This window comes from Rhinichthys klamathensis, unplaced genomic scaffold (assembly GCF_029890125.1).
Source record: "Rhinichthys klamathensis goyatoka isolate OS25496 unplaced genomic scaffold, OSU_Roscu_1.1 h1tg000452l_1, whole genome shotgun sequence".
Lineage (NCBI taxonomy): Eukaryota > Metazoa > Chordata > Actinopteri > Cypriniformes > Leuciscidae > Rhinichthys > Rhinichthys klamathensis.
Window position 1 is genome coordinate 292,499 of NW_026606944.1, and position 144,179 is coordinate 436,677.

The 144,179-nt window shown below is 39.2% G+C and overlaps 2 protein-coding genes across 3 annotated transcripts; both read left to right on the top strand.

The window, feature by feature from the left end:
• Positions 1-19,874: 19,874 nt before the first annotated feature.
• On the top strand, positions 19,875-105,774 carry LOC130071676 (zinc finger protein 721-like). Of its 2 annotated transcripts, XM_056236534.1 has the most exons (4): positions 19,875-19,933; positions 20,636-20,843; positions 88,825-88,911; positions 103,029-105,774. In XM_056236534.1, the coding sequence occupies exons 2-4, from the start codon at positions 20,672-20,674 to the stop codon at positions 105,536-105,538; spliced, it is 2,769 nt and encodes a 922-aa protein (XP_056092509.1). In that variant the 5' UTR covers positions 19,875-19,933; positions 20,636-20,671; the 3' UTR covers positions 105,539-105,774. The 2 variants fall into 2 exon arrangements, with proteins under 2 accessions (XP_056092509.1, XP_056092510.1); XM_056236535.1 differs by lacking the exon at positions 88,825-88,911.
• Positions 44,364-47,104, top strand: LOC130071702 (tripartite motif-containing protein 16-like). Its single transcript, XM_056236562.1, has 3 exons — positions 44,364-44,521; positions 45,169-45,216; positions 46,504-47,104. Exons 2-3 carry the CDS (start codon positions 45,183-45,185, stop codon positions 47,019-47,021), a joined length of 552 nt encoding a protein of 183 aa, XP_056092537.1. The 5' UTR covers positions 44,364-44,521; positions 45,169-45,182; the 3' UTR covers positions 47,022-47,104.
• Positions 105,775-144,179: the final 38,405 nt, after the last annotated feature.

The following is a 144,179-nucleotide window of genomic DNA, read 5'->3' on the forward strand; positions in this document are numbered from 1 at the left end:
CTTTCCAACACTGAACTCACGGTACGTTTAATCTGTGTATAACTAATCGGTAGCACTTTACAATATGGTTCCATTTATTACATAAAAAGTACAGTTTGCTTACTCAAGTGTAAGCTGGTGGAAAAGTGGAAACCCCAAATAAAGTGAGATGTATGTATTGTGATGGGCAGCTAGCCTACTGCAACAATCATAGACAGTAAAAGAAATGGACAGAGCGATCTCATTGGAACTCAGTTGAGACAGTTGAAGCCCACTTTTAGCGCTTTTTGAGAACTTCCGTTCCTGACGCGCAGACTCAAACCGACTCAAACTAAGCTTGATGACGTGAGCAACCTGTCTGACAGACGTGAATCTTCTAGTAGCTGTGCGTGAAAATTGCCAACGTTAATCTTGCAGAGACGGGGAACTTGAGCAAAGAGTCCTTTATCGTGAGTGAGCAGGAGTAAGTATTCCGTTGCTTTTATGGACTCATTATCTATGGGCTTCTCTCTTGACGGGATGTCCCCCCGATTGCCTGCGAGCTTCTCCTCCTGTCTGTACGGTCATTTCTGTACAGCGCGACAGAGAGTCGAGTGGTTATGACGCAATCGTTAGCCTATTTTTACTAAAACTGTTTCTACGGGGCCATAATGTAACATAGAAGGTAATGGAGCCATTTATACATTGTCGTGTTTCTTTAGAAATAAATAATGGACAAATGGAGTCTTTAAACGCCTCAGATGTAAAGTTATTCGCTGTCAAAGTGACGCCAAAATGAATGGTAGTCAATGGAAATGCTAACGCAAGTGAAGTTCTGCTACAAGATGGCGGTACCCGGCCGGCTTCAACTTCCGGTCGATGGATTACCCCCTTGGCAACAATACATCATCCATGATGCGCCATTTGAGGAGCACTCATTCTTCCTACACTTCTATAAACAAACTTTGTTGTATTATTTTCATGTTATCACTGTGAAGCTGCTTTGATACAGTCTGTATTGTAAAAAGCGCTATATAAATAAATATAAAATATAAATATAAAAGACTTGACGGCGCTGAGAACGACTGAGCTCGCATACTTTTTTAGATAGAACTGTTATATAAAAAGTTGCGTTGAATTTTCTCCTCAGCGTAAAGGTTAAGAGGCCCATCTATCACTGTTTTCCATGTTCGTAGAGTAAATACATAGGCTATAATCTGTGTGTTTATACAGCCTTTTTTTTTTTTAAATGGCGGGTGCTGGTGTTTCCAGTGCGTTTGGCCAATCAGCGAACACTAATGTCACTGGTAGTTCCTATACACCTTATGTAGCCGCGCCCCTTTTGAGCGCTGAGCTCATTGTCTTTTGACTTCCGGTCTGTATTTTCACAGCGATCTTGCATAGTTATGAATGAACAGCTCATTAAAAAAATTCCCAAGGTCCATTTGTTAAGATATATGCTTTACAATGCTTATAGTAAACATTACAATGCTCATGATAACTTTCGTTAACTCTACAATAAGTAAATCAACTTCACCAGCTAATTACTCCTGGACAGCGATGCCATAGAAATATACAGAGCGACCGCAAAAACGGAAGTTCAAAGACAATATTCTAAAGATGGCGGCGCCCTCGTTTCTCTGGTGCATAAGGTCTATAGTGCTGGTTTAGACCAGCCTTTCTCAAAGTGGGTGCCGCGGCACACTGGGGTGCCCCCTGACTGTGTCAGGGGTGCCGCCAAAAAAATACGTAGGCTAAAAAAAAAAAATCTAAAAATAATCTGACATTTCATATATAAATATATTTCCATAAATACATTCTTCTTCTTTTTAAACATATGAACGTATTAATAAAATTGTAAATTCATTTTAGATAAATATATACGAAAATATATACGGTAAAAAAAACGATGTTGCCTACACCGTGTTATCCTCTTTTTAAAATTTGCACCCTGTTGACTTAAACGGGACAAGTTTTAAACCTGCTTTTAGCCTCTTAACAACCTTAATGTGTCATTACAAGTGCACAGCCATGTGAGTGAACACGGTGAATCTGACTCCAGTAAATGTGAAAGATATGAATAAAAATGATGTTTATTCAGCCAGCTCACATACCCGTATTTTCTTCCTGTTTCGGTCGAAGTCCACAGTAGGCGATTGTCGAGTGCGCGCGCGCGATCATTGGTAACTAAGCAACAGTGGAGACTCAGACTTTCAGCCGATGACGGTGCTGTGTGGTGTTCTCTATGTGAGAATATCAGGTCAAATGGATAGTTCATCCGAATCAGATGTTGAACACACGGAGGAGGTTTGATCGCGCGCGCGCACTCGACAATCAACTACTGTGGACTTCGACCGAAAACAGGATAAAGAGATTATTCCTGCCTTCGTGAAAGCTCGGATCACAGATGAGACTGATATATCAGCCCAGGCATCCACGATCCATTGGCAGATAGTGGCGTAAGTCGCCCGGCGCTGTCTCCCCGTCTTGGTGAACGTGTGTTCACCATCCATGTATAAGGCGCACTGTCGTTTTTTGAGAAAATTAAAGGCTTTTAAGTGCGCCTTATAGTGCAGAAAATATAAAAATATAAATATAAATAAATATAAAAAATATATAAAATTAACCATAAAAATCCGTCTCACAAGAGTCAAGACCGAAGCAAGACACACACACAACTTGACGCAAGTGACGCAGCGGCAACCCATAGCAACGCGTTATAGCAACAACACCTCAGACTGACAGAAACGTAAAAATAAACGTAAATTTAGGCCACTTTAGTTTTGTACACATTGTCATGTTAATTATAAGCAAATATTTTTTTTTATTGACCACAATATACCAAAAGGTGCTACAAAATTGTTATTATTATTGTTATTGTTATTTACAGTTCGTATTATGCTCGCTTCATTACTGTTCTGTCTAAATAAACAGGACATTTGCATTTACATTTGGGTTATGCAGTGTTTTTAAATTATATTTTACACCGGGGTGCCTTGAGATTTTATGCACTTTTGAAAGGTGCCCTGACTGAAAATCTTTCCTAGTTCCTGCGGTGCGAACACGCCAAAAACCAGGAACTTCTGCCAATTGTTCTAGGAACTATGAAAAGGTTCCTTCAATGTGAAAGCCCCTAATAAAAGCAACAGCAGCGTAGCAGATCTAATCCGCCAAGACCAAACATTCAACATTGACATACCCATTACCATGCCAATTACTCCGAGAGTTGTCATGACAGAAATGTATTTATCGCCCAGCCCTAATAATCTTATTTGGATTTAAGTTGGTATTAAAGGTTATACTTTCTTTGATTTCTTTGAACATGTCGGTAGAAATCTGAAGTCGTTTCAGACACATCAGTAAGAGTTGATTTGCAAAATTTGCAATTCGCTGAGTGCTTCTTTTTATCAGATGTCTTGCAAATAAATTCTTTATGATTTTCATAAGCAAAACAAATTATTGCTGACTTTGTAGACATCGTCCTATAAACGCGAAAGATGATGTCGGTGTGGTAAAACGACTGGCGGGGAGACATTAACCCTTTGACGCGTACGATCACACCGGTGTGATTAGAACGTTCAGTGAGTCACGTGATCAACTGCTAAATTCAAAATTTGGATTTTTTGAACAACTGAGAACCCCCGGGTCAGTCGGAAATTACGCGTCTCGACAGGAATAGAAATAGGCTATTTATAGCCGATCGGAAATGACGTGTCAACGATTAAAGAAAATTTGTAGGCGGCGAGCAACTTATTAATAGACAACATGGGAGGAAAGCATCCGGTCACAAATGCACCAGAAAGTCTACCAAGTGGTACAAGAAGATCTTTTTTCATGTACTTGACACTGTTTTACTCAACAGCCACATCATCTACCGGCAAATTACTGGTGAGAAATGGATACAAATCATCTAATAATAAATATAAACAAGATAAAAAGTGATAACATTTTTAATTAATGTAATCTAAAGTGTTAACAAATTCACAATAATAAACAGACCACACTGTCACATACTATTCTATTCTCCTCACTCTCTCCCTATTGATGTGCTCTACTATGAGTAGGAAAGGAAATCACCTCCCTGCAATTCAGGACGAACCTGATGAGAGGGCTGCTGGAGGAGTACAGCACATCGCGCGGTCCAACCAAAGGAGGGCGTCCTGCCTTAGACACTCCTCTGCGCCTTACAGCCAGGCATTTCCCATCTGAAGTCCCTCAGACCACTTCCCAGGGCAGCAAGACCAGGCGGCACTGCAAGGTCTGCCTCTCCAGCACACGCAAGGGCAAGCAGAGGCGCCTCACCAAGCACATGTGTGTGCCATGCAACACTCCCTTGTGTGCTGTCCCATGTTTTGAGGAGTACCACACACTGAAGCATTATTAAGCCTGTAAAAAGTCAGAGTATATTAATTAATTTATGATGATACTATTTTAATTATTATTTATTGTAATTATATTATTAAGTATAAAGGTATGTATAATAGTTTGTTTTAAACAAAAACATTTATCAAAAGTCAGAGTATATTTATAGAATTTTTGTTTGTTTGTTTATGATGATACTATTTTGATATTCATTGTAAATATATTTGTTATCTGTTTTGTAATTATATTAGTAAGTATAAACGTATTGTGTTAAAAAAACAGCAGAAGAAAGAAATTCATACAGGTTTGAAACAAATTGAGGGTGAGTAAATGATGACAGAATTTTCATACAAAAGAAGATATTTTGAAGAATGACAGAATTTTCATTTTAAAGTGAACTATCCCTTTAAATTATATTTATTATGTAAAGGATTTAACGGCAAATATGTGCTTTGGTATATTCATGTTATGTATAACGTATCAATTCAACTGAACCCCGACTTTACCTCCTGAATGCACGGATTACTGAACATATTTATTTGCAATTTGCAATGTGCAAAACAACGCGTTGACAGACAAACAAACCGTAATGACCACATTATTGAGCACTATCCGTTTTACGTTCTTTATGTAAGGGATAATCCACGGCTAGCCATGCATTAAAGGATTTTAATGCACGACGTAGAGGCGAAGAACCACCCGACGCGAAGCGGAGGTTATTTGCCAAGTTTATAAGAAGTTAAAGCTGTAACTGATGTTTACAATGTAATTTTTTAACAGACGTGTAAAAATGACGGTTATTTTCTTAAGTTACGGCTCGTTAGTTCTAGCACTCCGTCCGCTTTAAATAAAGTAGAGCCATCGGATTGCTTTTATTTGAATGAATTATCACATTTATTTAAATTCATTATTAAAAGAGAGAGACAGAGAACTGAAAGAGAAGAGAGAGAGAGAGAGAGAGAGAGAGAGAGAGAGAGAGAGAGAGAGAGAGAGAGAGAGAGAGATGCGTGCGCGAGTTACCTATGAGCGTCTCTTCTTTAAAGTCTACAGTCCCCTCGTTGCTTAAGCATAGGCCTATAGCTAACTTAATGATTCATGGATTTATTAAAATTATTTATGAATGATAGGCAACACTGACAGTGACAAGGAAAGCTTTATTTGAACTAATCATGTCATTTATTTAAATGAATTAGCTGTATGTCAAACCAAACTTTTCTTACGCGGATGATGAACGCTGGTGTCTTTTCCATTTTTCCTGTAGCGCTTTAAAGGTTGTATCAGTGATTTCTGGCCCAAAAATAAATGTCTAATCTTTCCTAACGATCCGCTAGCTGCTCGCCCCATAAGCATGCCGTCCAAAAACCGCGTCTCTGTAGGCAGCCTAGGCTCTGAGATCTGCACACAAAAACAAATGTGTACAACCACCACTCAAAACCAAAATAAAGTGTTCCAACCAATCACTGACAGGGGCGGGTGTTGCTCCGATTTCGCGTCCAGCCGTGCACGAGCGCAAAACCTCACAACACCCGCCCCTGTCAGTGATTGGTTGGAACACTTTATTTTGGTTTTGAGTGGTGGTTGTACACATTTGTTTTTGTGTGCAGATCTCAGAGCCTAGGCTGCCTACAGAGACGCGGTTTTTGGACGGCATGCTTATGGGGCGGGCAGCTAGCGGATCGTTAGGAAAGATTAGACATTTATTTTTGGGCCAGAAATCACTGATACAACCTTTAATAAAACAGCTTTTAGACTCTGTGGAGATGCCACTCAATATTTATCTTTTTTGTTTGTTTGTTCTCGTGATTCAGAAGATTTTGCGGATTAGCAAAAGAAACAGGATTTCTAGACACCGAAAACGATGTGCTGTTCTTGCTACGCTAGCGAGACGTCGTCAAATTGTAAGTTAAAGATGAAGATGATGCTGATAGGTCTTTTACGATCAGCGCAATGCATGATGGTATGTAGGGCTTGGGTTAGTGACCATCGGTTGTACCATAGACTGTAAAAAAATATGGACGTAGTGTCCGTGACGTCACCCGTAGGTTTCTGAAGAGCGTTTTTGAAGCCTAAAGTGGGCGTAGCCGACCGCCGCTATCTTGCCAGCGCGTCACTCCCGGAAAAACGAAAATGGGCAAAGAGGCGGGACGTGGGTGGAGCCGAGGAGCCTGCTGCTGAAACCGCGCCCTCCTAGCTCGACGCAATCAAGTTATCTTTGAATGGAAGATATTGGCGGTTTATTTTGAACCGATTCATACCAAGCTTACTATTGAACTATTGAGGTAAATTAACCTGAACCTACACAACAAAACTTGAAATAACTATTTATATGTTATTGATATTAAACTACACAAAGTTTAAAACGCTGCAGCACTTTTAATAGATGTGGTAACGTTTATTTGCAACACTAGATGACTTGCAGAAAACGTTAATAGTTGTCATGAATAAGAATTAACGTTATAACTTTACTTAAATACTTGCATCTCAAAGAAACAATTTGAAGCAAATCAATTAACCTGCATTTATGAGTGTGTATTTGGATGTCAACTGAATATAACGTTAAGATAGGGTTAGATTCGTATTAGCTAACATTAAAAATGTTCTTACCCATTTACATGAGTTAGCTTTACAAGCTGTGTATTCTTTTTTTAGTGATCGATTTTGAGGTGATGGGCACCCGTGACGAATGCACCACGTCTGCACATAGCTTAAACTGTAAGTACTAGTCTTGGCTATTTGACAGCTGATATTATAATGTCTGTCTTAAAAGGACATCAACAAATTTTTGAGGTGTTGTTCCCTTCATCTATGTTCTCCCACATGTGACAGTATTGTCAACATAAAAAACTGAGCAACATTTCATAGTTAAATTCTTAATTTTCATTACCTCAAGCATTTATTAAACTCATTTATTTTCCTTCCATAGACACAGTGTGGATCATTGGGGACAGCTATGTCAGACGTGGTGCCCAGAGACCATGGGAAGCAACCTCAGTCTGCCAGGCGTCCGTGTCTGTTGGTTTGGCTGTGCTGGACTGCGGTGGAAAGGACTTCTCTCCTTCTTTTCCCACTTCCTGCGAGGAAGAGCAGCACCGGATGTCCTCCTCATCCACTGTGGCGGCAATGACATGGAGGAGGTCAGCAGCGTCCAGCTGGTGAATGCCATGAAGGACCTGCACCAGCTTAAACTCTGGCACCCGGGCATGAAGATCATGTTGTCAGCTGTGACCCAGAGGTGCCGGTGGAAGGCTGGTGCCAATCCGGTGAAACTTGACAAGGCTAGGAAGTTTGTTAACAGTGTTATGGCTACATTTGTTTGTAGCTTTAATAGTGCCATGATTGAGCACCCTCACATTAGACATGACAGTCCAGGTCTATTTTTGAAAGATGGAGTTTATTTCACACCTAGGGGAAAGGATATGTTTTTAAATACATTCGCTAACTGCCTTAAAGACCACATCCAAATGCAGTTAACTGCTTACAGTTGGCAGTGTTACTGCTTTTGAATTTTGTCTTTAGGGCCAATTTTGTTAGGCCTAAATATAGCCCCGACCATCATGGCTAATGTTGAGTTTTTTATGTTAATTTAGAAACACCTGTAGCCATAACACTGTTACCACCTCTGCACTTCCTCATCCCTAAACCCATCCCCATCCCCCCAACCCATAACCCACCCCCACCCCCACCCCATCCCATCCCACCCCACCACCACCATCCCATGGTCTCTGCAGCAATATCATCTGGAAAGAAGCATTTAATAAAATAGATTCAGTCTTTCACCGTTGTTTTAGCAGTTTTTAAGGCATTGATTTTTCATTTCAATGTTTTATGAAGTAAATTTAGAATAATGTTTTGATTATTGTTTTAATGTTTATCAAAAGTGAGTTGCCACGAACACTAAGTTATTTAAAGAAAAACAGCTGAAATGCAACTTTAGATAGGGTATTTTCAACATTTTAATAATGTGGATGTGTGTGGATAACATAGGATAAGGGGGGAGTACAAGTTAAACAAAAATCTAAGCAAAGCAAAAGTGTGCAGGCAATGACAGAGAAGATATAGAGCCATGATGGAAGCTGGGATCAGAACGCTCCTCATCTGGAGGATAGATACTGCAATCAGCTCTTCTGGCACATCAACAGACAACATGAGTACGGTTACTGACAAAGCACAGACAAAAGCAGGGGACGTCACACACCCTACATGAGAGAAAGACGACAAAGGTTAAAAAATACTAGTAGAATACATCATTCAGTATGGCCTGTCTTGGTTAAAAGCCCACCCACTACGACAAGGTGCAGGCCAGGAGTGAGAACATATAACGGGACAAACAAACACAAGACACTACAAAACCACAGGTACAAGACATGAACATACGACCGATACAATGCTGGAAAAGCAATATACAATGGTGAAAACTGAGGGATAGGAACAACCTTAAATATGAACATTTTGCCCAGCCCTAATGAAAACAGCAATCAGACCAAAAAAAAAATCACACGAAAATCAATATAAATAAAAATGAGATTTAAAGCTATTTTTTATAACATAACTTAAAATACTATATTAATGTATTACCGTAACACTTCAATAACTCAATATATATAATATAAAAATCAAACTAACCATGGATGTTAACTTTTTGAAGCTAGCAACTTAACATGAGAATAGTTTTTTTTATATATATATAAATTTTGTTAGATTTTTTTTGTAAATATGTCATGAACTGATCCTTGAATTTGACACAGAATTCCAGAAACTATACACATAATCATTGACCAGGGAGGTTGCATATGTATTTCACATAATAGATGGCAAACAGATCAATATCATCTTGCGAACTCTAAGAGATATTGAACAGTCCTTAATGTGACATGGGAAAGCCAATACAAACTATAAGTTTAATAAGCGATATCTGTGTGGGTTAAGGAAGGCACTATGTATAAAGGCTCTATGTACAACTCACAACTATGTCAATATTGCATGTTACTGTAGCATCGCAGCATGTGATTTGTAAGAGTTGGGCCCCGTTCATGCCAACTGAAAATCATCCTGGGAAGCAGTGGGGTTCTCTTTATAGAAGCATTTCATCAGTATAAGATAGGATAAGATAAGATGTTCCTTTATTCAAGTACAGGCACAGCAGCTTAGAGGAATGTTAAATGAAGAACAGACCACAATAAAATAATCATTTACATGGATGTATAAATATATACACACACTATATACAATCAATATACAATTTACATTATGTAGATGTATACTGCCCTACAAAGGCTAAGAGCAGTATCTTCAATTTTTCACAAAAAATTTTTTTGCACAAATAAAAAGTGCAGGATCTGCTCTACAATCTGTTAAAATTTCATATGGCTACCTAATAAATTTCTTATATAAATTTACATTTTTAGTTGCAGTATTGTATAGAAAAGTAGAGTGAAACCAAGGCAGAATGCAGTATCTGCCCGTACTGCAGTCTGCCTTGCAGTCTGCCTTGGTTTCACTATGATACTGCAGTTTGCCTTTGTGTGGCATATGAGTCAGGTTTTATAGCATACTGTATAATGTATATAGCTCATATTTCATTTATTGATATATTGTTTCCCTGAATGATTAAACTTAAACTGTTAGTAAATTACATGTGAAGACCTATCCCAAACTGAAATAAAAGCAATACGTTAATGATTGCCATAAAAAAAACAGCACTTTTGTGATACAATTAAAATATATTAATCTAATAACGCATGTTTTTTGTTTGTTTGTTTTTTGAAAAATATGATTATAATGCCAAAGGGGATGGAAAGTCACAGCTTAGCAGAAAGAATGAAGATGGAGAAAACGGTCAATAAAAAAAAATAAAAAAAAACGGGGGTTTACATAATATGCCACATAATTTTAATAGTTTGGTTATAATTAACATATACTGTACTTTTGACGACTATAAGCAGCTGCTGCAGCTGTGTGCAAAGATTTTGGTGATTTATGATTTATGATTTATGATATAAGCAAGTGATTATGATCACTTGCTACACTTACTGCTATATGTTATTGTATGGCCATGTAAGTATACGCAGTAATGCAAAGGCAAAGCGCAGTATAGCCTATAAAACTACCAAATTTTGCCTGACTGTCAAAAAACGAAATGTTTAATATTCACATCCCTTTGATCTATCTAATTGTACCCTTTGTTGTTAAATTTAATTGGATGCTTATATTTGGTGTAAGAAAAACACAAAAAGCTGTTTTTCTCAGTTTGGCGTTTTTGCTGATACTGCTCTTAGCCTTTGTAGGGCAGTATACATATATACACACTGTACACACACTATATACAATAAACAACAACATTAACACAATAACAACAACAATTATGTACAATATATAAACTTTGGCCCGTGTATGCAGGCTCTAAGGGGGCTTTCACACTGGCAGTTTAGTTCGGAACGGGACACGGTTCGCATGAAAAATCGCTAATGTGAACGCTGTCATGGGACCCGGGTGCGCACTGGGGTACCGAACCCGAGACTGCCTGGAGGAGGTGGTCTGAGTTCGGTTGCTCCCGAACCGTGCTGCGGTTCGCGTGAATGTGAAAGCAACACGGACTCGGGTGCGCACTTGTTCAGGAAGTAAAGTAACCTGCGCATGCGTTTTTAGCTTATTGTGATGTATTTAGTTAAATAAAACGCTTGTAAGGGATGATAGTGTTTATTTACCTTGGATACGAGCGAGAGTGAGCCTGCGTGCAGTGTATTCGTGCATCGCGCGTGGAATCAGGGCAACAAAGTTGGAAATCCACTGTCTCCTAAAAAGAGTCCGTTTGCAAGCAGCAGAAGTCCACCTTGTGTGACACACGCACAGTAAACCTGTAGTGTTCACTCAACTGCGCATAAAAGCAGCGAATTAATTTTAAAAAGCACAATATTGACCCGCGTTCTGTTTTCTATCATGCGCCGTGCACGTTTGCGATGACGTCATATGCACGCAAACGCACCAGGGTTCGATAGAATCAAGTTGAGTGTGAAACCAGACCAACGCTGCGGGGGACGCCGGGGACAAACGCGCTCGGGCTCGGACCGCAGCAAACGAGCCCAGTGTAAAAGCCCCCTAAGTTAATGTTCAACAACTGATTTGTCAGCAAGGTACATCTGACATTGAGGTTAATTTGAGACAACACATGTATGTGCGTACTTCTTTTACAGCAGACATTGAAAGTTACTTAGGCCAACTTTCATGCAGGCTCCAAGTAACATTTACAATGTTGTCCAAAGAGAGATAGGCTCAGTACCATTTTCCATGTTCTACGTCTGATAACTACAAAGAAAGTTTTAGTTGGCTACATTCTGACATACACATAGAAAAACATACTGTACATCAACCACACACACACACACACACACACACACACACGCACGCACGCACACACACACACACACACACACACACACACACACACACACACACACACACACACACACACACACACACACCTGACCAACCACCTTTCCCTTAATCTCCATAAAAATGGATTAATTTTGTGAGTTTTTTGCGGACCACCTTGCCTTCTTTAATTTTATCTGTCGTCCGCCTTGCTATATGATTTAATCTAACTTTGCAGTACCACGCAGAAGCCATCTTCACCAGAACATGGACATGGTTAGCTTCAACACACATGTCAAACATGTGATTGTGCAGCTGTGGGAAGAGATTCTTCTCAGAACAATCAGAAAGAACCTGGGTGACAATGGCTGCTGTTGTTCCTCTTCCCTGTGAAGCCCTTCCCTCATTGGTTTTTAGCAGCCGCTGAAAGCATCTTTCTGTAGCTTGGCAAACTGCAGTGATGCCTGGAGATGGTTTCTGTAGGCCACCTCTGTCCTTCAAACTAATGAATCGATGCACCAAGTCATCTGAGGTGAGTGCTTGTGAGCAAGGCATGCAAGTAACCTTCTCTTTCATCTTTTTCACAATGAAGCCTGTGATGTAAGAGATTGCTGCTTCCTTGTACTCAGAAAGATTGTCAACATCTGGAAGGTCAGAGAGGGAGTCATCCTCAGGCACAAGCACTTCCACAGGCTCCACATCCACCCGGCGAGCAATGTTTACAGTCGCAATTGTTGAGTCAAGGATGGTTGTGTTGTCTCGAAGGAGACAGTTGCCTGTGCCCCTTTTCACCTGATGCCTTACAAGGAGGCGCTTGTATGCCCCTCGGAACTGCCTTACATTGGGGTTGTTGTTGTAACCTCCACGCGCTCTGACTGCAGAGAATAACAACTCCAAGTGGTCCTGACTGAGTTTATAGGTCAGAAGGTATCGGCATGGGGCAGCTGGCTGCTCTACCAGGTCTTCGTAGATGCCCATCACACTTCTGCCACAAGCAATGAAGCCATAGATGGGTGTCTTTTTTCTGTGTGGAATGCACATGTACAAGTGTGTTGTCTCTTCCTTTCATTTTGAGCCCAAGGAGAAGTGACTCGGTTTCTTCTAAAATACCCTTAGCACGGTGTTTAGTAGTTGGCTTGATGGGTGCTTTGTGTCCTTTACCAAGTGGGTTGCGGCTATTTAGGACATCCAGTAACATGCGGTGAAGTCTTGTCATGGGTAGGCTGTGACCTATCAATGTGGCATATTCACAGGGGCGTAATTTGCCGCTGCGATCGGTGGCGCGGTTACAGTGTATAGCCTATCTCGTGGCCAACGCAGTCTTTACATGCACGCGCGGAGACTTTTTGTTCGTTTCGGTGAAATCACAAAACAAAAATGTACACAAACGTGTCCCTGCTTAATATAATACAACCACTGATGAACATATTCGGTTTTGATGAAAAAAAAAAAAAAAACTATACGAGTGCGGATTAGAACCCCGAACCTCCAGCCCGATCTCATGAAAGTGCGTATCTATACCACAAATTAAATTTTTTCGTGTCATTTATACGCCAAAAGTAGTTTTTGCGTGTTTATGATACGCAGTTTTTCGCGTGCATATGATACGCATTATTTAGCGTGTAATACGCACGCACTCCCCATCCCTAATCCTACCCAAGAGGTTACAGTGCGTAGCATATGCACGCAAAAACCATTTTTGGCGTATAAATAGCACGATAAATTAAATTCGTGGTATAGATACGCATGTTCATGAGATCGTGTTGGAACCTCTGACATGCTCGGCAAAAGTTCTACCACTGGACCATTAAAGGACTCACGTCAAATATATTTATTCACGGGATTCATTCATTTATACACACATACGCGCACACACATACACCTGTCCCACCCACTTTTTAAAACAAAGTTAAGCCACTGTATATTCATTCAGGTAATTTAGCAACCCAAGTTAATATCAGGCATCATCACATCGCTGCCTGCATACAGAGCAAAGTCAGAATCGCGGATTGAGTGAGAGCGAGTGGATCACGTGATATGAAGCAGTCTCGGTCTCTGCCTCAATGTTGATAATTCAAAACAGCATGAGAACTGACTGCGCATGCGCAAACCTCCGTAAACTACGTTCTATGGACCAAAGAGGCACTGCGAACCTCTGCCTCAATGACCATGGCCTTGAATTTCCTGCATGAAACAATGGTTTTTAGGAGCAAACTATGGCAAAAGGAGTATTATATAAATATTCCTGATTATTTTTGTTACAAAAATTAATATTTGGAATAAAATAAATGCAATTAATAATGTGGTGAATTAATAAAGCTCTTGGGATTAATAAATGTAATGTCAGCATTTCCTTTGGTGAGGCACTGCCTACCCTGCCTACCCTGACCGCACGTCCCTGAGGACATCAAAGGCTGCATCTATTGTGCGCAGGAATTGAACTGTGGCTGCACATCCACTGAACTGGGGATACTTTAGCTCCTGATCACAATACTCTAGGGCATCAGCCACACTGCTGCTGAAGAGCTGGGCTGCAAGATTGACCTTCATTTTCTGATTTCGCCACTGAATGTGCGCCATTTTTAGTTTGTTACCAAGACGCAAGCCTTCCTTCTCCTGAAGCTTGTGGAGCTCCTCAATGTACCGCCACCTTATCTGCTGGCCATCTTCTCTTACCAGAACCTCAACTGTTGAGAACACATTCCGAAGAAGCTTGAGCATATGACATGGATCCAAGAGCACATGGACTTTTTGTGTGTGATCCTCAGGATGGAGAAAGTAAGGTCTCATGTCCATGATGCACAAGTTAGCACCAAGCTCCCTGATCATTGCTATGTTTTGGGAGGGTCCATCACACGTCAAGGAGACAACCCTAACTCCGATTTCATGAAGCCTAACAAGGCTCTCTCGGATGATGCTAGCTCTCTCTGTTCCTGTCATGCTGTTGATAAGAAAGTAAGCAATGGGAATCTTCCAAGACTCATTGATTGCAACAACCATGAGGACCAGTGCTTGTGTTGCCACAACATTTTCTATCTCACCACCTCCAATGTCAACATAGCCATGAATTTGGTCCCCGCCAAACTCAGTTTGCTTATGAATGTACATTTCATCCATCATCAATGAGCAAACTGTGTCCTTACCTACTTTCTTCTGCTCAGCAACGTGACTTTTTAAAGCTGTGAATGAAGCAACAGTATATCCAGGATCTGCAGGGATGCTACTGTACAATTTCCGTATGGTCTGAGGATGAGGCAAAGCCAAGAGAAACTTCTTTCTCACATATTCATAGGCCTTTGGAGAGTAGAAGTGCAGTGTAGTTGCGAATTGCTTCATGTTTTCGGAAAACACAGACTTTTTCTTCTTTTGGATTCTCTGAAATATCTCCCGGGGAACATCATCCAGGCTTTCAAGAAGAGAGGCACATTCACTTGAAATTATAAGTTTCTTCTGAAGCACTTTGATTACACCTTTCAAGGAAGAAACTCTTGCCTTAAGTCTCCTTGTCTGTTGCCTTTTCAACCTCAGCTGTTTGCGAGCTACACATAGCTTGTCCTTTACCTCATAAGCTTTCCTTTTAAGTGTTTTCGGAGACTCTGAAATATAGTAGCAGTGATCACTCAAAGAACCAAAGTGTGATTGTTTTCCACTCCGATTTGTGTGTTGAACGCTGCTACCCAAACCAAAATCCTCACACACATTCGCTGTCAGAGTAATGTCATCATGCAGGACATCTTGAGCAACAAAGGCCTGTTCAAATGTGTCTTCCATCATCATGACATTGCTCTGATTGACAGCATGGCTGTTGGCATTACTCCTATTGTCTACATATGCAACCTCCTCATTACTATTTACAGCTGATATAGGGATGCCACTTACCACCTCATCAGTACTTACCAAGCGTCTTCTTTTTGGCTGTTGTTCTTTGCCCTTGGAGAAAGAGAAAATGGTTGGCACAGCGGTGTCCTTCAGGCATGTCCTTCCCTAATAAAAATTACAAAAGGCATAAAAAATAAGACATTATTGGTCATATTGGCTGTAAATGACTGTTATTCATAACAGAGATGTATGCATTTATTTTTCGTTAATTGGTCTAACACTAGCATGAATGTACAGATTACATTTTCAAATTATTATTGCTATTAAAAGAATATGTAACTGTTTGCAATAACTGTCACTACAGAATCATTCTGTGTTCTGCTGTCTCGCTTGGAGAACATTTTTTCAAACATGAATTGCACATTTTTTTATTTAATTTTTTTTTTTTATGGTATTTGCATAAAAGGTAGGGCTGCACAATATATCAAAATTATCAAAATATCGCAAATGTATATATCACGATATGCATACCACAGCAACTTGCAATAACTGGGGTCATGAACAAAAGACAAACAGAAAATAACTCACTGCTCTTGGCTAAATAATTTTTGTAGCTTTAATAAGAATCAGTCAGTGTATATCTAATTCATACAGTGAAAACTAAGCAGTGTTTTATTTTTATATTTGATTATTCAGTTTCTGTTGTTAAATAAACATAATGTAGGATATCACCTAAAACTCTAAACCCCGTGGTTTACACTGATGTTAAAATAACACTTCTTATGCTGCAGTAAAACACTGCTGTTCACTGTCAGAAGTTGTAGGAATGTTTTCTTGTCAAAAAAATAATGTGAACACATGTAGGTTATATAATTTTAAATATATTTTAAAGATAATTTAAGTTTATTTTACACACTTTAAGCATTATCATCGAATATCGCATTATTTAATGAGTTATCGCATATCACATTTTTCTTCAGTATGAATGTATGATGGTCAATACTTCACCAATTTCAACCAATATGTTGCTTGACTCTTTGTAAGGTATGAAACGAGGTGTCTGTACCCTGGAGTCAGTGGTGAAGTGATGACTCTCAAAATGTTCACTGCACAGACGAGAATCCTTGTTAGGAGTCCAATTCTGTCGTTTCATGTTGAGCATCCACTGGTCCAGCCTGAGATGTTCTGGATCACCTAGAGGAAAACTTTACACAAACAAATAGATAGTTACCTCCTTCACAGACTAATGTTACTTTACATGCAAACAATATAACTTAAATTGCAGTCCAAGGTTGTAATAAATGTCTTTAGCTTAAAAATTTGTGGCGGACATCAAAGTCCTCATTCTGTTTCGATGTCATGTCTATTGAGTAATTACAGGCTTATTTCCTACACATATCTTTGAGGACATGTCAAATACTTCCAATATAGTCAGTGCATGTTAGTAAATGTTACGCTATTTATGAAATGCAGGCGTAACTTATATGACAACGTTTCAGAGGTTTTATACAGTCTATGGATTCAGCCTACAGCTAATCACAGTCTGTTGGATTCTGGAGTGTAATAAAGTTTTAAATACAATTATAAATAATAAATAAATTATTAGAAAAAAATTAATAAGACGAAATTATATTAGAATTTCACTCACCGGAAAAAATGGAGTCCAAGCTTCTTGGCCGGTCTGTTAATACAATTAACCCCACTGCAAGACATTATAATTGTGAAATAATCCCGAAAAATCGCAAACACTGGCAGAGATGCCAAGTTTAGTGGCTAAAATGTATTTATTTTTACAGTCAGACAAGTAACGTTAGCTGAGGTAACGTGACAGACAGCAGACAAGTGGCTAATGATGACTAAATTAACGAGTCCAAGCTTCTTGGACGAATACAATTAACCCCACTGCAAGACTTTATAATTGTGAAATAATCCCGAAAAATCGCAAACACGGCAGAGATGCCAAGTTTAGTGGCTAAAATTTATTTATTTTTACAGTCAGAAAAATTAGCTGAGGTAACGTGACAGACAGCAGACAAGCGACTAATGATGACAAACAACCACAGCAGCGGGAATCCACCTGTCACTCAAAAGTGGACACGCCCTTAATTATTCGGAAAATGAAGGCTTAATGTTATTTAAACGGATGAGTTATAAAAAAATTCACCCCCCTCACAGTTGTCATGAAGGGAAAAATTTGTTGTATAGACCAAAGCCACCTTTTGCTCCAGGCTGTAAACATGTTTTTTTCTGCTGTAAAGTTGGGCATTTTAACATGGGGAAGATGCAGATTTGACTCTCTTCTGCAGCCTGCCTCAAGCGGCCAGTAGATGAATTGCAGTTTAATTCACTTCCGTGTTGGTTTCAAGAGAGAGACGGGGAGGTTGCCGCTTGGGTTGTACACTACTTTTCAAAATGCATTCTGGGATACATTGAGTGGACTATATAGGGTATAATAATCATCACTATACATTCGGACAGCACTACAAAATGGCGAGCTCTCTATATAGTCCACTATATAGTGAGTAGTGGTAGATTTCGGACACAGCCAATGTCTAATTGAAGAGAATTGGCTTTATGCCACAGCTTCACTACTTCCTGAACTTCAGTCAGCCCTTTGTTTCCTGTCTGTCATTATTGGACAAACTGATTAATCCAGGTGTGCCTGGCCTCAGTAACAATAATCAGGCACACCTAGATTAATCAGTTTGTCCAATAATGACAGACAGGAAACAAAGGGCTGGCTGAAGTTCAGGAAGTAGTGAAGCTGTGCATAAAGCCTATTGGCACTGTCTGGTTACTTCCGGTTTCTGGACTGGCTGCAGTAACACGTCTTTGTCCATGCGGGGGCGCTCGCAGGCGAGTGCAGAATGAAAAGTAGTCTATGGGGTTTCACCCCCAGAAATCCACTTTACTCAGGATGTAATTTTTTGTCAAGTAATCTGAAAGTTGCATTCAAAAGGGAGGGCTAAGATAAAACACTCAGCTGAAAATTGCATTTTTAAGTTCACTTATCTGTTCTAAAAACCCGTTCAAAAATGTGATGACGTCACATTATAGCAGAATGCTAGCGTGTTCCGGCCAACAACGGCCCAACCTGTAAGAAATCGAAAGGACATAAGTACTCGTTCATTCGACTTTTGGCCTATAATCTATATTGAACATGCGTAATCAACAATAAAATCTATGTTGATTCAACGACAAGCAGGAGAAAGAGATACATTTAGCCGTTTAGCTCCATAGACTCCCATTCATTCTGCACTCGCCCGTGATCACCTGATGATACACAATGGGGCTAATAGGAAGTGCCAAGGCTCTCCGTTAGACGGGCTCTGACATAACTCGGCTGTACTCCGAGTCCAAAAAGTCCAAGTCCGAGTACAAATTCTCCCGAGTGCATGACAAGTCCGAGTTCATTCAAAATTGGACCCAAACCAAGTTCAAGTACTCCTCTACAATTTAGACAGATTTGACAACTTGTTCAATCAAGTCTTTGAACAGAATCGACTTGAAAGAGTGATTAATTTGTGAATGGAGCATCGCTCATGCCCCAGAAAAAAAAAGGAATCTTTTCATGGAATAAACTATGGAATTCGTAACTTTTATTGCTTTAAAATAATTAGCGAGAGGAATGTCGCCTAGCGTAACAAAGTAATATATTACGTCTCCTATGGGTAAGACATAATCTATAAAGGAAAATTACTAAAGGCAAACCAAAAGGAGCAGGGAAAACACAATAACTTAAAAGATACATTTTACAGTACATTTTAGAAGATACATTTCATTGTTACAGAGGAACAATAAAATAGTAGAATTCATCAAAGAGGCCCACGACCCAAACAAAAGAAAATAATAATAAAGTGGTATGATTAGCTGAAAAAAAATAATAATAATAATAATTCAAGTGATATTTTCCATTAGAGAGACCCAAGGCCCAAAATACATAACAAAACCAATCTAATGAAATTAAACAGAAATGTAACTAACCTATCATAAAGAAAAAAATAATAAACTTTACCTAACTACTCTTACAAACAGACAGGTCTATCCTACATTACTACCACATTCTAAACAAGTCAAACGATTGAAAGAAACAATCAAAGTACTTATAAAACAGGTTAATATAGATCAGGTTAATATTTAGCTAAATGATTTGCATGGTTTTATATGTTGGTAAATCATACAATACAAATAAATAAATAATACATTTATTATTTATATGTATCACTATTTTAATACTGATATCTGGTATGAATGGTTTCTGCAGCCAAAAAAGATCTCACTTTATTAGTTAATATTTTCAGCACATCATCAGATAAATTGTGTTTAAATGTACTTCACATGAACTCGACTTTTATTTTGGTCTGGAGATGTGACGTCATAAGGCTGCGCCGCAAACCTGCATATGTTGTGATTCGACTGAAGAAAGGTTAGTGGTTTTAAGCATTTAAGTTGTTTAAATCAATTCTAAATGTTTAGTGAAGTTTATAGTTTTATACGCGATGCACAACGATTATTTATTATTTAATGTAACATTCTAATGCTTGATTTAACGTTATTGAGATATTTTTTTGTGAGTAAAGCGCATTCACACATGATTCATGTTGCAGAAAATGTGCGTCTCATTTCTCTCCTTATGTAGTGAATGAATACATCTTAAACACGAATTCAGTCACTGGCAAAGTAGTGATGAAGAAACTGAGCTTTATGAAACTCCGACTCAATTGAACCAAATGATTCACTGATTCGAATCGCACGAATGACCGCGCGCTGTCGAGTTTGCTGGTCGAAACCAAGTAGTGTAAATGTAAGGAGAAAACAAACAGTGTGTAATGACAACTTTAACAAACCGACTGCAAATGTTTTCCTTTAAGTGTAATCTACAATTAAATACTAAATGTAAATATCATACTATATATTTTGTTCCTTTATTAATTTGCAGCGCTAACGTTTGTGTGTGTTTTTTGTTGTTTGACTAATCAGGCCATTAACCATCACTCTGACTGCTAAACTAGGGAGCTGATTGAGACGCACCCAGATATTTAGTTTGGATTAATGTTTCTTTCTATCAATTGTTCTCATGTTATCAATTGTTCTCATGTTAAACATGACAATATGTCCGAACACACAGAAAAACTCCTGGTGAAGCGACTGAAATCCACTTCAGATGGCGTTTATTAAAGAGGAGAGTGGAGAAATGAAGATCGAAGAAACATTCAGTGTGAAACAAGAAGAAACTGAGGAACAAACAAAGATGACGTTTATTAAAGAGGAGAGTGAAGACATGAAGATTGAAGAAACATTCAGTGTGAAACAAGAAGAAACTGAGGAACAAACAGGTTGGTTTCATTCTCAAAGCTGAACTCAGTTATTTTATCTATATTAAAATGTCCAGCTCTACAGAAATAAATTATATTTTTGAAGAATGTCATTCGAGTGTCCTAATTAAAGCGGTTTTATTTTGCATGGAGCGGTTTGCTTCAAGTGGTCAGACATGTTGAGATCACATGACCAGGCAAATACTTATGCTGCCCATTTTTTTACGTTAAAAATATAACAATTTGTGTAACATTAAACCCAATATCACCTTCTGAATTGGAAACCATGAAGAACAATCATTTCTATCACTTAGCCTAACTATACAAAAGTATCTAAAAACATTTATTTTCCATAAAGCAAATCAGTGATCAGCTTTACATCTGTTGTCAACAAGGGATTTATTTTCTCTTCTCATTGTCAAAATTGCTCATTGTATCAAACCAGTGTCTTGTAAAAATGACTTTACTCCTTTTAAAGGCACACTATGTAAGTTTCGCCACCAGAGGTCACTTAATTAGAACAATAACAAAGGCGTAGTTTGATGATGCCATCAAAGAGTATAGAAGTACCAAGAGGCGAAACTCAATAGAACGTTCCATTGCAACAAACGCACCCATGCGCAGAGCTGCAGCTCCGCCATCTTGGACTGAACGCAACACCGCTGTCATAAGCCGCTGTCCGACCGGAGGGACTTTTGCAGTTCCTAGAACCTAACGTTCCTAGAACCCTTTTTTTCGCGTGTTCCGACCGGACTAAGTTGGGGATTTTTTAGTTCCTCAGACCGTAGTTCCTATAACTCTTTCAGTACCTAGTAGGGATGGGCATTTTTCAAAAAATATTGCATTCGAATATTCGGGCTCCTAAAAATCGAATATTCGAATATTAGTTTATTTAAATGACGTTTAACGAAAAAGACGTTATTTTTTAAGTTTAATTTTTTTTTCACGTTTTTGTCACCACTTCTGAACAAGCTTACAATTAGGCAATATACACAACAAGCTTACAATATATGTTAAAGTTTTCTTTTAGTTGAAAACATTAAATAGTAGGCCTATGTGTAATAAAAAATATAAAAAACAAAAGCATTAATAAAAGCATGCTTAAGCAGCGCGAACGGGGAAAAAACGCCTAATAAAGCAGATTGCGCCAGATATCGTATAGAACGTACACACACACACGAGTCAGCATATGATTATCGTGTTTATATTGTTTCACGTTTTTATTTGAGAAAAACAATATCCACATGCAGGGGCGCCGCCAGCAATTTATGCTCGAGTGAGAAAAGGCGCTTTGCTGACAGACGCTTCAGAGACACAAAGATAACGGTGTTCTAAGTTTCTAACAGCACTTTGCGTTTTCTGTTCTTAAACCTGTCTCCCTCAACGAAACTTAAAGGAAGTATATGTCTCAAAATCATTTTGCTATAAGATAAGTTATCATTTCGGATCACGCGGGGTCCAGCTGCGCTTACCCAAAGTCCTTTTAGGCAGTCTGCAGTCGTGAATGCAGTGATGGACAGCAGTCTTTCCTCATTCGACTGTTTGGATTTCATGTGATTTCTCATTGTGGTGATGATATTATAACTCAGATTAATTAATTAATTCGATCAAAAGTAATTCCATTTAGTAAGATCATTTTCAAGTAATTCCAAACTTCGCGAGGCAGACGACAACATTATGTGATCAAATACACACACCTTGTTAACACACTCCACAGCGCCACCCAGTGCATTTAATTATAACTGTGAGTTAGTGCTTGGGATTTTTCATGGATTCACTGCATTTACGGCCAGCAAAGCAACGTAGTAAAATTTGAATAGTATTTTATTTTTCGAATAATAATTACAGATCGGTACCTAGTCTAGAGCGAGGACTTTTTTTAGTTCCCTTTCCCTAGGTCTACGTTGATTGGTTCAACTTATAAGTCACGCCCACTGTCAACACATTTTCTTCACTGTCTGTTGCAATTCGCCTATGTAGGCTATGCTAACTCATAACTTAAGACAAACATAACGCATTCAACCAGCTAATTGCTAATGCTTGCTAATCTTACCCGTCGTTTTGTTTGCCTCCTGCGCTCTGCTCTTCTATCTTCTTCCATCATATTACTTAAGATCATATTTCGCTGGAGCCTTCGTCTTCTGTGTTTCTCTGTACAGAACTCAAGATCTTTAAACGCCGCCGTTCGTACTCCGTTATTAAGGTCCCGGCAAGGCAGAACAGGAACATACCGAGAGCCTCCTCCACGCTGGTTTGTTGTTGTATGTGGCGCCGGCGCCGGTCGTGCTTGCGTCACTCCCTTACCCCTCCTACCAGTTCCTATGGCCACTTGGCCAGTGCGAACGCAAACAGCAAAACCGAGTTTGGGGGAGAGTAGTTCTTAGAACTGTTTAGAAGTGGACAGTTCCTATAACTAAGTTCCTGTAACTACTTGGTCGGAAAGCGGCTATAGAATTGAACGATACCGGTTCCAATTCAAAAGCGGTTAAGGGAAATAAATGGTAGTTTCTAGTTTTTAATATCTTTGTAGCCTAAACTAAAACGGCGTGTTGAATAATGTACAACAAATGTTCGTCATAGAGCATGAAGCTGTCAAATAGGCTATTTATTTACCCCCAATAACTTTTGGGGATAACTCCTGTTTTCATACGCGGCACAATTTTACAACACCAGTAACAACAGCCCATGTTGTATATTAGCTGTTCTATGTTTTAGTCTTTAGTTTTATTATAATTTAATTCATCTTGACTGAAAAAAAACTTTGTACAACACATGTTACATTTGATACAGAAAGAGAGAGTTAATGTACAGATTTACAGATGACTTTAAAACATTTCTGTTGCGCTTCTGTTTGGGCTGTGAGAGTTGTTGATTTTGGGTCCATAATATATGATGGATTCTGACTCTACTGAATAGTTTCACCATGTATACAAGAGTGTTTTTGCACTTTTCCTTGTCACACACAACTTCCCTGCACTCACTGTTGTACACCTCCATGCCGCTAATTTAATATTTTTATCTTTGTTTCCAGACATAATGTTAATGCTGTATAGTTGTGCTAACGGTAAAGCCAATGGTTCAGTCCAAAATGGCAACAGGGGCGATTGTTGTCAAAACTGCAACGAAGTTTCGCCTCTTGGTACTTCTATACTCTTTGATGCCATGAATGAGCATGGACTCATGGGAGTTGTTGTATTCACCTCCACAGTCGATGTGAAACAATCCGATGGGACTCAGGCAGAAATAATGTAAAGTTTTATTAACATAACTGTGGTATGAAGCAGAGCCGCTGGCACTCCTTTCGTTTGTTGTGTATGCATATTTTACAATTAAAGTGACGTTTAATGTCCACCTCCTTCCCTGAACTTGGTTACAGTTGCGTTTGATCACTTAAATTCACTCTATTAAAACGGCCACAAGTGCTGAATTACCACTCATACAGGTCACTTTATTCAACAAATTAAAATTGTGGGGTAACAGTGCTGTTTTACTTAGTCAAAACAATCATACTAAAATACATTTGAGTGTGTTGAAAGTTATGTTTACGTTACTCTGTGCGATCGCTCAGTGGCTGCTATGAGACACTTGTTTGCACATTGCAGGAATCTAGATCGATCTATATATATATATGATAGAATATCATAAAAAAGCTGGATGACTTGTGTTGCTAAATGGCATGCAGTTCATTTTAAAATATTTTTTTTTTACGGAAGTAAAACGAAAAAAAAAATCAAGGGTAACGCGGATTGACAGGCGACGCAATGACACGGGCCATTACACTGATTAAAATAGCTGATTTAAACATTGTTGAAAACATTTAGGATAATGTAAGTACACAAATCAATAAAATATCGTCGCTGTCGGGCGAAAACCTTGTATTTCCATATTTCATAATCTTTATTTTTTTCATAAATCATTGCTATTTGTCCCCCCTTTACGTTTGGTTGTGGGTTTTACAAATATGTAACCAACAAAAAGTATTAAAAAGAGCTTGTGACTAAACCGCGTAACACCATTGGATCCTCAAGTTGTCGGCAAAACGTTGTAACTCTACCCCACCCCCATTTTGAATTGAAGTGCCACGAACAGCAGCGCTGAAGGTAAGCAGTGATCTTTCTTCTAAGGTAGATATGTTTTAGAATTAGCCCTAGGTGGTTGCAAACTCAGTTAAAATTATGTAATGTGTTTGTTCAAGAAATTTTGCTCTGATGTTAACATTGTGATTAGCATACACGACTCTCCTCAGCAAACTAGTCCATTTATAGTGTTGTGACAAAATTATTAGAATAAAGTTGTAGCCTGTGGTTCGTTTTATCGCTATTTAAACGCCTACTGAAGAGCCTTCGAAAGCGCAGCTTTGTTTGATGCGTTGAAGTAATTTCCACTGAAAAAGGAAGCAAAGGCGGGACATATTGAACGGCTCCTCTCCCTTTACAAATAGCCAGTAGCGTTTCATTTTTCCCTCTCAGACGGCATGTCATACTTGACAGCACCATGGAAGTGAATCTGAGTGCTCATTATTCATTGGATTCAATAGTAGAGGTGTGAATTAATTCTAGCCATTTCAGTTTTAACTAACGTACAGTTGGAAAACGGAATAAATCTGGAGCATTTCAGCAACCGAACACACATCTCCAACACATTTTTCTCCGTGACGTGTGAATGTCGCTTTGGCCAGGTTGTATTTAGCATAGGGCTACAGACACTTTAGATTCTAGAGAGCATTTGATTGAACAGAAGATGTGATGAGAAACTGAAGTCATTTTAGCGGAAGTGAAATACTAAGTTTTGAAAGCTTACCGTATATCTCCTAAATGTAAATTTTGTCATTGTTTTGGAACACACCAGCTTATTCATAACCTTAAGGCTAACATATAAAAAAAAATTGATTTTGATTTCAGGGCGCCTTTAAGATTGTCATCAGCAGAAGTAAGATTTTGTAATATCAGTGTTGTATAGCACAGATTACAGGACTGGGATCTGTTTAGCTAGATAACTGAAATCTTGCTTAACCCTTTGCGTTCTCAGTGGTGTGATTAGAGCGTTCAGTGCATCACGTGATCGACTGCTAAATTCAAATGTGCTTTGGCTGGCACTGAGCCAAAGACGGACACGCTTAATTTTGACGCTTGTCATATATCAGAACTATTCAGTGTTCACTGGCCACCTACTTTCATGTATTTTGGGAGAAGTGATGAATTTACGTGTTGTAAAACCGTCAAGATCTGATTCTCTTAATTATGGAGCAAACTAACATGGCGTTTTGTTATAGACCAACTAACATGATCATTGTAATGCAGTTCGTTGTTATGGGAAGGAGGCGGCGGGAACTGGCGAACGTTTAACACACTTTAATAACGTAAAATCAATAAACAACATAACGAAAGTAAATGCAGCAGCCCCTCACGGATGACTGCCGCCACACATAATAAAACACAACATAAAGTCCAGGCCTGGTCCACTCTCGTCCTTCACTGGCGTCACTCCTCCTTTTTTGCTTCCGCTCCTCCGTGAGAGATACGAGACCGGTGCGTCGTGCAGGTGTCGCTCATCATCAATCACGGCACCGGCCTCTCACGGCCCTCGTCCTGCTCGCCACAAGCATTATGAATGACGAAACTCATTCACTTAAACGTATTTGAGAATCAGAATATCAGGTAGTTGATGACATGGCTAACAAGTTTGTGAATATTTTGAATAAACAATTTAATGAAGGAAAAAAACAAACATATTTTAGACAATGCTATTGTGGCGAGCAGGATGCGTTGCAAAGGAGAGAGTAAGAACAAAAAAGAGTGTGAGGTTATCCCAGCTCAGAGAAAGAGAATTAGGAAATGACACTGGAGAGTGTAGAGAGAGAGAGAGGAATTTAAAATGGAAGCACATACAGTGAACAATGTCTTAATGGTTCATGAGTTGAATAGGAATTGATATTTCACTGAATAATGAGTGGTAATTAGTGTTTCATGGATAGATGGGCATATTTCACAGCAGAATACACACTAAATGCACACTAATGTTTTTGGTTTTTTTTTAGATTCCTGTGATGACACTGAGGATGATACCATTGGAGGAAGAAAGAGGAAGTATAAAAGTCAATGGAAGTGTGCGCAGAAAAGGAGAAGAATGATGGGGCAACCCTATGTTGGGATGAGCAGGAAAGAAGTGGTGAACATTGAGTCCCGGGTGATGGGACCCAGATGCCAGTCGCCTGCATGTGTAAAATCCTCCAAGCTTCACTGCAGTACAATTGGAGAAGCAGACAGGGAGAACATTTTTAAAGGTTTTTGGGAGAACATGAACTGGGAAGAGAAAAAAATGTATGTACGTGGTTTGGTAGACGTCGTCCCTGTAAAGAGGAGAAGGGGGTCTGACAATTCAAGAAGGTCATCTACTCTTATTTTCTTTTTAAAAGTTGATGGACAGAGAAGGAGGGTGTGCAAGAGTTTGTTTTTGGCAACACTTGGAATAGGGGCATGGTCTGCCCTTAACTGGGTGCAAGACACGGGAAATACACAGCAGAATGCAGCATCATACCACAGACATGAGGCTCATGAGTTCATGAAGAGTTTTCTACAGGATCTCCCTAAGGTGCCTTCCCACTTCTGTAGGTCGTCAACATCAAAACAGTATCTGGAGCCGGTCTTTCAGTCCATGTTGAACCTGTATAAAGTCTACCATCGTGCTGCTGAGGAAAAGATGCTGAGACCCTTCTCAAGGCAGATGCTCTCAGAAGAATTTAAGCAGCAGAACCTGAGTCTTTACCATCCAAAGAAGGACCAGTGTAACACTTGCTGCTCCTTCAAGGCTGGTAACTTGCCAGACAATGAGTGGCAGATGCACTTTCTTAAAAAGGAAGAGGCCTGTGCAGCAAAATTGCAGGACAAAAATGATGCGAGTGACAAGACCATGGTTGTCTGCATGGATCTGCAAGCCCTCCTCCTCTGCCCCAGATTGAATGTGTCGGCTCTTTACTATAAGGCAAAGCTCGCCGTCCACAACTTTACGATTTATGACATGTCTACAGACAACACTACTTGCTATGTCTGGCATGAAGGTGAGGGAGCTCTGTCTGCCAGTGAGTTTGCATCCTGTGTCACTGATTTCCTCTCGGAGCATAAGGAGCATGAGAAGTACATTTTGTGGTCTGATGGGTGTGAGGACCAAACCCGCAATTCTGTGCTCGCCAATGCTCTTCTGAAGTTTTCCACAGAGAAGAAGAAGGTAGTCGTTCAGAAGTTCCTGGAGAAGGGCCACACAGAGATGGAATGTGACTCAGTGCATAGTGTCATCGAGAGACGTCTGAGAAACCAGGAAATTTATGTCCCAGCTCAATATGTTGCTCTGATGAAGAAAGCGCGGTCCAAGCCCAACATGTATAATGTCAAATATGTGGACCATAACTTCTTCCAAGACTTCACCAAACTGAGCCTCTGCAAGTCTATCCACCCAGGGATCAAACTCGGTGACGACCCATCTGTCCATGATATCAGTGCAATCAGGTACTGTAACTATCAAACTAAAATCATGTCTTTCTCACAAGCTCATATCAAAAGTCATGATGTTGCATTTAATTGCTGTAAAATCTGTAATGTAAAATTGAGTTTTTGAAAAACAGGTCACATACAAAACAAACTATAATGTGTAAATGGTGGTATTTAAACTCTGTCAATTCTTTCTTTCTTTCTTTTTTACATTATTAGGTACAACATTAATGGCACGATGGACTTCAAGATCCAGCACTCGGCTGATTGGACTCCATTTTCAAAGCAGCAACTACAACACACCCCCTCAGCCTCACCTGCAGTCACTGCACTCTATACAGAGAGCCTAAAGATAAGGGAGATGAAATACAGACACCTCCAAGACCTCAAGGAGGTCATACCAAAAGACTTCCACAGCTTTTATGACAATCTAAGACACTAGGAAACACACACACAATACACAAAATGGTGTAGATACATTCTTCATGTTTACTGTTTGGTAGTTATTGTTATTACAGCATCACTTAAAAACAATATTATTATACTGACATATTAACATTCCTGAACACAAATGACACTAAATATTAATTGAACAAAGCAATATTAAAGGGGTCATATGATGGTTTCTAAAAAGAACATTATTTTTTGTATTTGGTTTAATGCAATGTTTACGCAGTTTTAGGTAAAAAAAAAAGTCATTATTTTACACATACTGTACATTGTTGTTGCTCCTCTGTGCCCCGCCTTACTGAAACGTGACATTTTTACAAAGCTCATCTTTCTGAAAAGCGCGGTGTGCTCTGATTGGCCAGCGATCCAGTGCATTGTGATTGGCTCAAAAACCTTAAGTGTGTGATGGAAATGTCACACCTCTTACCATATTTGGAACATCAGCTCCCAAAGCAATGATGACAGGTCATTACTGACTTATCAATTCGAGCCCGAATCCGACCCAGAAAATGCAGATGACCAAGTTGATCGATCAAATTTGCCAGCGCGACTGGACCAGAACGTATCAGATTGGTAAGGTTTTATTTAATTGAGGACATAATTACTCATTATTACTGATAATTACTTGCTCAAAACTCGGCTTGAATAGTCAGTAGCAAATTCTTAAAATATGAAAACACACTTACAGGCTGTGTCTGTGAGTCAGAAGCCCCAGACTGTACTTGCAAAGCCCAAATTGTGCACAGCCGGCCTTGTAGCAACTCTCACAGGTTCTGGAAAGTCCTCCGAAAAATGCGCAGCACACAGTCGAATGTTTCGATTGTACTTTTCTGGAATAGTGTTGTAAATTTAGCTTAACCATTGTTTTTTAATTGTGTCTTCTTTTGGAAGGCCAAACAAAGTAGTTTGGCTTTCACAATGAAAAACACAGCGTCTTCACGACATGCCGGCGGAAACAATAATACACTGAGAATAAAAGTTACCCCTTCTTTCTTTGCTGTACAGTTGAAACTCTGCCCCAGCATACTGACATAGATTTGTGGAAGAGTGTTTGAACGAAGCGTATTAGGAAGGCGTGGCTCTTAACTTTTACAAAGAATATCTCTTTCGGTTTGACACTGAGCTTTGTAACTCTGCAGATCTTATACATGCACAAACAGCTGCATAACACACTAAAGTAAAAGGAAAACAAGAAATCGCATCATATGACCCCTTTGAAATCATGTCAACACCTGCTCACTAATGAAATAAAAATAAATTCCCGCTAATACATCTTAACTACTTACTGCTGCTGTCTACATTTGTTCTTCTTTTTAAAGGGCTTTGGTGAGCAAATAAAACAGCCAGTAACTGGAATATGTTTTAAATCAAAAAATCGTCTTTTCAATTTAAAGACACAAATTGTTCACTAAAGGAAAGATCTGTTGTGACTTTTACATCTGTCAAGCTCCGTTGTAAAGTAGCATCTGAAGTTGATCTAGTGTTTCGTGTCCGGAACTCCATGCAGAAGCAACACGTGTGGATATTCTTCACATTAAGACACAACGTCAGTGTGAGGAACATAACTCTTGATGGATCTTTAATACCGGATGGACTTTTACACTGTTGCCAGGTATTTGTACCTTGTCTGCCCTTATGCAGCTATTTTTATTTAAAGATTAGACACCAAGTGAGTGACCAATGACAAGTCTTGTCTTCTAGGATTGTCATGCCATAAACATGTCATGATAATATACCAGCTAAAGTGATGATTCCGTGAAGTGAAGTCATGATTCCGCACAATATTGTATTAACTCGTATTTCAAATCTACAAAATAAACCAAGTTTTCGGAAATGCGTAGATCAAATTTTCCTTTGAATCTTTATTAATGAAATTAATAACTGGCTATTTGAAAAATTCAAGAGCAGTCATACAATTGCCATGAAGCAACTAATTCAATGGCTACGTGTACATATAACCAAATAATCCATTAGAAATCAGATTGAAGGCTCAATCGAACTGAAAAGCCTTCATGCAAACAGCTTATCCGATTGAGCTCGATCCAAATGTAATTTCGATTGGATTGAAAGTGGGAGTTTATTCCTTTTGTAATCCAATCGAGAGAACATGTAAACACATGATCAGATTGAAAATCGAAAACTGAAAGGATTGCGCATGTGTAATGACGAATGACGCTTTGAACGAGCTGTTCTTCCTGTTGAATAAAGTGTTGTATAAATTAGTGTCCCGTCATTATTAAATTCTCCTTTCACTGCGTCTGTGAAGTGGAGCAGGACAAGGTCCCACCAGTCCTTGTTTCGGATTCTCATCCACAGACGACACAACGGTTCATATGCTCATTGTCTCCAAATTATGACCAGAAATGGATAAATATTAAGTCTGCTGATTAAAACAAATAAAGAACCCATGTAGGAGGAGAATAGTTATTATGCGCAAACAGCACGAAACTGTATTTTCGTGCAGTGTGCGCATGTCAAAAAATCTTTTTGAATCTTGTGACATATAAACGCGCTCATCAACCCGATCACGTTTAACGTTCATGTTCACTACATTCAGAAACTTGTATGTAAACGTAGCCAATGTGCCATGTACTTCATCTGTACAGCAATGAGATCGTGGAAACTTAAACTCTCCTCGGGTTTCTAAATATAAACACTCTGTTAGGAATAGCAAAGTCATAAAATTGGGATTTCAAAGAAGATTGTTTCAGATAAAATAGGATTACCGTAAAACTTCAAATAATAGGGCTTTATTTTCCCAAATCGTGGAACTGCACCGGCTTGTATTTGAGACAGGCGTCTATATGAGACAGGTCTTTATAATTTAGTGTTGAGATGTTGTTCATGGAGTGTAGGCCTAGAGTCACTAATCTCTAAAAATCTCCAAATGCTCCACGTGAAACTGCGGTCTTCCGACCTTTTACTATTGATTTTGATTAATATGCGCGAGGGATAGAGAGCAAGACAGCGCTCGTGTTGTTTGAAGACGTGAGAGTGCCCGCGCCCGGGGTGCGCTCGTTATGCGCCCTATCAAGCGCAGCAGTCATTCTACATCACTCACCGATCAAAAAAGGCTTTGGGGGGACACAAATTTGATCTGACGGGTTTTAGAAGATTAAATACTACCCGAAACTTAAAAACAGACCCGGCCTCTATTTGAGACCGGCCTTTATTTACCCCAAACCTGCAGCTACACATGGCGTGTAAAAGAGACAGGCGTCTATTTGGGACTCGGCTATTATTTGAAGTTTTACGGTAATTCATATCTGAAAGGCCACTAGATGTAATTTATTCAAAGAAAAGGCGTAGCTTGATGACGCCTTGACTTCGCGGAGTCATGGGAGTTTTTGTCTTCACCTCTAAGGCCGGTGGACAATATGTTGGCACTCGGGCAGAAATCATATTCATGGATGACCGGTAATGTATTAAAGATTTCTTAACATTGCGAAAGCCGTTGGAGTTGAACGAGGCTGCTGAGAGATGAGCGCGACACGCGGCCCGAGAGCAGTGGAGCTTTTATTATACCGCAGACGCCAATTCCACTTCTTCCAGTCGTGTGTGTGTGTGGGGTAACGCTGCGCTGTTTTATCATATTAGATATATTTGAGTGTGTTGAAAGTTGTTATAATGTTACTCTGTGCATTCGCTTGGCGGCCACTATATGAGACACTTGTGAGCTTGATCGATATTAGGCATGGTAAAACATGGTAAATCAAGAAAACGAGATTTAAACAAAAAGACTTTGTTAAGCTTTATAACAATGATTAGTTTTCTGTTGATAAATGTATCCAAACAGTTGCTCACCTGTCAAATAAAACACATCATATATTTAAGCGTTTTTGGTGTATCCATGGTTAAACGATTTCTGGTTTCGGAAATCGAGGGTAACACTGGTATGATGTCATTGATAGGCGACGTTGATGTCAATGTCCATGTCCTGGTTAAAACTGCTTATTTCTCTGGATTTAAACATTCTTAGAAACATTTGGGATAATGTAATACAAATCAACAAAATATATTGTTCTAGTGGTTTTTGGATATTTTGATCCAGAAATCTTACATGGTGTGCTTTTAACATTCTACTCTTGAGTAAATTAATGCTAGTGCTTTTCTAGTGTAGGCGTCCAATTTCTTGACCTTGTGCAGATTTTTGGCAAGAAACACCTGGATAACCACATTATACGAGGTAAGCATTGCACGTAGGGGTGAATGGATGTTGATACACTAAAAATGCGCTCTAATGCACAACTTGTGGCAGATATACATGGGCGTCTTCTTGCGAACATTGACAGTACCAGAAAGCTGCCTTCATTTAATCTCCATTTGATTGGGTCATCTCTTGCATCTGTCTCTGGAATTTAATTTAGCTGTGAATACAAATACATAAACAGTCAAATAAGTCATATCTATTCACATAATTAGCTAGTGTTGTGTGACGTTGCTCCTCTTTTCTCACTCATAATACCTAGCAAATGTCCACTTATGCCTGACTTTGAACACCTGGAATTAGGCTGCTGATTTGGGATCTTCACTGATGGGACTTTATGTATCGAATCACATGTTCCTCAACATGCTGCTGAAACTGTGCTTCCACCTCTTGCACATTATATACAACGGTGTTTTTAAATCTGGGATCTAAAAATGTAGAACAATTCAAAGTTGTCTGTAACTCTTTCAGATTGTATCTGTTTTACAAATCAGATCTTATGCAATCCTTGATGCGAGAATTTAGTTCGCTGTCACTGGCAGACACTGTCAAAATTGATTGTTTTCCAAAGCCAAGGCAGGACTAAGGATATTGTGGGATGCTCCTCTCCACTGAGTGCATCAGTAAATTCCCTTTAAGGTCCAAGAATATTTTTCAGTGCTTCTATTGTAGAACATATTCTATATAAAATCTATCTATAACCTAATATATAATCTTTTTCTGATGGATGGATATTTTTTTGCTTTTGTGTTTTTATACTTATTTAATTCTTTTCATAACTTTTATTTAAAAAAAATGATACATTTTGTGACTTTTATAAAATGATATAACAGACAAAAATGTTTCTGAACACCATAACTACTTTGCAAGACGAATCAAATGCAATATGTTTTACATGTAAAATAGTACATTATTACAACCTAGCTCTCTTGTTCATTGTAAAAACAGTTGCATATGAATTATGCAAATTGGGACAAAGGGCACGTCTTGTTAGCCATGACAATCGATCAGTGGGACACCTGCGCTTGGTTCTTTGTATAAAAAAAGCGCAATTCGCGGTTTAATGTTGGACAGCGCAACCCTGATGTCATCCTTCACATGGAGCCAATTTCAGTACTTGGTTTTCAAGGCAGTCAATTTTGAAAACCCGGCCTTGCACAGATAAGTTAAGGTAAAGTCATTTCAGTGCGGCATACAACATCTGAGGATATTCAGTGATCACACTCAACTAAAACCTAGGCAGAGAGCAAGAGCTATATAGGTGTCACGATCTGGTATCGCTCTTAATTCGACTAACTGCTCCTCCATGTCAACTGTAAGGTCTTTTCCTGGGCAACTGAGGGGATCTCTGACCCGAGCAAATGAACTGAAATCCTCACTGAAATAACGGTTGAATGGTTCAGTCCTTCAACATGTTGAGCGACTGTGTTCATCAAAGGAGAGCTATATGTATCCCTGTCTCTTGCACACAGTCAGCTAAGTGTATTGTCCCATATTAATCTTTAACGGCAAACTAAAAAATACTGGTATAGTAAAATGTACTAATTCAGATCATTAAATTTTAAGCACTTAATGTGAGCAGCACAATACACATATATGTAGGGCAGTGGCGCGTTATTTAAAGGGTAAGTTCACGCGTCAATGAGTAACAAAGGAATAAGTAACTGGATTCAGCCTCGTCCCTGACCGCACTGGAATCATTATTATTTATTCAGATTACTTTCGTGTGACTGATCAAGCTTTTTATAAGTAATTTGGGGTAACAACAGGTTTTTATAGATTTGACTGTTATAATAATGTAAAAACTGACACTTAAAATCAACGTAAAAAAGATCAAAATTTTGACAAAAAGTAGTTATTGATAATATCTACATATGTTTACAAATGCTAAACGTAATAAAATTGTCTGAGAACTATTTTTTTAGCAGCTAGGAATTGTACAAACCTTTCATATTATATAGGGCTATACAGGCATCTACACGATGGTATTATAGATGATAAATGGTACATAATTTACACCTTAACGGTCAACTAATGCATTCAGATTTGAAAATTGTGTAACTCACAATGCACTGAACTATGTACTGTATATTACTATGTCAACCAATGTGGATGTGCCAAGGATCTGCAGTTTTAATAATAGGGATTTCGCCTAGGACATCCCTTACGAATTGGGTCCTTACAAATCAGAATAAACAAAATATTGGAGATGATTCTAGTGACTGACAGGGAAATACTGGAGATGCTAATTGTTGTCGAAAGATATATTTCAAGAAGTCTGTGGTGCAAGCTTGGTCTTCTGTGTGGTTGCAAACACGCAATTGAAAAACTTAACTTTATTCTTTGAAGAAACCTTGAATCATAATTCCTGAATTTGGTTGTTGCATTAAGAGTGTTTCTTACCATGCCTGTCACAGTGGCCTCTGCAGAAAGGTCATTCAGTAAACTGAAACTTGCGATCTACAATGGAGCAAGACTGATAAGTGCATCTGGCACTCATAACAATAGAGCACGCAACTGCACAATCCACACTTTGATGAAATGTTAGAAAAATGGACAAGCCTGAAAAGAAGACATGTACAAATTTAATTGTGTTACCTTTATGTCTGAACAGTTTAGGACAAGAAGCTCTTAACCTTTGCTGGCTACTAGTTATTTTTGTATTTAATGTATAATAAGACTGCAGATTTAAAACTACTATTCCACTTGTGTTTAACCCTTAAAGTTCCCCTATTATGCTATTTTAAAGTTTCCTAATGTGGTTTTGGAGTCTCCTACAACATGTTTACATGCATCAAATGTATTAAAACATTAAGATAAAAAAGATTTTCTCAAAATATACATTTGCACATCACCACATTTTCAATGATTCTCAAATGACTCTTCAGATGAATCAATCTCTCTAAATCCCTCCTTTCCGCGAGCTACTCTGCTCTGATTGGCCAGACAACTCTGTTGTGATTGATTTACCTTTTGAAGCTTGGAAGGGTTCAGTTTGAGCAGATGTTTTATACCATCATCACTGTCCTCATGATCACTGATATGTCCTTCACCAGATCCATCATCAAGTGGCAGTGACACTAATATTTGATTGCGTTCAGAACTTGCTCTGCAGTAAATCACTGAGCCATTTGGCTGATGATACTTATTATTGAAATAGATAGATTAATTGATGCTCAAGAATGTACTGCACTACATTAAGAGCCAATGCTAAATTTTGAACAGGATGATTTGTGTAAATTGTTTCAAACCCAATTAAATGTTCATTCATAGCCCAAGCTAAGGTACTATTGGCTCATGGTATAGTCAGACTTCACAAGTAGAAAAAGGCACCAAAGAAGTCATACTCCTTAAAATAGAGCTTCTTATGGAGGGACTTAAGTATTGAGAAACATGAGTCTGTTTATAAAAAAATAATGAAAGCGACTCATTCACTTAAAAGATTCATTGAAAAACACTGATTATTTTCCAAAATTCCTGCTATTGAATTTCATTGCCTGACTCAGTTGTTGTAAAAATTCCTATTGATACCCAGACCTAATAACATTTATATATCGCTCTATTAATTGGCTTTGACATGGTTTGCTACTACATAACATGGTCCCGCTACTTGCCTTCCCAACTCTACCATGTTGTATTGCTCATTAATCAAGAATGTGAAAATGCAATTCATGTTGTCTCATTTTTAGGGTTTTACAACTTAAGTAGTTTAGGTAATTGAAATAACAGTGCCAACTAAAATGTCAGCCGCCATAATCAATTCCTCTCTAAATAGAAGCTTACTCATCTGTTGCCAGCATGAGCACCATTCATGTAATTCATAAGTAGTCTGTAAGCCATATTCTTTCAGACTAACATGCTTGTTTGTGATACAAACTTTATTCATATGGTTTGCTTTCTCCTTTTCTCTATATTTAAATAACATCACTACCACAGTAGTGATTTCTCCCCCAGCTCCCACAGAAACTCTCTCATCTTCTCTTCCTTTACTTTCTTCCCTCCTGCTGCAGTGAGCTCTTCCTATGGTCACACAGAAGCCCTCTTTCTCTTTTCACTATTTCCAAATTTGTTTGCCATCATTTATCAAGGCAGGATGGGCCGGTGAACTCGTGACACTGGTGTTAACTCATATTTGTCTTTTCATCTTAGACTTCATGCTGCTGAAAGCGGAGAGTCAAGAACTCAATGAAGTGGAAGAGAAAAATCAATATGAGAAACATCATGATTTCGTAACTGGAGAAAAATCCACACTGGCTGAAAAGATGACCTCACGAAAAAGAGCTCAGAAGATCAAATCTAATCCAACACAAAAACAAAACCTTGAAGTCCTCAGAGAACACACCGGAGAGAAGCCTTTCACCTGCAAACTGTGTGGGAAGAGCTTCACACGAAAAGAAACTCTTAGGAATCACATGAGAATTCACACTGGAGAGAAGCCGTTTGTATGTGGTCAGTGTGGGAAGAGCTTCAGATGTAAAGAAAAGCTTAATTACCACATGAGGATTCACTCAAAAGAGAACTGTTTTATATGTCATCAATGTGGAAAGTGTTTCACAGACAGGAAACACCTCAAGAATCATGTAAAGACTCACACCGGAGACAAGCCTTTCATGTGCCACCAGTGTGGAAACAGTTTTAGATTCAGTAAAAACCTTAAGACTCACATGAGAATTCACACTGGAGAGAGGCCTTTCACATGCCATCACTGCGGAAAGAGTTTCTGTCATAAAGATAGCCTCAAAAATCACATGAACATTCACACTGGAGAGAAGCCGTTCACATGTGACCAGTGTGGAAAACTCTTTTTACCCACATGATAATTCACACTGGGGAGAGTCCTTATACCTGCAAACTGTGCGAGAAGAGCTTCTCACGAAAAGGAAATCTGAAGACTCGCATGAGAATTCACACTGGAGAGAAGCCTTACACATGTGATCAATAGTGTGGAAAGAGTTTCACAGACAGCAATCACCTTAAGATTGATGTAATAACTCACACTGGAGAGAAGCCTTTTATGTGTCATCACTGTGAGAAGAGTTCCACATTTCATTAGACCTGAAACATCATTTAAAAATGTTTAAAAAAAACTGCAGTGTTCAGTGTGGCAAGAGGTTTACAACATAGAGAAAAATCCAAAATCCCCTGAACATTCACACTGGAGGAAGACGATTTAATATAAAAATATAATATAAAAAAATATTTTACCTTCACACTTACAAATACACCGGAACAGTCACACATGTGAGACCCTATTTGTGTAGAAAGGCTTTTAAATGGCATGGTAATTTAAAATGGCACCAAAAAATAATAAAATATTATATAATTAAACTGAGCTGTCACAATGCAAATGAGAAATTATGAAAAAAAAAAATTGCATTACATTATTTGATTCATCTTAAGTGAGAGAATGCACATGTCCTTAACAAAACACTAAAGATAAAAAAAAAAAATACTCTTACTAGTACAGAAACTGATTATGAAAATCTTAAATGGAAAAAAGTGACTGATTCCCAAAAAGAGGATCATCCAGAACGGATTTCATGGACAGACTCTGCAAGCTTATATATCACTAGACATTTCAGAGTGGGAAGTTTTTTTTTTTTTTTTTTAATTTTGTTACACCATTTAATCATGATATTTGTCAGAAAACTATGATAATACAAACAGTAATCGATCAGAAAACCAACATTATTTTTCCCAAAAGGCGATGAACAGTCTTACAAAAGCAAGAGCTTACAAAAGCTACAGTAAACACTATATCAACACTAATGTTGGCAAGGAGACGAGTGGAGCCAAACAGCTTTGCCCTTTGTTTATGTCACAGATCAGGGAGCCATAGTGGTGTTGGCAGCTCAGGGAGCCATGGCGGTGCAGGAGGGTTGGGGGACCATGGCGGTGCAGGTAGATCAGGGAGCCATAGTGGTGTTGGCAGCTCAGGGAGCCATGGCGGTGCAGGAGGGTCGGGTGACCATTGCGGTGCAGGAAGGTCAGAGACCCCTGGGACGGCCACAGTGGCTGTGTCCGTGGAGCCCCCTAGCCGCGGCCATCTCGGGACGAGACTCTGGAACGGCGGCCATGACTAGACGATACTCTGGAATGGCGGCCATGACGGGATGAGACTCTGCAATGGACTTGAAGATGGGCTTGGTTCCAGACCAGGACGCGACGCTCACCAGACACCGAATTAGGGTTTTCCTCCAGTCCGGGTCTGTGGTGTCTGGGAGGTCAATAGGATGGTTGAAAGTTGCCCCGATCTGGAACTGGGTCCTCAGGGTGATTATGGCTCCAAAAGGTTGTGGCTCTCCTGAGCCACGGAGGTGAACATTGCCTGTTCATCCATATGGGCAGTCTGGTCTTCTGTTACACAACACCTGTCTGGAGTTATATAAAACTGGTTTTATTATAAGCAGTGGGTAGAGACAACAGCGGATACCAGGCGATGTTGACAGAAGATTGTTGATGGGGACTTAGCTGGCTGTAGACTGATGTTGGGTTTCTGTGCAGATGGTGACGAGCTAAGATGACTGGCGAACTGGAACTGGATGACAGATGGAAGACAGGATACTGGTGTGACGATCTAGGTGAGTATTCACATGTAGGGATTCTGGTAGGTAGTATGTACATCATAATATCATAGACGAGACCAGACCCTGAGGTGAGGGGGATGCAGGTAGTTATAGTGTGGGTTGATGAGGGAGTGCAGGTGCAGCGAGTTATGGAGCTGGTGACTGTGACAACCGCGATACGACTGAAAAGAGGACTATCACTTTCACGATTAAAGGGGCAGGGGCTCAATCCAAATACCACGCAATACAAACGCTTTCTCTTTTATTTACAGACAAAATAATGTCGAATTACTCGACAACTGCTATTTTTCAATTTACTCAGCAGTATGCGTGAACACAAAACACTTTTTTGTTGTGCAGAGTGCACTGTAAATATAATCAACAACAAAAGTAAAGATTTGTAAAGACATTACAAACAAAATTATCTGTAGCAGCTCTATTACAGGAAAATTCACTGTCTTAAAAGGATGCCTTTTATGCAAATAAAATAATCTGCATCACAAAAGGTAGTATATAGTGTTGTTTGTGTGGAAAAATGTAATTCTTCAAAAAATTAAGCCTTTTTACTTGATGCTTGGAATTTCTATGTTCTTAGGCAAAAACACAAGGTGATCCACATGTTCAGGTTTCAGGCTGCTTCTCTTTGCTCTAACTACATCCCTTACTGTAGAGAAAACTCTCTGCAGAGATCCTGATTCCTAGCATAATCAAATAGTTCCATGTTAGCTTGGCTAGAAAGGGGAAATGGCTTCATGAGCACACCACCAGAGAGAGGGTCCTCCGTGAGAGACAAGGGTGGTGCACTACTGCCAGTTGTTTCTTTTGTTTCTTGTTGTTTTGTCTGTCTTGTTGTTTCTTTACTGTCTGATTTCTTAGTTGCAAATTTTTCTTTGCAATCGCTTATAATCATTTGCAAGGTGGGAGGGAGAGGATCCCTTTGTGAGGTAGCCAGTGGTGGTCCACTCTTTGGAAATGAGAGCACTGGAGGTAAAGGATCAGGAGCAGGCTCTCTCTCTCTCTCTAATGCCAAAGTTGGTTCCTGTGGTACCTCATCCAATGAGATGTCAGGTGTCACATTTAAAGACTTTGGGGTCAGGTTTAGTATATTGTTTATGGTCCTCAACTTCTCTTGTAATCATTTGCAAGGTGGGAGGGAGTGGATCCCTCTGTGGAGTAGCCAGTGGTGGTCCACTCTTTGGAAATGAGAACGCTGGAGGTAAAGGATCAGGAGCAGGCTCTCTCTCTCTCTCTAATGCCAAAGGTGGTTCCTGTGGTAACTTATCCACTGGGATGTCAGGTGTCACATTTAAAGACTCCGAGGTCAGGTTCAGTATATTGTTTATGGTCCTCAACCTCTCTCTGGCTCTGTTTTGCCCTCATCCATATACGCCTTCTTTTTTCTTGATCCTTTTGGCCAAGCTAATCAATTGGCAGGTGTTTTCTTCTCTGGTATCTAAAAACAAAAAGACTATACTAATACTACTACTACTAATAATAATTAATAACTAGAATGTACATTTCCTGAAGAAAATGTGAGTGGTGCTTGCAGTGGCAAAACTTGACACTTGGATGCTAGGGTGTTTCTTTGTGGTTACTAGGGTGTTCTGGGTGGTTGCTATGGTGTTGCTAGGTTGGTTGGTAGTTGTCACAGATGCTTACTATAGAGTTTTTTATAGAGTTCTTAGCATGTTCTTAACATGATTTTGCACCGGACTAATCACTATTTGCATGTAGCTATTCACTGCTAGCATGTTTCGCATTATGGAAGTCATGTTTGCTAGCATGACAAAAGAGCCAAACCCCGTGTCTATACAACAGGGGTGTCAAATTCAAACTCAGTAAGGGCCATGCTGAGGGTTGTAAATAAAATCAGGGGCCGGATATATATTTAGAGGATTTTTCATTTATTGAAATATAAGTGTATTAGTAGGCTAACTGTATAAAAAAAAACATCTCTATTCTTTAAACTACATTATCATAACAAGGTTTTATTTTTTAATTTTGAGTAATAACACATTTTTACATATTTCACAAAACATGTGTCAGGAGCAAAGTCTCTGACCAGCATAACTGCATAACAGTAATTTAAAACAGTAGCATAAAACAGTACTTTAAAACAAACAGTACTTTAAAAAAAAAATTCTGAAAACTGTTTGATAAAGCAAAATATTCAACAAATGGTAGATAATTATATATAAATGTATTGATAACAAATGACATCTGAAAATGTTATTATTTGGCTTATTTTGAGTGGGGGTTCAATCTTCAGCTGGCTGGCAGGAGCCGCCACTGGCAGGTCACATGACCTAGTTGTAGTTGTAAATTGCACATTTCCTATAAATAAAATGTTGTATTTATTTATTCCAGATATGTACAAAAAGGACCAACATACATTGCTGTCATTTGGTACAACCAGTAGGTCATTCGGTATAACCAAAATTTCGGTAATAATACCAAATAATGATATTTTCAAACAATGCTAACAGGCTGATATCTAGCTTGCTAGCAAAAGGACAATTAAACATTTCAACCAATAGTATTTGGACACCCCGGGATGCCAGTTGGCAGGAAACACAGCGTATTGCAGCCAGCAAACAAACTGGGTCAGAGATGGCAGATTCTACCCAACCTAGAAAGCCTCAGTATCCATCTAAAAATCTCTATGAACGAGAGCATATTAAATCCTTTGACAACAACGCATCCATGCTTGAATTTGAAGTGAACGAAACTTTCTGCAGTCAACACAGTATTTTGTTTGAATCCTGGCAACGAGTGCACCTTCAGAGAAAACATTCAACCTTTGTGGTAGGATTTTAGAGTAGAGAAACCGCCGTCAGTCAGTTACATTCTGTTCTTGCATGGATATTCAAAAATATTTCATTTTTGCAGTATAGCTAATAAGCCAACAGTTTTCATTTAGTAGTATTTTTGGCTTGGCCTATTTTGAGTGATAGATGCTTGGAGTGTCTTTCTGAGACTTACATTCAGTCAATGTTTTATCATTTGTGACTTTGCACACACACCCATTTTGCTCATGCCACTTAAACACTGAACAAGGAAACAGAAATCTACTGAGTTCAGGGAAAGAGAAACTTAAGTGTAGTTGTGTAGGAAACACAAATCTCCTGTGTTCAGGGAAAGAGAAACTTAAGTGTATTTGAGCTTTTGTGACTCTCTCTGGATGATGGATAAAGATGTAACCACGATACTGTATCAGCTGCAATACAGAGGACAGAGAAACAGGTATGAACTTAAATCTAGGCACTGAGAAATACTGCTAACATGCTCATTTCTTATTATGTTAATGTTGCCACTCATATTAACAGGTGGCGTCCATTTTTTCAACATTAATTGTACATGAATGTACAAGGGAAAGTGTATATTTACAGTTCACCATTAATTTTGTTTATCACAATTTTTAATCACCATTCAGATTAATCAAAATAGTGCTGTTACATTAATTATTTAAAGTACAAATTAGCCATGTCGTGGTTAATATGAGGTCATAAAAACTGAATGTATAATCATTTTGTTAGTGAATTAGAAAAAGTATGCTTAAAATGGTTTTAGCTTGAAATTTTGAAAACTGATTGCTTAATTCAAAGACAAACACCTACATAACTGTATTAATGTTTATTGGTTTGTCTGCATGTTTGTTTTACTTTTTACCAAAAATTAAAAGATGGGACAGAAAAATCAGTGACATCAGGTATAGCAGTATAAATGTAATTTTAATTTAATCATTTAAATAGGGCCTACACATAGAAAAACCTAGAAGTAATGATGATATACCGAACAGATCATTGTTTGAATTTGTTGCTCAGATTATTCTTGAAAAAACAAACACATTTGGAAAGCAGAAACTTTTAGTCATTTGTTAATCGTAGTTTATTTTTAGTCATTTGTTATATATAGTGATTGGTGATATTAAGACCATATCTTTGTTTAGTCACCATCATTGTGTAAATAATCAGGTCCATGCACATATACATTTGACGTTATCTAATGCTGTCTGTTTCCATTATGTGGCTGAAAAATACCATGGTTCTAATATGATTAAGAAATATGAACCAAAACGGTCTTTGAGGTCAGCTGACCAGCTGGTTTTAACGACTCCAAGAACAAAACAGAGATTTGGAGATCGAGGAATGACTCTGGAATGACCTACCTCTTTCTATTAGATTGGAAAACCTAATTTAACTGTTTTTAAACAAAAGCTTAAGAAATACCTTTTAGATTTAGCATTTAACGGGGTATAGTGGCTGTTCTTGGAGGCTTTTTTTAGCTGAGGTAAGTAACTTTGCAAGTACATCAATTTATTCTACTAACCCTAACCTAACAGGCAACTAATATTCTAGTTTACATGTAGTTGTAAATTAATGAGTTAGTTGACATGTAGTTTCTTTGTTGTAGCAGTTACTTTTAGTTAGTAGAATGTCTAAAGTGGACTATTGAAATAAAGTGTAAATTAATTTTCTTTTCTTAGAGCTTCCACACCGACCGTGTTTCTGTTACACAACAGAAACACGGTCGGTGTGGAAGCTCTAACATCTGTGCTAGTTGAAACAAGTCTTATGCTTATGATTATGTTTATTAATGTACAGCGGTGGTAACTGATCATTCATCCCTGATTGAGTTTGAACCTACAGCCATTTGTTGACAGTCCGAATAAGTTACCTTTAAACTACCTCACCCTACTTTTCCTGGATCCAGCAGACCACATGATGGTTTAGTGGCTCATGGGCGGTGTGTGTGAAATGCCACTAAGAGCTGATTGTGATGTGTGTCCTAACAGCGCTCTGCACAGACAGCAGTGGAGGACAGAGGGACAGAGTTCATTCGACACAGCGGATCAGAGATCAGGAAAAGACTGCAGTGAGTCGAGCTGAAGGACGACTGGAGCGACTGGAGCAGGAGATCAATGATCTGAGGAGGAGAGACGCTGAGCTGGAGCAGCTTTCACACACACAGGATCACATCCAGTTTCTGCAGGTAACAGATCTAGAAAAACAGGATTGTGGGTTTCGGGCAAGATCCTGCTTGACTGGAGACTCAGTGAGAAACACAGCTAAAAAAGATCTCTGACAGATTCATCTGCTCTCAGAAATGAGTACTATATCTATTATCATATAGAACATCATATTAGAAATGTCTTCCCAGATAGCAAATGACATCTGGCCCAGTTGTGGCCCACATTTCCCACATTCGATGACTCAACCTGAGAGTGGCTGGCAAAAGCATACATATATGGGCCTCATCTGGGCCTCATCATGAATCCAGGGATCATTTTCGGTGACTTTCTACTGACTATAAGAAATGATGTAACTATGTCAACTACCAGTCATCAGAGTATTAGTAGATTGTCTGCCTAACATCTGCTAACAATTTATCTTGAAGAGACATTCTACTGAGTAACTTTGCAAGTACATCAACTTATTCTACTAACCCTAACCTAGCAGTCTACTAATATTCTAGTTTACATGTAGTTGTAAATTAATGAGTTAGTTGACATGTAGTTTCTTTGTTGTAGCAGTTACTTTTAGTTAGTAGAAAGTCTAAAGTGGACTATTGAAACAAAATGTAAATTAATTTTCTTTTGACATAACAGTTACAATGTTCATATCTGTTGATTTCCACAGTCATATTCAGCAACATGGATCCCAGGACCAGAAACGACTTCCTACAATGTAAGCAACTAAGAAAACAAAAACGTCACCTGTTACTCATGTAACTTTGGTTCCCTGAGATAAGGGAACAAGTTACCAATGCAACACACTGGCCAATGGCGTTTGAGCAAGTCAAATGATGATGGGTTGTCGTGCTTATAAAAAGGGCACAGCATTGACCTCATAATCTTTCAGCTGAAAGTGGGTCAGCATAGCATGTTTCAAGCCACTGTAACTTAAGACAAGTTATGCAACTTATTTTATAACTAGCAAATCACAAGAGCACAGCTGTTGACAGAAGATAAGCCACCTACACAGGTGATCTAAGGGTGTGTTCACACTTGTAGTCCGGTTCGTTTGGTTCGTTTAGTCCATACCAAAAAAAAAACATTCAGTCCTGGTCCGCTTAGCGTTCACATTGACATTTTAACACCGAACCTAAAGGCATCACAAGCCGATTGGTCGGCTTTTATTACATTTATTTTTGCGACGGAACTTACTGAACATCCAAAACAATGCTGTGTGCTGGACTCAAATGCCCTAGTTTTATGTGCGTAGCTGCATATGATGGTATTTTGACCAAATTAGAACTTGTGAAGAGCTTATAAAATGTGTAAAGGAGTCAAAACAGCGGCAGGAAACCCTTCATCACATTCAACGAAGATCTGCTGTGAGGAGATGTGGCTCTGATGCCTGTACCGAACTGTGATGGGCAACGTCGCGACTATGACGAGAAAAAAACAGGTATGCTTGAGCATTCTACCCTTTTTAGGATCGCATCTTGAGACATCATGTCTTATTTTTAGGTCGTTTAGATGTCTTTGGTCTGTGTTGCATTCATATTTCAGTCGAACTGCACCAGGGACTGGTTACACCATTAGACATCTAAACGACCCCAAAACGGGACATGATGTCACAAGATACACCAAACAAGCGGACCGAGACCGCTGAAAAGATGGGTCTCGGTCCGCTTGTTTGGTGCGCACTAGGGTTTGGATGGCAGCGTTCACACGTTCAAATGAACACAGCACTAACAGAGCAACCGCACCAGGGATCATTTTAATCGAACCAAACATGCCAAGTGTAAACACACACTAATAATATGTACCAGTATGACAGTGACAGCTGTTAGTGCTAGACAAGCAGAACACCGCGTTATTTGACTGCATTAAAAACAGTGTGCTACACATTCTTGTCAAAGCTGACGACCCAGCCAGTTCATAGCCTAAACAGAAACCTATAATCAGCTATAATAAAAGATCAGACAGATTCATAATTCCTGATTCTGATGTGTTTTCTCTCCATCAGATTCCCATCAGTTCACTCTGGATCTGAACACAGTGAATAAACTCCTCCGTCTGTCTGAGAGGAACAGAGTGATTACTGGTACTCTCACAGAGCAGCCGTATCCTGATCATCCAGACAGATTTGATGCGTATAATCAGCAGGTGTTGTGTAGAGAGAGTGTGTGTGGACGCTGTTACTGGGAGATTGAGTGGAGTGGGATGTTTGGTGTGGATATATCAGTGTCATATAAGAGCATCAGCAGAAAGGGTTATGAGTGTTGGTTTGGATGTAATGATCAGTCCTGGAGTTTGTTCTGCTCTCCCTCCAAGAACTTATTCATTCACAATAACATACGTACTGAACTCCCTGTAGTGTCCAGCCGTAGAATAGGAGTGTATGTGGATCACAGCGCAGGAACTCTGTCCTTCTACTGCGTCTCTGACACAATGAGCCTCATACACACAGTCCAGACCACATTCACTCACACACTCTATCCTGGGTTTTATGCTTTTATTGGATCATCAGTGAAACTGTGTTGATGAATCAGAACATATTGTTGAGAGATTCTACCCATAATGCTTTGAGCTGCATGAGAAATAAGTAACAATGATTTGTTATAGTCTCTTACTTTTAGTTTTGTGTAATGAAGATGAGGTTCATTTTTTGTCAACACATGACCCATAAATACCAACACTTACTATTCTATAAATCTGTTATTTAACAAAAAAATGTTGCTATGTGTACTCTGCTAAACTAACTAATTGGGACTAGTCACAGCACTTACATATTGTTTGTAACATGAAATTAGGTAACATGACGCCCAATAGGGGAGGAGCCCACTAAAATAATTTAGATTACCGTTTCTATGGTAACGCCACATCCTATTTCAAAACGGGTTTCACAGGATGAATTTTGAGTTCGTAAGCTTTCGAATGAAACCTAATTTATGATAATTACTAAAATATGTGATGTAAAAAGTAAGGAGATAAAAAAGATATAATTTTTTAATTATTTTTTATATTTAGAGGATAATATATAATATACTTTTGAGAGGATAATATTATTTAATAGTTTTTATGGACAAATATTAGAAAATGTTTTATTATGAACCTTTAGCATGAAAACCAAAGTTTCAATTAAAAGTGTGTCCATCGACTTTTTGTGACAAAGGTCTCCTGTTATGATGTAGATTTTTTAAGGGTTCACTCTTGTCATAAATGAATCTATTACTGTACCTACATAACTTGTAACAAAAAACAGTGGTCAAATATCTATTCCTTTCCAACGATATATAGTTTGTCATGATTAGTTTAGGATTTAATTGTAATATAGTGAAGTAAACTTGGTGACAAGAAATGTTAATATACTATTTAAGACAATAGGTGAATTATGTTTTTGTTAGAATTCATTGATTGGATATGGAAGTGTTGGGTTGATTACGACGGTTTAGGGTCGAGGAGATAACATTATAACTTGAGTGCAGCCTTTGATACCATCTGTCACACCACCCTCCTCAACAGGTTATCTTCCATCGGCATCACCCATACTACGTTAGACTGGTTCACATCTTACCTCTCTGGCCGCGCTCAGTTTATCCAATTTAAGTGTTTCAAATCCAGTCCCTCCATCGTTACTTCAGGTGTGCCCCAGGGCTCTGTCCTGGGGCCCCTATTTTTCATCATTTATCTCCTTACCCTGGGCAATATATTCCGCAAATTTAACATTCAATTCCACTGTTATGCTGATGACACCCAGCTCTACCTCTCGACTAAACCCTCGTCCTCTCTCCCGCCCACCTCCCTTATTGACTGTATCTCGGAAATAAAAACCTGGTTTACCCAAAATTTCCTCAAATTAAACAGTGATAAAACTGAGGTTCTCCTCATTGGCACTAAATCCACTTTATCCAAAACCGACAGTTTTTCTCTCACTGTTGATAACTCCTCCGTTTCACCCTCCCCCCAGGTTAGGAGTCTGGGTGTCATCCTTGACAGCACATTATCTTTTCAGTCCCACATCAATAACATTAGCCGGTTTGCCTACTTCCATCTACGAAACATTAATCGCCTCCATCCCTCCCGTACACCACACACTGCCGCCGTTCTTGTCCACAGTCTTGTCACTTCCCGTTTGGACTACTGCAACTCTCTCCTTTTCGGCCTCCCTCACAAATCCCTTCATAAACTTCAACTGGTCCAGAATTCAGCTGCCCGCATCATAACTCGAACCCCCTCCATCCACCACATCACTCCTGTTCTCCAGCAGCTTCACTGGCTCCCGGTCCAGTTCCGTATCCAATTCAAAATCCTTCTGTTAACATTCAAGGCCATCCACAACCCCCCCCCCCCCCCCCCCCCCCCATCCCCCCATATTTGTCTGATCTCCTCCAGGGTCCAACTTCCACCCGCTCCCTTAGATCCTCTTCCTCCATACACCTGTCTTACCACTTACCACTCCTGCCTCTTTCTGCTGTTGTTTATTTATTTCTGGTGCTTTTAAATGTCTTATGTATCCCTGTACGGCATCCTTGAGTGCAGAGAAAGGCTCCTTTAAATAAAATGTATTATTATTATAATAAAGAGATCTGAATCCTTTACCACCATTTCTGTTTTTATTATTATTATTCAAAATCATAACACAACTAAGAAGGAAAAGTGACTTCAGGGCTGAGTCAGACCAAAACAATAAAGCAGGGGTGTCCAAACTCGGTCCTGAAGTGCCACTGTCCTTCAGAGTATAGCTTCAAATTGCCTCAACACACCTGCCTGGAAGTTATTAGTATGACTAGTAAGACCATCGGTGTGTTCGAAATGGCCTATTATCACACTACTCATACTATTTCTGTAGTACCTAGTATGAATACTGTGCATAGTATGCAAATATCCTCGGAAGCCCTACTACTTTTGCCAGAATCTGCTTAATACAACCGAAGTACATTGAGATGAGTAGTGAAGTTGTGTTCAGAATGGCATCGTACTATACAACTCCTACTATATTTGTGGTATGCAATATGTATACTGTAAATAGTATGTACATTTTCTGTATGCATAGAGTTCTCGGATTACCAACTACATTTGCTGAAATCTGATGTCTGCATCTGAGGACACTGCGTGGGATAATGTTTCCCACAACGCAACGCGCTATATGTGACGTTTCATCTTCAAAAGTATGGCTGTGAGTGAAGAGTGTGAACTGGAGACAGGGAATAATTATAAATGTATCACAAAATATTTAGGCTCTCAATCTAAATTGATCTCAATTTAGGCTACTCTGTGATACAGCAAGTGTATATGGACTAGTTCATTGCAGCTCGATGTACCTGATGGTCCTTGTGTCAAGATTGAGAGAAGGAAGCAAAGTGCAAGTAAAACTCTTTATTGTAATATTGACAAAGTAATTGGTAGTAGTCCAGAGAAGACAGCTCAGTGGCGCAGGGAACCCAGATGAACCCAGTGCAGAGAGTGCAGAGATGAGACGAATCCAAAGTAAATCAACAGGAACAAGGAATGCACAAGACTCGAGACGCTGACTGGAACACACACCGGGAAACCACAAACAACGATCTGACAAAGGAGATGAGAAAGTGATGAGTATATATATATATGATGAGATGAGCTGCAGCTGGTGACGGGAGTGATGAGTTGATTGCTGATGAGCGCTGATGAGCCGGCATGCCCACATAATCAGCACACACACACACACACAACAACAGAAACACGAGACAAGAAGGAGACATAGGATTTATGAACCGTGACACCTTGTGTGTGGATCTCTTTAAATTATGAGCACAGTTTTTTTATTATTATTCCGTGGCTCAGTTTCGTAAAGATGAGTGATCTTGGCTGCCTTTTCCAAAAGCATCATTGGCCTATAGATCGTATACTACTGGCACCAATGGTCTACAATCTACTTAGGCTTATGATGCTTTTGGGAAACGCAGCCCTGGTTGGGGAAAACATGCGCTCCATCATAAAATAAAATATTTTTACCTTCAATGTAATTATAGTGTTGGTAGCGCAATCTAATAGGCAGCATTTTTCATCATTAGAACAACACCGGGGGTGTTGAATGATGACATTTTTGGGTAAACCTTTAAGCTAAAACTTAAAATTTTATAGCATTACCCATTCTTTAAAGATTTGTAAATTACACAATTAATTATATTTAACTGTTGCAGAGAGGGCATCAACACTAGTACCCAGTTTACACGATGGAAAGACGCAGATATTTCCCTGCGGTTTGCCCTCTCATTTATATGAAAACCCCGTTTTTATCACAGAAAAAGATTATTTCTAAAAACTCCAGCCAAAGTGGAGATTTCGATAACGCCGGTTTTGTCTTGTCGAACTTGTCGTGTCAACTGGGAGAAACGGGGTTTTAGGTTCTCAAACGTCACATTATGCGCCAGAAAATGCTTAACGTCATGTTTGGCATAGTTATGATGGCGCTCGACGGCGTATTTATGCGGGTTGATGTAAATGTCAACTTTTTTGTAAACGATGTTTGGTGCACGATGTTATTATTGAAAACGGAGGGGAGGAAATATTCGTTTCTCTAAATACCCAGCTATGTGTAAATGTGGCCTAGAGTGCAGAGAGTTCCTCAGGGGCTGGCGGGATTGTTCGAGGTGTCAGTCTCGTCATGCCCACGCAAGGCCAGCTCAAAAGCCCCACAAAACTTCACACAGTTGATTATTTTGGATAAGATGTGCCGGATTTTATCCACCTCCTCGTTGTGTTTCCTCACCGCAACCCTGTGGCCTTCGTCAAGCTGCGTAGCGATGTTAACTCTTCCCAGTATAGCTAGCTTAACGGAATTATCCATGTGTACCTTGGTATTCTCGTGTTTTGTTACTTTCTCAGACAGGTGCTTCATATCCCTCACTCCGGTAAATCTCCATGCTGGATCTGTCCCCGTAGTTTTAAAAAGTAAGCACGGAAAGAAAAATAAGGCATTAGCATTACCACATCCAGCCAGCCAGGCCTTTCTAGTATACCAGCTACATGAGAAGCCTCAAACACTGGCTACAGTTTATGTCAAACATTTATATCTTAAATCAGTGATTGGCTAAGCTGCTCCACCTACCCTCCTTCCTGGGGCGATTTCTCCAGCGCCCCAGAGCTAATGAGAAGGCACACAGGAAGGGGATGTGTAGAAAAACAAAAAAATTAAAAAACGCCCTAGCGCCCTCTATTGGCCAGCCACCCCTGTTAAACTGTCATTTTACCGCTTCCCCTGTGACGAGAAAGAGAAGAGGAAATAACTGCATTTGATATGGTAATTTACAAATGTTTTTGTGCAACGTTAGCACACACTGGCGCCAAAGCGAAACCAGCCCTTTGAAAAAAGGCTGATGTAGTCTATGGGTTTTATATGTTGTTTGTTGCTATAAACTCAAATCTTACGTTTGTCAGGCCTTGTTCTGTGCCGCCTAGTTAAGGCGAAACTGGCTAGCTAAGGCTAACTAGCTAACGTTAGCTTTGACAACTGTCTATGGACAAGCCGAAGCACGAAGATGTGTGTAAGTTACATAGCAAGAAAGAACATTAGACCAGTTAAGGTATGATAATCTGATAACATTTCTCATTACTATAGTAATTGAACATTGTTGGAGGGAGCCTGAGAAATAAGATAATCATGTTTAGATTCAAGATGAATGGCGTGCTCAATTCCTTTTGAGTTTGATTTGGGTGCTCTTGGCTCCATGCCGCTACGCGTGGGCGTTTTAAAGTTGTCCGTTCAGGACATGTCATTTTTGTAATAAAGACATTTTAATTAAGGAGTGCCTCGGTTATCAGAGAATTCTTTCTCTATGCTGTCTCATATAAGATAATCATGTTTAATAGCCAGGTATGTTTACATATTTGACTCTGTTCTTACATCTCTCAGTGTACGTACACAGAACAAGCATAAACAAACGGGACAACAAGCTAATTAAAAACAGACACAAACTACAATGTACAGTACACACAGACACCAGAAACAAAACATTTGTAGACAGCAATTATTGACAATGACTGCTTTACTGTTATTGTAGTACGTTCACATGACACATATTTTAAGTAATGATATTCAATTAATTAATACATTTTTTTACAGATGTGAAAACTTCACCTCAAACTGCAACTCTAGGGTTTGCAGTTGGCATTTCCCCAATGGAAAATCTGCTGGGCCATCGCGATTTGTTTGGAACGAGGGGAAGACTTTCCAATTCCCCAAGCACCCCAGACATCTCCCAAAACGGAAGAAACAAATTGTCCCTAGCAGTGGTGAGGACGAGGGAACGGATGCTGACATGGTTACTGCAGAGACCCTCAGTACTTCAAAAAGTCTTGTGGCAGAGAATGACAAATTTAAAAAACAATTGGAGAAACAGAAGCAAAATTCCTTAAGTTAACCTTCAGTTAAATTTATACCAGACCTGACAGAGTTCAATATTTCACTGGATTGCCTGATGCTGCCACTGTCCTGTTTTTGTAAGCGCTTCTTTCTAAATTCGAGCTACAATATTATTCTGATTGGACTGTCCAAATGATGCCCCTAGTTGATCAATTGCTCCTGACCTTAATGAAGCTTAGACTTAATTGCGGCCACGTAGACCCTGCAACAAGGTTTAATTGTAGCACAGCCACTGTAACCAACATCTTCATCACCATCATTAGTACCCTGTATGACGTTTTGTAAGTCGGTTTGCTTGCGAATAACATTCCCTCCACAGCCAAGAATCAAACATTGCTTCCAGCCCTTCCCTAACTGTGGGATTGTGCTCGACTGCACAGAGGTTCCCGTCTCTAACACAGAGAGGCTTGACACACAGTGTCATTTGTACAGCCAGTAAAAAGGACAAACCACACTTAAGGCTTTAATCTGTGTTGAACCTAACGGAGTTACTTTTGCCAGTGAAATGTACGGTGGGACAAGGCAAGAACAGATGACTGTGGACTTCTCCAAAATTTACTACCAGGTGATATGGTTATGGCAGACAAGGGCTTCACAATTCGGGACATTTTGCCAGAGGGAGTTTCCCTGAACATCCTATCTTTCCTTGTCAATGGACAGTTCACACAGGAGGAAGTGAAGTGTGTGTGTGTCTTACAAATTTACAAAAACTTATTCTCTGTGAAATTGAATGAGTTAACTGTGTTGTACATACATGAATTGCTGCATATTTGCTTGTAGAAATCTGATTAAAAAATCACAAAAAAGGTTAAAGGGTGTAATACGCATCTCTGTATATAAATAACTATATATTGTTTTATTTGTATGTTACCATATTGTAATATAAATTTAATTATCTGTTATAAGTTATGTGTGTGTAGCATGAAGGGCCTATACACGTGTATAATAAATAAATTATTTGATTGTGTGAAATGCCGAATTTTCACCCAACTTATTTAAAGGACATCAGTAGCAGGGTACTAACTGCAGATATTTACTGTAAAACTCCAATAGGCCGGTGTTACGTCCCTGTGGTCTCGCGCATGTGTGTTTCTTTTGTTTCTCTTTCTCTACTGTCTATCACATTCTTAGGCTTGCGTCACCACTCGCCCGCTGTTGGCTGAGAGAGATGTCAATCACCATCTACGTCGTGACGTCATCTTTCCTCCAGCAGCCTATCGGGTTTACCACGCGAGTTTAAAAGGAAGCTGAGAGGAGCGCATGTCGGCTTGTTTCTTTCTGTTGCTCTGCTTGTCGCTTTTGTGTTTGTTATTTTCTGTTACAGATATTGTCCTGTTGTTTTTTCTTTCGGCCATAACGGCGTGTTTTGAGATTACCAAGTGTAATGTGTTCTGCCATGACGGCGTGTTCTGAGATTGCCAAGAGTAATGTGTTCTGCCATGATGGCGTGTTTTGAGGTTACCAAGAGAAATTCGGACAGGTAATATGTCACGTGACGTACACAACGCAACACTTAGCAAACTCGATGTATACAAACACCAGGTAAGGAAGTGAACGCCACCCTTGGATGTTTTATTATTAGTTAGAGCAGTTAGAGAGGGCGCTTTGCGCTGAAGAATTTTGTCTTTTCTTTTCTTTTTGTTATTAGTTAGTTAAGAGGTTGGGATTAAGTTAACGGGAGTTTGTTCTGTTCTTTTCTTTCATTTGGCTTCACAATTTGTCCTTATTCTCTTTGGTTTTACTTTGAACTCTCAAACTGTATATTTTGTTTATTTTTCTTTGTGTCCACAACAAGTATTATCATTATTAGTATTATTATTGTTCATCTTTTGCACTTAAATTTCACAAGTACAATAAATCGTACTTTACTTTTCACAACACCTTGTTACGTGTCGTCTTTTGCCATTTTAATTACACCACCTTCTGATCACGACCTCAATGTTGCCCCTTTAAAGACTTTGTGTCTAAGGGTGCGTAACATTTAATGGGGGCTCGTCCGGGATATTTAATCTCAAGTTAATTTAGTTGTGATCAGTTGTGTGTGTGTATGCTAGTGGTAAGTGACCTTACGTTAGTTTGGCGGCATATTCATGCAGAGTAGTATTTTTGTACTTGTTTGCTGGTTGTGCATCATGGAAATGTTTAGCTTGCAAAAGTTCATTGCCAACCCGTCTTTTGAACAGATTAGTTCATGTAAGAAGCAAGACTTAGTGCTGATAGCTGATCACTATCAGGTTGTGGTGAGTAGACAAGCTCTTAAGAGTGAGATAAAAAGTAAGTTGATACAACGTTTAAAAGAGATCAATGTTCTTCCTATGTCAAATGCCGTGGGTGATGAGGAGGCTAGCGGAGGTGTTGGTGTGAGTGACGTTGCAGTGGCACATCGCAGTTTTGTGGATGATGAGGATAAGCGGAGCGGTAGAGCTGATGCTGAGGCGGAGGTGAGAGCCGAGGCTAAGGCCGGCTTGCCACCGTTTGATCCATTCTCTCCCAGTTCTGTTGATTCGAGAGACGGCGCGCGACTGAAAGTCCGCTTAGCCCGTTTACAATATGAGGCGCAGGAGAAAGCCGAGGCACGTCAAGCTGAGATAAATCTGCGTTTGGAAGTACGCAGGCTTGAAATTGAGGCTGAGACTCAGGTAAAGCTGCGACAGCTCGATCTGGACGCGATGCAGATCACTGCCAGTTCGGCTGCGCAGTCGAATCCAGGTCCGGTCTCTGATGTTCCTCTGCGGTCTGATTCATCCCAGGTGAGATTTGACATAACTAAGCACATTGTCTTAGTTCCCCAGTTCAGAGAATCAGAAGTAGATTCTTATTTTAATGCTTTTGAACGAATAGCTACTTCTCTTCGATGGCCTAAAGACGTCTGGTCTTTATTGTTACAGTGTAAATTGATTGGAAAAGCTCAAGAGGTTTGTTCTACTTTATCTTTAGAAGAAAGTTTAAAGTATGAGTCTATGAAGTCTGCTATACTTCGTGCTTATGAATTAGTTCCAGAGGCATATCGGCAGAAGTTTCGGGGACATAAAAAAAATTCGGCTCAGACATTTGTGGAATTTGCTAGAGACAAAGGAATTTTGTTCGACAAGTGGTGCACAGCTAGCAAAGTGAGTGACTTTAATGAGTTAAGAGAACTTGTACTGCTCGAAGAGTTTAAAGGGTGTTTGCCTGATCGTGTTGTGGTCTATCTAAATGAACAGAAAGTAACTTCGTTGTCTCACGCAGCCGTGTTAGCGGATGAGTTTGTTTTAACCCACAAAAATGTTTTTTCACTTGCATGTTCAGAGAGGTCACAGCCTGTTCCTGTGCAAAACCAAACGTTTCGTTCTAAAAACAGTCCACCTCGTGCTAGAGAGGATCGAGAATGTTTTTATTGTCATAAACAAGGACATGTGATCGCAGATTGTTTGACGTTAAAACGCAAACAACAGCCTAAAAGCGTAGGGTTTGTGAAAGCTGTTAAGCCGTCTGTTCATATACCAAATGTGGAGAAAATCGATGACAGTTACCAACCTTTTATTTTGAAAGGGTTAATTTCTTTAAAGGGAAATTGCGATGATCAGAAAGAAATAAGAATGCTCAGAGACACCGGTGCAATGCAATCTTTTATTGTGGCAGATAGATTACCATTGACTGAGGACACTTTCTGTGGCTCAAGTGTGATAGTTCAGGGTATTGACATGAGTTGTATAACTGTGCCATTACATCGTATACATTTGCAGAGTGAGTTATGTACCGGATTTGTAAGAGTGGCGGTACGTCCTTCTCTTCCTGTTCAGGGCGTTGATTTTATCCTTGGAAATGATCTAGCCGGAGGAAAAATCTTGCCTGTGTTAGAAGTTGTTGAAAAACCAGATGTGTGTAGTCAATCAGATGATGTGTCACATACTTACCCTGAAGTTTTTCCCGCATGCGCTGTCACTCGCGCTCAGTCGCGTAAAGTGGGTGATATGGTGGATTTGTCTGACTCTGTTTTTATCCCTCTTCTTGCTGGTGACGAATCATTGTGTACTGTTACGTCATCCAAACTAGATAAATCACAATCAGAGAACATGAGAGAAAATGTGTCTGACGCACCAGAATTAAAAATGTCCGTGTCACGAGAGAAAATTATTTCTGCACAGAAAGAAGATAAGTCTCTCATTGCTGCTTTTAAGTCTGCTGTCTCTATTGATTTAGCTAAAGATCCGAAGGTTGCTTATTTTTTTGAGAATGAGTTATTGATGAGAAAGTGGTGTTCTAACACACACGATTCAGATTGGAATGTTGTGTATCAGGTGGTCGTTCCTTCTCCTTATCGTCAACATGTGTTATGTTTAGCGCATGATCATCAGCTTGCCGGTCACTTAGGAATTACGAAGACGTATGATAGGATTTTACGGCACTTCTTTTGGCCAGGCTTAAAGAAGGATGTTGCTCAGTACTGCCGTACTTGTCACACATGTCAAACTGTTGGGAAGCCGAACCAGGTGATTCGTCCTGCTCCACTGTTTCCTATACCAGCTATTGGGGAGCCGTTCGAGCATGTGATAATAGACTGTGTTGGACCATTGCCTAAAACAAAATCTGGTAACCAGTTTTTATTAACCATAATGTGCATGTCTACTAGGTTTCCGGAAGCAATTCCACTGAGGAAAATCACCGCGCCCGTTATCATCAAAGCGTTAGTAAAGTTTTTTTCCACTTTCGGTCTTCCGAAAATAGTACAAAGCGATCAGGGCACGAATTTTTTATCAAGACTTTTTAAACAAGTCTTGGAGTCTTTGTCAATTTCTCACCGAGTTTCAAGTGCGTACCATCCACAAAGTCAGGGCGCACTTGAACGCTTTCACCAGACACTTAAGTCGATGCTTAAGAAGTACTGCATGGACACTGCTAGAGACTGGGATGAGGGGGTTCCCTTAGTATTATTCGCGGTAAGAGAGACTGTACAAGAATCTCTTGGTTTTAGTCCAGCTGAACTCGTATTCGGACATCAGATGAGAGGTCCTTTGAAAGTTTTTAAAGAACACATTTTGACCACTGTTTCGAGTCCTAACACTAATGTACTGGATTACGTAAGTAAGTTTCGAGATCGCTTGCATACTGCTTGGTCACTAGCTAAAGAATCTCTAGGAAATGCTCAGAAAAGCATGAAGCGCAAGTATGATCAGAGAGCAGTTTCGCGTTCGTTTTCAGCCGGTGATAAAGTGTTGGTGCTTTTACCTGTTCCAGGATCATCTTTGTCTGCCCGTTTCTTTGGTCCTTATGTGGTGAAACAGAAAATGAGTGAAACTGATTATGTGCTTTACACACCTGACAGAAAACGTCAAACCCGAGTTTGTCACATAAACATGATAAAAGCTTACCATGACAGGGAGATGCCTGAGGTGAAAACTTCAGAGGAGACTGCAGGGCCCGCTGTCTCGTCTGTCGCATTAGCCGTGGATCTGTTAAAACCTGTTGATATTTCGGGGGCTGACGAGGATGGTGTCGTGCTCCGCAATGCTCCTCAGCAGTGCGCAAGGTTAGCCAACTCAGAGATTTTAAAAGATCTTCACTCTTGTCTTAATCATTTGACTGAGAACCAAGAAACTGACATTATTAACGTAATATCTGATTTTAACTGTCTGTTTAGTGATGTTCCTAAACAAACGAATGTTTTGCAGCATGATATTATTGTGAATGATGCTCGTCCTATTAAGCAACATGCTTACCGTGTAAATGCAGTTAAGAAGTCTATTATGCGTCAAGAAGTGAATTATCTGCTTGAGAATGATTTAGCCAGACCTAGTAGTAGTCCCTGGAGTTCTCCGTGTCTTCTCGTTCCTAAACCGGATGGCACGTTTAGATTCTGCACTGATTTTCGAAAAGTGAACGCTGTAACGGTGCCAGACAGTTATCCGTTACCGCGAATGGAAGACTGTGTTGATAATATTGGGTCTGCTCGTTTTGTCACTAAGCTGGATATGTTGAAAGGATACTGGCAAGTTCCACTTACTCCGCAAGCATCCGAGATTTCAGCGTTTGTAACTCCAGACAAGTTCTTACAATATACAGCGATGGCTTTCGGTCTCAGAAATGCTCCCGCTACGTTCCAGCGTCTTGTAAATATTGTCTTGACTGATGTACCTAATTGCAATGCTTATCTCGATGATTTGGTTTTATACTCTGTGGATTGGAAGGAACATGTGTGCTTGTTGAGAATGGTGTTCGAACGTCTACGTGCAGCTAACTTAACTCTCAACTTGGCAAAGTGTGAGTTTGGTCGAGCGACTGTCACTTATCTGGGTAAAGAGGTTGGACAAGGCCAGGTACGACCAGTGGAGGCTAAGGTTACCGCTATTGCAGAATTTCCAGTCCCTACCACTCGACGAGAGTTGCGAAGATTCCTAGGTATGGCTGGTTATTACCGCAGTTTCTGTAAAAATTTCTCAACCGTTGTTACTCCTCTCACTTCGTTGCTTAGTCCGTCTAAATTTTTTAAATGGTCTTTGGAGTGTCAGAATGCGTTTGATTGTGTCAAATTGCTTTTATGTAATGCACCTGTTCTCGTTGCGCCTGATTGCACGCATACTTTCAAGCTTGAGGTCGATGCAAGCGCTGTTGGAGCCGGAGCTGTTCTTCTTCAGGAGGATACTAATGGTATAGATCATCCTGTGAGTTATTATTCCCGTAAGTTTAATAAACATCAGCTTAACTATTCTACCATTGAAAAAGAAGCCCTTGCTCTCTTGCTTGCTCTCCAGCACTTTGAAGTTTACCTTGGTTCCAGTAGTCTTCCTATCACAGTATTCACCGATCATAACCCTCTAGTGTTTTTATCCAGGATGTACAATCAAAACCAGCGTTTGATGCGCTGGGCTCTAGTACTCCAGAACTATAATTTGGAGATCAAGCACAAAAAGGGTGTTGATAATGTTTTGGCTGACGCTCTTTCGAGAGTGTAAAATATTGTCTGTTTTAACTTGTTTTTCACAAACAGGTTTGTTCTTAAGGGTGGGAGTGTTACGTCCCTGTGGTCTCGCGCATGTGTGTTTCTTTTGTTTCTCTTTCTCTACTGTCTATCACATTCTTAGGCTTGCGTCACCACTCGCCCGCTGTTGGCTGAGAGAGATGTCAATCACCATCTACGTCGTGACGTCATCTTTCCTCCAGCAGCCTATCGGGTTTACCACGCGAGTTTAAAAGGAAGCTGAGAGGAGCGCATGTCGGCTTGTTTCTTTCTGTTGCTCTGCTTGTCGCTTTTGTGTTTGTTATTTTCTGTTACAGATATTGTCCTGTTGTTTTTTCTTTCGGCCATAACGGCGTGTTTTGAGATTACCAAGTGTAATGTGTTCTGCCATGACGGCGTGTTCTGAGATTGCCAAGAGTAATGTGTTCTGCCATGATGGCGTGTTTTGAGGTTACCAAGAGAAATTCGGACAGGTAATATGTCACGTGACGTACACAACGCAACACTTAGCAAACTCGATGTATACAAACACCAGGTAAGGAAGTGAACGCCACCCTTGGATGTTTTATTATTAGTTAGAGCAGTTAGAGAGGGCGCTTTGCGCTGAAGAATTTTGTCTTTTCTTTTCTTTTTGTTATTAGTTAGTTAAGAGGTTGGGATTAAGTTAACGGGAGTTTGTTCTGTTCTTTTCTTTCATTTGGCTTCACAATTTGTCCTTATTCTCTTTGGTTTTACTTTGAACTCTCAAACTGTATATTTTGTTTATTTTTCTTTGTGTCCACAACAAGTATTATCATTATTAGTATTATTATTGTTCATCTTTTGCACTTAAATTTCACAAGTACAATAAATCGTACTTTACTTTTCACAACACCTTGTTACGTGTCGTCTCTTGCCATTTTAATTACACCACCTTCTGATCACGACCTCAATGTTGCCCCTTTAAAGACTTTGTGTCTTTATTTGCTCCAATCGCTGAACTCACCCTGGCCTTTAATTCCTTTTGCACAAAACTCCTGCTCAGCAAAGATGGAAAATAGGCTGCTATCAAATTGTTTATTCCAACCACTGCAAACATTACTTGTATAAAACTTAGGTTATTGGATAAATCACCAATCATTTGGAATCATTAATTTGATCTAGGCCAACCTCATGCACAGAGAAAGAGAGACTACAGTATAAAAGATGAAAGCCAAAGGTTATTGTAGTTGATTTTTTATGTGACAAAATGTTTTAATTTTTTTGATCCCTGAACCCTGTGATGGAAATTTCCCTTATCTAATGCTAACCTATAATCTGACTATCCGCTTTCCTAAAATGCTCAAGCTCTCTACGTCCCTTACGACGTCTTTAGCTTACTCAAGCTCTCTACGTCCCTTACGACGTCTCTAGCTTCGAGTTTTCTGAACTACTCTTACTCAAGCTCTCTACGTCCCTTACGACTTCTCTAGCTTCGAGTTTTTCCTTTTCCTAACTACTCTTTTGCTGCGCAGCTTAAATGACAGACAGACTTCAATAGATGTCCTTTAGATGCTTTTAATTACGGCCAGGAGTCTCGAGCAATACTCAGAGAATCTCCCAAGTAAAACCAAGGCCGGTGGATCTCAGACAAATTCCATTGAGAATCCCACCGAAAACACGGAAACAACAGTTTTTATACAATAGGGAGGTATGGCATAATGACATTCATTTGATTGGTTATTCCTTCTGTTACTGGGTAAGAATTTCTTAACGATTACTTCATTGATCACAAGTTCTAACTTAGTCATCTGTCTAGTCTCATTTCCCATATTTGTTATTTATACACACAGTCAGGAGTTCGACACACACACATTCATGTAAAATACAGAACGTCCTAGAACATGGTTTTTAGAGATTTAGCAGGTTAAACAAGGTCAAATATTAAAACATGGTTTTCTTAATATTCAGTTTAAATTTTCCACCACAACCCTTACAGACTAAAGAAATATAATTAATCAAGGTAAACAAGAATTCAACAGGGAGACTTCAAGTTGTAGCTGCAACAGAGAAAATTAACATTGACTGACATATCAGCTTGTCAGTACATTCATATTGTAGGATTACAAATTTATTAATTGTTTTAATCTAGGTTCAACAGTATTTTAACTGAGAAAGTTCACACAAGTGTTTACCATTTTGAGGCATAGGACATTAACCTTTTGTTACTTCTCAAGAACAGCTGGACTTTTTGTCTCTATGATAATGTTAAGGTTTGAGTGATATAATCAGGCTGATTGGATTAGCATCTGATGTCACAAACCTGCCTGTTCCTGTCTGTCCAGAGCTCTCTATTGTAAGTTAAATGAGTCAGATTACTGAAACTCTCACCCTTTGTTCTAATGGCTCTCGGAGCCACTGTCCCAGTCGTTGAATAGTCCTGCTGATTGGATTCGAATATTTACATTTGAATCACCCTGTTATGCTGATGAAGATCAGGGGTGGGGAATTTCCGGTAATGTTCTGATTCCTATACTTACATGTACATGCTTTGTTCACCTCTATGTAACTCCTCCCCCTTTAAAGATATTACACTGTGCTGAGCTATTGAGTTCAGACTTGGCTAAGATTTTTGAACGAAGCAGACTACAGCGATGCAACAGCAATAAAGTGAATCCTGCTTAGAAAAGATACACCGAGTCTCCTGGTCTTCGCTTCTGAGTTTCCTACACTTTAGAAGAAATAAGTTCACTACAATATCAACAGACACCGTTTTGAATTTTGAAAGCTGGAATGGAAGCTGCAATAACAATCCCTTCAATTATAATTTGACAAAGTGTTTTATTCATATCATATACACATTGGGTCTCATTCATGAAACATTCGTAAATATACGAGTAAATATGAGAGTGATTTGCGCGTAAAGAGACCTTCGCGAAAACTCTTCTCCTGATTCACAAATACTTCGTAAACGTCAGATGTGATCGTGAAATGTGTGTGTGTGTTAATGAATTCCAATCAGTCGTAAATGGGACGCGCGTGCACGCTCATTCCCAATTACCATAAATCCCACCCATTAAATCCGACGGACAACTATATATGGGCATCATATTGTGGCAGCTTGCGATCAGGAGTTTACTACAAGGCCAGTTATGGCACTAAACCGACTACGCCACCCCGGAAATTGGCCGGGGACCCACAGATAATTTGCAAAGACACACAGATTCGTAGTGGCTGAGTCAGGTATCAGACAAGGATAATCGCTTCACAGATTTTATTCTTCAATACATACAATAAAATGCAACTGGTATCTTTTAATATGCAAACAGCAAAAGGAACGCATCAATCATAAAACACGTTACACAGACAGACAGACACACACACACACACTACCACTTCAGAACTGGGGGATTCATCTTGCCTGTCCAATAAACACAGCAACTACTCGTGCTCTCACCACACAACACCAAATCACCCGCTGTGAACACTGCAGACCGATAGCCGAACCACCACCACACACAGAGGACTCTGGCTAATACTGGAATCCCAATTCTGAGTAGAAGAGAAAGCAGTATGAGATACAACCAAACAAATACACATTCCACGTAATGGTCTGTAATTTACAAGCAACATCCACAGTGACATAATCTTCACAATGAAACACAGTAGTAGCGACAAAACTAGTAGCTGCATGACTACCGGATGCAGGTAATCCTCACAGGACCATCAAATGGGTCGCATAAAGCCTAACAGCGCCCACAAAGCCTGCTGCAACACCTCCTGGCCCCCGTGTCACTGTAAAAATATAATACACATTTCAATTTAAGAAATCACCGTCTCGTGAACCTAACGTTAAAATAAGCTTAACATACCTGCGTATGGTAACTCGCCCCGCCCAGTGCACTTGTGGTCTAATGGTCTGTCAATTAAACACTCATCACATGTTGCCAGAAGGAATCAGGTTGTCACAATATTCACTGGCTGACACTGGTGAACTCTTGTCAGCACAACACAATACTCAAAACACATTTACAAGCAACATCCACAGTGACATAATCTTCACAATGAAACACAGTAGTAGCGACAAAACTAGTAGCTTCTCGCCACTGTACTCAGGTCTGAATGTCAATTATATTAAAGACTAAATTTAGAAGCGTCACCAAAGGCTGTGAACACACTATCGATCCGGTCGTCAAGGAGACCCTCGTTCGCTAAAAATGAGACAATCAAACAATTAGAATAAATATACAGTACAGATTGGCAACAAATGCGTCGTCACGGTCGTCAAGGAGACCCTCGTGCGCTGGAATGAGATCGTCAAACAGTTAGAATAAATATACATACGGATCGGCAACAAATGCGTCGTTATGGTTGTCAAAGAGACCCTATTTCGCTGGAATGAGATCGTCCAACAGTTAGAATAAATATACAGTACAGAACGGCAACAAGTGCGTCGTTATGGTTGTCAAAGAGACCCTCGTTCGCTGGAATGAGATCGTCCAACAGTTAGAATAAATATACAGTACAGATCGGCAACAAATGCGTCGTTACGGTCGTCAAGGAGACCCTCGTTCGCTGAAATGAGATCGTCCGGTAGTTAGAGTGAAAGGTACAGATCGACGGTCGATGCCTCGTTCCAATAAAAGGCAGAGGAATGGTCGAAGACAGCTTGCAGAGGAGAATACAACTCAGTTAAAGAATCTAATGTCTCTTCAATTCGAGGCAGCGGGAAGGAGTCCCTTCGAGTCTTTGCATTGAGCTGACGGTAGTCTACGCACATGCGTAGGCTACCGTCCTTCTTCTTGACTAAGACTAGTGGGGAAGCATATGGGCTGCAACTTTCTCGAATCACCTGCGTCTCTAAAAGCTGGCTAATATGAGTCTTAACTAACTCATACTCGGACGGAGGGATTCGTCTATAACGTTGTCGGACTGGAGTCTCATCCATTAAGGGAATTTCGTGAGACAAGAGGTCCGTGCAACCCAGGTCTCCCTCACCAGTGGAAAACACACTCTGGAATTCCTGAAGAAGAGCTCTTACCTGTACCTGCTCCTCGTCAGACAACCCTAGTAGTTCTACACTTTCAACGCGCTCTGCCCCTGATGCAACAACGCTATCGCAGGTTGCTATACAGTCGTTCACACCTGAAACCTCAGACAGCCCAACAGGTAGATCTACAAAATACACTTCCCGCAGCTTCTCAAGGATAGTTGTGGGATATAAAACAGCGTCGAGAACACCAACGTTAACGATGGGCACCAAAACCGTACCACCACGCACATACACTAGAGACGGGGAGGCCAACAAACCAACAGGCAACCCGGTCTCAAGGGGCTCAAATAACACGGTCTTACCACCAAAAACGGATGAACACGTTGCAGTAACAAATTTCAACGTGCCGCCTGGAACACGACACACTCGGCGACCACGGACTTTTACGTTACCTCCGCCTATGAGAACGCCATCTACCTTTTGACAGGTTTGAAAGGCTTGAGACAATTCCACCTCCTGCGTCACAAGTGGTAACTCAAATAAGGTGGGTCCGTACTGCCCGAATAGCTCACGGTAGCAGCGATTAAGAACATTCATTCCCAGAATGCCAGGAGTGCTAGAGCTGCTGCCGGGAGGATCACGAACCACCAGTATTCCACACTCTGATACCATGCGACCACACAGTTCAATGTCTAATTCTATGTACCCAATATAAGGGATTTCCAGTCCATTGGCTGCTCTGAGCTGTAACCAGTGGCATGACTGCAAACGATCCTGGCCCCATGGTTCGAACCGTGACCTAAAACAGCTCTCTGTAATTGTCGACACCATGGAACCAGTATCGATCAAACAGGGTACTGAGACACCCCCAATCGTAACAACGAGGTGTGGGCATGAGGAGACTAAACGAGACACTGATACGCCCTTATGGAAAACACGGGAGCCATACATACCCCCAACCGGACTGTGGCTCTGTAGCCCGGTGGGAACTAGTTTCCCGGCTGATTAGGGAAACTGGGCCTAACTGGCCTTGTGTTGCTAGATGAAAAATCAGCACGAGGATGGACTGGAGGACCAGGAGAACGAGGTTGCCAATTACACTCCCGTGCGAAATGACCGGGCTGCTGACACCGTCGGCAAATCACAGAAGTAGAACGGGGCGAACGACCACCAAACTGGGGACTTTGGCTACTGGCAAACATTTGAGTAAGCTGGTCAAGTTGCTTTTGCTGCTGATTCAGCATTTCCCGCAATTCACCCAATTCCGACAAACGCTCCCCACGCCTAGGACTCAACCCAGTATTGCCTTGAACCCCACATTGAATCCCATGCACGAGAGGAACAGATTGACTTCGCCCCCTTGCACTGCCTGGCATTCCCTCTCGTTCCCAGCGGATAGCTTCCCCTCGCACCTCCAACAGTGTTGCAGCAGGCTGACGCCGAACTAATTGCTTTAGCTCCCTACGTAACGCATTGTCTAATACGCATTCAATAAATTGGTCCCTTACAATTACATCTGCATTTGAAATGACATGCGGTGACTGTTGTTTAAGTCTATCAAAGAGACCCAACAGTGCCAGGGAGAACTCTTGTAATGTTTCCCCCTCCAATTGTCGCCGCGAGTAAAAAACCTCTTGAAGTGCAACGTAGGATTCTGCACACCCATATAGCTCACGCAGTGCTGAGAAAATTTTTTCAGGGTCATCTTTATCCATACTAGGTCTATATTTAATTTCGTCTCGAGCCTCTCCTTCAAGATGATCGAACAAAAAGAACGCCCTTTCAGCAATTGTCATGTTCCGCATACGCATACACGCCTCAGCTTCTTCGACCCATCCCTCAATGCCTATACCGGACCTACCATTGAATTTTGGACAACGCCGTTCTCGGGGAATAAACACGAAACGTTCAACGGTACCAACATTGGATTCAGCAAAACTAGGCGTTGCTGGCCGTGACGCACTACTAGAGCCTGCACCAGGATCAGGCAGCTCAACCGGCACCCGTTCCTGTCGCAGTCGCTCATTATCAGCCTTCAACTGGGCCACAAGATCTCTCATTTCCTGTAATTCAGCCTCCATAGCCAAATACTATAAGGGGTACTTACCGGGCGAAGCTCTACTGTATTGTCACAACTAAACAAGAAAAATACACAAAGAGAAAAGAAACAATATCACAATGTCTGAATCTGTACAACAGCCACAACACCCTGCCGACTATACGCCAAGTGTGGCAGCTTGCGATCAGGAGTTTACTACAAGGCCAGTTATGGCACTAAACCGACTACGCCACCCCGGAAATTGGCCGGGGACCCACAGATAATTTGCAAAGACACACAGATTCGTAGTGGCTGAGTCAGGTATCAGACAAGGATAATCGCTTCACAGATTTTATTCTTCAATACATACAATAAAATGCAACTGGTATCTTTTAATATGCAAACAGCAAAAGGAACGCATCAATCATAAAACACGTTACACAGACAGACAGACACACACACACACACTACCACTTCAGAACTGGGGGATTCATCTTGCCTGTCCAATAAACACAGCAACTACTCGTGCTCTCACCACACAACACCAAATCACCCGCTGTGAACACTGCAGACCGATAGCCGAACCACCACCACACACAGAGGACTCTGGCTAATACTGGAATCCCAATTCTGAGTAGAAGAGAAAGCAGTATGAGATACAACCAAACAAATACACATTCCACGTAATGGTCTGTCAATTAAACACTCATCACATGTTGCCAGAAGGAATCAGTTTGTCACAATATTCACTGGCTGACACTGGTGAACTCTTGTCAGCACAACACAATACTCAAAACACATTTACAAGCAACATCCACAGTGACATAATCTTCACAATGAAACACAGTAGTAGCGACAAAACTAGTAGCTTCTCGCCACTGTACTCAGGTCTGAATGTCAATTATATTAAAGACTAAATTTAGAAGCGTCACCAAAGGCTGTGAACACACTATCGATCCGGTCGTCAAGGAGACCCTCGTTCGCTAAAAATGAGACAATCAAACAATTAGAATAAATATACAGTACAGATTGGCAACAAATGCGTCGTCACGGTCGTCAAGGAGACCCTCATGCGCTGGAATGAGATCGTCAAACAGTTAGAATAAATATACAGTACGGATCGGCAACAAATGCGTCGTTATGGTTGTCAAAGAGACCCTATTTCGCTGGAATGAGATCGTCCAACAGTTAGAATAAATATACAGTACAGAACGGCAACAAGTGCGTCGTTATGGTTGTCAAAGAGACCCTCGTTCGCTGGAATGAGATCGTCCAACAGTTAGAATAAATATACAGTACAGATCGGCAACAAATGCGTCGTTACGGTCGTCAAGGAGACCCTCGTTCGCTGAAATGAGATCGTCCGGTAGTTAGAGTGAAAGGTACAGATCGACGGTCGATGCCTCGTTCCAATAAAAGGCAGAGGAATGGTCGAAGACAGCTTGCAGAGGAGAATACAACTCAGTTCGGAAGCGCTCCAGTTCGAATGACTACCGGATGCAGGTAATCCTCACAGGACCATCAAATGGGTCGCATAAAGCCTAACAGCGCCCACAAAGCCTGCTGCAACACCTCCTGGCCCCCGTGTCACTGTAAAAATATAATACACATTTCAATTTAAGAAATCACCGTCTCGTGAACCTAACGTTAAAATAAGCTTAACATACCTGCGTATGGTAACTCGCCCCGCCCAGTGCACTTGATGGCGTGCCAATTATGGCCTCACATTAATAAATACTAGTTCGACGGGTCTAAAGTACTCCTCAGCCACACACTGTAAATCACATGAGTGTCAAATTACCCTTCCACACCAAACATTCATAATGAGACTTGCCACCAGTAGCTCTTACCTCCTGGACATAAACACGGCGCACAAGAAATGACGTCACTCCCAGGACCCAGAAAGACGCGCTTAATGATGTCAACCTCATCTCCTTTTATGTCCCTTGAACGTGCCGTATCCGCCCCTAATCACTATAAGGATTGATCGCATCACCACAATATTATGACACCAAACGAAGGATTTCAACATGTCTTCTCAAAAGCGAATGAAAAATAAAAATTTCTCAGATGCAGAAATTGAAGTTTTATTATCAGAAGTTCATTCAAAACACCACATTTTATTTTCAAGCGTACATAGTGGCGTATCAGGTTTGAGCTTGGCTTGGAGGGAGAGGAGGGCAAAGCTCTGTCATTTATTTTTGTTTTGATGATAAATGGAGCTAGCCTCCAAAAGTGATTAACCTGTCCTGTGATTTTTTTTTCTCTCACACAACACTGTCCAGACACGAACTATGTTCTTATGCACTAAGTATGTTGGTTGTCTTTAAATTAGAATAATTATGTTTCATATAATCTAGATTAGATACGGAATAAATAGCATTCAATACAAAATGAATATGTCTCATATATTGAAATCAAGTTTTTATGTGATAAAATATTTGCTTTGTTGTGCATTATAGAACCACACCAGGCATTGTCATATTACAAAATAAGTTTTTGAGGCCAAACATATAAAATAATCTATTGAGGCCAAACATATAAAATAACATTATAAACTGAAAAGCAGGCCTGTCCCCGTTTAGCGGTGCAAACTGACGCCAAAGTTCAGATTTTTCAACTTGGGCGTCAGACGTGAATTCGCGTCAAACGCGTGAATGCACCAAATAAAATCATTTGCACGTATCGCGCCAGATGCTCAATTCACGTCATTCGCGCAAACTGGACACACGAATGAGGCGAATTCGCGTCTACCGCGCCGCGCTAAACGCCTCATTCGTGCCGCAGGACCTCTAGACGTGCATAAACGCGTCTTTACATTGACTTAACATTGTAATCACTCGCGCCAGACAGCTGCGTTGCCTCAAGAAGATTAGTGTCGCCTGCCACATGTGCTTTCACAATGTGTACCACATTGTCTGGATTGCAGTCAATTGGTCGGCCAAAAATCCTCCACCGGGATGCCATGATGCCGAAGTTGTTCTCAATGATCCTTCGGGCCCGTGAATGTCGATAGTTGTGCACTTGCTCTTCTGTCGTGTGTTGGAGCCTGTGGGATAAAGCGAGAGGGCAATAACATTTCATCAGCAAATTGATGATAATGTGTTCCAGATTCTCCAAAAATCACGCGCCATCTCCTTCCACTGTGTCTGGGACGGGAAGGGGACAAATTCTGGCTAATCGTTGATACAGTGCAGCTGCCCAGTCTGTAACTTGCAGCTACACCGACCTGAGAACATCCAGATGCTAAATAGCGTAAAGTCACCGCTAACCTTTCCGCCACAATGATCGCAGCACTGTGTGTTCTATTGTGTTGGATGTGCTCACCGATGCTGCGGGCCAGTAAATCAAATTTTGCGGCGGACATTTGGAAGTACTGATGGTGCTTCTCCTCGTCCATTTAGTGGCCGCACACACTACTTTGCTCTCCGCCTTTTCTTCTTTTTCTGTACTAAGTATAACAGACAAAGCAGCTCTTCCTCTTGCATTGACGTCACCATGTTTACTACTGTCCAAGCCGATCTACTGCGCATGTGTGGAACGCGTTCACCGAGCGAACCTCAGCAGACAGTATAAATAATAGAAGTCCGCGTCTGTGCTGTCCATGCACGCGTCCAAACTGGAGTATAACCGAGCCTTCAGACAGTGTCCATCAATGAAATAAAACCTTACCAATCTGATACGTTCTGGTCCAGTCGCGCTGGCATAGTTGATCGATGAGCTTGGTCATCTATATTTTCTGGATCAGATTCGGGCTCGAATTGATAAGGTAGTAACGACATTATCACCTGTCATCATTGCTTTGGGAGCTGATGTTCCAAATATGGTAAGGGGTGTGACATTTCCGTCACACGCTTAAGGTTTTCGAGCCAATCACAATGCACTGGATCGCTGGCCAATCAGAGCACACCGCGCTTTTCAGAATGATGAGCTTTGTAAAAATCTACGCTTTTCAGAAAGGTGGGGCACAGAGGAGCAACACAAATGTACAATATGTGTAAAATAATGATTTTTTTTTTACCTAAAACCCATTGGATTAAACACATTGGATTAAACCAAATTCACAAAATAATGTTCTTTTTAGAACCATCATATGACCCCTTTAATTATTCATGGCAACTTCAACACGGTGCTGGAGACATTCCTCAGAGATGTTGGTCCACATTGACATGATGGCGTTACACAGTTGCTGCAGATTTGACGGCTACACATTAATGAACTAAAATCATATTAGAATGATTTCTGAAGGATCATGTGACACTGAAGACTGGAGTGATGATGCTGAAAATTCAGCTTTACCAGGGTCATTATCCGAAAACGTGCCATTTCCCACTTTTAATGTTTGATTTTCAAAGTACTGTTTTGAAAATCTTTAAGCCCCTTTTTGGATGAAGTAGATCCTTACCTCTCAGGAAAATATGCCGTGCCATCTCAGGCTATCTTATTTTTTTTTACTTTTTTCATATAACCAACGTAAATGTGTGTGTTTGGTCAACCCTGTTACCGACATAATAATTACTTTTTGAAAAGGTTTTAAATACATAAATAGAACAAAGCTGATATACCGTGAAAGATAAACCCCCCCTTGTTACATTAAGAGTTTTTGTGAATTGAGAATATTGAAAGTTTTATTTTTTTTAGTGGATGAATACGTTCGTTTGAAAATGACACTCTCCCAGCATCTTCTGTTTTAAGAAAAATGTATGGAAACAAAAATAAAACACCTCAATTCAACTTTGAGTGGATTATTAGCCTCTCTTACTAAACATATACAATTAGTTGATTACATTTTTATTTTCATTTTTTAAATGATATTAGAATATTATACAAGTAACAGGGTTGACACATCACTAACAGGGTTGACAAGAGTTACCGTATTGGTTCTACTGCTTGTTTGAGTTACAGTTATGGGTGTAATGGAGTCTTAATTGGACATTCATAAACCTTTAATTCAACATGACTAATCAGCATATTTTGGAGACAGATCTATTGAGATATTTTAGCATAAAAACCAATTGTTTTATTAAAACATTAAAATTACATTGCAATTAAATGATCAATTGAACATGTTTGGCCTTAACAGAATAAGCAAAAACCACTAACGATCACTTACTAAAGGCCACTATAAAAAAGTATAAAAAAACAAAATGCAGATCATATAATGATTATGTAGGCATTTGGTGAGTGTGTTGTAAAATAGAGGAAGTAAACTGGTTAAAAATCTTATGTCTAGAGAAATTGGGTTTAAAGATTAGACACATTTCATAGTGGCCATTTCCTGCTTCTATCCTGAGGGTGAGTGGTGATGCAGCGATTTATTTTGTTAAAAGGATAGTTCACCCCAGAATGTAAATTCTGTCAGTAATTACTCACCCTCATGTTGTTCCAGACCCGTAAGACTTTTGTTCATCTTCGGAACACAAATTAATATATTTTGATTAAATCTGAGAGCTGGATCACTCCTCCATAGGATCGAAACTTGCCGGCCCAGAAAAGTTATGAAAGACATCGTTAAAATAGTCCAAGTGACTGCAGTGGCTACAAACATAAGTTTATCAAGCGATGAGAATACTTTTTGTGCGTAAAAAAACAAACAAAAAATATAGCTGCGAGCAGCGATTACGGGCCCAAGCCGGTGGCACCGCAACCCCGGTGCCTTTAGTTACCTAAAGGCACCGGGGTGGCGGTACCACCGGCTTTGGCCCTTCATCGCTGCTCGCAGCTATATTTATATATATATATATATATATATATAGCCGGTGGCACCGCCACCCTGGTGCCTTTAGGGTTATTGTGCACGACGTGCAAAAACGTAACCCTGCTTTGACTGTCGAAAAGAAGTGTGCTGTAGAGCTTGTATCAGTGTGGGCTCTGCAAAAGTGTGCATTGAGGGCACATGTCAACCACAAAGTATGCGAGAGCAACCTTCTGAAAGGTCAGGTCTACATCCAGGTCTACATCTGCCGTGTGTTTACATCATAGTAGTGAAGTTTGAAGCAATCAGCTGATTTCAAAGCTTTTTGAAAGTGACAGACTTCCTGCTGCCAGTTGGTGGCGCTATAACCGGGGTGGCGGTGCCGCCGGCTTTGGCCCTTTCATCGCTGCTCGCAGCTATATTTATATATATACACACACACACACACACACACACATATATATATATATATATATATATATACATATATATATATTGTTTTTTTAAGAGACAAGACAGAATATTACTTGCCTGATCTGATTAGAAAAATAGTGTTTGTGTGTGTGTGTGTGTGTGTGTGTGTGTGTGTGTGTGTGTGTGTGTGTGTGGCGTAATTGAACAATGTAGACATAAAGACATACTCCGTCCTTTTGTTCATACAGGACATTATTCAAACTGCAAAGTGTTTACTTATATTTGTGTACACTCGCAATAAAACACAACATTGTGCTTTTGTCAAGCTATAAACTCTTGTCAAACTGTAAACTACAACTGTCACCCAACCAAAATCTCTTACACACACACACACAGTTTAAAAGCAAAAAATATCAAACAATCCTATTTAAAAACAGTCTGTGGGAGCCATCTTTTGGACATTCATCATATCGCATTGGTTTTCATTTCTTGTCATCAAAAAGAGCCCTAATCTGTTTATTTTTTCAGTTACACATTCTACATTGATTAAAAAAGAAAAATCAAATGTGTTTTTATTTTATACAGAAATAAATAATCTATCATCCAGATGAGAATAAAGTTAGTGTTAGTTCAAATTTTAAGGAAAACAAATATATGATCTGAAATATTGCACATTCATTTAAAATTCATTCAGGTTCAATTACCAAACATACAATCTTAATGTAATTTAAAGCAAACAATACATTTAAAATATATGGGTTGTATGACTATTTTTTAATATAAAAAGATATATATCCAAAAAGACAAGGCCTAAAGTTTAACAAGGGTTAAACTCTTATCACTGTAACAGACACAATCACACACACAATCACACACACACACACACACACACACAAGTCAAATCACTTACATTTTACATGCAATATTGACTTTTTTTCTGTTTCAGCAGCGAAAATAGTTAAACAAAGATCACAGCAGAACCATCGCGCATCTCACAGCAACGCGTTCTCATTACTGAATGATTCAGCATTTTGAACGAATCGGTTGACTCAAAGATTCAATGACCAATCAATCCATAAACATCTATCTCATTCATGAATGACTCAGTCGTTCAAACGAATGAATCAATGACTCGCTCATTAAGACGGTCGCCTGGCGACACCTAATGACGGTTTAGTGTTATGTTTAAAAGTATCATTCTTTCCAACGATTGTTAATTAACTCATATTTGAAACATAAGCTATATTTATATATATACATACATATACACACACATACACAAAAATAAAATAAAAACACATTTGAAACGTGTTTTCTTACTAAATTGTGAGCTGAACGAAAGTTGCAGCAAATATCAGCAACAGGAGTCAAATTTCATTAATCACGAGAGTGAAGAGCTGACTGAAAAGATGATGACGGAATAGGCTATTTTATGTAAAAACGCCTATTTAAGCGAATCTGTCATTGTACTCTTTTATTGTTGTGTTTTCCGTGAAAAATAATAGACTATTGAACTCAGAATTCAAGCAATCGGCCCCCGAAATTGCACTAATTTTAGTGACACTAAAAAGTATGCGGCTGCACTGGCATTCATAATGGTGCGCGTCCATGGCGACGAGCGAGCAGAACAGAGCGAACGTTTAGTTAATTTCTACTTCCATAGGAATTCATTCGAGCGCCACCATTTCAATGTCCGTGCGGACGTCCATATTATACTTTCGCTTTCAAGTTAGTGTTTTTAAACCCCCCAGCGGGAGGTTTACACAATTTGTTTACACAATCACACGTTGATTAACCGGTGGGAAAATATTCCCATAGTAACATCCCTAATATATAAATATATATAAATTCAATAGGCCTACCTGATTTTGAACACAAGAGGGCAGTATAGCACTATATATGATTTGGATTATTATTATTTTTGACTAAACAACCATTCTGGCTGTTTTTAAACTTAAAAATAATTCTTAAATTGAAAAAAAAGGAATAAAATGGGTTTAGTTCTAATATTTGTATAATTTTATATAAAAATAAATGGTGTATAATTACATTTTAGAAAGATATGAGACATGCCCTGATTCTTTTTTTGACATTATTGTCCTCGATCAGAGCCCTAATCTGTTTATTTTTTCAGTTACACATTCTACATTGATTAAAAAAGAAAAATCAAATGTGTTTTTATTTTATACAGAAATAAATAATCTATCATTCAGATGAGAATAAAGTTAGTGTTAGTTCAAATTTTAAGGAAAACAAATATATGATCTGAAATATAGCACATTCATTTATAATTCATTCAGGTTCAATTACCAAACATACAAATCTCAATGTAATTTAAAGCAAACAATACATTTAAAATACATGGGTTGTATGCTATTTTTTTTAATATAAAAAGATATATATCCAAAAAGACAAGGCCTAAACTTTAACAAGGGTTAAACAATCACTGTAACAGACACAATCACACACACACACACACACACACACACACACACACACACACACGTCAAATCACTTACATTTTAGATGCAATATTGACTTTTTTTTCTGTTTCAGCAGCGAAAATAGTTAAACAAAGATCACAGCAGAACCATCGAGCATCTCACAGCAACGCGTTCTCATTACTGAATGATTCAGCATTTTGAACGAATCGGTTGACTCAAAGATTCAACGACCAATCCATAATCTGTCTCATTCATGAATGACTCAGCCGTTCGAACGAATCGTTTGAACGAATGAATCAATGACTCGCTCATTAAGACGGTCGCCTGGCGACACCTAATGACGGTTTAGTGATATTAAAAGTATCATTCTTTCCAACGATTGTTAATTAACTCATATTTGAAACATAAGCTATATATATATATATATATATATACACACATATATATACACACACATATATATACACAAAAATAAAATAAAAACACATTTGAAGCGTGTTTGCTTACTAAATTGTGAGCGGAACGAAAGTTGCAGCAAATATCAGCAACAGGAGTCAAATTTCATTAATCACGAGAGTGAAGAGCTGACTGAAAAGATGATGACGGAATAGGCTATTTTATGTAAAAGCCCCTATTTAAGCGAATCTATCATTGTACTCTTTTGTTGTTGTGTTTTCCGTGAAAAATAATAGACTATTGAACTCACAATTCAAGCAATCGGCCCCGTTATTGCACTAATTTTAAAGTGACACTAAAAAGTATGCGGCTGCACTGGCATTCATAATGGTGCGCGTCCATGGCGACGAGCGAGCAGAACAGAGCGAACGTTTTTTAGTTCATTCCTACTTCCATAGGAATTCCCTCGAGCGCTCTGCACGTGGCCATTATCAATGTCCCGTATTTAAAAGCTCTCGGTCCTCAGTCACATACCAAATATATGTATAATGTATATATAAATATAATTTTGGACACAAGAGGGCAGTATGGCCCTATGTATAATTTTGTGTTTAAACTAAAAGAGCCCCTCCCCCCCTCCCCACACAGACACAGACACAGACACACACGAATGGCAGGGTGCATTCTCTCTGTCAGAGGGAGAGGGAGAGAAAATTCTCAGAAACATCCACATTCAAACCAAAATATCTAACTTCCTCTTGGTCTGAGCTAATGACAGTTAGTTAGAAAGTTGTCCGGCTTGATCTGAACCATATGCATACCTGTGTCTGTCGAGTTTCATGCAATTTCAAGCATGCTAAGAGTCTCAAAAGCATCAAACAAGAATATTAAAGTTTGATGTGTTGCCACGGCAACAGTATCTAAGATATCAATAATCCTTTCACAGGTCTACATCTGCCGTGTGTTTACATTATACACATAAAGTTTGAAGCAAATCGGGTAAAAATAAGAGGGTGATTTCAAAGCATTTAGGAAGTGACACACTTCCTGCTGCCAGTTGGTGGCGCTATAACTTTGACTCACAATAGTCACATCCATGTGATCGGGCTCTTACAACGAACACACTGTTGAAGTTTCATCAAGATCAGTTAATGTATGCAGTAGTTATGACACACTTCCTGTTTCACGTTTCTCGCCATAATTTTGTTTCCTCGCCACGGCCAAACCGTTCGAGATATCAAAAATCCCCTCGCAAACTTTCATCCTCAATGTCTTGACTTCATGCTGACCGAGTTTCGTGCCGTTTGTTTGAATTCTCTAGGAGGAGTATTTCACATTCCATTGCGTGTGTTTTACCAACAACCCTAAATAGCCGACTTCCTGTTGGGCTGGGGTAAAAAGTAAGAGTGTGAAGTATATATGAAACGAGGAGATCTACATGTGTACCAAGTTTCAAATTATTACATGCAAGCGTGTTTGATTTATGGACCATGTTTTCGGACCCCGTTCCAGGGGGCGCTGTCGAGCCCCCCTGCCACGCCCGGGTACCATCTTCAGCCCGGCCCTGATGGCCGCGGGTTCTGACATGTGTGCAAAGTTTCAGGAGTTTTTGAGCATGTTAAGGCCTCCAAAAGTGTCCAAAAGGTAGCAGAAAAATAATAAGAATAATAATAATAATAATAATAATAATAAATAATCCTAAGGAAAACAATAGGGCCTTCGCCCTTTGGGCTTGGGCCCTAATAACGAATTTATTTAACTATTCATTTCCTTCTCTGTGGGCCTCGAGTGAGTTCACGTAGTGTAACAGCGCAGCGCTTCTGTGCTGCTGTACGTCACACGCAGGCTCACTATTGGCCGACGCTGGTCATGTGTGTGATGCGTGTGACGTTCAACCAGAAGCGCTGCGCAGTTCCACTACGTGAACTGACTCAAGGCCCACAGAGTCTTACGGGGTTGGAACAACATGAGGGTGAGTAATTACTGACAGAATTTTCATTTTGGGGTGAACTATCCCTTTAACCATTCCCGCCCAGCAGACAGTCGTTAGTCCTCAACTACGTCCACAACAACGTTTTAAGTACTGGCGCTTAGGACGGGGAGAAAAAGGACTCGATAAAGGAAAAGCTAACTGTTGAAGATGTTTGGCCTTAACAGAATAAACAAAAGCCACTAATAATCATTCTTAAAATTTCGTCACCAGATGCAGTCCTCACGGGCTGGCCAGAAATATCTATTCGGGCCGCTTTTTCCCTGTGTCTCTGTCCTTTCTCCATTTTGCCCTCTCTTTTCCTAAATATGCTTCTTGTCTCTCAGGATCAGCATCTCTACGTTGTCTGTATCTGCGCTGTTTCTCCAACCCGATCTCACGGCAATTCGTACGAATTTTACGAGGTGGCTAATTCGTAACAATGCGTACGACCTCACTCGTACGAATTAGTAAGATTTTTGCTAAATCGTACATATTTTACGAGTTGCCAAATTCGTACGAATGACCTACCCCTGACCCCGCCCCTGAACCTACCCATCACGTGAGGTCGTATGAATTCTTACGAATTAGCCACCTTTTAATGACTCGTACAAATTCGTACGAATTGGGCGTCAGATAGCGTTGGTTTCTCAGCTGCAGAAAGAGGCATCCTAACAAAATCAAATCAAATACATAAAACACTTTAACAGCAACCTTGTTCATTTATTGACTTCTCATAATAAAAATAATAATGACTTTTGCTTTATAAAGCACATTTATAAAACCCAATGCACTTGTGTGTATCAGTATAGATCAGTAACCTCAACACATTTTAGCCTACCTATCAGTAGAATAAATAAAAAACATGATTTTTAGGGATGAAACCTGTAAAAACATGTATATTATGTAAATACTATTAGTAAGAAAAGTACGTCTGTGAAAATTCTCAGTCATCCAGGTCATAGTTATCCAAGAAGGGTTGGCTCAGGGGTGACAACCCCACAGAGGTTCAAAAACCTGGCACTCCCCATCAGTCATTTAGAACTGAAGAAACCCCTTGGATGAGAGGCAAAATATCTTAAAATATGGAAGTACCAAGTCCAGTTGCCCTCGATTTAACCCGTCTTGGGTATACAACATGGGTAAGACACACAAAGCATACTTTCGTCAACCCTGTTACCCTGGAATGGTAACAGGGTTGACGGTAACTAATTACTAGCCATGAGGTATAGGTAATAACACTACATTATGTGCCTTAATGAGAGGCTTAAATGTTGTTATATATGTACATTTTTAAATATGTACAAATAACGTTTTAACGTATGCTTTTCTGGTAACAGGGCTGACACAATGAGCGTGTCCCCATCTTTCAGACATTACATAAACAAAAAAAAAATCATTAAAAGAAGAGAACACTTACTTGTCTTCTACAATCAACTTCATGAAAGGCAGATGATGTCATTTCCTGGAACTGATGCAACTTTTGGAATAGTCCATTATCTTTAAAGAGGTGTTTTCATAAAAAGTAACAGGGTTGACGCGAACCTAGGTACCCGACTAAATTGTGTTTTTTTTCTAAATTTGACACATGTTAAGAATAAAATCCATTCATAACTAATGAACTGACACTTAAGGCTTTATATAAGTATGTGTTTTTTTATAATAGTTTGACTTTTTTGGCCTTGATAGCAAGTAGAAGTAGAAAAATCATACTGAGGGACAGGCCATTTTCAACATTTCTGCAAGATGCTTTGGACAAAAATGTGATTAAAATCCTATAAAAACAAAAGAAGCAGAAATTAATTTATTCTTATATTATGAGACATATTATGGAAACTAAATTATAAAATATTTTACTTGTTTTATGGTTTATTAAGATTTACAGAGCTTTTTTTTCTGAGGGACACAAAATGGCACGTTTTCGTATAATGACCCACCAACAGAGGAATAAACTGCATTTTATAATATTAGAATAGAACACAGTTCTTTTAAATTGTAAAAAATATTTCTCAAGATTACTGTTCTGGTGCATTTTGGATAAAATAAACGCAGCCTTTGGTGAGCAGAAGATTAATATATACATGTATATTTATTTATATATTATATATGCGTTTTGCACATTTTGTTTGTACATCGATTCATCTGTGATGGACTTTTATTTTGGTCTGTCGATGTGACGTCATTAGGAGGCGCCGAGACCGTGCATCTGTTGTGAGGTTTGTATTTTTAAGCATTTAAGGTGTTTACGTCCATACAAATAGTACAATCAATCGTATAGTTTCTACAAGGAATGTTCCCTATATCGTGAATCAGTTTTTAGTAAAAGCAATTTCGGCCACTGACAAGCAAAGAAGCAGAAACGGAGCTTTTCAAAACTGAACGTGACCTAAAGGTGAGTTCCCTGTGCAGTGTTCACTACGTTACTCCATAGGGCCTATCCGTTAAAAATGAACTGCACTGATAATAATCGCTCATTTGGCACACATTGCGACGCGGTCGCGCAGATATAACATGAATATGCATGCATGTACAAATCACATTATATGCACATTATGTAGCTAGAATACAATCAAAACGTAACGTTATTATGTTTAAACCAGTGGTGGTGTTTTAAAATGAGGAAGCAAAGTCTTCACATTTTTATACTGTAGCCTATATCAAATGTACATTTACATCCACTACACTTCATTTTCCTGGTTAAATAATCATCACATAAAAAAAAGAAACCAAAAACATTTATTTTCTTTTTTTAACTATGTAATGTTCTACTATTTATTAACATCAAGTATACATTTCAACAAGTTAGTATTTTTGCACATTTAAACATTTATTCCGAACTAAGTACTAAAGGCAGCAACAATTTAAACAATATATATATTATTTGTGAACTAATGTTCAGCTTTTCTTTTTCAAGGGTTAGTTCACCCAAAAAAATGAAAATTATGTCATTATGACTCACCCTCATGTCGTTCCAAGCCCGTCAGACCTCCGTTCATCTTCGGAACACAGTTTAAGATATTTTAGATTTAGTCCGAGAGCTTTCTGTCCCTCCATTGTAAATGTATGTACGGTATACTGTCCTTGTCCAGAAAGGAAATAAAGACATCATCAAAGTAGTCCATGTGACATCAGTGGGTTAGTTAGAATGTTTTGAAGCATCGTAAATACATTTTGGTCCAAAAATAACAAAAACTACGACTTTATTCAGCATTGTATTGTCTTCCGGTTCTGTTGTCAAGCCACGTTCAGTGATGCTGATGACGTGTGTCTGGTGCAGGGACGTGCACAGGGGGGTTGCTCAGGTTGCCCGGGCAACTGCCCATATGCCCTTCTCACTCAAGTTGCCCTTCTCACTCAAGTTGCCCTTCCAAGAAAAAAATTAAATCGTACAATGGATGCAGAATTTCACGTAGGCCTAGATTAAAAAAAAAATCGCAAAGCCTCATTCACTTCCATTCGGGCACCGAAAGTGAAAGTCAGTATGAAGGGCAAACGCTGCACGCGACCATAGACTGCACGCGACCGGCGTAGGGCCACGCAAATTACTTAAGCGCCTCCATCTCGTGTCATAGTCATAGCGCGCCATCAAAAAAAAAACCATGAGAGTGAATTGCGGGAACAACAATCAGGTAAACTTGTGTTTTCTCCTCTCTAAGTTTGATGTCAGCAAAGTTTGATGTTTTTCGGTCTTGCTAACCTAGCTGGGCAGGCAGTGCATCTCTTGCATCACTTTGTGGCTGACAAAAGTGAGAGTAAAATACAATTATTTATTACGTTTGATTTTGATAAACGACAAAGTGCAACGGTGTTTGTTTACTGCAGCTCGGAAAACATAACCGCGTCGATTGTGTTATCGTGCGTTCAAATGCGCGTTGCCGAAATGAAACTCGCATTTTTCAAGCAGAAATATGTGGAGACCAGACATACTGTACAATACATGCACGTGAATGATGGCACTCCCAATCAAAGTACACATTATACTTTCAAAACAAGACACTGATTATCTTGTCTCAGTGTAGTTAAAAACTCTAAACAACTGCACTAATTATGCAAGATAGAAAGCAATGTATTGACAATTTGACATTGATTGACTATTGATTTATAGGCTATATTGAATTAAAAATGTTGATTAGCTGGACATACTGGTCAAAATGGATGCACATCCCTCTTGATTAACCATAAATCAAGAATTGCTTCAACATGCATAATAAAAAATTAAAAAATCATACTGATGCCGAAAATGCCCAGGCTGTAGAAAGAACCAAAGTTAATCCCAAAAGCCAAAGCTCAGGGTTATAATTTATTATTTTATTCTTATTTATGTTTACGTTAATATTCACTTACTTAATAATATTCACTTATTATCTTAACATTCTATAGAAAATACTCTATTCAATAAATATTGTGTGTTTGAACCTCATTCTGTTCTATATTGTTGTACTTATTCTTTGACTGTTTTCAATCAACTTGGATCGGCACTGGGTGTAGCAGTCGATTCTGTTCCTTACCGGAATTCCTGTTCCCTTCACGCAATCAAACTACAAATCATGCGTAGTTGCCCAGATGAGCAAAAAGCACAATTGAATGTACGGGAAGCCAAAAGGTTAAAAAAGGATTGTATTTTTTCCGAAATCTTAGCGTTTTTTTTATTTTTATTAGAAGCGAGTTTTTCCCCATCTGTCAATTCAATCCAGATTATTTATTTAAAAAAAATAAAAATAAAAATAATTAAAAAACAATAAACAATAATATGAGGAACTCTTTTTCTCATGTGTATTTTGGTGACATTTAACATATTGTTAATACATTGGTCTGGTGTGTGTGTGTGTGTGTGTAATCCGGTTCTGTTGTGGATCCGCGTTCAGTGATGCTGATGACGTGTGTCTGGTGTGTGTGTGTGTGTGTGTGTGTGTGTGTGTGTGTAATCCGGTTCTGTTGTGGATCCGCGTTCAGTGCCGCTGCTGACGTAAGACGCTGCTGACGTGTGTCTGGTGTGTGTGTGTGTGTGTGTGTGTGTGTATTCGGGTTCTGTTGTGGATCCGCGTTCAGTGCCGCTGCTGACGTAAGACGCTGCTGACGTGTGTCTGGTGTGTGTGTGTGTGTAATCCGGTTCTGTTGTGGATCCGCGTTCAGTGACGCTGCTGACGTAAGACGCTGCTGACGTGTGTCTGGTGCGTACGTGTATTCGGGTTCAAATAAATATGGCTGGGCAAAAAAATGCAAGTCTTCCTCTGTGTGGAAATCCTTACACATGTTTGCGAAGATTGTTTTGTTTACAGCGTGCGTCTCCCTCAGACTGTAAACGAAGCTCGGGCGCACCAGACACACGTCAGCAGCGTCTTACGTCATCAGCGGCACTGAACGCGGCTTGTGGAGCGTATTTTTCTGAACCTGGGAGAGTAAAAGACTGGCTGTGCACAAAGGCTATATCTGGAAAAAAAGGGATAATTCCAATTTTGCTAGGGCAATCTGGCGCTTCTGAATCTGATTATGTAAGTATGTTTTATTATTTCTTTTGTGCAGTAGTAACGCATATTGGTTGTTGTTGTTTTTTTATCAAAAGTGCAGAGATGGATTTATGTGTACAAACATATTCTCTATTCCCTGTTTATCTCGTTGAATAGATGAGAAACTGATCGATCAGCTTCGGCTTGGTCATCTGCATTTTCAGAATCCGACTCAGGCTTGAACTTATATGGTAAAACTGATGACGTAATTAACTGTCTTTATAATTGCTTTGGAAGGAGCTTAACATTTCCAATACCCGCTTGAGGTGTTCGGCCAATCACAACGCACTGGGTCAGCTGGCCAATCAGAGCACACTACGCATTTCGTAAGGAGAGTTTTTGCAGAATTTGACGCGTTTTAGAAAGATGGAGCATAGACAATAATGTAGAGAATGTGAAATGTGTTTTTTGCACACTAAAACATGGTAACATATTCTGTTACACCAAATAATTATCTTTGAAAATAGCATCATATGACCCCTTTAACAAACCAACTGCAAATGTTATCTATTAAATGTAATCTACACATCTTTAAATATCTAAAGGCCTGTTCACACCGGGACGAATTTCCCGTGCGATATTCGTCGACGTTTAACGCCTCGTGACAATGTGAGTGTGCACACCGACGCGAAAAACGCCACGCGTAAAAACGCCTCGGGTTCGTTTTTTTAGTTTGACACGCCGCGTCAAAAACTATCCGACCAATGAGATTGGCGCTTTTGCTCACGTGTCTGGAGCTTCTGAAGTTACAGTAAAACACAACTTGGGGGCGCTCAAACACAAAACGGTCTTGCCGAGCACACATACGTAACGGCGAAGAAGATATACGCCAAGTAGCGTCTACCATAGATATCCATAATAAAGGCTAGATGTCTCGTCCGCGCTGCTGGCCAAATATGGCCTTTATTATGGATATCTATGGTCTACACTGGCGGGAAGAAATAAGACGAGGAAGATGCAAGGCCAGATGAATGTAGAGCTGCTGGTCTCGTTGCTGTCGGAACATAAAGAACTATATGACAAACGCGACAGCGACTACATCTAAATCTTGATAAAAGAGAACTGTTATGGAGTGGTATTGCAGAGCAAATGCGCTCCATCTAATGTCAGGGAATGAATTTGCATGTCCACTCGGCTCATCGTCAGCGAAAATCGCTTGGGTGTGAACACAAAAAACGCGTTGAAAAACGCTGGCGAATAACGCGCGCCGATATTCGTCCCGGTGTGTACGAGCCTTAATGTTAAGCATAACTAAATATTAAGTGGCCTAAATTATTTTATGAAATTGTAGTCCTAGTTTTGAGTGTTTTTTTTTTTTTTTGTCTAATCAGATCATTTAAGGACTATTGAACTATAGTAGGGAGGTTAAGTGACTTTTGACTTCAAGTCATGATGCAAAGGTCCCCTTTGGTATGGAAGTACCTTAGGGCCATAGAAATAAATTTATCCTAAGACACAAGTGAGATCACATTTTGTATCTTATATACACACATTTTTTAAAAATGGCCGCCGACCATACTTGAGAGGCCCATATCTTTGCTTCTGTCATAGCTATAATGACAAATTTGGTATCAACGGGTACATTTTTGTGGTCAAGGAGTCCAATAAAATAGGTTCCAAGACTAAAAAACAATAATGTTGTCCTTAACATGACAATTGGAGGTGAAGTATGCAATTTTTTATTAAAAAACGCATGCCAAACACACAGTCCATTCACAACTTAATAATTTCTTCGTTTAGGTCTGCTTCGCATGCGCCCTTTACAGCACTGGCTGAAGACGTGGGTCCTGCGTCGAGCATGGGCATCCGGTCGTTTACGTCTCAAGGTAACTCAGAACTGTGTCACAGCTCTGGAGCCCTGGAAGGCGGTCGACTGGTATCAGACAGGTGTAAACCTGGGAGTAATCTCTAAACTGATAGTGGTTTCGACAGACGCCTCCAATTCGGGCTGGGGCGCCCTCTATGAGGGCAGACCGACTTTTGGCCTGTGGTCAAGCCAAGAAAAGAGCTTGCACATAAACTGTCTAGAGATGAAGGCGGTCGAGAACGCCTTGCGGTTCTTCCTTCCCCTTCTAAAGGGCCACCATGTCCTTGTCCGCACGGACAACATGTCGGTGGTTTCCTACATAAATCGCCAGGGCAGTCTGAGATCACGGAACCTTCATGCACTGGCAGAACGCATCCTTGTATGGGTTCAGCACCCATCACTGGCCCAGCCCATCACTGGCCCAGCCCATCACTGGCGGCTGGGCTGCCCATCACTGGCCCAGCCGCCCTCTCTATGCTTTCCCTCTGATCATGCTGTTACCACAGGTAATCAAGCCTATAAGGGAGAACGGTTCCTGTGTACTTCTAGTAGCTCCGTTCTGGCCGAACCAAGTTTGGTTTCTGGAGCTGATGCAGCTTCAGAGCTTGCCTCCGTGGCCTGTCCCATTGAGGAGAGATCTCCTCTCACAGGCCGGGGGTACGATTTGGCACCCACGACCCGAGCTTTGGGCTCTGCATGTGTGGGCCATCAACGGGTACCCATCAGTCTCCCCGACGGAGTGTTAAACACGATTACGCAAGCTAGAGCGCCCTCTACTAGATGGCTTTATGGTTCCAAGTGGTCAGTGTTCTCAGGTTGGTGCTCAGCTCGCAACCTGGATCCACAAGATTGTGGGGTGTCGGAGGTTCTCTCCTTCCTACAGGAGCTCTTGGATAAGGGTAGATCCCCATCCATGCTCAAGGTATATGTGGCGGCTATTGCTGCGTTTGTCAAACATTCGCATGGCCAGTCACTGGGTAGGAACGACCTTGTAGTCCGCTTCCTCAGGGGAGCTAGAAGGATGAACCCTCCTCGCCCCCCCTCGGACCTTTCCTTGGTCCTGGAGGCCATGAAGGGTGCCCCTTTCGAACCTCTACAGTCTGTGGACCTTAAGTATCTCTCATTGAAAACCGCCTTTCTGGTGGCTATCGCCTCAGTCAAGCTGGTGGGTGACTTACACGCACTTTCTGTTAGTGCGTCGTGCCTTGAGTTTGGGCCTAATGACTCCGAGGTCATCCTCAAACCAAGACATGATTATGTCCCCAAAGTACTTGCCACTCCTTTCAGAGCACAAGTCTCTGTGGATCTGACAGCGAGTCTGACATTCTCTCGTCACAGGCGATTTTTGAGATTCACCTTCGAGGGCCAGGCATATCAATACACAGTCCTACCGTTCGGCCTGTCCCTGGCATCCTGTATATTATGATGTACATGGACGCGGCTCTCGCGCCCCTGAAACTTCAGGGAATGCCAGCTTTGAACTATTTGGACGATTGGCTGATTCTAGCTCGATCTCATTCAGAGCTCATAGAACACAGGACCATATTACTCGAACACCTCGAGAATCTTGGTCTCACAGTCAATTGGGCGAAGAGCCAGGAAATATCCTTTCTGGGCACAGAGCTGAACTCGCTGTCAATGACAGCGCGACTATCGCCAGAGCGCATACTGAACATTGCGGCACTATAGTCCCGCTCAAGAGATTTCAGAAGATGCTGGGCCTCATGGCCTCATCATCATCAGTACTCCAGCTGGGTCTGCTTCGCATGCGCCCACTGCAGTGGTGGCTGAAAGCACGAGTGCCGTCTCAAGCTTGGGCCTCCGATCTGTTTCGCCTCAGGGTCAATCAGAAATGCGTCGCAGCTCTGAAACCTTGGAAGGCGACCGACTGGTACTGGTACCACCGCCTCTTCAATCTGACATTCTCTCTTCGGATCTGACAGCGAGTCTGACGTGAATCTCCTTTGCCTGGTTAGGGCCCTTGGAACGTTCGGCTGCTTTCAGACGGTCAGGACAGCTATTTGTTTCGTTTGGTGGCCGATCTAAAGGTCTAGCTGCCTCGAAACATAGCCTTTCCAGGTGGAAAGTGGACGCTATCTCACTGGCTTATACATCTAAGAGCCTTCGTTGCCCTCTGGGCGTCAGAGCTCATTCCACTAGAGGCATGCCTCTTCATGGGCCTGGTCCAGTGGGATTTCCCTTCACGATATCTGTATGGCGGCAGGCTGGGCCTCTCTGTCTACATTTATAGGGTTCTATAACCTGGAAGTTCCCGCGCTCCAAGCTAGACTGTTGTCAGTTTAGTTTATCCGCTCAGTTCTGCCGGACTCGGTTCCGCGGACTGCAAAGTTTTCAGTTCAGGCAGGCTATTGCCTCCCCTGACTGTTATACCGTGTTAAGCACCCTCTATGCATTTAAGGTAACCACGTTTACCTTATATCATTCTTATTAAGCCCATTCCCAATGTCGGCTTTTTATATCCCCATATCATATGAACTCAGGGCGCTCGCCCTTGGGTCAGTGTTGTGGTAGATTTAGCACGCACGGCGTTTTAAATTGGATTCCCGTAGCGTAAGCTAGCTTACGCAACACGAGAGTACTCTCGTAAGAGAACGTCACGGTTACTAACGTAACCTCGGTTCTCTCTAGAAGAGGGAATGAGTGTTGCGTAACCCTGCCGTGCTTGTGCTACCATCTGGTTTCGCTTCAGTCGATGAAAACCAAGGAGCATCTTATCGAGCTCTGGCTTATATAGGCATAAGCCACGCCCATTCGCCCACTCATTGTTGCTTACGTCACGAGCAGTGCCTCGATAGGTTGCAGCAGTTGCCGCATAGCATCCAATAGGCGCGCGAGCTGCCTCGCCTAGGTCTGCTAGCTGCAGCAAGTGTGTTTTAAATTAATACAAATTATAAGGTTAATTTTTGGCTTCAGTATTCTCGAGAAAAGAGGTTTTCCCTCTAAGGTTTTTTTTTCCATAGTCAACTAGCTAGCTATTTATTAGTTATCTAACATTAAAAAAAAAAAATTATTTAATGAGAAAGTCATACGAACCTCAAAGTGTTAACCTGTCACCTCTGACCTTCAACAGCTGTCACAGCTCCTGGTGCAGATGGGATGTGTTGTTGCAGGAACTGATATGCTATAGGCTACTCCTGACTGGTCGAAATCTCATGCTACTTAGGACAAATGTAATGTACAGAAGTAGCTGCACTGCTTAAATACAAAATTAAAGTTTTTGAACGAAAAGATAAGTAAAGTCACTCTGATGACAATTTTTATGTGAAATGTGCATATTTACCCCCAATTGTCATGGTATGGGGAAAATTATTATTTTTTTAAACTTGAAACCAATTTTATTGGATTCCTTGACCCCAAGAATGTACACTTTGACACCAAATTTGTCATTATAGCGATAACAGAAGCAAAGATATGGGCTCTAGAGTATTTTCGGCGCATTGGCGGCCATTTTTGAAAAAACATGTTTATTTCTGATACAAAGTGTGATCTCACTTGTGTCTTAGGATAAATTTATTTGTATGACCCTAAGGTACTTCCATACCAAAGGAGACCTTTGCATCATGACTTGAAGTCAAAGGCCTATTTTTTGGGCTTAACCTCCCTACTACTAGAGCTGATTGGGACGCTTAGTGTGGATTTATAATTCTTTCTGTTAATTATTCTCATCTTAAACAGGACAAACACACAGAAAAACTCCTGGTGAAGCGACTGAGATCCACGAGACTCTATTATAAAGATGGCGGCTATTAAAGAGGAGAGTGAAGACATGGGGTTTATTAAAGAGGAGACTGAAGACATGAAGATTGAAGAAGTATTCAGTGTGAAAAAAGAAGAAACGGAGGAACAAACAGGTTGGTTTCATTCTCAAAGCTGAACTCAGTCATTTGATCTTTATTAAAAGGTCCATCACTACAGAAATGAATAATAATGTTTTGAAGAATGTCATATGAGTGTCCTAATTAAAGGTGCAATAATCGATTTTTCAAAAACGCTGTTGAAACGTTTTCGTACCGAGCACCACAACAAACATGTAGCCAATCAGCATTAGGGGGCGTGGAACGCCATCAGTATGATGGTGGAGGAGGGAGAACAAGCAAGAGGTTTTATTTGACACGGAGCAGAGGTCCCACATGTGGACCATCACATGACCAGAAAAATACTAATGCTGCATTTAAAGGGATAGTTCACCCAAAAATGAAATTAGCCCATGATTTACTCACCGTGAAGCCATCCTAGGTCTACATGACATTCTTCTTTCAGACGAATACAATCAGAGTAATATTAAAAAATGTCCTGGCTCTTGATGGGAGTCAATGGGTATATTTTTTGGGAAGTCCATCAAAGCGCATCCATCCATCCATGATAAAAGTGCTTGAAGCGACTCTAGAGGGGGTTAATAAAGGTCTTATGTGGAGCAATGCGTTCGTGTAAGAAAAATATCCATATTTAAAACTTTGACTAAAATAACTAGCTTCCGGCAGACGGCCGTACGCAAGTAGACTTAAACCAAAAGAGTAACCCTTGAATTGCTTCACTTCAAAAGACCTTTCCAAAATTCCAAAAAAATATACCCATTGATTCCCATTATAAAGTATGGAGAGTCAGGACATTTTTTAATATAACTCCGATTGTATTCGTCTGAAAGAAGAATGTGATATACACCTTGGATGGCTTCACAGTGAGTAAATCATGGGCTAATTTTCATTTTTGGGTGAACTATCCCTTTAAGTGCAGCCCAGAAGATCCTACTTCCACATTGGGTATTTGTTATGACATTAAATTATAATGTTGAAGTAGCTGAAACATACAAAATAATAATAAAAAATTGCTAATTTTAACAATTTAACAATCTTTCATCAGACTGAAGGGGGTTTATTTTGAGAGAACAACCGGTTGAATGTACATTATCCCACTTATTACACGGTTACTTGCCACATAAGTAAATAATTAGACCCAAAATATTGATCTGAGTCTAAATATTTTATTGGTCCTTAAATGCAAAGTTTCCGTTGCAGCGCGGCAAGTTCAAAATAGATGGACATTTAAGAGATACGGTATATACAGTCATACCACTTATTACACAGTATTTTCCCACATAAATAATTATGGAGATAAAGAGATTGATTTCAGATTAAACCATTTTAAAATAATACCTGTTTGTATCTTATAATTACAAAAGTCACAAAATGGCAGCAGCTGCAATTTTATGAAACGAGAGAGCGATTCCACGATGCTGGATGGCATAATTAAATAACTGTACACAAAATATTAATTCGACTGACTGTTTTAATATTTTATTAGCTCACCAAAAGCAAAAATTTCCACCAAGAAAAAAACATTCCTAGCAAGAGTACACCGCTGCTGACTTCAGTAACCCAGATGAGCCTGCGTTACGTTATCTGTTTTGAGCGGTTGTTATCTGGGAATGGGATGGCGCGATTGACCAATCAGAATCAAGTATTCCACAGAGCCGTGTAATAAATCGTGAATAAGTCACGGCTGAAGGGGTTGCTAACAATGTCCTTCAGCCGTAACTTATGCGCAATACAGCACAGCCTCTCATACCTTATTGCTTGCTTATGTCAAAAACACCAGCCTTCCAACAAAAAGCACACGTATGGGATATTCTTCACATTAAATAGGACCTATAATGATTTTTTTTTTTCATTTTACCTTTCCTTTAGTGCATAATATATCTGTTTGTGCATGTTAATTAGTGATTGAAATATCGGCTCATTTTACTCGTTCATCTATACAAATATAAACTAGTGCTGTCAAACGATTAAAATATTTAATCGCAATTAATCGCATTAATGTCATAGTTAATTCGCGATTAATCGCACATTTTTATCTATTGTAAATGTCTCTTGATTTTTTTTTTGTCCCATTATTTTTTTTCTCATTTTAATGCTCTTATCAACATGGAAAAGTGAATCGGCTTGCTTTTTGCAAAAGTTTTTTATTGAAAACAATATTGGCATACTGTTCAATTTCACACTAACATTCTCACTTGGAGCAAATAATCTCTCACACAATCTAACACTGTCCATCAATAAAAGGGTGAAATAAATACTGACGAGGTCCTGATATTGACGAGGGGGCGGAGGATTCGCATCAGCTGTGTGTGTGTGTGTGCTTGGCCATCAAGTGGTATTTCAGACTGGACGTGCTGCGATGATGATAGCTCAGTTCACAACAACAAAACACACAGATCACTTCGGTCTTTTCAATGGAACCATTTGGCAACTTTTTAAAAGTAAACTTTATATTCAAAATCTTATTGGCATCCATTTCGGCGTCTCGCGCTCGTCATCCACTCAAAATGTAACGTTAACCAACTATTTGGCCCAAACAAGTGTGTAGGCGTCGTGCCTGTTGTTTTGTTTCCGGTCTAGCTAGATCCGCTTGCGCTTTGGTCGACGAAGCAACAAAACGTCCTCGCGCAGCGCAAAGCCATTGAAATGAATGGTTCACGCGCATGCCGCGTCCTGTTGCAAAAGCATGTGAAAAAAACTACAAAGTTTGCTTGGCCAAAAAGACCGTTAATCGCGCGATAAAAATATTGACGCCGTTAAAATGGGTTTGCGTTAACAACGCGTTTAACTGACAGCCCTAATATAAACTAATGTTTATTCAAGTCATTTCATTCATTGAGTGGCCTTAAAGGTGCCCTAGAATGTTTTTTTTATTATTTTATAATGTTTCCTGGGTTACCCTTATAATGTTAGTATGTTTTTTAGATAAAAAATAATCATAATTTAGAAATAAATGGCATTTTTCCTAGCCTGCTTTTAGCCTCTGATTTGAACACTCTGTTTGAAGGGGCGTGTCTGCTGTGGGATTCAGTGTAACCGCGGCCACTGCTGTGATTGGCTGACATGCTTGCATATGAAATAGCAACGCATTACATGTGAAACTCTCTCCCGAATACTTTTACTACTGCTATTATACGTTTTTACTATAACAGCTATCGAGATTAACGAATCGTGAGATGTTTTTAAAGTATTTAGATCTATTCCCATCACATAAAATGTTGCCGTGATGAGCATTGAGCAGATGACAGTGTGTTGATCGCGAGAATGAAGATCTTATCATTGCAAAGCAGTTTCTGCACTCTCTCTGCTTTCACCAATGCAAACACGATGATGTAAATACAGTAAGAGCTTCGTTGTGCAGTAACGTGCGTCATTGATTTCATAACGAGTTTGGCAAGTGTCCAGATAAACTCGCGCTGTGTGGAAAGATTGTTCTTTGATCGCTTTCTGTATATAATTTGTTCACAATTTATATACGATTATTTTCATACTACTAAAAGAAACGATGTGAAGCTGATATTTTAGTCACTGGCTTGACTTACTGATGCATAAACAGTATTGAACGATTTTGAGAGAAAGATTAAATGTCTGAACTTGAACAATTACACATCAGAAAGTGTTGCTTGGTAGCTCGATCCGAGGCCAGCTCTGTATTGGCCCAAGTTGAGGAAACAGTCGTCGGTGAAATGTTTGGAAATTTCCAGAGAAAATAAAATTAACCCATTGTTTCTTCAGAGGCTCAGATGAAGGAACTAAAAAATACTTTTGTGTTCATGTGTACATCCACACTGAGCAACTGCCATGCTTCGGCTGCGCAGTTCCGACTGGCATTGAGGGCTGGCATTATGCAAATATTTGGAGGCGTACATATTAATGATCCCGACTATTGCGTCACAGTCGGTATTGTGTGGAGAACCGACCGTTTTTCAGGGGTGTTTTTCATAAACGTGAATTAAATGAGAACGCGAAAACAGTCCAGTTTGAGATTCACTCTATGTCATGTCCATGCAATGAACTCTTGTTATTTGACTATACCAAGGTAAATTCAATTTTGAATTATAGGTCACCTTTAAACGTTATATTTTCATCAGCCAAATTCCCTGAACACGTCGTCCTACCCAAAGATAAGTTGAAAGGAATATAAATTATTACTTTACCTCCAGAGTCTTTCATTGATTTGTCACATGACAGACAAAATGAACGATTTGTTAATGACCCATCATTAATGTAAACAATCTGCATTTACAAAGTACAAAGTCCACCCCAAAGGGAGTTAAACTCTAACAGAGAACACCTTTCTGAAATGTCTTGTTTGAAGTCCAGCCTTTACTTCAGCGGCGTAGCTACGTCACCATGTGACTATAAAATAGGCTAAAAATGTTTAGGCCTAATCAACGTAGCCATTTCTAATCTTTCATTTTGCCATTAATCTCTTGTTTTCCCATTTTTCGCCATACTCTAACCTGAGTGTAAAAGTATATACGTTTCCCTGCCATGTGCTGACATCTACTGGAGGTACCAGGTCACAACACACTTTAGATTTAGTTCAATACCGTGGAGTAGCATAGCGATAATGAATAGGATGACTCCGTTGTGCGATGGAGCGGTGCTTCTCGTCTGGTGTGTGACCACTTTAACAGTGTGAATCTCTTCAATTTGAAAAGTTAAAATTAGCAATAAGCAGTTCTACAAAAGGCAGCAATGTTGTTATTCAGTTTGAGGCAGCCTAATGTTGATTCAATTCAGTTTAATCCCAGTGTTGATGTTGCAAAATGAGATTAATCTGTAAAGCAGATCTACAGAAACGATAATGCCATCATCCAGCCTAATTCAGTTCGACTTTTGTTATCATCCGATGATGTCAGTCAGTGTGGTCATATTGATATATTACTGAAACCGAAGTGTCTTTCAGACCCCAACTAAGCAAGCCAGTGTTGTTTAGTTCAGATCAATAACAGGATTCAAGATTCAGGGCTTATATTAAGCCAGGATTAGGCATTAGTTTAAATAGGAGATTCAAGTAGCTGTTATAAACGTGCCTTAAAAAACTACTGCATACAGAAATGCTTTCACACTAGAAACGAACCAAATCTTTGTTCAGTTTGATCCGGACCGAGACCACCTCTTTTCGTCGGACCAAATTTCATCTGTTTGGTCCGGACCGTGGTCCGGGGTAGGTTTCACACCTGTAATTTTGATTCGGACCAAACTGAAAAGTCAGAAAGTCCGGACCAAACAAGGTAGGTGTGAAAGGGCCCTAATTTGCTTTTACGATGACGCTACTGCTTTTCAACTGGTCAGTCAAGACTCAACTCGAGTCTCTCTACAACTTGAGTCAAAACCTCCAGTAATTCCTCATGAGCAGGGTAGAGGAATGGCATTTCCTTGAATTTCCCTGGCTTGCCACATCCAAAATACCCAACACCGGGCCTTTGTTCCGATCAGAAGAAACTGCTTGGGGCCTTCTGGGTCTGAAACAAAGGCTTCAGGATTGGCTGGTGAGAACTGAGAAAAAGCAGAGCACATGACGATCGCCAACTCCATTTGTGACCCCCATGATCTGATCTACCGCAAACCACGGGGAACTCAAGCCTGGCTGCTCTCTTCAGATAAAATAGCAAAGCGGGAGTGACAGAACAGTCTCAGAGAGACGTTCACAATGCATGCAGCCAGCCCACTTAAATGCTGACTGTGCATGCTCCGCAAAAAAACAACACAAAAGTCGTGTGAATCACCAGCCGTAATATAGAGCGGACTTGGAGACACATACTTACTGAATTTTTTGCTTGCCATCTTTCCAACCTTTTTTTCTTTTGACAAACAATCAATAAACAAGACTGACGATTAGAGATGTTCCGATACCATTCTTTCCCTCCCGATACCGATTCCGATACTCGTGCTGTGGGTATCGGCCGATACCGAGTACCGATACCGATACTCGTGCTGTGGGTATCGGCCGATACCGAGTACCGATACCGATACCAGTGTGTTAAAAAAAAAAGAGAAAAAGATCATACTACACCTGCATGACTGTGATATGATTATCATTGTGGTAAGGCCTGGCTCAGGTTAAACCCTTTGTAAAAGATGAATGAATACAGCAAATGAAATCCATTTATTTTTAAATTTATTTTTAAATAGAACAGTATAAACAGTAGTGCAACAGAAACTTCACTAAATAAATATAGGATTAATTTTTTTTTAATTAAAGTGCAGCCACAATATTGTAAAATAAAGGCATTTCAATTTTTAAATAGAACAGTATAAAACAGTAGTGCAACTTAACTAAATAAATATAGGAATAATACATTTTTTTTAATTAAAGTGCAGCCACAATATTGTAAAATAAAGGCATTTCAATTTTTAAATAGAACAGTTTAAAACAGTAGTGCTGTGCAACAGCAACTTTAATGATTTCTTCAAAAAAATGAAAGTGCAGCAGCCATTATGTACTAAAATAAAAAGGCATTTAAATCTTTAAATAGTGCAGTATTTAACAATAGTGCAACACCAACCTATAAAGTAAACAAACAAAAAAATTCAAATCAAAAGAGCAGCAGCTACACAGTTAACAAAAAATACTTTAAAACAAGTAGGCTACACATTGCAGTAGCATTTTAGCAATATAGTATTGCTCATAATTTCAAGAGCAAAGGCAGATTCTTCTTCAGGAAGATGAGCATTTCTGCCCTCTCTCCTCCTAGCCTGTTCCTTCTTGGATCAATAATGTTGGACGCTGCACTGAACAGTCTCTCACTGTCAACACTGGTACAAGGAGCACAGAGAAACTTTGCAGCAGTGGCAGCCAGGGTGGGAAACCGAATTTGGTTGACTCCCCAGTAGTGGAATGGACTGTCTGAGCGTGGGACTGTTTGCTCTGTCAAATATGTCTGTATTTGAACTTGTGTGCTTGTGCTACTTGCCCCACATTCCTCATCATGCTCCTGCAGGATTTCCTCAAACAGGCCTTTCAAGCTGCTCTTTCTGCTGCTGCTGCTGCTGCTGTCTGGCTGTGCTTCCATACGTGGGGCTTTATGGGGGGTTTCTGGCACTGTCTCTGCTCCCTCAGGTGTGGTCCTGCTCAATAACACCTCCATCTTCTCCACCTCTCGGGTCAGAGCATCCTTGGCATGCTTGATGCTGTCTGCTCCTGTGAAGTATCTAAAAACAATGAAAAATAATAAATAAATGTCTCTTATTGTGTAAAATAAACAAATAAACAACCTCCTACATAGTAGCTTTTGTGGTAACATATTGATGCAATACTGCCCTACAAAGGCTAAGTGCAGTAACTACGCCACCATTGAAACTGAGAAAAATGCCTCTAAAGTTTTCATACTGGCCAGTCCAACATGTAGCAGGTCCAATAGTGTTGATACTTTCAATTAATACCTTTTTAGGAAGGAAAATTATATATATATAAAAAAAGACCAATGATATGACCTTTGACCCCAAAAATGTAGATACTGCACTCTGCCTTTGAATTACCTTGATCAACTAGAGCACTATTACAAAAGCAAAGTGCAGTATCTACAATTTAGATGTGTTCAGACTTCCACATTTTTGTATTCCTTATGTCTTTTAATCTGTTTTGTGGTTTGTTGATAGATGTTTATAATAGGTTGAGAGTATTGAAATTGCTTGTGAACTTCAATAATTATTTTTTGTCCTAATGTCCCTGTCACTTCGCAGTCCTAAACATTTTTTTGTCATCAACATTGTCATTTTTCCAAACATCCTTAACATTTTACACACAATCAATGGTATTTTGGTTTGTGGATTTTCATTTTAATAGAAAATTCATTCATTAAATTTTATTATATCAATATATCAGAAAAAGTAAACTTAGCCTATGCGTTTGCATGAGAAAAAAGTTATGTTGTTGCATGAGATCGTGTGCCCTGGGTCACGGTCAGTGACTTGAGACCCGCCCCTCTGGCTGTCAGTGACATTTAATTTATTATAATTTTATCCTACAGTGACAACTGCAAAGCACATATTGGAAACGTAGCCTATCTACACAGAAAAAAATACTCTTGCCAATTAAATCCCAGCCTAGATCTAACCGTTAATTATTAACGTCAAAATAAGTGACTGCCAATGTAATCATTGAGAGTAGAAGATATGAACGGAAAAAGTCGACTGATCTTGATGGTTATTTCGCAACCCATGACTTTCAGCTTGAACTTCATTGGCTATCAATTAAACAACGCGAAATTTTACCTAAACCATGTGATGTAGCGTTTGTAATGAGAAGTAAACAACCAAGATAAAGTGACATTTAATTCAAGACCGTCCTTGCGGCTGCAGGTGCTACACGGCTCTCCTCAGGAGATCGGCTAGCACTAGAATGCTAAACTAACAGTGACTTTGCTCCAGTCGACTAACTAAATGTAATCTTGTTAACTTCACAACAATTGGACTAGCTGCCTGAAACGAAAATAGCTTAAGAAGAAATGAAGGCAAGAAACAGAACAGTGACGGGATCGTATTTGGATTATGACAGCATTTCCAGACTGGATAGATGTTACAGTCTTCAAGGGAGCAGGTAGGCTAAAATGGTTTAATATGCTAGCGGCTCGCTATTAAACCGGCTTATGATAATAAATAGATTTAGATGTTATTTGACTGGTTAGTTGTTCATATGTTATCCATCTTCCTACCGTTGTTTGGATACTTGCGTTTCAAAGCAAGTTCCACCATGGTTTTTCCTCGGGATTGTGCCATGATATTTGTGTCAGTTTTACCATATAGCCTATTTCTAGCAGCTATCGTGTTTGTGGTGTGTGTGATGGAATGTTTTGGATGGGGCTACTAAGCAGACCGCAGTATCTGCGTCAAAGCCAGGTAAACACAGGCAGAACGTAGTATCTACACTTACTGCGGTTAGCCTCGGTATTAGGTTGGATTTCGTAGTTACTGCAAATTTGACATAGTGATTTCTCTAAAACGGGACCCAGTTGGACCAAGAGCTTTTGTCACAAGACAAAGGAGGTGTTATGAAGCCCATTTTCAGTCTAAACTCAATTTTGACCAAATATGTAGTTACTGCACTTTGCCTTTGTAGGGCAGAATAGTAATCAATAATAATGCAATTTCTAGTTATCCAAAACACCATTTCAAAATTTTGTTTATAATATAGACATTTGAAAAAAATTAGACATACCTGTCTTTGAATCGTGGATCTAAAAGAGTGGCAACTGCATACAAGGGCTCATTCTCGATGGTCTTGAATCTTTTCTGGTCAGCCTCAAGAAGGGTTGTTTTCATGGTTTTTATACCCGTGTCCCCCTCGTTCTCCCGAGCAAGCAGGCGTTTCAGCACTGTGACTGAGGGGATGACTTCAGCTGCAGAAGAGGTGGAGGAGCTAATCTGTCTGGTCAGTTCTTCAAATGGTGCCAGAACAGTGATCGTTTTCTCCAGTAAAGCCCACTGGTTAGCCGTAAGGGTCACTGGTAGGTCGTGGTCAGCTCCATATGCTGAAATTGACCGCTTCTGCCTCAGTAAACTCTCAACCATATAGTAGCTACTGTTCCACCTCGTTGCTACGTCTTGTTGCAGACGTTTGGTGGGCATTTGGAGATCTTTTTGGATATCCTCCAGGCGTGTAGTAGCCAGTGGCGAGTGTTTGAAATGCGCGACTATCTTCCTACCATTTGCCAGTGCATCACTCACACTTCTCTGAAACAGTAGCCCTTCATGCACCGCCAGCTGGAGAGTGTGGGCGAAGCATCCCAAACTTGGTACATCCATCTCGTCCATGGCTTTCTTCATGTTGCTAGCGTTGTCGCGCAAAACAACATGAACGTTGGACTTGGGGATTTTCCACTTTACTAGCATCCTCTCAATTGCTTCGGCAATTAATGTGCCAGTATGTGACCCTCGGAACTCGTTGGCGTGCAGCACCGCACTTTGAGGGGTAAATGTTGACTCTCTGTCCACCCAGTGTGACGTTAAACTTAGCAAAGACATGGGGCACACGTCGGAGCTCCAAATGTCCGTGGTAAAGCTGATTCTATGCACGTCTTTCAGCATACACAAAATGTGTTCACTAACTGTCTCATATAATTTGGGTAGCGCAGTTTCGGAGATATATTTACGACCTGGCAAACAGTACCTTGGCTCCAAATGCTCCACTAAGCGGCGAAATCCCACGTTTTCGACGACAGACAGGGGTTGGTCATCCAGGACAATAAACTCCAAAATTTTGTCGGTTATCTTTGTTGCTTTTTGGCTGTCTTTGGGGAATTTATCTCGTCGCTGGAAGGCAGTTTCCAGAGTTTGCTGCTGCAGTTCGTCTTTCTTTTTACCCTTAGCTTTAGTAAATTCGTCGTGCTCTTTAGCGTGACGCGTCTTCAAATGTTTGATTAAGTTGCTGGTGTTGAAATTTGCAACACTCGTGCCACCCCTCGAAATCGCTTCTTTGCATATGTTGCATGTCGCCGTCTTACTAGTGGGAACATCCACAGTAAAGTACTGCCAAACCGCCGACATGATGCGCTAAAGTTAGCTCCTGGAGGCGTCACGTGATCAATTCTTCTTCGCCCCTCTAATACAGCAGCTGCTGATGGCAGCACAGCGCAACTGTTTTAAGAGCGACGAAGAAGAACTGTGTCAGAGCTAACGGAGCTAACCAGTAAATAGATTCCTATTTCTAATAAATTACGTGGTATCGGATCGGTGCCTGGACTCCAGTACTCGCCGATACCGATGCCCGCATTTTCGGCAGTATCGGAGGCATTTCCGATACTGGTATCGGAATCGGAACAACTCTACTGACGATTCCACATATGGCGCAATCCTAGAAACGAAGATGATGATATTCAATGCAGGGTCCATTTTATAGTCATGTGACAGACCATTTCACGCCATATCATTATCGGCAGCCAATAGAATTGGCGTGATTTCACATGTGCTTCCGAGCCCGTTTATGCGGAAGCTTCCCCGGTTCCCTTTTGAAGAAAGTCAACGCTAAATTGCGCACAGACGAATGCCAAGAGCGCTCTTCACAAAGTGCACATGAGCATTTAAAAGCAGCCGTTTGTCCACTTGATCATTCACGTTCCACTCATGTACAGCTCACCGGAAATACACCATTCGCTCAAATTCCACTCCGACAATAATAATAACGGTTTGTTGTGAACTTTTTCTTCTAAAGTGTAGGAAACTCAGAAGCGAAGACCAGGAGACTCTGAAGTATCTTTTCAAGCAGGATTCTTTATTGCTGTTGCATCGCTGTAGTCTGCTTTGTCCAAAAATCTTAGCCAAGTCTAACTAAGGCAGTATACATTGTAGTTTATTGGTGCGTTCTATTATAGCCAACGAACCGACTCGGACCTCGGATATGACGTCACGTCCAGACTTCAAGCGTTCTATTATGTTTTGCGCGTCCGAGTCGGAGAAAAAAATGGACGCCACCCGTTGTAATGGTAGCACTGGCCGAGTACCAGGCGCTCCAAAATAAGTATGTGCTTCACCTTACAGAACACCGAGGAGAAGAACTTGAAAAACATGAAATAAAGTGAACATTTTCAAGTTCATGTTAATCTTCTGTTAGCAACGCTAGCAACGTAGTAATTGCACTCACAACAACCGATTCCCATACCTACAGGGGACGCAGTAATACGAGTGATTATAATCGTCATTTAAAATACCAAAGCGGTTCAAAAACAATGAAAACAATTCATACTAACAAGTCACACAGGGCGCAGCCATCTTGAATTCCGAAACGGAATTCTTGCTCGGTGTCCTCACGGTTGTCCGACGTCCGAGAGGAGAAATCCGAGGAAAGGGGGCGTGTTGCTACGCAACGTCTGTCTTCCGATTCGGATCTCCGAGACGGATAAATAATTGAACGCACCCTTTATACATTTCAAGGGGGTGGGATTACATGGAGGTGGAGACCCTCTGAAACAAAGCATATGTAAATGAGGTATACAGGTTTTGGAACCTGCTCAGCATGTTGTCTTCACCCGGTGAGACACGAGAACAGGAAAGGCATGGCCTTCTCGTACTGAGAAGGGACAGTAAGGAATACCCCACTGGGAACCCCTACTGTTTGCAGAGATTTCCTGGTCTCATCATTTATAAACTTTCTCAATATAAAATACTATTGTATTGGAAATCTAAATTGAACATTTAAATAAATTTGTAATCCTACAGGTTCAATACGCATACGTCTATCGTTACACTCCTAATATTTACATATTCGTCTAAACGGGATTCTCATCTGTCGGGATGTTTGTTACTAGTACAGGTCCTTCTAAAAAAATTACCATATTGTGATAAAGTTAATTATTTTCCATTATGTAATGATAAAAATTAAACTTTCATATATTTTAGATTCATTGCACACCAACTGTAATATTTCAGGTCTTTTATTGTTTTAATACTGATGATTTTGGCATACAGCTCATGAAAACCCAAAATTCCTGTCTAAAAAAATGAGCATATCATGAAAAGGGTCTCTAAACAAGCTATTAACCTAATCATCTGAATCAACTAATTAACTCTAAACACCTGCAAAAGATTCCTGAGGCTTTTAAAAACTCCTAGCCTGTTTCATTACTCAAAACTGCAATCATGGGTAAGACTGCCGACCTGACTGCTGTCCAGAAGGCCATCATTGACACCCTCAAGCAAGAGGGTAAGACAGAAAGAAATTTCTGAACAAATAGGCTGTTCCCAGAGTGCTGTATCAAGGCACCTCAGTGGGAAGTCTGTGGGAAGGAAAAAGTGTGGCAAAAAACGCTGCACAACGAGAAGAGGTGACCGGACCCTGAGGAAGATTGTGGAGAAGGACCGATTCCAGACCTTGGGGGACCTGCGGAAGCAGTGGACTGAGTCTGGAGTAGAAACATCCAGAGCCACCGTGCACAGGCGTGTGCAGGAAATGGGCTACAGGTGCCGCATTCCCCAGGTCAAGCCACTTTTGAACCAGAAACAGCGGCAGAAGCGCCTGACCTGGGCTACAGAGAAGCAGCACTGGACTGTTGCTCAGTTTTGCATGTCATTCGGAAATCAAGGTGCCAGAGTCTGGAGGAAGACTGGGGAGAAGGAAATGCCAAAATGCCTGAAGTCCAGTGTCAAGTACCCACAGTCAGTGATGGTCTGGGGTGCCATGTCAGCTGCTGGTGTTGGTGCACTGTGTTTTATTAAGGACAGGGTCAATGCAGCTAGCTATCAGGAGATTTTGGAGCACTTCATTCTTCCATCTGCTGAAAAGCTTTATGGAGATGAAGATTTCATTTTTTCAGCACGACCTGGCACCTGCTCACAGTGCCAAAACCACGGGTAAATGGTTTACTGACCATGGTATTACTGTGCTCAATTGGCCTGCCAGCTCTCCTGACCTGAACCCCATAGAGAATCTGTGGGATATTGTGAAGAGAAAGTTGAGAGACGCAAAACCCAACACTCTGGATGAGCTTAAGGCTGCTATCGAAGCATCCTGGGCCTCCATAACACCTCAGCAGTGCCACAGGCTGATTGCCTCCATGCCACGCCGCACTGAAGCATTTCTGCAAAAGGATTCCCGACCAAGTATTGACTATTGAGAGCATAACTGAACATAATTATTTGAAGGTTGACTTTTTTTTTTGTATTAAAAACACTTCTGTTATTGGTCGGATGAAATATGCTAATTTTTTGAGACAGGAATTTTGGGTTTTCATGAGCTGTATGCCAAAATCATCAGTATTAAAACAATAAAAGACCTGAAATATTTCAGTTGGTGTGCAATGAATCTAAAATATATGAAAGTTTAATTTTTATCATTACATTATGGAAAATAATGAACTTTATCACAATATGATAATTTTTTGAGAAGGACCTGTATAGCGCTGCGACAGTATTTCAAACCTTGCTGTAAGTATACCACAAAATGAATCTTTGCAAACTCAGTTTCTCCACACTCCCTTTCAATTTATTCTCCTCCTTCGTTCTTAGCCTAAATGCCCAGTACAAACATCAAAGTTAAGTATAAGTTTCACAACTTCATTAAAACAATATTTGAGAGAATCTTAAGAAAGGCGCTCTCTACTCCGGAGGAAATATTTCCGCTTCACTCACTCTGATACATGTTGTTGGTTTTGATGTTTAACATGTCTAAATGTTTTTGATGTCTTTTTTAATTACTTTTTTTTTTGCCTTAGAACTTATGGCGCTGAAAGAGGAGAGTGAAGAACTGAATGAAATGGAAAATAAAGATCAGAGGCCTTTCTCCTGCCAACAGTGTGGGAAAAGTTTCAAGCGAAAAAGTAATCTTAATTACCACATGAAAGTTCACACTGGAGAGAGCCCTTTCACTTGCCAACAGTGTGGAATAAGTTTCACTCAAATAGGAAGCCTTAACAGGCACATGAGAATTCACTCCGGAGAGAAACCTTATTCATGCCCTCAGTGTGGACAGAGTTTCTATCAACAGGGAAACCTTAAAATCCACATGAGAATTCACACTGGAGAAAAGCCGTACACATGCCCTCAGTGTGGACAGAGTTTCTATCAACATGGAAACTTTAAAGTCCACATGAGAATTCACACTGGAGAGAGCCCTTTTACCTGCCAACAGTGTGGAAAAAAGTTCAACCGCAAAGGAAACCTTAATTATCACATGAGAATTCACACCGGAGAGAAGCCTTCCATATCACATCAGAGTGGGAAGAGTATCAATCAAGATGTAAACCTTAAAGTCCACATTAAAAATAATAATATGGGAGGGAGTCATTTTACCTGCCAACATTGTGGAATAGGTTTCAGTCAAAAAGGAATCCTTAATAGGCACATGAAAATTCACACCGGAGATACATCTTTTTCATGCACTCAGTGTGGAAAGAGATTTGATCATCGTGGAAACCTTAATGTCCACATGAGAACTCACACTGGAGAGAAGCCTTTTACCTGTAAACAGTGTGGAAAAAGTTTCAACCGAAAAGGAAACCTAAATTACCACATGAGAATTCACTCTGGAGAGAAACCTTTCACCTGCTCTCAATGTGGAAAGAGTTTCTACCAACAGGGAAACCTTAAAAGCCACATGGAAATGCACACTAAAGAGAAGCCTTACACATCCCCTCAGTGTGAAAAGAGATTTGATGAACATGGAAACCTTAAAGTCCACATGAGAAATCACACCACAAAAAGGCCTTTCACCTGCCAACAGTGTGGGAAAAGTTTCAACCGAAAAGGAAACCTTAATTACCACATGAAAGTTCACACTGGAGAGAGCCCTTTCACCTGCAAACAGTGTGGAAAAAGATTCACTCAAATAGGAAGCCTTAACAGGCACATTAGACTTCACACTGGAGTGAAGCCTTACAAATGCCCTCAGTGTGGAAAGAGTTTCTATCAACATGGACACCTTAAACTCCACATGAGACTTCACACGGGAGAGAAGCCTTTTACCTGTGAACAGTGTGGAAAAAGTTTTACTCAAAAAGGAATCCTTAACAGGCACATGAGAATTCACTCCAGAGGGAAACCTTATTCATGCCCTCAGTGTGGAAAGAGTTTCTATCAACATGGACACCTTAAAGTCCACATGAGACTTCACACTGGAGAGAAGCCTTATAAATGCTCTCAGTGTGGAATGAGTTTCTATCAACATGGAAACCTTACAGTCCACATGAGAACTCACACTGGAGAGAAGCCTTTTACATGTGAACAGTGTGGAAAAAATTTCAACCGAAAAGGAAACCTTAATTACCACATGAAAGTTCACACTAGAGAGAGCCCTTTCACCTGCCAACAGTGTGGAAAAATTTTTACTCAAAAAGGAATCCTTAACAGGCACATGAGAATTCACTCTGGAGAGAAACCTTATTCATGCCCTCAGTGCGGACAGAGTTTCTATCAACATGGAAACCTTAAAGTCCACATAAGAAATCACACCCCAAACAGGCCTTTCACCTGCCAACAGTGTGGGAAAAGTTTCAAACGAAAAGGAAACCTTAATTACCACATGAAAGTTCACACTGGAGAGAGCCCTTTCACCTGCCAACAGTGTGGAATAAGTTTCACTCAAATAGGAAGCCTTAACAGGCACATTAGACTTCACACTGGAGAGAAGCCTTACAAATGCCCTCAGTGCGGACAGAGTTTCTATCAACATGGAAACCTTAAAGTCCACATGAGACTTCACACGGGAGAAAAGTCTTACAAATGCCAACAGTGTGGAAAGAGTTTCTTTCAACATGGAAACCTTAAAGTCCACATGAGAACTCACACAGGAGAGAAGCCTTTTACCTGTGAACAGTGTGGAAAAAGTTTCAACCGAAAAGGAAACCTTAATTACCACATGAAAGTTCACACCAGAGAGAGCCCTTTCACCTGCCAACAGTGTGGAAAAAGTTTCACTCGAAAAGGAATCCTTAACAGGCACATGAGAATTCACTCCGGAGAGAAACCTTATTCATGTCCTCAGTGTGGAAAGAGTTTCGATCAACATGGAAACCTTAAAGTCCACATGAGAATTCACACTGGAGAGAAGCCTTACAAATGCCCTCAGTGTGGAAAGAGATTTGATCAACATGGAAACTTTAAGGTTCACATTAGAATTCACAGTGGAGAGAGTCCTTTTACCTGCCAACAGTGTGGAAAGAGTTTCAACCGAAAAGGAAACCTTAAATATCACATGAAAATTCACACTAGAAACAAAGAGTTCTGATCAACAAGCAAACCTTGAAGTTTACATGAGAAGACACACTGGAGAGAAGCATTTTATCTGCCAACATTGTTGAAGAACTGGTGGAAGTTTCAACCGGAAAGGAGTTATTAACCCCTTTAGGTTCAAAGATCGAAGCTGTCCCCAGATTTTTGTTGTTTAACATTCACCTCACGTTAAAACATCAGACTCTTACTTGATCTGGGCAAATTGAGTATCATTAGAAAGATTAAAGACTTTAGATATTTGACCACTGTTTATGAAAAAACTGGGTTGCAGTCAAATTAATTTCTTAATTTCTGTCAGGAGTGCAGAATTTTTTCTGTAACAACAATTACAATCTGTAATTTTTTATACTTTGAATAGAATCATTTTGTTCTTTCATATTCACTTACGTCTGCTCTGGTTTATTTGTGTTCACCTAGCTTCAATGAACAGCGTCAGTTAATATTGATTTTTCACATGCCTGGAAAATATTTCGTCATACAGAATACCATTTCTATTCATTTTACTCTGAGTTTTGCAATCTGAAGAGCTAAAACAGTGTACACAGCGATGTCTGTCTCTCCTGTTCCTGGTTTGTGTCAGATATGATCTCAGCGCTCTCTCATTTAGTGTAGAGTTATCAATCATCTTACATTACTATATTCCAGCCCTTCTGCATGATGCTGTCATTAGGGCTGCACGATTTGGGCCAAAATGATAATCACGATTATTTTTATCAATATTGAGATCACGATTAATTATCACGATTATTTGTTGTTATAACCAAAACAAATGTTATTGTCACATAGGCTAATTATAACTGCTTTCACATTATGCTACATTCCTGCTAATGTACAACTATGTGCATCAAAATAAAACAGGTCCTCTTATTCACCAAAATTCAGTGCATCTCTTTAAAGAATAAATAAAAACAAATAAAATTAAAGCTGCTAGCAGCATTTAGCGGTGTTCAAGCATTTAAGACAGTTAAGACAGTTAAGACAGTTAAGCTCAAAAGCATCAAAAGACATTAAGGTTTATGTAGCAAGCATTTAACCACTGACATCATAGATGGAATAGACCATGTTTTAGCATGATTTGCCATGATATACAACATTTCAGTGTGATTGTTAATGATTTACTATGTTACAGTATGATTTACCATAGTTTACCCTGTTCTTGCATGATTTACCACAATTGAACACATTCTAGTAGCCTAAGATGTAATATGATTCTAGCATGCTTTATCATAGTTTACCTTGATTTGTCTTAGTTTACCTTGATTTACCATGTTATAGGATGATTTACCAGGGTTGTAACATTCTTTACCATGATTAATCACATTGCTAGCATGATTTACCATGATACACCATGTAATAATATTATTTACTGTGATTTACCATGTTTCTATCGTGATTTACCATGATTTACCACGTTGCTAGCAATTATGTGAAGCTTCAGAACAGTAAAGTGAATTGAAAGACAAAATATGATTGTTATTATAGTAATTGTCACATAAGGTTATTTTTTAGTGTCTAAATATATGAATGCAAAAGCACATGTGAAAAGACTATTAATAAGTATAATGTCCAGCAGAGGGTAGTAGAAGACCACTTATTGCTATAGTACCACTTTTATTTTGAACTACTTGGTTTAATCAATATTGTGCACTAAAGCAAACCAGTCTTTCAATGTGAATTCCATTGTGCATGCTTACACACACACACACACACACACACAATTTTGGGTTATGATATTGTGAAAATCTCTTTTTGTTGTCCTTAAGCATTTCAGATATTTATTTGTGATGTAAAAATATTAAACTTTCTAATAAATCATTATTTAATATTATATTATTTATTATAAATATTATTTCCAACATTTGTTTGTTATTGTCCAGCATTTGTTTGTTAGCCATTGCTGAAAACTGGTTAAAAAGATTAAAAACGTCTAATGCTGTTGCTCCCTCTAGTGGACAACAGCGGTTTTACAGCCTACATAAACGGTTGAAATGAATGACGGGAAATTCGTTTTGTTTTTTTTACTTATATCTCGGGAACGAGAAAGTGAAAAAATCTGAAACTCAGAACTTAGATAGTGTTAGAAGAGCTCTGTTGATCAAGACCATTCCGGTGTTGCTGGGTGATTGGGGGCGGGAGTAATGTCCGTTTAAATGCATATCTTTGTGGGCTTATATCTCGGGAATGCCCAGGCCAAATCGCACCAAACTCGAATCGAAGCTAGATGAGGACGGGCCCTTTCCAACAAGCTCTTCCACAAGGATCTAGATGGTCTGGATCAAGAGTTACAGCCGTTTCAAGTTGGGGTTCTCACAGATTAGCGATCCTCGGGGGGGGGGGGGGTGCTCCCGAGCCCCGCGACGATAGATTTGGATCAAGATCCCCGAGAGGACCTTACCATCAAAATTTGAGCGCGCAGAGACTTTCCGTTTTCGAGTTATGAGTGAATTTGTACTTGGGGGGCGTGGCCCAATGTTTTACTTTCGTTTTGAGGCTTCCTGTGACAATTAATTATAGAGGCAAATTTTGTCTGATTTGTCTGAAATTTTTCAATGCCGTACAGAGTGATATTACACATGTTCTTGACCGTTTTTAAAGAAGATCTGAGCATTAATTTAAGAGATCAGCATTTACAGCCAATACAGGCAATTTACCATAGGAAATGTATGGTTTTAAAGCTTTTTGACAGTTTTAGCGCCAACTATGGTCCGATCTCCATGAAACTTTGCATGCTTCTTCACCATGTTATGACACATATGCTCACCAATTTTTGTTTAGTACTGAGTTTTTATTTATGATTTATAGGCTTTTGTGTGTATTTGACACGCCCCTTTTCTAAATGACCCTGTTATAGCCATACGAAAAATGCAAAAGTTCAACTTTTTTTCAATGATTATTGATCTAGAGAGTCCAGAGAATTGTCCTAGACTGGTCTGGTTCCGATCGGGCGAAAATCCAGGGACTAGTTCGCAAAAGTAGGTTTTTAACATATTCGTGAATATTTAATGAACGATTTGATTGACAGCAATGGTTCTAGAGGCAAAGTTGTTCAACCTGAGGAGATGTATCAAATGATATGCATATTTTGGGGATGTGTGCAACACCACGTGATTACAGAGCCGTAAAACTCGTTAGCGCCAACTAGTGGCCAATTTCTTTCAAAACTCTTACAGACCTCTTTGGCCATGAGTCGAACATGCCCATCGAGTTTCGTTCCGATTGGCCTCCGTTAACCTCGTCTAATAGGTGCTCAAATTCATTGGCCGATGGCGGCCATGTTTTTTTAGTTACGCCAATTTCCTCATACACATACATGGCACCTTGGACCAAGACACTGCATACCAATTTTCAAGTCAATCAGACTAACGGTCAGGTTGTCATAGCCCCATTTAGGTTTTTTGTGTGTTATAGCGCCACCTAGTGTTAGGTCGACGCGATTTTTTTACTGTGACCTCAGATTGAACTCATACACATGTGTTCCAAGTTTGGTGAAGATATCTCATTTCTTTCTCGAGTTATAGCCATTTTAGTAAAATAGGCTCCTCCCACAACGATCATTTTACTCCCCCTAGCGACCGTGAATCGAAAATTCAACTTTTTTTCAATGAATATTGATATTCAGACTCCAGAGAACATGTATGCATTTGTCTGGTTTTGATCGGGCAAAAAACCAGGGACTAGTTCGCAAAAGTAGGTTTTTGACAAAATTCAAAATGGCGGAAAAATTTGCATACCGGAAATGAAATCGGAGATATACGTTTTGTTCTTCAGGCCTCCAGCTTTCCAAAGATATAAGACACTTGAGTCTACGACATGCGGTTTAGGAGTTATGAGCAGTTTCGCGCAATTGATTGCTGTAGCGCCACCTATAGGCCAATCGGGGTCATACTTTCTGAGGCTCTCCTCGATTTTTGTACTACCATCTGACAAAGTTTCAGAGCTCCAGCACTTACGGTTTGTTCTGCACGATGCGTTTTACGGCAGAAGAATAATAATAATAATAATAATTAAAGCTGCTAGCAGCATTTAGCGGTGTTCAAGCAGTTAAGGCCTTTAAGGCCGTTAAGCACAAAAGCATCAAAAGACAATAAGTTTTATGTAGCAAGCATTTAACCATTGACATCATAGATGGAATAGACCATGTTTTAGCATGATTTACCATGATATACCACATTTCAGTGTGATTGTTAATGATTTACTATGTTACAGTGTGATTTACCATAGTTTACTATGATATACCGAGTTCTAGTATGATTCACCATGGTTTACCCTGTTCTTGCATGATTTACCACAATTGAACACATTCTAGTAGCCTATGATGTAATATGATTCTAGCATGCTAGCACACATACACACACACACAAATAAAGACAAATGTTGTTGTTGTGGTTTTCAATGCTATTGGGATGTGTCATTATGAAAATATACTTTAATGGTCTATAAGCATTTCACATAATGTGTTTGTAAACTATTAATCAGATTATTTTGCATTTATTCAGAAACCTAGGACTACACACACACATTCTGTTGTAGATACAGTTATTTGAACTATGTGATGGAAAAAAGAAATGTTTACTGCAATTGTTACAATTAATAATAGAGGCAAATTTTGTCCGATTTGTCTGAAATTTTTCAATGCTGTTCAGAGTGATATTAGACATGTTCTTGACCTTTTTTAAAGAAGATCTGAGCATTCATTTAAGAGATCAGCATTTACAGTCAATACAGGCAATTTAACATAGGAAATATATGGTTTTAAAGCTTTTTGACAGTTATAGCACCACCTATGGTCCGATCTCCATGAAACTTTGCATGCTTCTTCACCATGTTATGACACATGTGCTCATCAATTTTTGTGAAGTTCTGAGTTTTTATTTATGATTTATAGGCTTTTAAGTGTATTTTGACACGCCCCCTTTTCTTAATGACCCTGTTACAGTGAACCAAAGGGCAAAGTTCAAAATTTTTTCGATAATTATTGATCTAGAGAGTCCAGAGAATTGTCCTAGACTGGTCTGGTTCCGATCGGGCGAAAAACCAGGGACTAGTTTGCGAAAGTAGGTTTTTAACATATTTGTGAATATTTAATGAATGATTTGATTGACAGCAATGGATTTAGAGGCAAAGTTGTTCAACATGAGGAGATCTATCAAATGATATGCATATTATGGGAAACACCACGTGATGTGTGCAACACCACGTGATTACAGAGCCATAAAACTCGTTAGCGCCAACTAGTGGCCGATTTCTTTCAAAACTCTTACAGACCTCTTGGGCCATGAGTCGAACATGCCCATTGAGTTTCGTTCCGATCAGCCTTCGTTAACCTCGTCTCATAGGTGCTCAAACTTCATTGGCCGATGGCGGCCATGTTTTTTGAGATACGCCAATGTCCTCATACACATACATGGGGCCTTGGACCAAGACACTGCATACCAATTTTCAAGTCAATCGGACTAACGGTCACGTGGTCATAGCCCTATTTATGTTTTTTTAATGTTATAGCGCCACCTAGCGGTAGATCGACGCGGTTTTTTTACTGTGACCCCAAACTGTCCTCATACACATGTGTGTCAAGTTTGGTGAAGATATCTCATTTACTTCTGGAGTTATAGCCATTTTAGTAAAATAGGCTCCTCCCACAACGTTTATTTTGCGCCCCCTAGCGACCAGAAATCGAAATTTCGACTTTTTTTCGATAATTATTGATAATCAGACTCCAAAGAACATGTATGCACTAGTTTGGTTCCGATCGGGCGAAAAACCAGGGACTAGTTCGCAAAAGTAGTTTTTTGACAAAATTCAAAATGGCGGAAAAATTTGCATACCGCAAATGAAATCGGAGATATACGTTTTTTAAGTCAGAAGACCAGCTTTCCAATGATATAAGACACTTGAGTCTACGACATACGGTCTAGGAGTTATGATCACTTTCGCGCTTTTGTTGCTATAGCGCCACCTATGGGCCAATCGGGCTCATACTCTCTCAACCTCTCCTCGATTTCTGTGCTACCTTAATCCCAAATATCAAGTCTCTAGCACTTACGGTTTGGGCTGTACGATGCGTTTTAGCGGAGAATAATAATAATAAAAATCAGTACAAATACAATAGGTTTTCAGCACTTCGTGCTTGAACACCTAATTAAAGCTGCTAGCAGCATTTAGCGGTGTTCAAGCAGTTAAGGCCTTTAAGGCCGTTAAGCACAAAAGCATCAAAAGACATTAAGTTTTATGTAGCAAGCATGATTTACCATGATATACTACATTTCAGTGTGATTTTTCATGATTTACCATGTTCCAGTATGATTTACCATGAATCTAACATGATTTTCCATAGTTTACCTTGATATACCATGTTATATGATGATTTACCATGATATAGCACATTCTAGAATAATTTACCAGGATTCTAGCATGATTTACCTTTTTTACTATGATTTACCATGTTTCTGGCATTATTTACCATGATTTACCACGTTGATAGCAATTATATGAAGCATAAGAACAATTGAAGTGATAAACTCTGACAAAATATGAATGTGTTATAATAGTAATTGTTATATAAGTGATTTTATAGTGTCTATATACAAAAAAAGACTATTAATAAGAAGAATGGCCAGCAGAGGGCAGTAGAAGACCACTTATTGGCTCACTTTCATTTTCAACTACTTTGTTTCTCCAGTATTCTCCACTGAAGCAAACCATTTTTTTCATGTTAACTCCATAATGCATGCTTACACACACACACACACACACACACACACACACACACACACACACATTTTTGGGATATGTTATTGTGAAAATCAGTTTTAATGGTATATGAGCATTTCACATATTTCTTTGCAATGTAATAATATAAAACTAATTAAAGAAAATGCTTTAAGCATTTATTTGTTAGCCAATGCTGAAAGCTGATAAAAAAAGATTAAAAATGTCTAATGCTGCTGCTTGCTCCATCTAGTGGACAACAGTGCTATTACAGCCTACTTATACAATAGGCCATGTTTTTCATATAATTTAATCTACACACGCTCATTCTGATGTAGATAGAGACATTTGGAACTTCAGGAGCCAATGTGACTCAATTGTCACTTCAATAGACGATTTTTGACTAAATGTTATTGTAAATGTTAAAATAGTGAATTTATAAAGTCTAAATATTAATTATAGTTGAGTAGTGTGACAAAATGACTTTTTTTAAACAGCAGGGGGCAGTAAAATACCACTTATTGGCTGTTAGCCTTTTTCAAGCTGTTATAGCTGTTCTTGACCTTTTTTTAAGAAGCTATGAGCATTTATTGAAAAGATATTGGCTTTCGCTCAAGGCTACATATTGAAGTGACCCTATTATAGTCATCCAAATGAAGAAGTTATACATTTTCCTATAATTATTGTTCTAGAGAGTACAGAGCAATAGATGAATTTTGACAAAATGTGATTGTAAATGTTAAAATAATGATTTAATAAAGTCTAAATATCAATTATATATAAAAATATTAGAGAGTAGTATGATGAAATGACAGCAGGGGGCAGTAAAATACCACTTTTTGGCTGTTATAGCCATCCAAGCTGTTATAGCTGTTATAGCCATCCGATTTACACTCTATTATAGCCATCCAAATGAAGTAATTATACCTTTTCTGATAATTATTGATCTAGAGAGTCCAGATAATTGTACTGCACTGGTTTTAAACATTAAGATATGAAAATTATATGATCATAGATGGAAAAGACCATTTACAGCCAATAGAGGCAATTTACCATAGGAAATGTATGGTTTTAAAGCTTTTCAACAGTTATAGCGCCACCTATTGTCCGATCTCCATGAAACTTTGCATGCTTCTTCACCATGGTATGACACATATGCTCATCAATTTTTGTGAAGTTCTGAGTTTTTATTTATGATTTATAGGCTTTTGAGTGTGTTTTGACACGCCCCTTTTTATAAATGAACCTGTTATAATGAACCAAATGGCAAATTTCAACTTTTTTTCAATAATTATTGATCTAGAGAGTCCAGAGAATTGTCCTAGACTGGTCTGGTTCCAATCGGGCGAAAAACCAGGGACTAGTTCGCAAAAGTAGGTTTTAACATATTCGTGAATATTTAATGAACGGTTTGATTGACAGCAATGGTTCTAGAGGCAAAGTTGTTCATCATGAGGAGATCTATCAAATGATATGCATATTGTGGGGATGAGTGCAACACCACGTGATTACAGAGCCGTAAAACTCGTTAGCGCCAACTAGTGGCCGATTTCTTTCAAAACTCTTACAGACCTCTTGGGCCATGAGTCGAACATGCCCATCGAGTTTCGTTCCGATTGGCCTCCGTTAACCTCGTCTCAACTTCATTGGTCGATGGCGGCCATGTTTTTTGAGATACGCCAATGTCCTCTTACACATACATGGGGCCTTGGACCAAGACACTGCATACCAATTTTCAGGTCAATCGGACTAACGGTCAGCCCTTTATATGTTTTTTTCATGTTATAGCGCCACCTAGTGTTCGATCGTTGCGATTTTTTTACTGTGACCTCAGATTGAACTCATTCACATGTGTACCAAGTTTGGTGAAGCTATCTCATTTCCTTATTGAGTTATAGCCATTTTAGTAAAATAGGCTCCTCCCACAATGTTCATTTTGCACCCCCTAGCGACCGAAAATCGAAATTTCAACTTTTTTTCAATAATTATTAACATTCAGACTCCAAAGAACATTTCTGCACTGGTTTGGTTCCGATCGAACAAAAAACCAGGGACTAGTTCGCAAAAGTAGTTTTTTGACAAAATTCAAAATGGCGGAAAATCTATATTGGCGGAAATTAAATCGGAGATATACGTTTTTTTCGTCAGGTGACCAGCTTTCCAGTGATATAAGGCACTTGAGTCTACGACGTACGGTCTAGGAGTTATGAGCAGTTTTGCGCAATTGGTTGCTATAGCGCCACCTATGGGCCAATTGGGCTCATAATTTGATAACCTCTCCTCGATTTTTGTACTACCATATGGCAAAGTTTCAAGTCTCTAGCTCTTACGGTTTGGGCTGCACGATGCGTTTTACGGCGAAAGAAAAATAATAATAATAATAATAATAATAATAATAATAAAAATCAGTACAAATACAATAGGTTTTCAGCACTTCGTGCTTGAACACCTAATTAAAGCTGCAAGCAGCATTTAGCGGTGTTCAAGCATTTAAGGCCTTTAAGGCCCTTAAGCACAAAAGCATCAAAAGACATTAAGTTGTATGTAGCAAGCATTTAACCACTGAGAATAGACCATGTTTTAGCATGATTTACCATGATATACCCCATTTCAGTGTGTTTTTTCATTATTTACAATGTTCCAGTATGATTTACCATGAATCTAGCATGATTTACCATAGTTTACCATGATATGCCAAGTTCTAGTATGATTCACCATGATTTATCCTGTTCTAGCATGATTTACCACAATTGAACATATTCTAGTATGATTTAATATGATTGTAGCATGATTTACCATGTTATAGGATGATTTACCATGATATACCACATTCTAGAATGATTTACCGCAGGATTGTAGCATGATTTGCCATGATACACCATGTAATAGTATTGTTTACAATGATTTACCATGTTTCTATCGTGATTTACCATGATGCACCATATTGCTAGCATTAATGTGAAGTGTCAATAAAAATGAAGTGATAAACTTTGACAAAATATAATTGTGTTATAATAGTTCACATGGAAAAACTGGTTTGCTTTAGTGCAGAATACTGGTGAAAATCAAGTGTGTCAAAATGAAAGTGAGCCAATAAGTGGTCTTCTACTGCCCTCTGCTGGTCACTCTACTTAATAATAAAGTGTTTTCACAAGTGCTTTTGCATTCATATGTAGACATATGCTTACACACACACACACACACACACATGGGATATGTTATTGTGAAAATCTCTTTTAATGGTGTATAAGCATGCATTTCACATATTTCTTTGTGATGTAATAATATAAAACTATATTAAAACTAATAAAAAAATAGCTTTAAGCGTTTGTTTGTTAGCCAATGCTGAAAGCTGATAAAAAAGATTAAAAATGTCGGTAACACTTTACAATAAGGTTCATTTATTAAACATTAGTTAATGTATTAATTAACATGAACTAACCATGAGCAATACATTTGTTACTGTTTTTGTTCATCTTTGTTAACACTAGAACGGCCACGACGGTCATTTTGACCGTTTTGAATTTTATATCTGCAATAACTTTGTTGAAAAAATAAATAAAATCCTGCTGGTACCTGACTTTTCCTAAAAGTGTCTGTATTTTAATTTAAAATGTTTTTAATATAAATTACACATAAGGCAAACAAACAAATGAACATATTTACCTATTTCGGCCATAGACGGTCATATTGACCGCACTGAATTTTGCGGTATTCTTTTGTTACATTTCTCGCGGTTGACCTTTGTCTATTAGGAAATAATCAGAAGATTCAATTGCAAAATGACAGATATGTTTATTGAGAGCTGGTCAGATGCTGGGAGAGTGAAGGTGTGCAAATGTCCGGTATGAAGCCCTTGGCAGCACAGGGACGCTGGAGTGAGTGCTGAACCAGGAGTGCTGAACACGGGATGACACACGGAAAACAGATACAGGCAGGGAACAAACACGCAGGAAAAATCCACAACGATCTGACAAAGGGCCTTTCTCAATCTGTGTTCTTGTCTGTACTTGTGTCCTTGTGTTCTTGTGAAACGTCATCTTTTGTGGCCCAAGTACTGTCCCAATACACAAGTTTGCATTTTGGCAAGAACAGTTAAAAATCCCGGATGTGTTCTTGACACGCCCATTTTACCGAGGATGCATCGGTTGGTAACTTGTGTGAACTTGACGGCAGAAATATCCCAGCATTCAATTCGGCATTCGAGGAAGGAGAGGCAGGTCAATACAGTATTTCGTTTTTCTACAATTACGTACACTATTTCATCACTAAATTCACTTCTGAGAACATTTGATGCGAGAAATCAACTGTGTAGATTTCAAATATTGGCATTTTTACGAAAATGTATGGCTAATCGAAAATGTGCTCAAACGTTTTCGGAAGTGAGAATCTCCATAAGCGCCGGCGGGTGTAACGTTAGCTATCGAGCCAACCGGCCAGTTTGCTCACAGACTCGTTTTTCCCCACAGCCAAGAGACCATTGCAGCCTGGCTGTTATCGTCAATAATTCTCGTTATGTTAGGGTACTGCAGACGGTGTCTGTGCTGGGGTATTATTGCGCAATACCAGCAAGAACACATCGTCTCAAACTGTCAGCAGCGTTCTGTGTGCTCGTCACCTTGTGAGTTCATTCTTCCAAGAACAACTAGCAAGAGCGTTCTCCCCAAGAACACAAGTCCGTTCTTTGCATTCTTGGTTTTGAGAAACACCCAAAGACTAGGCGAGAACAGTAACACTGAAAAGGGTCGAATCGCTGATCAGTTGCAGCTGGCGCGTTGATCAGAGCGCACGTGCTGATAAGCTGCATTGATCAGCGACCACGCACACACACACACACAACAAGACGAGAAAGGAGACAGCGAATTCATAAACCGTGACATTGTCTCTCTCACTGTCAAAAGAATATCTAAATAAGATACTTTTAGTTGTTATTATCTTGTTCTGAGTTATGTTGAAGGGATATGGAAATATAGCTCTGTTGTGAATAGGCCCTATGCGATAATTACGGGCTACTGATATTATTATTTATAAATGTATAATAAAACTTTTTAAAATGTACAGTTTGGTGTTGTTTTGTTTTTAAAAGATATCTTAATACAACAAATGCATTAATCTCTCAATTGGGTATTTATCATTAAAGATATAGAGTTTGCAATCTAACGGTCAAAATGACCGCTTGTGGCAGTTCTAGTAGTTATGGAATTCTGGCACTTCTAGTGTTAACGTTAGTTAATACAAATCCAGCTGTTCATTGTTAGTTCAGGCAAGGAACGTATATTGACAAGAAGTGAAAGCCAATAGAACGTTCCATTGCAACACCAGCGCCCAGCAGCAGCCCTACGCGTCCGCCATTTTGGGGTGAAAGCGACTCGGCAGTCATATATTGTACATATATTTAGTCCAGTGCAGAGGTCATTTTTAGGTTGAAATAATTAGGTGATTATTTTAATTCACAACAGTTAACGTTATATCCGTTAAAAAGAAGTTGCTACTAGGCTTTTCCCCCACATAACTTGAGACAGGGAAGTTCAAGGATTTAATTAATTATATTAATCTCTACATTAAGTGTGACAGGTAAGAAGAATAAAGTGATGTAAGTTCATAAAGTTATAACGTTAGACCGTTTCCCAGGAGGTACACATAACCTTACATACAAAAATAAGTTCAATGAAATAAACGAATTCAGCAAATAAATGTAATTGTACTAAAATGTAAATGTTGGACAATAAATATATAACAGCAATAGAATAGCTTTACACTACAGCAAACTGTTTTTTTGCAGTACTATTTTATATTAATTTTCTTCTTCAGAACCGGTGCCCAGTTAACCAATTCCCTGGAACCGTTAGTATGCCTGCTTAACGATCCGCTTATCGGTTCCAACCTCCAATATGCAGAAACATTTGGCCACACATCATGAACAGACTTTAGTCCCATGAAACTTAAACTGGAATGTCACTGTTTCTATCACTGCGACTTCACGAACGGGTGAACACGCGCACGCACACACACACACACACATCACTTTTGAAGTAAAATTGAGGATGCAGTGCATGTAATGCATCGAGATATCAAATTGAACTGAATCGATGACATGATAATCGGAATCGAACCGAACCGTGAGACCATTGTAGGTTCACACCCCTAATACTCTGTGCTGTGTCAGCGAGTTAATAATAATTAACAAACAAAATAAGTTATAAGTTCAATAAGTTAATACAAACAAACAAATTTGTACTTATTCCCTCACCCAATGAGAATCGATAAGAGAATCCATAAGGAATCGAATCGATAAGCAATATCGATAATGGAATCGGAATCGTTAAATTCTTATCAATTCCCATCCCTAATCAAGTGTGTCAAAATGAAAGTGAGCCAATAAGTGGTCTTCTACTGCCCTCTGCTGGTCACACAAGTGCGTTTTCATTCATATGTAGACATTTGCTTACACACACACACACACACACGGGATATGTTATTGTGAAAATCTCTTTTAATGGTGTATAAGCATGCATTTAACATATTTCTTTGTGATGTAATAATATAAAACTATATTAAAACTAATAAAAAAATAGCTTTAAGCGTTTGTTTGTTAGCCAATGCTGAAAGCTGATAAAAAAGATTAAAAATGTCGGTAACACTTTACAATAAGGTTCATTTATTAAACAGTAGTTAATGTATTAATTAACATGAACCATGAGCAATACATTTGTTACTGTTTTTGTTCATCTTTGTTAACATTAGTTAATACAAATCCAGCTGTTCATTGTTAGTTTATGTTAGTTCACAGTGCATTAACTAATGTTAACAAGATTTTTATAAAGTATTTGTAAATGTTGAAATTAACATTAACAAAGATTAACAAATGCTGAAGGAGTATTGTTCATTCTTAGTTAATGTTAACTACATTAGTTAACATTAACTAAGAATTCGTCGCGGGGGGCGTTCCCGAGCCCCGCGACGATAGATTTGGATCAAGAACCCCGAGAGAACCTTACCTAGCGTGCAGAGACTTTCTGTTTTCGAGTTATGAGTGAATTTGTACTTAGGGGGCGTGGCCCAACGTTATACTTTCGTTTTCAGCCTTCCTGTGACACAATTGTAAATAGTAATAAATAAAATAAATAAATGCAGTCCATAATACTCCAATAGATGAATTTGGACAAAATGTGATTGTAAATGTTAAAATAATGATTTAATAAAGTCTACATTTCAATTATATATAACAATATTAGGGAGTAGTATGATGAAATGACAGCAGGGGGCAGTAAAATACCACTTATTGGCTGTTATAGCCATCCAAAATCTTATAGCCATCCAATTTACACTATTATAGCCATTCAAATGAAGAAATGATACCTTTTCTGATAATTATTGATCTAGAGAGTCCAGATAATTGTACTGCACTGGTTTTAAACATTAAGATATGACAATTTTACAATCATAGATGGAAAAGGCCATTTACAGCCAATACAGGCAATTTACCATAGGAAATGCATGGTTTTAAAGCTTTTCAACAGTTATAGCGCCACCTATTGTCCGAAACTTTGCATGCTTCTTCACCATGGTATGACACATATGCTCATCAATTTTTGTCAAGTTCTGAGTTTTTTTTAATGATTTATAGGCTTTTGAGTGTATTTTGACACGCCCCTTTTCTAAATGACCCTATTATAGCCATACGAAAAATGCAAAAGTTCAACTTTTTTTCGATAATTATTGATCTAGAGAGTCCAGAGAATTGACCTAGACTGGTTTGGTTCCGATCGGGCGAAAAACCAGGGACTAGTTCGCAAAAGTAGGTTTTTAACATATTCGTGAATATTTAATGAACGATTTGATTGACAGCAATGGTTCTAGAGGCAAAGTTGTTTAGCATGAGGAGATCTATCAAATGATATGCATATTGTGGGGATGTGTGCAACACCACGTGATTACAGAGCCGTAAAACTCGTTAGCTCCAACTAGTGGCCGATTTCTTTCAAAACTCTTACAGACCTCTTGGGCCATGAGTCGAACATGCCCATCGAGTTTCGTTCCGATCGGCCTTCGTTAACCTTGTCTAATAGGTGCTCAAATTCATTGGCTAATGGCGGCCATGTTTTTTGAGTTACGCCAATTTCCTCATACACATACATGGGGCCTTGGACCAAGACACTGCATACCAATTTTCAAGTCAATCGGACTAACGGTCAGGTGGTCATAGCCCTTTTTATGTTTTTTTAATGTTATAGCGCCAACTAGTGTTCGATCGTCGCGATCTTTTTACTGTGACCTCAGACTGTCCTCATACACATATCTCTTGAGTTTGGTGAAGATATCTCATTTACTTTTCGAGTTATAGCCATTTTAGTAAAATAGGCTCCTCCCACAACGATCATTTTACTCCCCCTAGCAACCGTAAATCGAAAATTCAACTTTTTTTCAATAATTATTGATACTCAGACTCCAGAGAACATGTATGCATTTTTTTTATTTTGATCGGGCGAAAAACCAGGGACTAGTTCGCAAAATTAGGTTTTTGACAAAATTCAAAATGGCGGAAAAATTTGCATACCGGAAATGAAATCGGAGATATACGTTTTTTACTTCAGGCCTCCAGCTTTCCAATGATATAAGACACTTGAGTCTACGACATACGGTTTAGGAGTTATGAGCAGTTTTGCGCAATTGATCGCTGTAGCGCCACCTATAGGCCAATCGGGCTCATACTTTGATAACCTCTCCTCGATTTTTGTACTACCATCTGACAAAGTTTCAACTCTCCAGCACTTACGGTTTGGGCTGCACGATGCGTTTTACAGGAGAATAATAATAATAATAATAATAATAATTAAAGCTGCTAGCAGCATTTAGCGGTGTTCAAGCAGTTAAGGCCTTTAAGGCCGTTAAGCACAAAAGCATCAAAAGACATTAAGTTTTATGTAGCAAGCATTTAACTATTGACATCATAGATGGAATAGACCATGTTTTAGCATGATTTACCATGATATACCACATTTCAGTGTGATTGTTCATGATTTACTATGTTACAGTGTGATTTACCATAGTTTACTATGATATACCGAGTTCTAGTATGATTCACCATGGTTTACCCTGTTCTTGCATGATTTACCACAATTGAACACATTCTAGTAGCCTATGATGTAATATGATTCTAGCATGCTAGCACACATACACACACACACAAATAAAGACAAATGTTGTTGTTGTGGTTTTCAATGCTATTGGGATGTGTCATTATGAAAATATACTTTAATGGTCTATAAGCATTTCACATAATGTGTTTGTAAACTATTAATCAGATTATTTTGCATTTATTCAGAAACCTAGGACTACACACACATTCTGTTGTAGATACAGATATTTGAACTATGTGATGGAAAAAAGAAATGTTTACTGCAATTGTTACAATTAATTATAGAGGCAAATTTTGTCAGATTTGTCTGAAATTTTTCAATGCTGTTCAGAGTGATATTAGACATGTTCTTGACCTTTTTTAAAGAAGATCTGAGCATTCATTTAAGAGATCAGCATTTACAGTCAATACAGGCAATTTACCATAGGAAATATATGGTTTTAAAGCTTTTTGACAGTTATAGTGCCAACTATAGTCCGATCTCCATGAAACTTTGCATGCTTCTTCACCAAGTTATTACACATATGCTCACCAATTTTTGTGAAGTTCTGAGTTTTTATTTATGATTTATAGGCTTTTGAGTGTATTTTGACACGCCCCCTTTTCTTAATGACCCTGTTACAGTGAACCAAAGGGCAAAGTTCAATTTTTTTTTGATAATTATTGATCTAGAGAGTCCAGAGAATTGTCCTAGACTGGTCTGGTTCCGATCGGGCGAAAAACCAGGGACTAGTTTGCGAAAGTAGGTTTTTAACATATTTGTGAATATTTAATGAATGATTTGATTGACAGCAATGGTTTTAGAGGCAAAGTTGTTCAACATGAGGAGATCTATCAAATGATATGCATATTATGGGAAACACCACGTGATGTGTGCAACACCACATGATTACAGAGCCATAAAACTCGTTAGCGCCAACTAGTGGCCGATTTCTTTCAAAACTCTTACAGACCTCTTGGGCCATGAGTCGAACATGCCCATCGAGTTTCGTTTCCGATTGGCCTCCGTTAACCTCGTCTCACAGGTGCTCAAATTCATTGGCCGATGGCGGCCATGTTTTTTGAGATACGCCAATGTCCTCATACACATACATGGGGCCTTGGACCAAGACACTGCATACCAATTTTCAAGTCAATCGGACTAACGGTCACGTGGTCATAGCCCTATTTATGTTTTTTTAATGTTATAGCGCCACCTAGCGGTAGATTGACGCGGTTTTTTTACTGTGACCCCAGACTGTCCTCATACACATGTTTGTCAAGTTTGGTGAAGATATCTCATTTACTTCTGGAGTTATAGCCATTTAAGTAAAATAGGCTCCTCCCACAACGTTTATTTTGCGCCCCCTAGCGACCAGAAATCGAAATTTCGACTTTTTTTCGATAATTATTGATATTCAGACTCCAAAGAACATGTATGCACTGGTTTGGTTCCGATCGGGCGAAAAACCAGGGACTAGTTCGCAAAAGTAGTTTTTTGATAAAATTCAAAATGGCGGAAAAATTTGCATACCGCAAATGAAATCGGAGATATACGTTTTTTTAAGTCAGAAGTCCAGCTTTCCAATGATATAAGACACTTGAGTCTACGACATACGGTCTAGGAGTTATGATCACTTTCGCGCTTTTGTTGCTATAGCGCCACCTATGGGCCAATCGGGCTCATACTCTCTCAACCTCTCCTCGATTTCTGTGCTACCTTAATCCCAAATATCAAGTCTCTAGCACTTACGGTTTGGTCTGCACGATGCGTTTTAGCGGAGAATAATAATAATAAAAATCAGTACAAATACAATAGGTTTTCAGCACTTCGTGCTTGAACACCTAATAATTAAAGCTGCTAGCAGCATTTAGCGGTGTTCAAGCAGTTAAGGCCTTTAAGGCCGTTAAGCACAAAAACATCAAAAGACATTAAGTTTTATGTAGCAAGCATTTAAACATTGACATCATAGATGGAATAGACCATGTTTTAGCATGATTTACCATGATATACCAAATTTAGTGTGATTTTTCATGATCTACCATGTTCCAGTATGATTTACCATGAATCTAGCATGATTTACCACAGTTTACCATGATTTCCCATGTTATAGGATGATTTACCATGATATACCACATTCTAGAATGATTTACCAGGATTGTAGCATGATTTACCATGATTCATCACATTGCTAGCATGATTTGCCATGATACACCATGTAATAGTATTTTTTACTATGATTTACCATGTTTCTATCGTGATTTACCATGATTTACCACATTGCTGCATTGATGTGAAGGGCCAATAAAAATGAAGTGATAAACTCTGACAAAAAAATTATTGTGTTATAATAGTTAACATGGAAAAACTGGTTTGCTTTAGTGCTTTGATTTACTGTTGAAAATCAAGTGTGTCAAAATGAGAGTGAGACAATAAGTGGTCTTCTACTGCCCTCTGCTGGCCATTCTACTTATTAATAAAGTGTTTTCACAGGTGCTTTTACACTCATATGTAGACATTTGATCACACACACACACACACACATACACACAAAGTCATTATATAAATATATTTTAATGGTCTATAAGCATTTAATGTCTTTGCAAGCTATTAATCAGATTATTCAGCATTTATTCAGAAACCTAGGACTACACACACACATTCTGTTGTAGATACAGATATTTGAACTATGTGATGGAAAAAAGAAATGTTTACTGCAATTGTCCTTCAGGATTCATATTTCTCAATGTACTACAATAGTCAGTTTACCATGGTTTGTCTTAGTTTACCTTGATGTTACCTTGTTGTGACCGAATGTTACACAATAATTTATCATGATATACCACATTCTAGAATGATTCAGCAGGATTGTAGCATGATTTACTATGATTTACCACGTTGTTAGCAATTATGTGAAGCTTCAGAACAGTAAAGTGAATTGAAAGACAAAATATGATTGTGTTATTATAGTAATTGTCACATAAGGTTATTTTTTAGTGTCTGAATATATGAATGCAAAAGCACATGTGAAAAGACTATTAATAAGTATAATGTCCAGCAGAGGCTAGTAGAAGACCACTTATTGCTATAGTACCACTTTTATTTTGAACTACTTGGTTTAATCAGTATCAGGGTTTCCGCGGGGTCATAAAAAGTCATAAAACGTCTTAAATTTAATAATAAGAATTTTAGGCAATAAAAAGTCATAAAAACGTCCGGCTTTTCCATACAAGGTCATAAATTACATTTAGCCACATCTTAAATTGATATGCTCATTCATTCATTATCGCGATATAATGTTTTCTCTATAAAACGATATTAAGAGTTCGATAAATGTTAGATCATGTTTATGCGCCAAAAGCGGAACGAAACTCATTTGAACCGCGCGCGCCTCACGGAGCGTTTATCCGCTCGGCTCAAAGTCCAAACGGCAGCGTAGCGCGATCAAGCTCACTAGAGCAGACGCGTTCTTTTACTGTCTATGGTTAACTTTGATCAGTCTCGATCACGAGATCCAGTGAGAAGGACTTGAATTCAGCGAAGAACACAAATGTCTCAGTGATTTAAACCAGTTTAAAGGCAGATGAAACAGCGCTGACGAACAGGAGAAACACTGTGCGCAACTATACAGTCAGAAAGCTTTTCCATCTACACATTTACATCCTTTACCATGGTTTTACTGTAACGTTAGCCTAGTAATATTAACTGCACCATGAAATGTGGGATACATATTGAATTGTATTATATTATTAATGTAGACAATGTATTAAAGGACTAATGGAATATAATTACAGTATTTATGTATTTAGGATAATAGCCTACTGTTTTTCATACATTTCAGAAAGATACGTGCCATCAAAGTCAGGCAACACAAACCTGTTTCAAGACTTGAAACAATATCCCCCATTAGCACATGCAGAAACTAAGAAATTAATTTTGAATTAAAGATATTATTTTTGTTAAGGAAAAAATACAAATGTTTGAATGTTCTACCTCAGATTTGTGAAATGTTCACCTGTTTGGCAAGTGTTTGTCATGATATGTTTTGACAATAAAGAGTAGTTTAAAACCACAATTAACGCTCTGGTTTCTACAACTTTCAGTTAGGAACAAAAATCTGCCTTCAAAGTTCAAAGAAATAAAGAATTGACATTTATCGTCATAATTATCGATATTGACTGATATTATCGTGATAAGTGTTGTGTTGTTCCTGTGTTATTGATACTTAGGAAAAGGGAGCCTTCAGTTTGTTACTCTTAAGAAAATGGAACCTTTAAATAATTAAACTTATTACTTTTAATGAAAGTCAATAAAAAAAGACTTTTGAAAGGAAGTTATTTTTCGTAATTCGAATAGGTCATAAATTTAAATAATATTGGTCATAAAAAGGTCTTAAAAGGTCTTAAATTTGACTGACTAAACCCTGCAGAAACCCTGAGTATTGTGCACTAAAGCAAACCAGTCTTTCAATGTGAATACCATTATGCATGCTTACACACACACACAAACACACACACACACACACACACACAATTGTGGGTTATGATATTGTGAAAATCTCTTTTTGTGGTCCTTAAGCATTTCAGATATTTATTTGTGATGTAAAAATATTAAACTTTCTAATAAATCATTATTTAATATTATATTATAAGCATTTGTTTGTTAGCCATTGCTGAAAACTGGTTAAAAAAGATAAAAAATATCTAATGCTGTTGCTCCCTCTAGTGGACAACAGCGGTTTTACAGCCTACATAAACGGTTGAAATGAATGACAGGAAATTCGTTTTTTTTTTACTTATATCTCGGGAACGAGAAAGTGAAAAAATCTGAAACTCAGAACTTAGATAGGGTTAGAGGAGCCCTCTTGAATAAGACCATCCCCGTGTTGCTGAGTGATTGCTGTCGGGAGTAATGTCCGTTTAAATGCATATCTTTGTGGGCTTATATCTCGGGAATGCCCAGGCCAAATTGCACCAATCTCGAATCGAAGCTAGATGAGGACGAGCCCTTTCCAACAAGCTCTTCCACAAGGATCTAGATGGTGTGGATCAAGAGTTACAGCCGTTTCAAGTTGGGGTTCTCACAGATTAGCGATCCGCGGGGGGGCGCTCCCGAGCCCCGCGACGAAAGATTTGGATCAAGATCCCCGAGAGGACCTTACCATCAAAATTTGAGCGGGCAGAGACTTTCCGTTTTCGAGTTATGAGTGAATTCGTGCTTGGGGGGGCGTGGCCCAATGTTTTACTTTCGTTTTGAGGCTTCCTGTGACAATTAATTATAGAGGCAAATTTTGTCTGATTTGTCTGAAATTTTTCAATGCCGTACAGAGTGATATTACACATGTTCTTGACCTTTTTTAAAGAAGATCTGAGCATTCATTTAAGAGATCAGCATTTACAGCCAATACAGGCAATTTGCCATAGGAAATGTATGGTTTTAAAGCTTTTTGACAGTTATAGCGCCAACTATGGTCCGATCTCCATGAAACTTTGCATGCTTCTTCACCATGTTATGACACATATGCTCACCAATTTTTGTTTAGTTCTGAGTTTTTATTTATGATTTATAGGCTTTTGTGTGTATTTGACACGCCCCTTTTCTAAATGACCCTGTTATAGCCATACGAAAAATGCAAAAGTTCAACTTTTTTTCAATGATTATTGATCTAGAGAGTCCAGAGAATTGTCCTAGACTGGTCTGGTTCCAATCGGGCAAAAATCCAGGGACTAGTTCGCAAAAGTAGGTTTTTAACATATTCGTGAATATTTAATGAACGATTTGATTGACAGCAATGGTTCTAGAGGGAAAGTTGTTCATCCTGAGGAGATCTATCAAATGATATGCATATTTTCGGGATGTGTGCAACACCACGTGATTACAGAGCCGTAAAACTCGTTAGCGCCAACTAGTGGCCAATTTCTTTCAAAACTCTTACAGACCTCTTGGGCCATGAGTCAAACATGTCCGTCGAGTTTCGTTCCGATTGGCCTCCGTTAACCTCGTGTAATAGGTGCTCAAATTCATTGGCCAATGGCGGCCATGTTTTTTTAGTTACGCCAATTTCCTCATACACATACATGGCACCTTGGACCAAGACACTGCATACCAATTTTTAAGTCAATCGGACTAACGGTCAGGTGGTCATAGCCCGATTTAGGTTTTTTGTGTGTTATAGCGCCACCTAGTGTTAGGTCGACGCGATTTTTTTACTGTGACCTCAGATTGAACTCATACACATGTGTTCCAAGATTGGTGAAGATATCTCATTTACTTCTCGAGTTATAGCCATATTAGTAAAATAGGCTCCTACCACAACGATCATTTTACTCCCCCTAGCGACCGTGAATCGAAAATTCAACTTTTTTTCAATGATTATTGATATTCAGACTCCAGAGAACACGTATGCATTTGTCTGGTTTTGATCGGGCGAAAAACCAGGGACTAGTTCGCAAAAGTAGGTTTTTGACAAAATTCAAAATGGCGGAAAAATTTGCATACCGGAAATGAAATCGGAGATATACGTTTTGTTCTTCAGGCCTCCAGCTTTCCAATGATATAAGACACTTGAGTCTACGACATACGGTTTAGGAGTTATGAGCAGTTTCGCGCAATTGATTGCTGTAGCGCCACCTATAGGCCAATCGGGGTCATACTTTCTGAGGCTCTCCTCGATTTTTGTACTACCATCTGACAAAGTTTCAGAGCTCCAGCACTTACGGTTTGTTCTGCACGATGCGTTTTACGGCAGAAGAATAATAATAATAATAATAATTAAAGCTGCTAGCAGCATTTAGCGGTGTTCAAGCAGTTAAGGCCTTTAAGGCCGTTAAGCACAAAAACATCAAAAGACATTAAGTTTTATGTAGCAAGCATTTAAACATTGACATCATAGATGGAATAGACCATGTTTTAGCATGATTTACCATGATATACCAAATTTAGTGTGATTTTTCATGATCTACAATGTTCCAGTATGATTTACCATGAATCTAGCATGATTTACCACAGTTTACCATGATTTACCATGTTATAGGATGATTTACCATGATATACCACATTCTAGAATGATTTACCAGGATTGTAGCATGATTTACCATGATTCATCACATTGCTAGCATGATTTGCCATGATCCACCATGTAATAGTAGTTTTTACTATGATTTACCATGTTTCTATCGTGATTTACCATGATTTACCACATTGCTGCATTGATGTGAAGGGCCAATAAAAATGAAGTGATACACTCTGACAAAAAATGATTGTGTTATAATAGTTAACATGGAAAAACTGGTTTGCTTTAGTGCTTTGATTTACTGTTGAAAATCAAGTGTGTCAAAATGAGAGTGAGCCAATAAGTGGTCTTCTACTGCCCTCTGCTGGCCATTCTACTTATTAATAAAGTGTTTTCACAGGTGCTTTTGCACTCATATGTAGACATTTGATCACACACACACACACACACACACACACACACACACACACACACACACAAAGTCATTATATAAATATATTTTAATGGTCTATAAGCATTTAATGTCTTTGCAAGCTATTAATCAGATTATTCAGCATTTATTCAGAAACCTAGGACTACACACACACATTCTGTTGTAGATACAGATATTTGAACTATGTGATGGAAAAAAGAAATGTTTACTGCAATTGTCCTTCAGGATTCATATTTCTCAATGCACTACAATATTCAGTTTACCATGGTTTGTCTTAGTTTACCTTGATGTTACCTTGTTGTGACCGAATGTTACACAATAATTTATCATGATATACCACATTCTAGAATGATTCAGCAGGATTGTAGCATGATTTACTATGATTTACCACGTTGTTAGCAATTATGTGAAGTTTCAGAACAGTAAAGTGAATTGAAAGACAAAATATGATTGTGTTATTATAGTAATTGTCACATAAGGTTATTTTTTAGTGTCTGAATATATGAATGCAAAAGCACATGTGAAAAGACTATTAATAAGTATAATGTCCAGCAGAGGGTAGTAGAAGACCACTTATTGCTATAGTACCACTTTTATTTTGAACTACTTGGTTTAATCAGTATTGTGCACTAAAGCAAACCAGTCTTTCAATGTGAATACCATTATGCATGCTTACACACACACACAAACACACACACACACACAATTGTGGGTTATGATATTGTGAAAATCTCTTTTTGTGGTCCTTAAGCATTTCAGATATTTATTTGTGATGTAAAAATATTAAACTTTCTAATAAATCATTATTTAATATTATATTATAAGCATTTGTTTGTTAGCCATTGCTGAAAACTGGTTAAAAAAGATTAAAAATATCTAATGCTGTTGCTCCCTCTAGTGGACAACAGCGGTTTTACAGCCTACATAAACGGTTGAAATGAATGACAGGAAATTCGTTTTTTTTTTTTTACTTATATCTCGGGAACGAGAAAGTGAAAAAATCTGAAACTCAGAACTTAGATAGGGTTAGAGGAGCCCTCTTGAACAAGACCATTCCGGTGTTGATGGGTGATTGGGGGCGGGAGTAATGTCCGTTTAAATGCATATCTTTGTGGGCTTATATCTCGGGAATGCCCAGGCCAAATCGCACCAAACTCAAATCGAAGCTAGATGAGGACGAGCCCTTTCCAACAAGCTCTTCCACAAGGATCTAGATGGTGTGGATCAAGAGTTACAGCCGTTTCAAGTTGGGGTTCTCACAGATTAGCGATCCGCGGGGGGGGGGGGGCGCTCCCGAGCCCCGCGACGATAGATTTGGATCAAGATCCCCGAGAGGACCTTACCATCAAAATTTGAGCGCGCAGAGACTTTCCGTTTTCGAGTTATGAGTGAATTTGTACTTGGGGGGCGTGGCCCAATGTTTTACTTTCGTTTTGAGGCTTCCTGTGACAATTAATTATAGAGGCAAATTTTGTCTGATTTGTCTGAAATTTTTCAATGCCGTACAGAGTGATATTACACATGTTCTTGACCGTTTTTAAAGAAGATCTGAGCATTCATTTAAGAGATCAGCATTTACAGCCAATACAGGCAATTTACCATAGGAAATGTATGGTTTTAAAGCTTTTTGACAGTTTTAGCGCCAACTATGGTCCGATCTCCATGAAACTGTGCATGCTTCTTCACCATGTTATGACACATATGCTCACCAATTTTTGTTTAGTACTGAGTTTTTATTTATGATTTATAGGCTTTTGTGTGTATTTGACACACCCCTTTTCTAAATGACCCTGTTATAGCCATACGAAAAATGCAAAAGTTCAACTTTTTTTCAATGATTATTGATCTAGAGAGTCCAGAGAATTGTCCTAGACTGGTCTGGTTCCGATCGGGCGAAAATCCAGGGACTAGTTCGCAAAAGTAGGTTTTTAACATATTCGTGAATATTTAATGAACGATTTGATTGACAGCAATGGTTCTAGAGGCAAAGTTGTTCAACCTGAGGAGATGTATCAAATGATATGCATATTTTGGGGATGTGTGCAACACCACGTGATTACAGAGCCGTAAAACTCGTTAGCGCCAACTAGTGGCCAATTTCTTTCAAAACTCTTACAGACCTCTTTGGCCATGAGTCGAACATGCCCATCGAGTTTCGTTCCGATTGGCCTCCGTTAACCTCGTCTAATAGGTGCTCAAATTCATTGGCCGATGGCGGCCATGTTTTTTTAGTTACGCCAATTTCCTCATACACATACATGGCACCTTGGACCAAGACACTGCATACCAATTTTCAAGTCAATCGGACTAACGGTCAGGTTGTCATAGCCCCATTTAGGTTTTTTGTGTGTTATAGCGCCACCTAGTGTTAGGTCGACGCAATTTTTTTACTGTGACCTCAGATTGAACTCATACACATGTGTTCCAAGTTTGGTGAAGATATCTCATTTCTTTCTCGAGTTATAGCCATTTTAGTAAAATAGGCTCCTCCCACAACGATCATTTTACTCCCCCTAGCGACCGTGAATCGAAAATTCAACTTTTTTTCAATGAATATTGATATTCAGACTCCAGAGAACATGTATGCATTTGTCTGGTTTTGATCGGGCAAAAAACCAGGGACTAGTTCGCAAAAGTAGGTTTTTGACAAAATTCAAAATGGCGGAAAAATTTGCATACCGGAAATGAAATCGGAGATATACGTTTTGTTCTTCAGGCCTCCAGCTTTCCAATGATATAAGACACTTGAGTCTACGACATACGGTTTAGGAGTTATGAGCAGTTTCGCGCAATTGATTGCTGTAGCGCCACCTATAGGCCAATCGGGGTCATACTTTCTGAGGCTCTCCTCGATTTTTGTACTACCATCTGACAAAGTTTCAGAGCTCCAGCACTTACGGTTTGTTCTGCACGATGCGTTTTACGGCAGAAGAATAATAATAATAATAATAATAATAATAATAATAAAAATCAGTACAAATACAATAGGTTTTCAGCACTTCGTGCTTGAACACCTAATTAAAGCTGCTAGCAGCATTTAGCGGTGTTCAAGCAGTTAAGGCCTTTAAGGCCGTTAAGCACAAAAGCATCAAAAGACATTAAGTTTTATGTAGCAAGCATTTAACCATTGACATCATAGATGGAATAGACCATGTTTTAGCATGATTTACCATGATATACCAAATTTAGTGTGATTTTTCATGATCTACCATGTTCCAGTATGATTTACCATGAATCTAGCATGATTTACCACAGTTTACCATCATTTACCATGTTATAGGATGATTTACCATGATATACCACATTCTAGAATGATTTACCAGGATTGTAGCATGATTTACCATGATTCATCACATTGCTAGCATGATTTGCCATGATCCACCATGTAATAGTATTTTTTACTATGATTTACCATGTTTCTATCGTGATTTACCATGATTTACCACATTGCTGCATTGATGTGAAGGGTCAATAAAAATGAAGTGATAAACTCTGACAAAAAATGATTGTGTTATAATAGTTAACATGGAAAAACTGGTTTGCTTTAGTGCTGTGATTTACTGGTGAAAATCAAGTGTGTCAAAATGAAAGTGAGCCAATAAGTGGTCTTCTACTGCCCTCTGCTGGCCACTGTACTTATTAATAAAGTGTTTTCACAAGTGCTTTTGCATTCATATGTAGACATATGCTTACACACACACACACACACACACACATGGGATATGTTATTGTGAAAATCTCTTTTAATGGTGTATAAGCATGCATTTCACATATTTCTTTGTGATGTAATAATATAAAACTATATTAAAACTAATAAAAAAATTGCTTTAAGCGTTTGTTTGTTAGCCAATGCTGAAAGCTGATAAAAAAGATTAAAAATGTCGGTAACACTTTACAATAAGGTTCATTTATTAAACATTAGTTAATGTATTAATTAACATGAACTAACCATGAGCAATACATTTGTTACTGTTTTTGTTCATCTTTGTTAACACTATGTAAAGAAGGAGACCTAATCAGACGGCAGTTTGGCGCTGGCTCTGACATACACACACACACACACACACACACACATTCAAATTTGCCGCTCCTCTGTTACCGCTATGGTCCGGGTGCACACGAGACACATAGCACTTGTTCATTCAAACACAAAGTACCCATCGTCTTGATACAATAAACTCACATCGCATACACACGCATACATATACGTGCATATAGATTTACCTGCTCATGATGAGTTGATTCTGGGAGTGAGAGAGACAGATTAAACGTGATCTGTCTCTCAGAATTTGTTTATTTTATTTAAAAAAAAAAAAAAAAAAAAAAACTGTAAACACGTATCCACAATACACGGTTTCACACAGCAAAACATTAATTGATTTGTTCGTGGCACCACAACTGCACACTCACGCATCAGCCTACCAAGAGACCCTGAATGAATATTCAGCCACTCTTTTATACTGTTGGCTCCTCCCCTATTGGAGCCAACCATTTACCAAAACCCCGGGGGGAACATGAAATTTCACAGTGCTTAAGTACTACATAAACTCGCACTAATAAACATTAAACATAAATATATACCCATAAAATACATACCAACATCACGTAATATTCTTTCAAGACATAAATTAACTATGGACACAAAAATATTTCCCACATCACATGACACATAGTATCCTCCTTTCCGGGTGACGCCATTATTGCGGAGACGTGACAGTGCGCTATAAATAGCCCTCGATACCAACAATCACGTTTAATCTGTCTCTCTCACTCCCAGAATCAACTCATCATGAGCAGGTAAATCTATATGCACGTATATGTATGCGTGTGTATGCGATGTGAGTTTATTGTATCAAGACGATGGGTACTTTGTGTTTGAATGAACAAGTGCTATGTGTCTCGTGTGCACCCGGACCATAGCGGTAACAGAGGAGCGGCAAATTTGAATGTGTGTGTGTGTGTGTGTGTGTGTGTGTGTGTGTGTGTATGTCAGAGCCAGCGCCAAACTGCCGTCTGATTAGGTCTCCTTCTTTACACACTAGAATGGCCACGACGGTCATTTTGACCGTTTTGAATTTTATATCTGCAATAATTTTGTTGAAAAAATAAATAAAATCCTGCTGGTACCTGACTTTTCCTAAAAGTGTCTGTATTTTCATTTAAAATGTTTTTAATATAAATTACACATAAGGCAAACAAACAAATGAACATATTTACCTATTTCGGCCATAGACGGTCATATTGACCGCACTGAATTTCGCGGTATTCTTTTGTTACATTTCTCGCGGTTGACCTTTGTCTATTAGGAAAAAATCAGAAGATTCAATTGCAAAATGACAGATATGTTTATTGAGAGCTGGTCAGATGCTGGGAGAGTTAAGGTGTGCAAATGTCCGGTATGAAGCCCTTGGCAGCACAGGGACGCTGGAGTGAGTGCTGAACCAGGAGTGCTGAACACGGGATGACACACGGAAAACGTATACAGGCAGGGAACAAACACGCAGGAAAAATCCACAACGATCTGACAAAGGGCCTTTCTCAATCTGTGTTCTTGTCTGTACTTGTGTCCTTGTGTTCTTGTGAAACGTCATCTTTTGTGGCCCAAGTACTGTCCCAATACACAAGTTTGCATTTTGGCAAGAACAGTTAAAAATCCCGGATGTGTTCTTGACACGCCCATTTTACCGAGGATGCATCGGTTGGTAACTTGTGTTGACTTGACGGCAGAAATATCCCAGCATTCAATTCGGCATTCGAGGAAGGAGAGGCAGGTCAATACAGTATTTCGTTTTTCTACAATTACGTACACTATTTCATCACTAAATTCACTTCTGAGAACATTTGATGCGAGAAATCAACTGTGTAGATTTCAAATATTGGCATTTTTACGAAAATGTATGGCTAATCGAAAATGTGCTCAAACGTTTTCGGAAGTGAGAATCTCCATAAGCGCCTGCGGGTGTAACGTTAGCTATCGAGCCAACCGGCCAGTTTGCTCACAGACTCGTTTTTCCCCACAGCCAAGAGACCATTGCAGCCTGGCTGTTATCGTCAATAATTCTCGTTATGTTTGGGTACTGCAGACGGTGTCTGTGCGGGGGTATTATTGCGCAATACCAGCAAGAACACATCGTCTCAAACTGTCAGCAGCGTTCTGTGTGCTCGTTAGCTTGTGAGTTCATTCTTCCAAGAACAACTAGCAAGAGCGTTCTCCCCAAGAACACAAGTCCGTTCTTTGCATTCTTGGTTTTGGGAAACACCCAAAGACTAGGCGAGAACAGTAACACTGAAAAGGGTCGAATCGCTGATCAGTTGCAGCTGGCGCCTTGATCAGAGCGCACGTGCTGATCAGCTGCATTGATCAGCGACCACGCACACACACACACAACAAGACGAGAAAGGAGACAGCGAATTCATAAACCGTGACATTGTCTCTCTCACTGTCAAAAGAATATCTAAATAAGATACTTTTAGTTGTTATTATCTTGTTCTGAGTTATGTTGAAGGGATATGGAAATATAGCTCTGTTGTGAATAGGCCCTATGCGATAATTACGGGCTACTGATATTATTATTTATAAATGTATAATTAAACTTTTTAAAATGTACAGTTTGGTGTTGTTTTGTTTTTAAAAGATATCCTAATACAACAAATGCATTAATCTCTCAATTGGGTATTTATCATTAAAGATATAGAGTTTGCAATCTAACGGTCAAAATGACCGCTTGTGGCAGTTCTAGTAGTTATGGAATTCTGGCACTTCTAGTGTTAACGTTAGTTAATACAAATCCAGCTGTTCATTGTTAGTTCAGGCAAAGAACGTATATTGACAAGAAGTGAAAGCCAATAGATCGTTCCATTGCAACACCAGCGCCCAGCAGCAGCCCTACGCGTCCGCCATTTTGGGGTGAAAGCGACTCGGCAGTCATATATTATACATATATTTAGTCCAGTGCAGAGGTCATTTTTAGGTTGAAATAATTAGGTGATTATTTTAATTCACAACAGTTAACGTTATATCCGTTAAAAAGAAGTTGCTACTAGGCTTTTCCCCCACATAACTTGAGACAGGGAAGTTCAAGGATTTAATTAATTATATTAATCTCTACATTAAGTTTGACAGGTAAGAAGAATAAAGTGATGTAAGTTCATAAAGTTATAACGTTAGACCGTTTCCCAGGAGGTACACATAACCTTACATACAAAAATAAGTTCAATGAAATAAATGAATTCAGCAAATAAATGTAATTGTACTAAAATGTAAATGTTGGACAATAAATATATAACAGCAATAGAATAGCTTTACAGTAAACTGTTTTTTTTGCAGTACTATTTTATATTAATGACCGTTAAAGCAAGCCTATGTAAACAAAAAAACACAGATAACGGACACACCAATGCATCATGTTAAGATCATCATGTTTGTAGCACGATCCAGGGGATTAAAACGTACAAAATATATTTCAGGCCTAGTGGAGTTGGTAACTAATAATAGTAGTAAATGTGTAAAGTTGCATAAAAATGCAAGAAAAACTACCTAAAAAACTGTTATCTGTGCTGTTGCCCAGTAACTCCAGTTGGAATTTTCACCCCAAAATGGCGGCCGCGCCACCTAGTGGCTGTTACCAGAAAAGCATCGGAGTTTCGCCTCTTGTTCTTCTATACTCTTTGGTTCAGGTTAGTTCACAGTGCATTAATGTTAACAAGATTTTAATAAAGTATTTGTAAATGTTGAAATTAACATTAACAAAGATTAACACATGCTGAAGGAGTATTGTTCATTCTTAGTTAATGTTAACTACATTAGTTAACATTAACTAAGAATGAACAATACTCCATTAGCATTTGTATAATGCTGCTGCTCCATCTATTGGATAACAGTGGTATTACAGACTATATACAGTTGAAATAAATGAATGGAAATTTGGTTTTCACTTATATCTCGGGAACGAGATAATGAAAAAATTATCTAACCCGAGCCCCGCGACGATAGATTTGGATCAAGAACCCCGAGAGAACCTTACCATCAAAATTTGAGCGTGCAGCGACTTTCTGTTTTCGAGTTATGAGTGAATTTGTCCTTGGGGGGCGTGGCCCAAGGTTATACTTTCGTTTTCAGCCTTCCTGTGACACAATTGTAAATATTAATAAATAAAATAAATAAATGCAGTCCATAATACTCCAATAGATGAATTTGGACAAAATGTGATTGTAAATGTTGAAATAATGATTTTAGAAATTCTAAATATGAATTATAAAACAATATTAGGGAGTAGTATGATGAAATGACAGCAAGGGGCAGTAAAATACCACTTTGGTATTTTTTTAATAAAAAAATAGCTTTAAGCATTTGTTTGTTAGCCAATGCTGAAAGCTGATTAAAAAAAAGATTAAAAATGTCGGTAACACTTTACAATAAGGTTAATTTATTAAACATTAATGTATTAATTAACATTAACTAACCATGAGCAATACATTTGTTACTGTTTTTGTTCATCTTTGTTAACGTTAGTTAATACAAATCCAGCTGTTCATTGTTAGTTCATGTTAGTTCACAGTGCATTAACTAATGTTAACAAGATTTAAATAAAGTATTTGTAAATGTTGAAATTAACATTAACAAAGATTAACAAATGCTGAAGGAGTATTGTTCATTCTTAGTTAATGTTAACTACATTAGTTAGCATTAAATAAGAATGAACAATACTCCTTCAGCGTTTGTATAATACTGCTGCTCCATCTATTGGACAACAGTGGTATTACAGACTATAAACAGTTGTATAAATAAAAACTTTCGTTTTCAGCCTTCCTGTGACACAATTGTAAAGAGTAATAAATAAAATAAATAAATGCAGTCCATAATACTCCAATAGATGCATTTTTACAAAATGTGATAGTAAATGTTAAAATAATGATTTTAGAAAGTCTAAATATGAACTATAACAATATTAGGGAGTAGTATGATGAAAATGACAGCAGGGGGCAGTAAAATATCACTTATTGGCTGTTAGCCATGCTTGACCTTTTTTTAAGAAGCTATGAGCATTCATTGAAAAGATATTGGCTTTCGGTCAAGGCTACATATTGAAGTGACCCTATTATAGTCATCCAAATGTTATACATTACAAGTTATACATTTTCTGATAATTATTGTTCTAGAGAGTACAGAGCAATAGATGAATTTGGACAAAATGTGATTGTAAATGTTAAAATAATGATTTAATAAAGTCTAAATTTCAATTATATATAACAATTTTAGGGAGTAGTATGATGAAATGACAGCAGGGGGCAGTAAAATACCACTTATTGGCTGTTATAGCCATCCAAAATGTTATAGCCATCCAATTTACACTATTACAGCCATTCAAATGAAGAAATTACACCTTTTCTGATAATTATTGATCTAGAGAGTCCAGATAATTGTACTGCACTGGTTTTAAACATTAAGATATGAAAATTTTACGATCATAGATGGAAAAGACCATTTACAGCCAATACAGGCAATTTACCATAGGAAATATATGGTTTTAAAGCTTTTTAACAGTTATAGCGCCACCTATGGTCCGATCTCCATGAAACTTTGCATGCTTCCTCACCATGGTATGACACATATGCTCATCAATTTTTGTCAAGTTCTGAGTTTTCATTTATGATTTATAGGCTTTTGAGTGTATTTTGACACGCCCCTTTTCTAAATGACCCTGTTACAGTGAACCAAAGGGCAAAGTTCAACTTTTTTTTGATAATTATTGATCTAGAGAGTCCAGAGAATTGTCCTAGACTGGTCTGGTTTTGATCGGGCGAAAAACCAGGGACTAGTTCGCAAAAGTAGGTTTTTAACATATTCGTGAATATTTAATGAACGATTTGATTGACAGCAATGGTTCTAGAGGCAAAGTTGTTCACCATGAGGATATCTATAAAATGATATTCATTTTGGGGGGATGTGTGCAACACCACGTGATTACAGAGCCGTAAAACTCGTTAGTGCCAACTAGTGGCCGATTTCTTTCAAAACTCTTACAGACCTCTTAGGCCATGAGTCGAACATGCCCATCGAGTTTCGTTCCGATTGGCCTCCGTTAACCTCGTCTCATAGGGGCTCAAACTTCATTGGTCAATGGCGGCCATGTTTTTTGAGATACGCCAATGTCCTCTTACACATACATGGGGCCTTGGACCAAGACACTGCATACCAATTTTCAAGTCAATCGGACTAACGGTCAGTCCTTTATATGTTTTTTTCATGTTATAGCGCCACCTAGTGTTCGATCGTCGCGATTTTTTTACTGTGACCTCAGATTGAACTCATGCACAACTGTACCAAGATTGGTGAACCTACCTAATTTACTTCTGGAGTTATAGTCGTTTTAGTAAAATAGGCTCCTCCCACAACGTTCTTTTTGCGCCCCCTAGCGACCGGAAATCGAAATTTCAACTTTTTTACGATTATAATTTATATTCAGACTCCACAGAACATTTGTGCACTGGTTTGGTTCCGATCGGACAAAAAATCAGGGACTAGTTCGCAAAAGTCGTTTTTTGACAAAATTCAAAATGGCGGAAAATCTATCATGACGGAAATGAAATCGGAGATATACGTTTTTTAAGTCAGGAGTCCAGCTTTCCAATGATATAAGACACTTGAGTCTACGATTTAAGGTCTAGGAGTTATGAGCAGTTTTGCGCAATTGGTTGCTATAGCGCCACCTATGGGCCAATCGGGCTCATAATTTGATAAGCTCTCCTCGATTTTTGTACTACCATCTGACAAAGTTTCAAGTCTCTAGCACTTACGGTTTGGTCTGCACGATGCGTTTTACGGCAGAAGAATAATAATAATAATAATAATAATAATTAAAGCTGCTAGCAGCATTTAGCGGTGTTCAAGCAGTTAAGGCCTTTAAGGCCGTTAAGCACAAAAACATCAAAAGACATTAAGTTTTATGTAGCAAGCATTTAAACATTGACATCATAGATGGAATAGACCATGTTTTAGCATGATTTACCATGATATACCAAATTTAGTGTGATTTTTCATGATCTACAATGTTCCAGTATGATTTACCATGAATCTAGCATGATTTACCACAGTTTACCATGATTTACCATGTTATAGGATGATTTACCATGATATACCACATTCTAGAATGATTTACCAGGATTGTAGCATGATTTACCATGATTCATCACATTGCTAGCATGATTTGCCATGATCCACCATGTAATAGTAGTTTTTACTATGATTTACCATGTTTCTATCGTGATTTACCATGATTTACCACATTGCTGCATTGATGTGAAGGGCCAATAAAAATGAAGTGATACACTCTGACAAAAAATGATTGTGTTATAATAGTTAACATGGAAAAACTGGTTTGCTTTAGTGCTTTGATTTACTGTTGAAAATCAAGTGTGTCAAAATGAGAGTGAGCCAATAAGTGGTCTTCTACTGCCCTCTGCTGGCCATTCTACTTATTAATAAAGTGTTTTCACAGGTGCTTTTGCACTCATATGTAGACATTTGATCACACACACACACACACACACACACACACACACACACACACACACACACAAAGTCATTATATAAATATATTTTAATGGTCTATAAGCATTTAATGTCTTTGCAAGCTATTAATCAGATTATTCAGCATTTATTCAGAAACCTAGGACTACACACACACATTCTGTTGTAGATACAGATATTTGAACTATGTGATGGAAAAAAGAAATGTTTACTGCAATTGTCCTTCAGGATTCATATTTCTCAATGCACTACAATATTCAGTTTACCATGGTTTGTCTTAGTTTACCTTGATGTTACCTTGTTGTGACCGAATGTTACACAATAATTTATCATGATATACCACATTCTAGAATGATTCAGCAGGATTGTAGCATGATTTACTATGATTTACCACGTTGTTAGCAATTATGTGAAGTTTCAGAACAGTAAAGTGAATTGAAAGACAAAATATGATTGTGTTATTATAGTAATTGTCACATAAGGTTATTTTTTAGTGTCTGAATATATGAATGCAAAAGCACATGTGAAAAGACTATTAATAAGTATAATGTCCAGCAGAGGGTAGTAGAAGACCACTTATTGCTATAGTACCACTTTTATTTTGAACTACTTGGTTTAATCAGTATTGTGCACTAAAGCAAACCAGTCTTTCAATGTGAATACCATTATGCATGCTTACACACACACACAAACACACACACACACACAATTGTGGGTTATGATATTGTGAAAATCTCTTTTTGTGGTCCTTAAGCATTTCAGATATTTATTTGTGATGTAAAAATATTAAACTTTCTAATAAATCATTATTTAATATTATATTATAAGCATTTGTTTGTTAGCCATTGCTGAAAACTGGTTAAAAAAGATTAAAAATATCTAATGCTGTTGCTCCCTCTAGTGGACAACAGCGGTTTTACAGCCTACATAAACGGTTGAAATGAATGACAGGAAATTCGTTTTTTTTTTTTTACTTATATCTCGGGAACGAGAAAGTGAAAAAATCTGAAACTCAGAACTTAGATAGGGTTAGAGGAGCCCTCTTGAACAAGACCATTCCGGTGTTGATGGGTGATTGGGGGCGGGAGTAATGTCCGTTTAAATGCATATCTTTGTGGGCTTATATCTCGGGAATGCCCAGGCCAAATCGCACCAAACTCAAATCGAAGCTAGATGAGGACGAGCCCTTTCCAACAAGCTCTTCCACAAGGATCTAGATGGTGTGGATCAAGAGTTACAGCCGTTTCAAGTTGGGGTTCTCACAGATTAGCGATCCGCGGGGGGGGGGGGGGCGCTCCCGAGCCCCGCGACGATAGATTTGGATCAAGATCCCCGAGAGGACCTTACCATCAAAATTTGAGCGCGCAGAGACTTTCCGTTTTCGAGTTATGAGTGAATTTGTACTTGGGGGGCGTGGCCCAATGTTTTACTTTCGTTTTGAGGCTTCCTGTGACAATTAATTATAGAGGCAAATTTTGTCTGATTTGTCTGAAATTTTTCAATGCCGTACAGAGTGATATTACACATGTTCTTGACCGTTTTTAAAGAAGATCTGAGCATTCATTTAAGAGATCAGCATTTACAGCCAATACAGGCAATTTACCATAGGAAATGTATGGTTTTAAAGCTTTTTGACAGTTTTAGCGCCAACTATGGTCCGATCTCCATGAAACTGTGCATGCTTCTTCACCATGTTATGACACATATGCTCACCAATTTTTGTTTAGTACTGAGTTTTTATTTATGATTTATAGGCTTTTGTGTGTATTTGACACACCCCTTTTCTAAATGACCCTGTTATAGCCATACGAAAAATGCAAAAGTTCAACTTTTTTTCAATGATTATTGATCTAGAGAGTCCAGAGAATTGTCCTAGACTGGTCTGGTTCCGATCGGGCGAAAATCCAGGGACTAGTTCGCAAAAGTAGGTTTTTAACATATTCGTGAATATTTAATGAACGATTTGATTGACAGCAATGGTTCTAGAGGCAAAGTTGTTCAACCTGAGGAGATGTATCAAATGATATGCATATTTTGGGGATGTGTGCAACACCACGTGATTACAGAGCCGTAAAACTCGTTAGCGCCAACTAGTGGCCAATTTCTTTCAAAACTCTTACAGACCTCTTTGGCCATGAGTCGAACATGCCCATCGAGTTTCGTTCCGATTGGCCTCCGTTAACCTCGTCTAATAGGTGCTCAAATTCATTGGCCGATGGCGGCCATGTTTTTTTAGTTACGCCAATTTCCTCATACACATACATGGCACCTTGGACCAAGACACTGCATACCAATTTTCAAGTCAATCGGACTAACGGTCAGGTTGTCATAGCCCCATTTAGGTTTTTTGTGTGTTATAGCGCCACCTAGTGTTAGGTCGACGCAATTTTTTTACTGTGACCTCAGATTGAACTCATACACATGTGTTCCAAGTTTGGTGAAGATATCTCATTTCTTTCTCGAGTTATAGCCATTTTAGTAAAATAGGCTCCTCCCACAACGATCATTTTACTCCCCCTAGCGACCGTGAATCGAAAATTCAACTTTTTTTCAATGAATATTGATATTCAGACTCCAGAGAACATGTATGCATTTGTCTGGTTTTGATCGGGCAAAAAACCAGGGACTAGTTCGCAAAAGTAGGTTTTTGACAAAATTCAAAATGGCGGAAAAATTTGCATACCGGAAATGAAATCGGAGATATACGTTTTGTTCTTCAGGCCTCCAGCTTTCCAATGATATAAGACACTTGAGTCTACGACATACGGTTTAGGAGTTATGAGCAGTTTCGCGCAATTGATTGCTGTAGCGCCACCTATAGGCCAATCGGGGTCATACTTTCTGAGGCTCTCCTCGATTTTTGTACTACCATCTGACAAAGTTTCAGAGCTCCAGCACTTACGGTTTGTTCTGCACGATGCGTTTTACGGCAGAAGAATAATAATAATAATAATAATAATAATAATAATAAAAATCAGTACAAATACAATAGGTTTTCAGCACTTCGTGCTTGAACACCTAAAAATCCTTACAATTACAATAGGTTTTCAGCACTTCGTGCTTGAACACCTAATAATAATAATAATAATAAAAATCAGTACAAATACAATAGGTTTTCAGCACTTCGTGCTTGAACACCTAAAAATCAGTACAAATACAATAGGTTTTCAGCACTTCGTGCTTGAACACCTAATAATAAAAATCAGTACAAATACAATAGGTTTTCAGCACTTCGTGCTTGAACACCTAACAATAAAGAAAATGTAGCAAAACTTCAACAGGGCACTATTTTACATTGTGTAAATATAAAATAAAAATATAAACTTGCATTGTACCTGCATAATGGATGTGAATAAAACGCACAAAATATACAATCAATAAAAAACAAATATTCCATAACAGAATGTAACCAAATGAGAACATTTCAAGGCAGAACTAAGCACTTAGCACTATGGAAGTTCGATTAATGGATGAAATTCAGAGTCATTGTTATTTGACGCTTAAGAAATGTAAAATGTTGTGGTACAGTGTCAGTGATTAGTCTTACTGCATAAATTGAATCTTATTTAATCCTCCAAAGTGTATGTGCTTGAATTATTTCTACTTATTAAACAATAGTTCAAAACAAGAGTTTGTAGTACTGATTATTGGAGTCCATTAATCGAACTTTCATGCCATATTAATATGTAGTATGTATGTACCAATTTACTAATGCTCACACTCGGTCTCTCACGCGCACCGTCACTCGGTCTCTCTCGCGCGCAGACACAATCGGTCTCTCTCGCGCGCTGTCGCTCGTACGCAGACACACTCGGTATCTCTCGCGCACTTTCG

Excerpts from the sequence above, each read along its gene's own strand:
- LOC130071676 (XM_056236534.1), top strand. The coding sequence starts at position 20,672 with ATGGCGTTTATTAAAGAGGAGAGTGGAGAAATGAAGATCGAAGAAACA. Across the intron at positions 20,844-88,824 it reads AGAAACTGAGGAACAAACAG|ACATGGGGTTTATTAAAGAG; the intron begins GTTGGTTTCATT and ends AGGAGAGTGAAG. Across the intron at positions 88,912-103,028 it reads AGAAACGGAGGAACAAACAG|AACTTATGGCGCTGAAAGAG; the intron begins GTTGGTTTCATT and ends TTTTTGCCTTAG.
- LOC130071702 (XM_056236562.1), top strand. The coding sequence starts at position 45,183 with ATGGATCCCAGGACCAGAAACGACTTCCTACAAT. Across the intron at positions 45,217-46,503 it reads CAGAAACGACTTCCTACAAT|ATTCCCATCAGTTCACTCTG; the intron begins GTAAGCAACTAA and ends TCTCTCCATCAG.